At 44.2% G+C, this 140,876-nt stretch overlaps 3 protein-coding genes and 1 non-coding gene across 5 annotated transcripts; 1 reads left to right on the top strand and 3 right to left on the bottom strand.

The window, feature by feature from the left end:
• Nucleotides 1-23,798: 23,798 nt before the first annotated feature.
• On the top strand, nucleotides 23,799-125,781 carry GTF2F2 (general transcription factor IIF subunit 2). The gene is made up of 9 exons (XM_075422195.1): nucleotides 23,799-23,940; nucleotides 32,477-32,550; nucleotides 33,046-33,064; nucleotides 34,462-34,606; nucleotides 42,603-42,641; nucleotides 68,279-68,360; nucleotides 105,755-105,854; nucleotides 116,614-116,757; nucleotides 124,894-125,781. The coding sequence occupies exons 1-9, from the start codon at nucleotides 23,875-23,877 to the stop codon at nucleotides 125,011-125,013; spliced, it is 789 nt and encodes a 262-aa protein (XP_075278310.1). The 5' UTR covers nucleotides 23,799-23,874; the 3' UTR covers nucleotides 125,014-125,781.
• KCTD4 (potassium channel tetramerization domain containing 4) lies at nucleotides 56,532-59,066 on the bottom strand. The gene is made up of 2 exons (XM_009942802.2): nucleotides 58,979-59,066; nucleotides 56,532-57,968 (listed from the first exon to the last, which is right to left on the bottom strand). The coding sequence occupies exon 2, from the start codon at nucleotides 57,765-57,767 to the stop codon at nucleotides 56,994-56,996; it is 774 nt and encodes a 257-aa protein (XP_009941104.1). The 5' UTR covers nucleotides 57,768-57,968; nucleotides 58,979-59,066; the 3' UTR covers nucleotides 56,532-56,993.
• Nucleotides 125,782-135,874: 10,093 nt separating the features above from the next.
• Nucleotides 135,875-140,392, bottom strand: TPT1 (tumor protein, translationally-controlled 1). Of its 2 annotated transcripts, XM_075422168.1 has the most exons (6): nucleotides 140,249-140,392; nucleotides 139,820-139,893; nucleotides 138,953-139,143; nucleotides 138,132-138,237; nucleotides 137,540-137,656; nucleotides 135,875-136,105 (listed from the first exon to the last, which is right to left on the bottom strand). In XM_075422168.1, exons 1-6 carry the CDS (start codon nucleotides 140,274-140,276, stop codon nucleotides 136,103-136,105), a joined length of 519 nt encoding a protein of 172 aa, XP_075278283.1. In that variant the 5' UTR covers nucleotides 140,277-140,392; the 3' UTR covers nucleotides 135,875-136,102. The 2 variants fall into 2 exon arrangements, with proteins under 2 accessions (XP_075278283.1, XP_075278290.1); XM_075422175.1 differs by lacking the exon at nucleotides 139,820-139,893 and having other exon boundaries at nucleotides 140,249-140,343.
• LOC142364357 (small nucleolar RNA SNORA31) lies at nucleotides 136,171-136,300 on the bottom strand. Its single transcript, XR_012766255.1, has one exon. It is a non-coding gene; the product is annotated as a small nucleolar RNA SNORA31 (small nucleolar RNA).
• Nucleotides 140,393-140,876: the final 484 nt, after the last annotated feature.

Below are 140,876 nucleotides of genomic sequence, written 5' to 3'. Positions count from 1 at the left end.
TATTCCTTTATGTTTCCCAGGATCTGTCCTCAAATTTTGCTGGCCTGTGCGGGGTTGTGACCAATCGCTGGCTTAGGGTCAGAAAGGAATTTGCCTGAGCCCAGCCACGATGGGGAGAGGACAAGTGGTGAATTATTACACTGTCCTTGGCTTGTGGAGGAGAAGACCTGTTGCCCGCTGGAGCTCAACAATGGGGTTTGCTGGTCAAGCAGCAGAGCTGTGACACCGCCTTGAACCCAGCAGCCACCTTGCTTAAGTCCCTGAAGCCAGATTTTGGTTCAAATGCAAGAAATCCCAGAGCAGGAGAGCCCCATGGATACATGTCCACCTTCCTTAGCCTGAATGGCAGCCCCGTCACTCAGCAGGACCCATCTCTGCGTTAGCTGTGTTCCTCCCTCAATTAACTTCTTGAAGATACCTCTCCTCTTCGATGTCTGGCCAGTCGGCCCAGGGGGGCTCCCACAGCTGTGCACTGTTGGGCTGGATCCATCCTGGCTGCTTGGCCCAGATCTCCGTGGGCATTTACACCGCCCAACACCTGCTGACCCCTCGAGAAGAGAAGGGGCTGCAGTCACGTGGCCAGCATCTGACACTCTACCCAACGTAGGTTGGCCTAAGTCCACCGTGACTATTCTTACTATAAATTTTAAAATTTGTAGTAAGACTTAAGCAGCCTCCAAAGTGAGTGCTCTGAAACCAGCTTGGTATGTGCTACAGAGCCACACTGCTTTGGCCTGGGGTTTGGGGCCAAGGAGGGAATTAAAAGCCCTATGAAGACACCTGGGTTGTCTCCCTGGTCAGGATGCAGGGAGCCAGACGAGCTCAAGTGCCCACCCAGCCAATGCTAAAACTCATCCATCCCCTCCATCCCTGCAGCACATCAGCACCGGGGATGGGAGGACCTCCTTGGGGATACCTGGCCACTCCCCCAACGTCACCCCCAGCATTGTCCCCCCCGTTCATCCCAGGGAGGTCCCATGTTGCTGCCTTGCCAGCCACCACCCTTGTATTGCCACAGCACGAGCTGCCCCACAGAGCCAATCTCCTCCTCCTCCCCCTAATAGTATTAGGACATACTAAAGACACAACCATATAGTACCATAAACTCTGCCTTCAAATATTATCATGAAGGAAATTCTGCTGTGGCTTCTCCTTCCTGTCCACACTGGTTATTGATAAATTGGAAAACTGCATTGTTAAAACAGCAATGGCTGTGTGCATGGTTAGGACACTGGATTCCTATCCCATTAGACACATCTCTTCATGGCTTTCATTCCCACTTTAATTCACGTTTTCCAGAGGTCACCCCCCTGGAAGAGGCAAATGGATAAAAAGAGCTGGAGGGGGAAAAGTGTGGAGGAACAAACAGGCCAACATGCCATTGCCTGTGTGACATTGAGGTGATCTGCTAACAGAGGTGAAGGGAGATGGGCTCCTGGGTTGTCTCAGAGTGACAAGGATTAACAAACCCAGCAATTTGTGCTCTACCACGCTTTAACCCTCAGATACCAAACACTTGCCTGAGTTTTCTCCTCTAACGTGGATCAAAGTCCTGGGAAGAGCATGCCCAGGGATCACAGCGTGAAAGTGATGGACAGGCACACATATGAAGGAGCAAAGACACCAAGATGCAGCTGGTGGATGGTGTTTGCAGTTCCTGGGGTGCTTCACCATTGCTGCCTTAGTCATGAGTAAATCAAGATCAGGGTTGCGGCCAAGAGTGAGTTTCTTCCCACTTGCTACAGATCCTGGAGACCTGTGATTCACAGAATCACAGAATGGTAGGGGTTGGAAGAGACCTCTATGGGTCATCTAGTCCAACCCCCCTGCCAAAGCAGGGTCACCTACGGCAGGCTGCACAGGACTGCATCCAGGAGGGTCTTGAATATCTCCAGAGAAGGAGACTCCACCACCTCCCTGGGCAGCCTGTTCCAGTGCTCCGTCACCCTCAGAGGGAAGAAGTTCTTCCTCATGTTCAGACGGAGCTTCCTATGCTTCAGTTTGTGCCCGTTGCCCCTTGTCCTGTCACTGGGCACCAATGAAAAGAGCTTGGCCCCATCCTCCTGACACCCACCCTTCAGTTATTTGTAAGCATTTATTAGGTCCCCTCGCAGCCTTCTTTTCTTCAAGCTGAACAAGCCCAGCTCCCTCAGCCTCTCCTCGTAGGAGAGATGCTCCAGTCCCCTCACCATCCTCGTAGCCCTCCGCTGGACACCCTCCAGCAGCTCCTCATCTTTCTTGAACTGGGGAGCCCAGAACTGTACACCGTACTCCAGATGAGGCCTCACTAGGGCAGTGTAGAGGGGAAGAAGAACCTTCCTTGACCTGCTGGCCACACTCCTCCTCGTGCATCCCAGGATCCCGCTAGCTTTCTTGGCAGCCAGGGCACACTGCTGGCTCGTGGTCAACTTGTCATCCACCAGGACACCCAGGTCCCTCTCCACAGAGCTGAAACAGGTGATATTGACAACGGGGTCAAACAGAGCTGAAATATGTGATTGAACATACGGAGCTCAGTTTTCCTGTTAGAAGATGTTCATAGTCCTCCGGGTGGCTGGACATGTCTGAGCTCGGTACCTCCTAGCAGCCATGGAGCTGCAGCCCTGGAAGCGGTGTTCTTTGAGCTGTTTATTTGCTATGAAGAGGCATACCCTCGGAAATTGGAGGGGGTTCTTTTTTCTGGACACTTTGTCAAAAACATACATATACATATAAAAAAAAAGCTCCTGTAGCCTACCTGTTCCCTTTTGGCAAGAAAATGTTTGTGAGGGCTTAACACGTCTCCCCATGAGCCACAGTGTGACAGCGTGGGCTGCAGTGCCAGGCCTGAGCTGAAGCTAAAAAGGCTGTTGCAGAACATAAAAATCGTGATTGAAATTCTCCCCACTCCCATTCCCTAAAAGAAATGACAGCCTTTGGGACCACACTCAGGCTCCTGCTGCTCCAGACCTGCAGCTATTTGCAATTCTAAACAGAGACATCCAACTTTTTCTGCTTGAATATAACATATATAGTGTATTCCATGGAATATATGCAGCTCTAATACCCCACAATGTTTAAAACTCTTCTATAAAAGGTTGCTCCAGATAAGTAAAAAATTTCCCTGCATTCTCTTGTCTACAATTTAGTCTAAAACTTGTTTTACAGGAGTCTCTGAGACTGACTTGTGATGTCTGATAAGGACTGTCTGTGGTGTAATGTCTTGTCAAGCATTGCAATGGGCTTTCAACTTCATCTCCAGTGGCAGAGCATCAAAGATAGGTAGACTTTCTTCGGGTGGTATTTTGCAGCAACTAAAACTATTTTATTGTTTCTAGAACGTGAGGGTGGTGTATGAAGGATGTCCCAAGTCCTGCACTACTTTGAATTTGTTCGTTACAAATGCAGCAGAAGCAATCTGAGAACCAAGGTTTGCCACCCCTCTGTCCCACCGTTAGTGACAGAGCTCCTGGCAGCCCAGTGGGCTGTTTGCTCCCGAGCCTTGTGAAAGTCCCGTGCGGTAACAACCCCTCCTGGTTAACGATGCCTCCTACTCATGGCTGATCTTTATGCAGGAGAAAGCATGGCTTTCTTGTGTCTCTGTTCGAAGGCTGTAGATCTTGTTATAACTTTTTCACATTAGTGCAATCTGCATATTTTTTGGCAAACCTGTGTCCCCAGCGGGCACCCAAGAGCCCAGAGCAAGAAAAGGAAAGGACCTTTGAAAGGACAAAATCCCATCTTTAGAGCTGTGAATAATTAGAAGTCCGGGTGATTTCTGCAAAGCTTCAGATCTGCCCTGCTGTGCTGACAATCACCTCTTCTGAGCAAGCCGGTCTCTCAGCCTGCCAGAGGAGCCTGCCACTTCATCCTCTTCCCTCCCAACAGCTGATCAGGTTTGAAGACCACTAGTGGTATGTGAACACGTACATACACGCACACACAGAGCTGTCCTTGGACGCACCATCCCATCGCTGCTCCCTGATCCCCTGCACTCCCTGTTGCTGCTACCTGGACAGGCACATCCCCAGCTCACAGCCCTGCTGCAGCTGCGGTACTCAGCCCTCGTCCTCTGCTCGCCAACCAGACCCACATCACGTTTGCTGTGTTCACACATCCCCACTCAGGCCAGAGAGCACACCCCGCCAAAGGGAGCTGGAAATAGGGTTTAATGAGAATACAGAATAAATGGTAGTGATCAAGTGCAGGCAGGGCTCAGGCAAGCACACTGACCTGCACTTCTTATCCTCTTTTTCTCCCACGCTTGCTCCTTCCCAATCCACCTTGATCCCTTCCTTTCCCCACTTCTAATCCATCACCCAACATCATGAACTAAGTCTTGCACATACCCACAAGCCCCTTAAAAACATCCCAAAATAAATTGCTGACAATCCCAAAAATTCTTTTCCTGCCATACCCCATAATGAGTCTTATACCCATGATCTTGTCCTAAATACCTTTTGGTGTTTCTCCATGACCCACATGAAGGTCATGTGCACGCTCTGCGGGGGCTCACACATCACATTATGCTTCTCATTAGAGCTCTGCTGCCGCTGGATCTCTCCCATGCAAAATCCACCAGCAGAGGAGGTTTTCTGCGGATAGGGTTGCCCACAGACGCAAGAAAGATGTCAGGTGTGGGAGCTCCTGAATGCTGTTTGTCATTCAGAAGGGGACCCCTATGGTGCAATTTTAAGGAGCTAAATATGAGTTTGGGAGTGGGGTCTCCAAGGCCCCAAAAGAGGCTGGTGCTGGAAAAGGAGCCAGACTCCTTGTGAGAGACAGGTTTCACAGGAGAGAACAGAGGGTGGTGGTTCCCCTCCTCACTGTTTGATACCCTGTGTGTGCCATCACTGTGGGTTTGAGTTGTGGGTTTTGGCATTTCCCTCTTACAGAATCATAGAATGGTTTGGGTTAGAAGGGGCCATACAGATCATCTTGTTCCACGCCCCCCTGCCATGGGCAGGGACACCTTCCACCAGACCAGGTTGCTCAAAGCCCCGTCCAACCTGGCCTTGAACACTGCCAGGGAGGGGGGAGACACAGCTTCCCTGGGATGCTTCATCTTCTGCTGCCTTTCACCTCCTCCTGTTGCACGGTGTGTGGTGGAGTTGTAGATGACACAGTGGCCTCAGGGGACCTTCAGGAAGGCACAGCTGACAAGAGGGACACAACGGGGTCAAACAAGCCAGCAGTACGCTGAGCCATAGGAGCATGAGCTGCTCCCTTCCCACTGCCTGTCGGGCAGGCTGGCCCTTTCTCACCGGCAGCCGGGGAAGCTGGCAAGGGCCATGGGGACTGGGTCCACTCCACCTTGCGCAGGCTGGTCTGGCCGTGCTAAATGCAAGAGGACTGGGGAGCATTTACACTGAGAAGATTACCCATGCTTTCCACTGCTTGGGGTTTGCTTTTTTCTGTTCAGCTGCTTTCTACCTCTCCTGTCAGGACAAGGAAGGTTTGGCCTTACTGAGAGGAACATCTGCACTGTGTAAAAGCAGGCAGGCCCACCTGCCACCACAGCTTCCCAGTGCGGCCGCCCCTCAGTGTCCAATGCCCCCAGAGCGCCAGGAGATGGTAAGTCAAAATGGTTGGTTCCCATCCACGATGGAAAAACAGCAACTTTTGGAAAATGAGACCAGACGGCTCCTGGTGTGCACAAAGACCGCAGCCTGGGGGAAGCTGTCTAGAAACCATCAAGGGCTTGCTGTGGTTTCCAAGGTAACTCTCATCTTCTGCGACCCAGGTGAGGCTCAGCCTTCACAAGCATGCGGGCAGAATACAGACAGTGGGTCTGAGGTGGAAAGTGAAACGCACGCGAAATGCCGTGTGTTACACCAGCTGCTCTGCTAGCAGGTGCTCACCTTCCACCCTTCCACATTTGCCCACCAAGGCAAAGTGCCAGGAGCGAGGAATTCGGCCACCACGGCTGAACCTTCACAATTCACTTGCTGCCAGAAGGAAGCCAGGTAAGTAAAACTTACCGTAGGTGGCTGGAGTCATAACTGCAGAGCCCAGAGTCCTCATTCACGCACAGCTCCTCAGTGCATGTGCTCACCTGAGAGCATCCACATGTCCATCTGCCCAGCACTGTCACCAGCTGGGCTCAGCTGTTACCTCAAGGCCATCCCAGGGTCTTCTGGGGAAACAGAGGAGTCAAAGCTTCCCAGACTTCATCTCCGTGGCAACCATGGGAGAGCCAGGCTGCTGTCGCAGGAGAACCAGGTAGCTATTGACGCATGGAGTCACATGGGTCAGGTGCTGTTCACCTCTGGACTGCCTGCTACAAAATCCACCAGGTTTTAATTGCCTCTTCAAAATCAGCACAAGAGGAAAACAAGAGTGGTGAGAGGATGCACTCATGGTTGCATACTGAACACAATATTTTAATTCTTTGATGTAGGCATTATTGTCCACAGAAAGAGTTTCCAAGAGCAGAGAAACCAAGGCCAACGCTGAAGACTTCACGCAGTTCTTCCCATCACTATCACGCTGTGCACAGGCAAGGAGCCCACCCCAAAAATTCCAGCTTCCCACAGAGCTCACAGATACACAGCCAAGTCACAGCACTTCTGCTGCCTCTGGTCCAGCATCTTCTCTCCATCCCCTCCACACAACCCGGGCTGCTGCTGCCCAGGCTGGGAGAGGGGCACAAGGTGCCAGGCCGAGCCTGTTCAGGCACGAGCTGGTGCAAGACCACCACTGCAGTGGTGAGGGTTATGAGTGATGCTCTTCAGGAGGTTTCTGCACAGTACTGATGCTCTGGCAGGAACCAGTGTATGGCCAGGAACCAGAAGGAGACCTGGAAATCATACCTATTGCAAACGTTGCCTGAAAAACTTGGCATCGAGGCCCTCCTTTCCAGGCGTTCATGGTGTTTCTGAAATATTGTCACCTGGCATTGCTTACCCCAGGTGTCAGCTCTGATCCACTCACAAAACTCCATATCACTTTTCCAACTATTTCAGAGCACAAACTCTGGTAGCACTGCCAACATTGAAGAGTTCCTAGCCCTGAGTTGCTGAGAAGCTCTGGTTTGGAATATAGACTTAAATGTGGAAGAGGCAAATATGGTAGTCCCATTACTGTCAGGAAGATTTTATTTTTTATCAAATCCACCCTCATCTGCAAACCTTGGACCCTCTCAGGTCACGTACGCTGAGAAGAGACTGGTTGGAGGTTGAGGAGCAGCTCCCTGCTCTGGCGATGTTGCAGCCCCAGGCAAGGATGCTGGCTGAGATCTGTCCCACAGGCAGGCAGGAGCTGCAGCAGATCTGTGAGCAGAGAGCCTGTCCACCCCATGGGACAGGCCTGCTCCCACTCTGTGACTGGGCTGGCCTGTGTGAGCCTCGTGGCCTGCTCTCTTGCAGGACAGGGAAAGTTGTACTTCTCCTTGTCCATTGCTGGGATGAAACAATGTCTCACCATCAGCTGAGGCAACCAGTGAAGTTTCTGTCTCATCCCAATGTGTTGAATCCTGCTCACTGAGGTCCTGGAAAACAGGGTGCAAGGAGCTGCCTGGCCACCAGTTGGTGGTGATCTTCACTAGCACTGGGAGATGGGCACAGCAAGACAGGTTGACACCTCCTGGGACTTGGACCTCAGGCTTCCTCCTTTGACACCTCCTGTATCCCTGCTGTCCTAAGGAGGAAGCATTGCCCGACAGTGGACTTGGAACCTCTCATCTGTCTTTAGGCACACAGAAAAGGCAGGGACCAGGATCCGAATATCAACAGCGAGTGAGACGAGACGCGATGCAGGCAGCTGAGGCATCATCCTATTTTGACGGCTGCACACCCCTAAATTAGCAGCTGAGCGTTTTTGGTTGCAAAGTCACATTAAAAACTCTTCACAGGGAGGAATTCTTGGTTTAGCAGCTAAGCTGAGACAGTGAAGATCTGCCAAATGCTTGGGAGTTTGAAATGCAATAGGCACAACTTTGCAAAGGCAAAAGAGAGCTTTTTTCTCAGCCTGTCAAAAGATACAATCTTCGTACGAGTCAGCTGGGATAAAGTGCTTCCAAGAGGCAATATTTCTTACAGTGTAGTCATTCCATCTCTGATCTCCCAGCCCTGATTCTCAAAGAAAACCTACAAAGACTTCTCTAGGTAAATCTGGGAACTGTATCTTACCACTTTTCTGAATACTAATGTTTTACAACACATTACCATCCTCCTCTTTTCACCATTCCCACTAATCTCTAGGTGCTCTACATTGTGCTACTATTATTCTACAAATTATCTGCCTCTCTTTTCGCCTTGGGAGATAACCACCAATATCCTCTTTATATTCCAAGGGTGCTGTGAGATGTCTAGCTCAGACACAGGTCTAATTAAACGCAGAACAATTGTTCCCCATGTGCATTTAGGTCTGCACTGCTTCTTTCCTGAGGAGTGTGTGTGCCCCAAACCTTATCTGCTTTCTCCAGCTATGTTAGGTGGCTTCATAAAAGCTATTACATCAACCTAAAAATCTTTATCTTTAGACCTTTGGCTCTAACAATACTGCCACGCCAAAAGGCTGCATACAGTGGAAATAGGAGGGGCAGTGTGCAATTGGGCCTGGTTTATAAAAAATCGAGGTGTAACACTTTGACATGCTTCGCAGAAAATCTTAAACTCTGTTTTGCAGGGCACGGTGGGGTTAGACCACTAGTTTAAAATCAGTGTTCACCTTTGACTAGCAATGTTGATCCATGGCTAGAAGTCCCCAGCGAAGCTCAGCCTCCCCCTCACTCCGTCGGCCCCTGCCTGGAAGAAACACCTCTTCACCTCTGTCTTCAGGAGGCTCCTCTCCCAAAGGGAAGCAACATCTGAGCTGCTCTTTCCCTGATCCTCAGTTTCCCATATGTAGAAGAAGGAGATGACAGTCGTCCTCAGTCCTAGGAAGACAGGTTCAGGCTTAGCTGCCTCAGCCTGCTGTCACCCCCACTGCTTACCCATTGCTGCTTGTGTTTGCTCCTGACCATGGCCAGTCTCTCTGCAGGGAGCCACCCACACTGCTCTCTCCAGGGGTTTGTACAGCTTCTGCTTGTCAAATTACTGCATGAGTAGGACAGTGTGTCCCACCGATACCTCCTGGGGCACCTGCATAATATCCGTATTGTGTGTCTCAACAGTGGGAGAGGACTTTAACCTCTTCTCCTTGAAGCCAGGTATCCTCACTGGGAGCTTCTGAAGGTGACCTACTCAGCATTTTGGAAGCCCTCACATGGCAGCAGCTGCCAAAGAAGATCCCATGGGGACGGAGCATTGCTGGTGTAAGGCAGTATGCGGGGCAGAGGATGCAGGACTCCCCACAGCGTGGGCTAAGCCAACGCTACAGCAACGACCCCATGGGAAGCACTGACCACATGAGGCTGGGCTGTGCAGAAGAGTGAGGAGGTCTGGGACCAGCAGGCACCCTGCCTGCAGGGTGACCTACTGAAGGAGCATCACCACATTATGTATTTATCCCATTCAGAGGACCAACAGAGGAGGTAAACCTTGACTGTGGCCGAGTGTTTAACAAACATGGAGAGCAGCTGAGGCTTTTCTCATACCTGGAGTATTTTTAGCATCTCCTCCCACAGGTTGCTTCTCTAGGTGTCCAGTAAGGGCTGGGTTTACACTGCTCTCTCTCTCTCGCTGCATCTTGAGCAGGATCTCTTTCCTCAGCTGGACCTCCTGTTTCCATATGTTTATGGAAGTATAGTATCTTTGAGACTTGGTTGAAACTGGGGGATGGTTTCAAAAGCTGGGGAGCGGACAACTGTCAAGCAGACATACACCTACACAGACAGCATGACCACATGGGCCTCCTTCCCATAGGAAAACAAGCTAAATGCTATGTAATCATAACATTCAAGGCTCTATTATAACGCAGAAACATAGATGCACAGAAATAATGCTGCGTGGGAAGTCTGAATTTCGGCCTCTTAATCTTTGGCTACTTGACTTTGCAATATTCATGACTTTTTCAAGGAAGTGCTTTTATATGCAACACAGTACCTTATGCAATGGCACATTAACTTCAATGGAATGTGTTTAGTTGGAGGAAGATGCCTTTTAATTTTCCGTTGATTTTCACCTTTTTTGCATTCTTCCCACACACACCCTCCCCCACTAAGAGCAGATTCATGAACACGTGGACAAATACATAGAGGATCAACAACGCAAAAGCCATCCACACCTTTGTCCCCGTGCCACAGAGGATGGGAGGCCAACGAGTCTGATCCTCCAGCCTCACACGGACAGGCTTACTGAACTTCACAGCACCACTTGTGTGCAGAGACATGACTCACTTGAGCAGAAGCTGTGGGTTCTGCCCCTAGTTGTGGAGCCACTTTCTTCGTAGCAAATATTAGCTGTTCAAACAACACTCATGTTTCTATTTTGGGTCACTGTTTACAAGTACAGATGAACAACAGTGAAAGAACGGGAATCTGCTACCTGTCAGCGCCCTCTCGGTGCTCTCAAAATCAGCTCACAGAGGCTACATTTTTGGAGAGGGTCAGAATGGACAATTGCTGTAAATAGACTAAAAAGATGCGATTAGCTGCCAGAGATTTCACATTTTCTAAGAGAGAGGTGAATATCTGGCACTTTCTGTAGCTGGTTAGAGGAGTAATTATTAGTGTGGGGACTTCAACACTGACACTTATCTTTGACAGGTTGTCAATGATTTCTTAGACTAAGGAAATATCACAGTGTTTTCAAAATACCAGCAAATTTTCTGTGAAGAGCTGCCTGGTTTTGGGTGCTTAACTGAAGCACCTCTCAATGGCTGTCAGAAATAATTTGCACCATTGCTCAGCAGTGGCAATGGATGGTTTAATATCCATGCCTTTTGTTATGCACAGACATGTCAGATAAGTATACATCTGGACCAAAGGAAATTGCTACCCATTCTTCTTACATTTGCTTCTCTCTGTGTGAATTTGCCTGCTACTCCAACAGCCACTTCAAAGTCCCTCATCAAAACCGTAATTGTGGTTCAATCAATAACATTTTACAGGAGGGAAAATGCCTCGACCCAAAAGTGCTCAAAATGGGGTCATGCTAAACCTACAACTTATCGAGATGTGAGGACATTTAGCATGACCTGCCTTGATTTTCCAAATCTGAGGTTTATTCAGCAGTCATCTCAAAGATTTCATGTTGCCCATGTTTCTAATGCAGCAGTGAGCTCTTCTCTGTAATGGACTCCATATACCTGGAAAACCCACGATGGGCTGGCAGGCAGAAGGGACTCCCTATGTTTTCTTCAGCAGAAGCACAGTCTTGTGTCACCAAGATCAGAGCAAAAGGGCAAGGAAGGCAAGTCCTGGAAATTTAATGTCAGCTCTGCCACTCACCTCTCCACATGATGAGAAAGTCCTTTAATGTATCCCTTTTTCAATTTTAAACCTTTACATGTTGAAAAGCAACATACAGCTGTTAATGCATTGTTGATATTTAAGATTTAGTGATTGAGAAGAGCCTGTCTGAGCCAAAGGAAGGACTCAAAATCATTCAAGCAAGAGACATAGGCAGATGAGAAATCAGACTTCATTATTCCTAGCACTGCCAGAACTATGCCTTCTTTCTCAGTCCAGAAGATATCCTTGTGAACAAAGAAAGTTCAGCTAATTTAACTGTCATGCTGTTAGGGAAATGTTATTGCCTAGCATAACATGCCAGCAAATGAGGATAAAGCCTATGGCTGGCTTCAAATCATTGCTATCTCAACTCTTGATCAAAAGTGTTAGGATCTTCAGCGATAGCCAGGGGCCATCAGAGCTGCTGGTAACGCACAGCAGGGATGGCGAGATGCACGAGAAGCTCAGCTGGGGCCGGCACTGTTCGTTGGTGTTTATTTGTGAGATGACTGAGTCAGAGCTGGTAATGACAGCAAATCTTTAACAGCAAAACTGTAAACTAGAGGCAGAGATGTTGAAGGTAGGAGACACATTGTGGCTCATATCGGAGTGTTCCTAAAAGGACTGTGTTCCATTTGCTCTCTAAGAATGTGGTGGATTGACCCTTGCTGGATGCCAGGTGCCAACCAAAGCTGCTCTATCACTCCCCCTCCTCAGCTGGATGGGGGAGAGAAAGTATAATTAAAGGCTTGTGGGTCGAGATAAGGACAGGGAGAGATCACTCACCAATTACCATCACAGGCAAAACCGACAGAACTTCAGGAAATTAGTTTAATTTATTACCAATCACATCAGAGTAGGATAATGAAAATTAAACCCAAATCTTAAACACACCTTTCGCCCACCCCTCCGTTCTTCCTGGGCTCAGCTTCACTCCTGAATTCTCTACCTCCTCCCCTCTGAGCAGCACAGGGGGACGGGGAATGGGGGTTGTGGTCAGTTCATCACACGCTGTCTCTGCCGCTCCTTCCTCCTCAGGGGGAGGACTCCTCGCACTCTGCCCCTGCTCCTGCATGAGGTCCCTCTCACAGGAGACAGTTCTCCACACACTGCTCCAACATGAATCTTTCCCATGGGCTGCAGCTCTTCACAAACTGCTCCAGTGTGGGTCCCCCACGGGGTCACAAGCCCTGCCAGCAAACCTGCTCCAGCATGGGATCCTCTCTTCACAGGTCCGCAGGTCCTGGCAGCAGCCTGCTCCAGCATGGGCTCCCCACGGGGTCACAGCCTCCTTCGGAAATCCACCTGCTCCAGCATGGGATCCTCCATGGGCTGGAGGTTGATATCTGCTCCACCGTGGACCTCCATGGACTGCAGGGGGACAGCCTGCCTCACGATGGTCTTCTCCACAGGCTGCACGGGGAATTTCTGCTCCGGCACGTGGAGCATCTCCTCCCCCTCCTTCTTTGCTGACCTTGGTTTCTACAGAGGTGTTTCTCTCACACAGTCTCACCCCTCTCTCCTCCAGCAATTTTTTTCCCCCTCCTTAACTATGTTATCCCAGAGGTGCTACCACCATCGGTGATGGGCTCGGCCATGGCCAGCGGCAGGTCTGTCATGGAGCCTGGTGGCACTGGCTCTACTGGACATAGGGGAAGCTTCTGGCAACTTCTCATGGAAGCCACCCCTGTAGCCCCTCCACTACCAAAACCTTGCCTCTCAAACCCAACACAAAGAAAAAACTAGGTAATGTGCCATGCAGACATGAACCAGATCCATGGGACAAGGCAAGGCAGGCAGAGGGGGAATACTCTTTCTTGAAGAACAGTGTAGAAAGCAAGATGTAGGTAATTTGCTGAAGGGCTCTGAGCCCCAGACTGAGGAAGAACAGACTAGGCAAATGCTCTGCTAATAAGAATAATGAAAGCATAACATATGCATCATTTATGTAGCACTGGTGCTGTGCGAGAGACAGGGGTTTTAAGAAGGTGTGTGCATACGAATAAAATATAATTGTAAAGCCTTGAAAAAGCTGCAGCAACAAGAAAGGTTATTTAAGTGAGGACAACTATGCATGTTAAAAAGCAGTGCAATTAAGTAACATGATAAAATGAGGGCCAAGAGCTCAAATTCACAGCACATCAATGAGACCCAACGTATGCCAGAGGGTGAAAGGAGGGGAGGTCCTGCAAACTTTAGGGCAGGGAGAAGTAACAGGATGAGGTTTTCAAAGCTGGTGAAATTATTGCAGGCTCTGAAGGGAAATCTCACTGCAGTCAGAAACGGCCTTTTGTTATGTTTTTTTTTCTTGTGGTAACTTTAAGAAAGAATTTAACATCCAGCTTTGTTAGATAAAGCTTCAGTGATTCATCCTTAAGAGTATATGATGTGAAGAGTGAACTCCTGATCACGTTGGGTCTCCAGAAATGACAAGCATGTGTGAAACAGAGGGTGAGCTTCTGGAGGGAGCTGGAGATATCCTGCAAGCTGCAAGTGGCAGTTTGAGGGCTGCTGCTGCTAAACTCTCTGTCTGCGGGAGAAATCACTTGCAGCAAGAAGCCTGCGGTTTTCAGCAAAAAGCAGACTATGAGGAAATAGCCTCTGATGATAAATAATCCTAGAATCATCAGATTTCTTTCCCTCAGTCCCACATGCCATTTGCCAGAAGATAAAAGGAAGCAACATGAGGCCATCGGGATCAGCTGCGGTCCCTGCCCCTCTCACCACCCTTTGGCACCCATGTTCTCATCGGTTCTTCTTGTCCTCGCTGGTTTTGTTTGCTGTTTCCCTCTGTTCTTCTTCTGATCATTTTCCTCCCACTGACTGAAATGCTGTTTCTGTTCTCCTTTCATGCTTAACTCATAGTAATTAACTAGAAGGCAAAATTTCAAACCTTATTTAACCTCATCCATCAATGGAAATCCAGTGAAAGGCGATCCAGTTGCAGGTCTGTAACACTTTCTCCTCATTCCAATTTATTCATTTCAGTTTAGCAGGAAAGCCCTTCTTTGTGGCAAAGAGAATGTATTTTGGTCCGTACTAACATTGTCAGCTTATGCAGTGAGGAGACAAACCACTTTCGTATAATCATATTTATTAGATCATTAGCATTGTTTTAGAGAAGTGTCAACAATTGGCACTTAGGGAAAAAAGAGAGCTGGCAGTAAAGGCCACTAGGTGGGAAGGCTTTGGAGGGAACCTGCAGGCAGTTCACAGCAGTAATGAAGCAGACGCATCTGATGTCTTCAGTTAATTATCTCACTGAGAGCTTGTTGGGAGGCGCTGCTGTGGCTGAGCTGCAACCAAGTGCAAGGGTGGGATACGAGACTGGATGCAAATGTACGTGGTTCATTTCCTGTAACAATCATATTTAAATATGTGGCATTGCAGCGTACCAGAGCAATCACTTCTGAAGAAGTGGCACCCACAAACTAGATGCCTTTATCGCATTTATATACATGCACAATCTCAAAATTGTATAGACCTGTCTATGTTTTCAACCGTGGGCAGCTGCAGGAGGTTGTCAGCCAGTGCTATACGTGTTCAGATGGTGTGACCTCTACACAACAGGCTGGCTGGCTTCTGAACAGGACCATCCTCTTGTTCTTTAGCAGCCTTCTAGATTTGTTCTTCTGGTCACTAATGAAGTTTCAGTTCAGCTTAGTTACACAGTCTTCTCCTAGGGTCATTGGAAAGCTCCCTCTGCAAAACAATAGTCCGTGAGGAGATAATTTATGTATCAATAAAATACCTTGGCAACTGTGCATTGTCTAAACCTACATAGTTATGGCATATAGTCACGTTTGTTTAATTACAACACAAGGGAAATAAATCTATTGAAAACTTTTTTTTTTTTTTTTGGTAGCTGAACAGAAAATGCCTCGCCTTTCGCCAAGTCATTAGTGGAAAGTCTGGGAGATGAGTAACTCTAGGTACTGCTGACCTTTTGTGCTGAGGTAGTACATCACCAGAGAAAACCCAAAGATCAGACAAAAGGTAAAGGAGTGGAGGACTGGAGAACAGGTAGCACTCAGTTCTATGTAACATCTTCTATTCATGTACAATGAAAAGGCACTTTAGAAAGCAACAAGCTCCTCAGAGCTCACATTACCTTTGTACTATTACTGGGTTAAAAACGTTGCATGATGTTTTAAACCTCTTCTTGAGAGACACTGGTGAAAAATGCTAGCTAATACATTTTTATGCCAGAGACAGGCAAAAGGGACCTTGAGCTGAAGAGATAATGCCAATTTATGTTCACTTTTTAAGAAATTATTTGAAATTAGGTTTAATCAAGTATCTCTGAAATTCTCTGACAAGAGTCTTCTTCATTTTTTAAAAAAAATTTTGCAGGTGCATCTTTCCATTCTCTCTTTTTTTCCCATTCCTTGATATGGTGAAAATCCTAACAAACAGGAGGCCAAGCTGCCTACAGTCAAACTCACTGCGCATTGTTAATGTGATGGAAGATAGGGTACGGGTGAAACCGTAAGCATAGCTGCAGTTCCGCTAACCTGAAGAACAGGTGTTCTCCAATTCATAGCATACATAAAAATGTGTGCCTGTAAACATATAGAAAGAATTAAAAAGGATAAATTGATGAATGAAGATTTCCTTCTGATCAGAACTAGGGTTTTGAGTTGTGTCTTCAGGCAGAAGTGTAATGTTTAAGTTTCCATACTGGGTAGCATTGTACTGAAATGGGAGTTCAGACGTGACCTTGGTGCTTTTGCACTGACACAGAACAGCTTGGGGTGAACAACCCCGTTACTAATGTATTGCTCAAAGGCAGTCTGAAAATACAGTGGCTGCAACGTATGTTTTGGCCTTAAAGAGGCACACAGAGAACCCTTCGCTGCCGGAGGAAATAGATATGCAGCTTGATGGCCCACGCTCTGTTTCGGGAATAAGCTACACAGACTTTCTTTCATATCAACAGATGAGGAGAGGGCTGAGGTACTCAACAACTTTTTTGCCTGTCTTCACTGGCAGCCTCTCTCCTCGCCCCTCCCCAGTTGATGGACTGCAAGATGGGGACCAGAGGGGTAAAGCCCCTCCCACTGTAAGGGAAGAACCAGGTTTGTGACCACCTGAGGAATTTGAACATACACAAGTCTATGGGACCTGATGCGGTGCATCCCAGAGTTCTGAGGGAACTGGCTGATGTAGTTGGCAAGCCATTCTCCAGCATATTTGAAAGGTCATGACAGTCAGGAGAAGTCCCTGGTGACTGGAGGAAGGGAAACATTGTGCCCATTTTTAAAAAGGGTAGGAAGGAGGACCCTGGGAACTACCGACCTGTCAGCCTCACTTCTGTGCTTGGGAAGATCATGGAACAGATCCTCCTAGAAGCTATACTAGGGCACATGGAGGACAGGGAGGTGATTCAAGACAGCCAGCATGGCTTCACCAAGTGCAAGTCCTACCTGACCAACCTCGTGGCTTTCTAGGATGGCGTGACTAGATCAGTGGACAAAGGAAAGAGCTATGGATGTGATCTATCTGGACTTCTGTATAGCCTTCAACACAGTCCCTTACAACCTCCTTCTCTCTAAATTGGAGAAATACGGATTTGATGGGTGGACTGTTCGGTGGCTAAGGAACTGGTTGGAAGGTCACAGCCAGAGGGTAGTGATCAACGGCTCGATGTCCAAATGGACACCGGTGACAAGTGGTGTCCCTCAGGGGTCCATACTGGGACCGGTGCTGTTTAACATTTTCATCAATGACTTAGCGAGATTGAGTGCACCCTCAGCAAGTCTGCAGATGACATCAAGCTGAGTGGTGCAGCTGACACACCAGAAGGACAGGATGCCATTTGGAGGGACCTGGACAAGCTGGAGAAGTGGGCCTGCGTGAACTTCATGAGGTTCAACAAGGCCAAGTGCAAGGTCTTACACCTGGGTCGGGGTAATCCCCAATATCAATACAGGCTGGGGGATGAGGGGATTGAGAGCAGCCCTGCCAAGAAGGACTTGGGGGTACTGGTTGATGAAAAGCTGGACATGAGCCACCAATGTGTGCTCACAGCCCAGAAGGCCAACTGTACCCTGGGCTGCATCAGAAGCAGTGTGGCCAGCAGGTCGAGGGAGGGGATTCTGCCCCTCTGCTCCGCTCTGCTGAGACCCCACCTGGAGTCCTGTGTCCAGCTCTGAAGTCCTCAGCACAAGAAGGTCATGGACTTGTTGGAGTGGGTCCAGAGGAGGGCCACAAAGATGATCTGAAGGCTGGAGCACTTCTTCTTAGAGGAAAAGCTAAGAGAGTTGTGGCTGTTCAGCCTGGAGAAGAGAAGGCTGCGGGGAGACCTTATTGCAGCTTTCCAGTACCTGAAGGGGCCTATAGGAAAGGTGGGGAAAATATTTTCTGCAGCGCTTGTTGCGATAGGACAAGGAGTAATGGCTTTAAACTAAAAGAGGGTAACTTTAGACTGGATATAAGGAAGAATTTTTTTACTATGAGGGTGGTGAAACACTGGCACAGGTTGTCCAGGGAGGCAGTGGAGGCCCCATCCCTGGAAACATTCAAGGCCAGGTTGGACGGGGCTCTAAGCAACCTGGTCTAGTTGAAGACATCCCTGCTTGCTGCCGAGGGGGTTGGGCTAGATGACCTCTAAAAGGTTCCTTCCAACCCAAAGCATTCCATGATTCTATGATTCTTTTCTCTTATTTCAGAATAAATGATCATGTTCTGTCCAGATGTTTTTTGCCTCTTTGCAGATTATTTCCTCTCTTTTTTCCAGGTTACACAGAACATCTGCAGTGTGGGCAAGAGAATGATGCATCACAGCCGAAGATGGCAAAGGGCAGTTAGCTGTCTGCATGCCCTGGCAGTTCAAGCATTAGTGGTAGTTTTGAGATTTAATTCTTGCATACTAGTGAAGCCATGGGTTCTTTGCTGGCTGCAAAATCAGATACTCAGGCTGTAGGAGAGACCCTCGCTGGACAGTGAAGCTCTGCTGATGCTGTATTGTACTTGGAGTAAGACAAGCAGCTCTGTAACACTTGCACTCCATTAGTTTTTCTCTTCCAAAATGAGTGTCCTGCTCACCTTAATATGCTAATGAGGAGGTTGGTTGACTGAAATGAATTAAGTCAGAGCTTTAGCTGTTGGCGGAATAGTCTCCTTCCTGCCACAATGCTCTCAAGTGAAAGTCAGCTTCTGCAGGATCTTCCCTTCGTGCCCGGCAGCAGATCTCAGCTCTAGCTCCAGACCCAAATGTTTTGACCCTATGGAGGCCAAGCACAGATCCTGTGTACGCAGCTGAACTCAGGGACCACCCAGATGCAGACAGCACTCAGCTCCTCCAACACATGGAAATGCTAGAAAACAGACTGGGGGTGTCACCCCATCCACAGAGAAGAGGAGAGGTGAAACGAGGTTCTGGGGCACAACTGTTTCCCAGTGAAATGCATTCTGGAAACCTGGGAACCAAGAGACGAGGAAACATCCCAAACCTATCAGGAATTACTTGCAGCTGCCAAGGGGTCCCATCAAACGTGGAGGGTGACTCAAGGAGGTGGTCATCCTGCAACATGCTCAGCACCAACAGCCAGAAAAGGAGAAGGGTTCTCCAGCCACCTCCACGGAGACCTGCCGTGAGGAGAAGTGAGAAATCACCAAAATGGGGTCTTCTAGCTGCATGAATCTAAGTGAATGCTTTGGTCTTTGACCTGCAAGCCTCCAGGCTGTGAGATGACTAAGCCGGATCTGGCCACAAGCAGGAGGTCATGGCCTCTGGCTTTTAGAGCTGCCCACCTCCTGGGCCAGCCAGGCAGCCAGCCCACCCTGGGCAGCCTCATGGCCCCTCCCAAACTCTTCCCACCCCTGTATGTCCCCAGGCACAAGAGCACCGTGATGGGATGGGGGCTTGCTGGCCATGCTCCAATGCCTTTCCTGGGAAGAGGAGCCTGTGGCTCAGTGGCGTGGTTTATCTTCCACAGCAAGCCCACGCTTGGACCACTGCAGCATAGCTGGAGTGGAAGCCCCAGAGCAGCAAAGTGGCTGCAGCAGTTAAGGTAGGAAGGGGATTCCATGTGCTTAGTGTGATTTCACAGGACCATAGCCAGGAGCTGCAGTCCTCTTCTCCTCACCTTGTGCCAGATACACTCCTCTCCTCCCTATCCACCATGTGGAAGATAATAAAGACAGCGGGTCTGCAAACTTTTCATTGCTGGCAGAGCAATGAAAAGGAGTCAGAGATAGCTGTGATTCCGTTTTTCTATCACTCAAAGCAATGATCTTATCTGTTGTCATGCACCTGGAATAGGGAAGTTTTGTTGCTCTTGTTAAAATTCCATGCACGTCGTCTGCCTAGCTTATACACTGAAATACAAGTTGGGATCCACCTGCTTAATATAATTCAGTGCTTGCAGTGTAGTGTGATTATAGCTGATTTGTTTGATCTGGTGTATGAAAACTGTTTGTCATTTACTACTTTACCCACTGTAGAAGGTTTGGGGACATCTGCACAGAGAGTAATATAGATCTCTGTGTTGTATTAGCTCATAACACACTAATTATCATCTGCTCTATTTTATTTCCTTTGTACACAGCCTGCTTCACATCTCCAGGGGTTTCTCTGCACTAGGAAAAATACAGAAAAAAAGTAGTTTTCATCAAGACCTCCCATGTTTATAAAATAACATTATCTCATGACTTCTTCCTGCCAGGCAGGGAGTAAGAACTGTGTTGAATCATCTTGCAGCTAAAATTGGTGAGGCTGGGGCAAATGAATCCTGACACGCTCAAGAGCTGTCTTGTGGGGTTCCCTCCATTTGGTGCTATTAGGGGAGCTAAGGAAAAGAGAGCATGTGGACTCCAGGCTCACTGGCCACCTCTCTGCCTACGTGTCCAGGTCTCCTTCCCTTCAGTGGGAACCAATGAGCCACAAAGAAGTGACCAGCACATGTGTGAGTGCTGTCCCCAGGGAACCCTTGGGGAGATGTGCACACCGTGCCAGCAGCTGAAGGGCACTCCTAGGTGGCATGCTTTAGTGTTACCCAACAATAAAGCACGTTTTCCCCACAGAGGATGCAACCAAGTGGTTGGAGTACTCTCATGTGCAATTCACTTTGCCAGTAGGTCATTTTTCCCCTAAAAACTCCATAAAATTCCTGGGGAGTGTTTTCAGCGAAACTTGTCTGATGGTGTCCATCACTGACATCTTGGGTGAGACGACTGCCAGCTGCTGGGAGCACACCTGCCCTCATCCTTTCCAGGCTTTGAGGGAAGCATGTGAGTTTCCAAATGGCAAAACTCCTGTCAGCTTCAATGGGACAGCATCAGGCCCTTTGCATCTTCTGCTGCAGTGGTTTTCAGCCAGCATTGTCAGGCTGCAGCCATTAGCCTGTTCCTAAAACAGATGACAAGAAATCATGTGCAGCTGCCGACAACATTGCAGACTCTTCATCTCACCTAGTTGGATGGGGGGAACAAAAAAAGAGAGAAATGTTGTCCAAGTCTGAATTTGGCTACCTATCTCCTCAGACACAACATCTGTTTCCATGCAAGGAAGAAGAAAATGAGTGACTAACACACAGCTCTGCTGCTCGGCAGCTGGCCCCCATATCCTCCTCCATGGCACTAAATGTGTCCCCGACAAACAGAAGGTTGAGATTTTAAATGAGGAATTAATGAAAATGCGCTTTTTTCCCTGCTTGTTGTCCCTTTAAATTCAGTTTCCATGGAAACGGGTCTGGAGAGGCTGCCTGGAGGGAGCCAGGAAAGATCTCTGCCTGGCCTCCTTCCCCTGGGGGCTGCCAGCTGAGCCACGCAAATTGCCAGGCTTTTACAGAGGTTTTCACTGTTTTTAGTTGTGACTGGGATAGGAGCGATGACCCCTCGTGGGTTCCTTTTCCAAGGGGTCCCAAGGCGACCAGCCATGCTGCCGTTGCCTGCAACCCAGATGCTGGCAGGCAGAGCTCCTTTCTGTCCATCACCCATCCATCAGAGCGCAGGCTTGTCTGAACCCACCGTGACACCGCCTCGCTGAAAATGTCACTCGTGTTGGAAACATCCATTCCACTTTTGTTCTTTTTTAAAAGTGGTGGTGGGTGTGATCTGAGTGTGCAGACTGAGTTGGGAGTGGTGGCAGGGGGACAACTTTGTCACTAATTCAATGTATGGGAAAATTTGTAGACCCCATCTGGAGTCCTGAGTCCAGCTCTGAGGTCCCCAGCACCAGGAAGACACGGACCTGTTGGAGTCGGTGCAGAGGAGGGACATGAAAATGGTAAGAGGGCTGGAGCACCTCTCCTATGAGGAAAGGCTGAGAGAGTTGGGGCTGTTCAGCCAGGAGAAGAGAAGGCTCCGGGGAGACCTTATTGCAGCCTTTTGGTACTTGAAAGGGGTTTATAAGAAATACGGGGACAAACTTTTTAGCAGGGTCTGTTGCGATAGGACAAGGGGCAATGGTTTTAAACTGAATGAGGGTAGCTTTAGACTGGGTAGAAGGAAGAAATTCTTTACTCTGAAGGTGTTGAGGCACTGGCACAGGTTGCCCAGAGAAGCTGTGGCTGCCCCCTCCCTGGCAGTGTTCAAGGCCAGGTTGGACGCAGCTTTGAGCAACCTGGTCTGGTGGAAGGTGTCCCTGCTCATGGCAGGGGGGATGGAACGAGATGATCTGTAAGGTGCCTTCCAACCCAAATCATTCTGTGATTCTGTAGTTCTCTGCAAATTGTATTGCTGAGTGTCTCATTTCTGCCCCACCTATCAGTGAGCGATTTTATCGGAGGGTGGAGAATGGCACATATGCTGAAAAATGGCCTGAGAGGTTTTAGCTGCAGTCGAGGGCATGGGGTTTTTTGGAGTCATGCTGGAGGACCGTACTGGGCACATAGAGAGAGACAGGGTACGGCTGCATCCATACCTTCTTGTTTATTCAGCTATGCCTCTGGGTTTCTCTCAGAGGGGATTCACTGGTTTGCTCTCAAAGAGACTCCAGGAACAAACTGTGCTATGTACAGCATAGAAACTCAGTGGAAAGCAAACTGGGAAGTGATGGTGTTTATCTGTGTAGACCCACCCTTTTTCCAGGTGAAGAAATTCTAAGGATCTCAGACCTGTAATATTTGAGGGTCACACAATCCCAGGAATGCTGGCTGGTTTTTGCAGATGCATCTGCTCCCACTTATGTTAGGGTTTGAGGAGAAGTGTCTGTGTTTCTGCTAAAGGTTGTCTTAATGAAATCTGAATTTTTAGTGGAAGCTGACTTACAGTATAAGCTTCATCCAGCCTCCCAGTTGAGCTCTGCAGACAGGTACAGTTCCAATATAAAAACAAAATTGATTTTTAGATGTAATCAATCCTAAATCAGAACAGTTCAATGCTGCTGTTGTTGCTTCAGGCGTGCAAAAAGCATCGCCCTTGCCCTCCTTGGTTACCTAGATGCTTGCCTATAATTAGAAAGACAGACTATCATATCTGAGATGCAATACTGAGATCATTTTCTGCAAGCCAGATGAGCAATGTCTTGTGTGTACCAGAATTATTCTCTGCTTGCTGCTGGTGCAGAGTCAGATGGACTATGACCTTCACCGCCGTGTAACCAGACTTTGAAGAGGACGTAAACCCGTATCAGGGAGAATTCAGAGAGCAACGGGCACAACCAAAGGTCTGGAAAGTACGACCTGTGAGGCAAAATCAAACAAACTTAGGTGGTTTGGTATCAGTGGAATCCAACCGGGTATCTCAGTGAAGGGATAAAGTAAAACTGCAGAGAGGAAGGTAATAAAATGCTTTCCATGTCCACAACAGGGAGAAAAGAAATAATGAGCTTAAACTGCAACTAGACTGCAGGAAAACTTCCCCAGCGATGGGGAAAGAGTCACAAAACAGGGACTTAGAGAAGTCACCGAAGCCCAGCTCCCCCGTTTCAGAGCAGGACCAGCCGCACGGGGCCAACGCTTGCTCTCTCTCCTGACTCCAGACACTGTCACAGTGTGCCGGCCGCCATCGCCGCTCCGGGCAGCCCGTTCCAACGCTTCGCCGCCCTTCCTCCAAGAGAGTGCCCTTTGCGGAAAGCTAAGCCTCGTTCTTCACTTTTTATCCATGGTAAACGATTCACCTGCTCTTTTTTTCCTGAGTTTCGTGACATTTGGGCACACTGTAATGGTTCCACCTCTGCCCCCAAAGCTGCCCCCTGGCACGCCATTTCCCACCCGCACCACAGCAGAGTCATGGCGGCGTCTCTGTCTCTCCCCAGACCGCCACTTTAGCTTCTCTAGCTCATTTTGCGTGCTGCTGCCGTTTTCCAGCGTGCCGGCACAACCCTTCCCATACAGAGAAAGCATAATTTTTCGTGGCCGCCATGTTGAGAGCCGCCCCTGCCGCGCCTCGCCGGGGCGGGGCCTCGAACCGGCGACGCTACCGCAGAGGACCTACCGTCTCGCCCCTCCCCCGCCGCCCTCCGCGGAAGGAGGAGCTTTGTCCGTCGCGGGCCACCGTCTGCCGGCGGTGCGCTGCCGTGCGGGGCCGGGCGGGTACAGCGGGAGCAGGGAGAGCCGCCAGTGCGCGCCGCCCGCTCGCTCCGTTCTCCGCCTCGGCCCGGCCGCCTGTCCGCCATGAGCGAGAAGGGCGAGCTCGACCTCACCGGGGCCAAGCAGAACACGGGCATGTGGCTGGTGAAGGTGAGGAGCCGCCGGCGCCGCCCCCGGGCCCGGCCCGGCGCGGCCTGTGGCGGCCGGGCCTCCCCCCGCCTCCGCGGCCCGCCGTGCGCGGGGTGGCGGCGGCCGGCGGGCCCCGCGGCAGAGGCCGGGCGGCGGCGGGGAGCGGGGCCGCGCCCGGGGCAGCCGTTGCGCTTTTTCCCCTTGTGCTGGGTGCGGGGTCTGGGGGAGCAGCGGCGCGGGGCGTCTGCCCGGGTTGCTGCTGGGGAAGATTACACAGAACAGGGAAAACTGGGTTAGAGGGGGGCTGTCCTGGGCTCGTGCTTTGTTAGGGGGGACAAACATGGTGGCATAACGTGGGGCCGGATGAGTTCCACCCCAGAGTGCTGAGGGAGCTGGTGGAGGAGCTGGCCAAGCCACTCTCCAACATCTGTCAGCAGTCCTGGCTAACAGGAGAGGTCCCAGATGACTGGAGGATCGCCAGTGCAACACCCATCCACAAGAAGGGCCTGAAGGGGGATCCAGGGAACTACAGGCCTGTCAGCCTGACCTCGGTGCTGGGGAAGGTTATGGAGCGATTCATCCTGCGGACGCTCACCAGGCATGTGAAGGACAACCAGTGGATCAGGCCAGCCAGCACGGGTTCATGAAAGGCAGGTCCTGCCTGAGCAACCTGATCTCCTTCTATGACCAGGTGACCCGCCTAGTGGATGAGGGAAAGGCTATGGATGTCGTCTACCTGGACTTTAGTAAGGCCTTTGACACTGTTCCCCACAGCATCCTCCTGGAGAAACTAGCCATGGTTTGGATGGGTGTACTCTTCGCTGGATAAAGAACTGGCTGAATGGCCAAGCGCAGAGAGTGGTGGTGAATGGAGTTAAATCCCGCTGGCGGCCGGTCACAAGTGGTGTTCCCCAGGGCTCACTTTTGGGTCTGGTCTTGTTTAACATCTTTACCAATGATCTGGATGAGGGGATTGAGTGCTCCCTCAGTAAGTTTGCAGATGACACCAAGCTGGGTGGGAATGTCGATCTGCTTGAGGGTAGGAGGCTCTGCAGAGGGATCCAGACAGACTGGATTGGTGGGCCAAGGCCAACTGTTTGAGTTTCAACAAGGCCAACTGCCGGGTCCTGCACTTCGGTGACAACAACCCCATGCAACGCTACAGGCTTGGGGAGGAGTGGCTGGAGAGCTGCCTGGCGGAAAAGGACCTTGGGGTGTTGGTTGACAGCCAGCTGAACATGAGCCAGCAGTGTGCCCAGGTGGCCAAGAAGGCCAACGTTATCCTGGCTTGTGTCAGGAATAGTGAGGCCAGCAGGAGCAGGGAGGTGATCGTGCCTCTGTACTCGACACTGGTGAGGGCACACCTGGAGTACTGTGTTCAGTTTTGGACCCCTCACTACAAGAAAGACATTGAGGTGCTGGAGCGTGTCCAGAGAAGGGCAGCCAAGGCTTGTGAAGGGTCTGGAGAACAAGTCTTATGAGGAGCAGCTGAGGGAACTGGGTCTGTTTGGTCTGGAGAAGAGGAGACTGAGGGGGGAGCTTACTGCTCTCTACAACTACCTGAAAGGAGGTGGTAGTGAGGCAGGTGTTGGTCTCTTCTCCCAGGTAACTAGCGATAGAATGAGAGGCAATGGCCTCAGGTTGCATCAGGGGAGGTTTAGAATGGATATTAGGAAAAATTTCTTTACTGAAAGAGTGGTCAGACATTGGAATAGGCTGCCCAGGGAGGTGTTGGAGTCCCCATCCCTGTAGGGGTTCATAAAACTTGTAGATGTGGCACTTGGGGACATGGTTTTGCAGGCATGGTGGTGCTGGATTGATAGTTGGACTTGATGATCTTAGAGGTCTTTTCCAACCTTAATGATTCTATAATAAATTTTATTTTCCCCAAACTCTGAGAGCCTGAGAAAGTTTGAGCGCTTCCAGCTTCACTTCCTGGTTAAACGGCAATAAAGGAAATCGAGCTCCGGTGTCTGGTCCCTGCAGCTCAGCTTGGTGCTGGAGAAGCGCAGCTACAATGAAGGCACTGCAAATAGGTGTGAGGATCGTCGCATCAAACCTGAGCACCTGGCCAGAGCAGGGCCACGCTTGCGTCTGCTGCGGCTGGCTGGGCCGCCTCAGCTCTGCTCTGTGGAGGGCTTCTCTTTCAAGACACCTTGGCTGCTTCTGCTGGCGACAGCAAGCCTCAGCTCAGGAAAGAGGAGACTGGCAGCCAGTGGGGGAATATGTGCCCTGGCCCTCTTGTAGTTCCCTGTGGATGTGCCCCCATTTTTCTAGCCCTGTGTTTGTTCTGTCTGGGGAGAAACAGGAAACAGTAGCCGCCACCTCTTCCTCCTTTGGGGAGGGAGGTAACAGGCTCAGACCATCAAAGTGAAAGAACCTGTGGGGACAGGGTAGTACCCAGAAAATGATCCTGGGTGGTGACGGGCTGTGAGACCATCATAGTTCAACTGGCGAAACATCTTATTGTGGCCCTTGAAAACGATGGGGAATTTCAGACTTCCTTTGCTGTGCGGGGTTTCTGGTGGTGGGTAGGTCGCTGCATCCGGCTTCCTCTTACGTACCGACACCTGTACGTCTGGTTTCATGAAACCGTAATGGACACTGCATAGTGCTCTGATTGTAATAGCTTATCTGGGACAGTGAAAATGAAAGCTGCCAGTAGAAAGCTGCAGAAGTACATCATGACACGGAGTGTGAGGATGATAAAATGGCAGGTGGAATTCAGGGTTGAAAAATCTTATCTGATGTGCACAGAGAAAAACTGTCCCAATATTTACACGGCAATTTGGTCTCTGCTGCTTGTTGTCATTAGAAAGGAGGTTTAGTGTAGCAGTACAGGTAAATAACTGAGAATGGCATGTCAAAAGAGCAGATTCAACATTGGGCATGGTTACAAACAGAACAAAAGAGACCATATTATTATGCCATCATATTGTCTGTATCCTGAATACTGTGTGTATTTCTGGTCTGTCTTATTCTCTGTCATGGAAAGTATACAGTAGACCTAAAAACAGTGCAGAGAAGGGCACTGGGAATGATCTGGGGAACAAGGAATGGCGGCTGTGGAGGAAACTCCTAAATACATTGTTACCTTTCAGGCTGGCAAGAAGATTGATTTGGAAATCTTACAGAGGTCTGTAAAGTAATGAGTAACGTCATAGGTGGACAGGGGAGAACTGAGTAGGGAAGAGTCAGTTCTAACACAAGAATTAAGGGTGTGTCGAATCAGTTCATCTGCTGGGGCTCAGAGCAAACAAAGCAGGTACCATTTTGCACAATGTGTAGTTCAGTTTTGGAGCTCGTTGTGATAGGAAGTTGTGAATGTCAAAACTTCACAGAAGCTCAGAAAGCCATTAGGCAATTTCAGGCAAGAAAATCAGATTGAGATACTAAAAATGAATATGCTTTCATACCGCAACGCTGCTGAGTCAAAGATCACAGTAATAAGAATAGTGTGCCAGGGAAATACCTTTTCTTCTTATGCTCTGCTCTTCCATAAGTGCTGCTGTTGGCTGCATGTGGAGACAGGACACTGAATTTGCTTGTCCTTTAGTCTGATACAGTTTGGTGGTTCTTGAAGCAAGCCAGGAATTTTCAGGCACACCTGTGCTTCTAGTTCATGCCACCTTGTGAGCACAGGGTGCTACCTGGTTTATGAGAAAACTAGGCTGAGAGGCATGCTTAAATATCGCTTCTCCAAGTGTTATGTAATCCTTCATACACATGGTCTGAATTTATAGTATGGCTGTCTTCTTGTATAATAAAAATTCTTAAAAATTACAAAGTTGCTAATGTTGGTAGACAGTAACAAGGGATGTGCAGTCGGACCTAAACTTGGAAAGAACCACTCTTGTTACTAGGACCTTCAACACACTCAGAGGCATGACAGTGTTCAGCACCTGTACTTTTTATCTTTACTAGCTAGGATAATGAGGCTGAATTTGTATTTCCTTTGAGGGAGAGAGCAATCAGGTCTGCTGGAATAAAAAAACTGGCTTGTTAAATTTCGTTTTAGTATGTATTACGCTAGCACAGGAAGTATTCCAGAGAGACTACTTAACAGGCAATAAAAAAGTGTAGTGATGAGTACTTTAGCAGCATGAGCAGTAAGAGGAGTTACGAGAAGTCAAGTGAATCGCTTTAGTACAAGCCCAGAAAGCAACTGGAATATTTTTTTCTGTCTTTTCAGTGAAAACTAAGTTAAGGAAATATTATAAGAACTGTTGGTTATGTACTTGTGGTAAAGTGAAGCTCATTTAGTGTTAGCCACTAGAATCATTAATTTCTTATTCCTTGTGTGATGGTTTAGTTTTTTATTTAATCAGCTGCATTGATCTCTATTTAGAAAGATGGTATCTTTATAAAAGTTTTTTGTCTGTTCAAAGCAAAATGAAAGCATAGAACCTGACATCAGCCTTCCTCTGTTTCTGATGTACGTACTGCATAAGGAGTGCTATACAGAGAAGGAGCTAATTTAGTTTCATACAGAAGACTGGAAGTGGTTTACTACAAGATAGGGCCTGTTTTGACTGTTTTGTTCTAAAGGCAGATAAGAAGCTGTGAATAAGCTGAAAGATGTGTGGAGCGGAGGCCGTCGTGTCGTACGCTACCTGCAGGGTGCCTCATGTGCTGGAGCCTGGGTGTAAGTGTGGTGTGAGTAGCAAGAAGAAAACAGCAGTTTGAAGAGGTCTTGGAGTGATGCTATTTAGTGCGCCAGATCTCTTCTCGTGATTAAATTGTATGTTTTCTGTAGAGAAGAGTGTTCTTACCTACAAATCCCAGAATAAAGGCCACTTGTCTTGAAAACGTTCAGTAGCCTTTCGGTATGGCACATACTCTGTCCGCAAGTCCGTCTTCCTGTGGGTGTGTATTTTTCAAAGTCCTGCTGTGGGATCTTTGGAAATTCTTTCTGCTCTGTAAAAGCAGGTTGTTCTTGTTTTATGTACGTTCTTTCAAGGAGTTTTAAGAGTTTGAAAACTGACTGTTCTCCATAAATTAAACTTTTATTACACTAAAGTTAAAAGAAAGTGGCAAATTAAGATGTCTACAGTGTAGACTATAAATTAAGATAAATGGCAAATTAAGACTCTACAGAGTCTCCTTCTCTGGAGATACTCAAAACCTGCCTGGGCATGGTCCTGTGCAGCCTGCTGTAGGTGACCCTGCTTTGACAGGGGGTTGGACTAGATGATCCACAGAGCTCTCTTCCAACCCCTGCCATTCTGTGATTCTGTGTAAGACTTTATTTCATCTTTCCTGTGATTGTTTACACCATTAGCATGGAGTTACAGAGTTTAGCACACGGTTTTGAAAGTACCATCTGGTTTTAACTGAACTAACTGTGTATAGCTAGAAGTAATCCTTTGATCACAGTCCTTCATAACCCTTTTTCTTTCTCTACATAGCCCTTGACTGCAGAAAGATCATTAATTGCACTCTTTGCAACTGTTTCCCATGCAGCTGAAAGAGGTATGATTGATCTGCAACCTCTTAATCTGAATAAATTCCCTGTCTGATTGTATTATATAGCAAGTCAGTGATTTTAACAGCATGAGAGTCCTTCACTTCTCGTCCACTCATGCTGAATGTGTGTCTACCTTATTACTGGCAGTATAAATATATACAGATTAGGTGAGAGCACATAATAAGATTTCTGTTGAGTCAGCTGGGGCACATGTCATAGCATTTATCTTGGCTGCAGAAAGAAAATGGTATCTGATCTGGCATGATATCCACTGTAGAAAATTACCACTTTGAAAACTGTGGAAAAAAAGTACCTGTCAGTAGATTGTGCCAATTCATGGCTTTCTGTTGTACATTTGTGGCATATTTGACCCACTGTTAGGACTTTATGGAAACCTGGACTGACATTTAGTTTGGCTGAGCAGCTGAAGGACATCTGAATTTTCTAGCTATTCCACAGTACTTCATGGGGTGCCGTGAGACTGCAGGAACATACTAAGTGCCAGTACCGAGGTGTTTTCTGGGTTTTTTAGAATGACAGGTCAATGCAAGCTTAGTGTTAAATTCATTTGAGCTTTAGGAAGTTAGCAGGTTGCTGTTTGTCAACAAGTTACCAGAACAGGCTCTTCACCTCCTCAGCTGTGCAGTGAAACTTGGCTTAGTTTTATTCTATGCAAGACGAAAATCAGACTACAAAGTGCCTCTTTGCTGCTTGAAACAGAAAATGCCACAGGCGTAACTTAGTGCATTTTTCTTTCTCACTGGCTGTGTCTCACACCGTTTCTACGTGGGCACAGATGTTTTCAGTAGCTGTGGACTGTGTGAGCCAGAATAAACTTTACTGTACCAGTAAAGAACATTGCTGCAAAAATAAAGAATACAGATTTGTCCTGATGTGTCATGAGCATATGAAGAAAAAAAGATTAAAAATTCCTGTATTGGAATACTTCTTTAGTACGTGGCATTGGAACAGTAAATGATTTTTTCCTTTAGCAAGTCACTGTTTTGCTAGACACTGAGACTTCTGTAGGCCTTTAAGATGATGTTCTCCCAGCAACTGCTGCATCCTTCTTAGAAAGAAAGGGGTTCATAGGAAGTAGTAGCTTCTGCTAGACTGCTTTCAGCTATTTCCTTTTGAAAAAAATCTGTAACTTGAACATCTTACAGTTAGTTTTAAATAGTCAGGTGTGAGATTGTCCTTACTGCCTCAGGTCTGTATTCCATCTCTTGATGTGCCACAGTACTTGTACATCTAATAGGTTGTGTGTAGGGGGGAAACTGCTCCAACCTCACTTTTGTTGTACTAACTTGTCACATTCAGTCTGTATTAAAAACCGTCATAGAGAAGACAGTCATAATTGCTGAACGGGGGGGGCAAAACCTGTGATCTGCAAATCTATGTGATCTGCAAAACCTTATGCTCTGCGCTTATAACTGATTGATCTTGCTTCTTGCAAGGAAAGGTAGACATGGCTAGAAGTGGTGGAGCAGAGAAGGTAAAGAAGTTCCCCTGGGGCTAAACTGAAAAGCTTGAAGCGCCTCACCAGAGCTGGACAGACGGACATGTGGGCTGAGCTGGGAGCTCCTCTCTTGGACAGGGTCGGTGACAGCCACCAGTGTAGGGCATCTTTTGAAGTCCTGGGGAACTGTGCCCTCATGCAAGTGCCCAGATTTATAGGTGTTTGTCAGCTAAACAGAGATAGCACCATATATTGAAACAAAGACTTAACCTTTGGATTTCACAAAATAAATGTTGTTTATAATTTTTAAGATTGCCTGGTCTTTAGGGAGAACCAAGGTAACTGCCAGTGGCTGGGCACCATCTCCTGGCATTACTCTTTCCAGAAAAATGAAGTGCTGCTGCTGCTGCACCCAGGCGTGCATCCGTCGTCATGTCCGCGACACATCTGGGAGTCTGCAGGGCGTGGGTTGGCGGTGCGGCAGCAGCAGCAAGGTGTTGGGGCTGGCCTTGGGTGTGCCACCTGTTGGGGTCTAGTTTACCTGGCAGTAGGTAGCTGGTACATTGTGGCCAGAGAGTGGAGAGGCAGGCTGTGATTTCAGCTAACACTAGATTGATAGGAAGAGAGGAAAAATGGGTCCGCTTGGACAGCCAGCTTCCAGCTTGTTGGTTGATTACGTAGGTGCATTTACTGTCCATCGTGAGCCCCGGCCACCCGCGGCTGTAGATGCCAAAACCTCTGTAACTGGAGTGTGTGTGTGTAGGTGAGTCAGCATCACTGGAACAGCTTTTATTCCTGGGTTGTGTCAGGTTAAGCAAGACTGCTTGTTCCTGTCCCTGCACTGACCTCTGCTTTATGCAGCCGCTTGAGAAAATGGGTTGGGGAGCTGGTTTGGTTATTCCACTTGCTAAATATAAAGTCAGCACAGCTAAAATATAGAAGTCACCCACACTTCCCAGTCAGATCAGTTTGCTCTTTCTATATACCGACCATCTGCACAAAGGCCTTGCTCAGCAGAGTGGAGGGGTGGGAGTGAGTTATGGGAGACAGATCTGAGCAGGGTAGTTCTGCTGCTGAGTAAGTGAGCGTCTGGTGGGAGCAAGGCTACGGTTTGCTGCTGAATGTGCCTGAGGTTCCCAAACTCTAAGCCTTCCCTTCACAGCACCTTTTGGTCTGACTTGTTATTTCCTAACTTCTCATTGTCAGTTGTTGTTGTTGGGGTTTTTTTTTGTTCTTCATAGAGAGATCAGAGTTTCTAATGAATATTTAAAAGCATAGTATTACTTGATAAAGTTATTGGGACTCCTTTGTTTAAGAATATGATGCTGATCTTTTTTGCCTGTCATGATTGGATAATAGTATTTGAGATTCAAGGGTTACGAGAGTAGAGTCCTCTACTGAGTAGAGTCCTCTACTAGAGTGTTACAGTGTAGAGTCCTCATTTGGGACTCAGCCCTGACGTTACTTTTGTGCTGCATTGTTCTCCTGCTCTCCCTAGTAGAATATATTTTCTACTATATTTAGATTGTACTGTATTCTGAAGTGGTCAGGGTAAATGCATTTAAAGTTTATACACAGTTTATATAGAATTTTTAAATTTGCTTTTCTTCAAATCTGTTATATTTTCTTAGGTCCCCAAATACTTGTCACAGCAGTGGAATAAAGCTTCAGGAAGAGGTGAAGTGGGAAAACTAAGGATTGCCAAGTAAGCCTTTACTATACCTTTATTGGTTGCAATACTCGGATTGTTGGCATTGTACATAGGAGTTACCTGCAGTAAAATAGATTGTATTGCACCTTTTGTAGTATGTAATCCTGTTATTTGCAAACACTGTGCATATGTCTCTAAAACCTGAAAGATACTTGCTTGTATAGTGATTATCAATACATAAAATATATGAAATTATATTGGGAAGTGGCTGTGTCCCATAACATGGTATTTGATTTCTTAAACCCAAGAAATATGCACATCTAACTGGAGAATGTTCTTTAACTTACTTATGTGCTATTTTGCTGCTTCTGTTCTCACCTGCTGACTTTTCCCATTTATTCTTGGGCATCAGCATAACAAAAAAAATTGAGCAGCTCAGGAGTGAAGATGAGTAACAAAACTAGAATTTGAATTTGCTTTTTTATCAGGGAAGCTAAACTTGTGAAATTAGATTATGGAAACTAAAACATTAAATATTTTCTTTTGCAGAAATCAAGGAAGAACGGAAGTAAGTAATTACTAAATACAAAGGCTGTGAATGTGTTATATTTTGATTTCTAAAAATTGTTTAGAACATATTGGTTTCTGATGTCACATATCTTTTGTTACACCTGTAATGAAGCATTGTACCACAGAGCTGAGAGGAGAGAGTTCTGTTCATAGCTCTGCCCATAGGCTTACTGCGGGACGTCCATCTGGTCTCTTTTTTTCCCTGAGTTTGTTTACCCATCTGTAAGCAGCAATCGTAGTAGTGGCCTTCTCTCTAAACATTTTGAAATATGTTAGTGCAAAAGGCTGAGAACTAAGGAGGACGATGATGATAAAGCAGAAGAACTTGGGGTTGCAATTTCAGAAAGTATGTCTGTCCTACCAAGTATAAAGCAACTTGAAAGTTTTTCTGCATGCAAACGTAACTGCTATTATTGGCAGCCTCAGTGAATGATAGTAACTTCCTGTGTCTTTTATAGGCGATAAGGGAAGTTGTGTTAGAATTACTTCAAATACCACGTAGGTCTGTCACTGAACTGTAAGAAACTGTGAACAAAAAGAATTGCAGGAAAGAAAGCAAGCTGAATTTGCCATTTGATAGCTTGGCCAGACTCCTTTTAGAGTAAGTGGAGAGAGTTATACTGGAGTTTTAGTTGTTTGATTGGACCCTGCTAGGCTGGAATATGAGCCAACCTCCCTAATTTTGTGAGCGCCACACCAAAATCATGATATTGATGGAAGCCACAAAGCTTATTTTGCAGTCCCTGCCGAGCTAAGCTGTGAGGAGCCCCATGACAACGGGTGGCTTCCCAGGGACCCTGTTGCTGTGTGACAGCATGAGGGTAAGCAAGACCCACAGGAAAAGCACGCAGTGCTGGTCTGAAATGTCCCTCTTCAGGTTTTTTGCTGTGTCCTGAGGCTAGGGCTTCTGGTTACCCAGTCCCCCCCAGTACATCCTCAGCTCCTGTATTTGGCATACAATGTAAACTTAGCGAAGGAGCTGTATTTGAACCTCTCTGGGCTCCAAGCAATTCAGGAGTCCTTGGGCTGATAACACTTGTGGTACATTAGCACTTCTTTTGGAACTCAGCTAGCTGGCTGTGTAAAACATTTTAGAGCACTCAGCAATGTCTGAAAACCTATTATGCCTTACATTTTAACAAATAAGATTGAATTGTTCTCTGACTCCAGGAGGAAGTAATTTGCAGTTTTTTTAAAAGATGAGTAAATTTGGTTAAGTACATGAAAGTTTTGAATTTTGTATTTCACTGAGAGATAATATGGTAAGACTCTCCTTATGTTTTTGAAATGGAAATGTGATACATTACTTGCGTTTTCTCTCTTTTTGTTTCCTGTGACTCGTGAAGTTGTGTAATTGAGTCTGTTTAGTAACACTGTGGTAATTGTGACTGTTAGGTGTCATTTACTTTGAATGAAGAGCTTGCAAGCATCAGTGATATTGGAGGAAAACCTGCTTCAGTCAGTGCACCAAGGGAACATCCATTTCTTTTGCAAAGTGTGGGAGGACAGACCTTAACAGTGTTCACAGAAACTTCAGTAGGTAAGTTAGAATTAAAGTTATTTGTTATGATTCCAGTATGCATTATTTAAATAAACTGAATGATGTAAAGGCCAGAAGACTCAGAAGACAGATTTTAGTTATGTTTTGTTGTTATCGGCGTACATAGCACTGTTGTACTTTTTTTGTGTCTGTCTCTTTTCTTCACATGATTGAGCAACTATTTGAAGTTCTCCACATAGGGTTATCATGTACATTTCAGCTGTGGGTCTGCTGAAGAGAACAGAGCGAGTGTGGAATGCAGTACATTGTGTATTCCCCTTCAGGGTTTTTGCTGGAAAAAATGATTTTGTGTTTCCATCAACTTTTGAAATCAACTAATTTTTTTTTCCCTTGAATTGGTCTCTGCTGTGAATATAATTTTATTAGAATGCTGATTCTTCCTCTGTCCAGTTAACAGATCCATTTTAGCAATAAACATATCTGTTCTCCACATTTGCTTGAAGTATGTATATGATTTAAGTGTATTAAAGCTTAATAAGATCATAATATCAAACAGCGCAGCAGTAAGATCATCATTTTTCTCACTGGATTTCAGCTGTTTGGCCTGCCTTAAGTTCAGCTCAGTAGCTGTATGAGTGATCAAGATATTCAAGATCATACGTCCTAAATTGCATGTTAGACTGAGGAGACGTGGTAGTGTTACACCGTACAGTAACTTCAGCAGACTGCCTTGCGTGTAACTCCCATGTGCTGTAAGGTTTTCTACTGAGATTACATGGTCAGGTTCTGGATGTTAGAGAGAGAAGGGAGGTGTCTGCAGACCATACCTCATTGTCTGCAGAAGGTATCTCAGTTTCAGGCACTTAGGTTTTGGTGTCCCCAGAAGGCAAATAATAGTAATGTTTTTTTGATACCTCTGCCTTCTGTGGGGCAGAAAACTACGGCGTGACCGGCTTCTGATGTTTTGATGTTCCGCGACTGACAGGTAACTGCTGTGATGGCAGTGTCAGGCTTTATCAAATAAATGAAGGAGGGAGAATCATAACTCACAGGACAGAATACTTAGTAAGTTTGACCACCTCCCTTTTAAAATCTATGTTAAAGATTTAATGGCTGAGCATTGAGATATTAAGGTACAAGTAGCTTGGCTGTCTCAGTTGTGTTTAGAAATACAAGCTCTTATGCTACAACTTAGGCACTTTTCATTTGTTATCCCTTTCTCTGAAACTAATGTAATTGTGTTACTGCTTTTTCTCATTTAAAAAAATTGTGTTTTCATGTGTGTGACTTGCAACACTTTAAAAATGCTGGATTTTATAATTCATAGATTACAAATGTGGAAAGAGCTAGGGAGCAAGTTTTCAAGAATGTTGCAAACATTTTAGTAACAGTACCTCATCCTGTTTCATTTCTCTGTGCCTCAACCACAGAACCTCTTTGACAAAAGAGAGATATTTCAGGTGGGAAGATGTGTTTAGAGTATGCATTCAGTGACTCTTGCATGTTTGCTGCAGATCCCATGGGGTTTTGCTTCCCAAGACACCTTTTGGTACAAAATATTTCTTCAAACACCTCTACCTATAACTTGAGCTGCAGTGAGTGCAGATGCTTAACTTGAATGTAGAATATTTGTCATCAGTTAGAATGAAAGTCATTAGAATGTGATAGCTAGAAGATCCCCATTTATTTCTCTTTTACCATCTGTAATACCAGTGTCTCGAAACCTTTAGGTACTTAGAAGCTGTCCAATTTTTTTTAATCAATTAACATTTTTGCATTTCTTAGCAATTAGAAAATGTTATTCAAGGACCATGGATATATGGACTAGACATTATTATATTAATCAGGAGCAAAGGGTAGTTAGTGAAATGAGAAATGTTTGGAATAAAGCAGTGAATAAGCGTAGACCCTGTCAAAACTGTTTTTGTTTGAGATTAGCAAGCATAACGTGCAGTCAGTGAGTTTTCACGAAAACTTGCTTAAATGCAAAATGGCCAAAATGTGTTGCTGTTGTGTTAAAGCGGCGTTGGCAGTACAATCGAAAATAAACTTTAATGTGCTTTTCTTGCATGACTTTTTTCGGTTGTAAAGATGAATGTGACACAAATATTCCAAATCCCAGTCAGATGTCTTACAGACACCGTGTTCCTGCAGCTACACTTTTGTGTTTAAATGTGTATCACCAATGTTTAGCGCTCCACAGCCAATTTCAACAAATTTCCTAGTGAACTATGGCTAGTGTGAAAACAGGTGTCTGAAGAGTGGAATGAAACTATACGGATATCCCGACTGAAAGAAAAGCTGCTACCATATTTGATGCCAGAAAGTCCACATGGAAAAAACATTATATCAACCATGGAAAAAAAAGACTCCATAAAAACTTGCACATCTTTGCACATCAGTCAATCCACAGTAAGAGACAGTCTTAGGAAAATGAAATTCATTCTTATGTTCACTGACCAGTATTTGTCTTCAAGTTATAATTGGGATATTTCTGTGAAAAGCGTTGGTGATCTTGTTCCTTTTTCTTTTGCGAAGCGCACCATGTAGCAGAATCATGCCAATTTGAATTATGGGCCAAAGATTAAGCTGGTGTGGAACTGCAGATGGCATTGCTAATGTTGCATCTGGAAGGACGCGTTTGAGGAATTCTGCAAATGAAATATGGATTAAAAAGTGCTTCATGCACTGTTGCTCTCAGTAACCTTCTGGAGGACTGAACTTACCTAAAATAGAGCAAATGGCATAAACCAGTTGAGTTTCTTTTGTAAAAGGTGGAGGTTTTTTGGTTGTGGGTTTGGGTGGGGTTTCTTCCGCTTTTCTGGAGCACATTGAAAGCCCTGAGATCTGTTCTGTGTGCTGTCCTGTAATCCTGGGATCCTTATGTTGCAGTGACTATCTTTTTGATGGTCTTTCAGAAAATGAATGAGAGATGACAAAGCTTTGACTCGTCAGGTCATAGAGCAAGCAAAAGAGATCAAGTATGACAAGTAGTTTAGTATTTTCTACATTATGTAATTTCTAGACTTTTGAATGGCTTTCCTGTGGGTTTTGTTTTCTTTTGTCGTAACGAAACTTGCTTCCAACACGTGGTAGTTGGAAGAAATCGTTCAGTTCTTAGCACTGTAAACCTCTGCATCTCTTGTGGTCCCATGTTAGTTAATGGACAGCAGTAGGATTTTCTGAGGTGCTGTTTGTTATGTCCAAAGGCTAATGAACTGCAGTTTCTTGGTATTCTGCAGTGTGTGTACTAGATCTGAGCTAAGGTAAAGCTGGATAAAATGGATCCCATCCAAGATACTGTTAAAAAGCTGGTCTATACTGACTTTCACACATGGTGCTCTTTCTGTTTAGACTAACTCTGGGGTTTCTCCTGTTTCTTTTCTTTTTCCGTTTCTGTGTGTTGAAGTAGCTCCAACGAATTATACAGAGTAGTACAATGCACTCCGAAAATATTAGGTGCAAAATATCTCCCTACTGCCCTTGCAAGGCTGTTTGCACATGTGAGACATTGCTGGGCAAATCGCTAAGACCTGTGATGGTGCTCGATGTTCAACATCAGTTCAGCAAGGCTGGCGGGAAGCGTGGCTTCTGTGATGACTGCAGAGGGATCCAAAGTTGTCTCTTGCTGTCTAGGTCTTGCTGTCTAGGCTGGTTTCAGTATTATTTCTGCATTAAATATGAACTACATTCTGTTCCATAAACATCACCATATGTACATCAACAGTTGCTACGCAACAATGCTATTTGTGCTTCCAGTCATTTTATCTTATCTTTGTCATCAGCTATCATAGCTGTAATTTTTTGGGCGGGACGAAAGGAGAGCATTTTGCATATATTTCAATGTGTTGTACTGAACAATATGAATTTTTCTTATTCGTCTATAACTAAGAACTGTCTAGGGGCAAGTCATGGGCTTGATACTGGGTGTGTTTGGTTAAAATTGTTTTTTTCTGAGCTTCATACTGGCAGACATGCTGGCATAAGGAAGTGCTATAATTTGACAGTTTCTTTCTTGGTTGAAGGAATGTGAACATGCTTTTATTAAACATTTAACAGCAAACTTTTCTGATTGTGATTATAAATGAATTCCCTTACTGCTTTAATTGCCTTTTTCTTAATTTCTCTGCCAGCAGGTAGTTTAGAATTGCTGGCTCTAAACATACATAAAATTGCAGCTATGTTATAGATAATGATAAAAGTTTCTTACCAAAATAGTTCTTGGAAAAATGTGCTACTAATGTGACTTGGGAAAACACAGACCTTGGCAGGCAGTTGCATCCCTAACTGTAAAGCAGTGATGGGTGGAGAGGAAGGTTTTACAAAGTAGGACCAAATAAAGTACAAGATATTTCTGTAAAGTTGGGTGAGATGACTCATTTTATTGAAATTTTGAATATATCTTCACAACTCCCCCTTCATAAGTGGGATTGCCTTAATACCTATTTTAGTGACTTCAAATTCCTTCATGCTCATTCCATCTTACTGAAAGTAAAAAGTGTTTAGAGAATTCCATTGACAGAATGACTACCAGACCTTTGTTTCTGAGCAGCATTCATGCATGGATTGTTTCACGGTTTCATGCCTCGCAGAAGGTTGCTGGCTCTTAACATGACATTCTTCTCCAGTTTTTGAAGCCTTCTCTTACTTCAGAATCTCAATTCATGAAGTTAAATTTTTTTTGTATTCTTGTTCGATACTACACATAACACTGCCTATACACCTTACAATAGCTCCTTTATTCCCACACTCCTTGAATATTGTCTCCTTGTTTTGAGTTTTCCCTTTATACAGTTTCCTATATATGAAAGGAACTTTTCTGAGTTTGTACATAAATCACACCTATTGTATATCTTACAGTGTGCAGTTGTATTCCAGTGAAAATGAATATTCAGAGGTTTGTATTCAGGATTTTGTATATTTGTATTTTGAAATATCAGCTATATCCAGCCATTTAAAGAAATGTGAACGAAAGAAACACTAATAAAAATCCTGGAAAGAGGTTGGTTTCTTTCTTTCATTAAAGCAGTTACTTCTTTAATTACATTTAACTATTTTCAGTAAAATATGTAGTGCTCGGAATCTCGATGCCTTGTGATACTACTTCCAGTCTTATTAGATGAATGTTTGACTTCTCAAATTTCTCATCAAACTATTACTTAGGAAATAAACACCCTCCCTCATCGTTCTGCCGTCTTAGCTCTGCCTGCTGAGGAGTTTTGACGTAAACCTGTCGACTTTAACAGCATTTCCAATTGTCTCTGTTTGTTCAGGCTGTCACTCAACCACACATTCCAGTCTCAAAAATGCTTTAGGGTCTTACTTAATGCTTCTTTGTTCCTTTATGTACTTCAGTCTTTTACGGACTGCTGTTAGCAGAAGAAAAAAAACCTATCAGCAGCCTCACAAGCAAAAGAAACAGAAGCAGCAGCAGCCTTTCAGTGTTCTGGTGTTTATGCAAATTTCCAAATATTTGTGAGGATCATAAAGAAGATGCAACCCATGATCAGAACAGCAGAATATCTGATTCAAGCTAGTGTGATTACAGACAGCATTTTGATGGGTTAAGATTTCATATGCATTATTGTGGCATAGGGTCCATTTAGAAAACAACTGCAACTGCTTACAACATGTCTCCATCTCTAAAAAATGGAAATTTTATTTATTTACTTCATATGAGTGTTGGGAGAATTAACAAATTACTGTAAAGTGGGTTCAGCTGGCTGGCAGGGGTAAGCTCCTAATTCCCTTTACATTTTTGTTTTTAAAACTATAGACAGTTAATTCCTGTAGAAATTTAAACAATTAAGGATATAGTGCACAAAATATATGGGATGTTAGAATGGGCTCAGTGTGATGGGAATAGAATTGGCTTTCTGCCTACTTCAGTGACCTTAGATTTCTCTGTTTTTTTCAGTCTCACTGATGTATATGCAAAATACCAACCACCCTCAATAAAAAAACAACAACAAAACCCCAACCAACCAACCCCAACCTGTTGGCGTTTGTCTGTTAGTCTTGCATGTTCTGGAGGAGGTTGAACAGCTGTGGTCTGCATTGGTAAAATATGTTGAGTAGACATGGTACAAGTCACTTTACCTTCTTCATGATATTAGTAGTGAGAAGAATTTTGAGGCAGAGACTTGTGACCTAATCATAACAAAACCAAATTGTCTGATAATGAAAAAAACCCACCACTTCTTTGCAGGACTTGAATTTTGTCTGACTTTTTGTCTCTGCTCTTGAGGGCAGATTCTGTCGCTACATACAAGCAAACACACACACTCCTCCTGTAGCCATGATACACATTTATTGTTATTTGAATCGGAGATGCCATTAACAGTTTTTACTTGTGGTGTCTTAATGCAGAAATTTTGGCTAGGTAGCTAGTCTTTTCGTTGAAACAGAGATAAAAAGTAGCAGCTTTGAATCCAGCTGCTTCTCACATCTCAGTCTAGGCAGGGGTTGATATTTTGCATGTTCTTCATTACGTCCTCATTGCTTCTTGTGTATGTACTGAACGTTTCCTCAGTTAAGGTACAGCTGGGTTAGGGTGGTGGTTGGGTAATAACATTATGCTGTAAATGTGCTAAATACACACACACATAAAAAAGTCAATGAGAAAATACGTGGTTTTCTGCAAACAGGCTGTCTTGCATGTATATCTGAAAGTTGGCAGGGATCTTAACTCATTTTGTGAATGCTCATGGGTGGGCAGAGGCCATATTATGATGTTTACACAGCGAGAAAGCGCATGCCTTCAGCTACTAAGACAAGGACAGTCACTGGTAAAGAAAGAAGGATCTGTGAGATACTGCTTTCTCCATTTGCATTAGTTCTCAGGCTGTCAGGCACCTCAATGAATAAACAGGGCCATCAGCCATGAAAGCCAGCAAGAATCAGTGGCAAGAAAAAGGTTTGGTAAAATATTTCATGTTTTCAGTTCTGTTAATACCCAGCCTGTAAATGGCAGAAATGATCAAACTAACTGAACTCAAAAATTACTCTCTGAGGCAGAGCAAGTAATTCACTCTCGCCTGTAAGTAGTGTGTAATGATAGCTGTGACATGTCTGAGTTGAAAGCTAAGGACAAGTACATTTTACCGTTTTTAACTGTATTTCAGTTAAATGTAAATGTTCTTTTTATTCTCTACCTTAGAGGATATGTAAAAAGGAGAAATATAGGAGGAGCAGTCAAATTTCAAGTTGACATATTTATGCAGGGGCTTAAATTCATAGGACTTGGTAAGTGTCAGACCTTAGTTCACCAAAATAACACCTGCTGCCTGCAGTATCTTGAAGTGTGGGACTGGGATTTCATGCAGAAAGCTGTTTCTGAATCTGACTCTGCCATTCACCTGAGTGATAATTTCTTGGCAAGGTACTTCGCAACACTGGTGTCTAGATTTTTCCTTCATGCATGTGTCGATTCTCTGCTCTGCGAAACAGGAGATATCTCTGATTATGTGCATTTTTTTGTACCTAACAAGTGGGGCTGTAGGAACATCTAAGGGCCAGTCCTCAGAAAGGGAAAAAGATTGAGGAAAAAAATCATTGCGTGATACGTGGAAAGGGCAGAGAAGAGGTTGATCGAGTTCAAAAATTTGCCTAATGCCATTCTTTTGCAGAACCTTGTTTTTTTTTTTTTAAATATGCAAAAATAATACTCATTTGTCTAGAGTGACCAGAGAGATAAATGGATGCTATTCATTGCATAAGTATAATCCTACTACTGGTTTGTGTAAATGTGTAACTTCATTCCTGAAGAGCTCAGTCAGAGGTGTAATGGAGTTCTCTCATTTAGGTTGTGAATTTGGGTAGTAAAGGAGATATTTTTTTGTTGCTCCTTGTGGCAAATGATTCTTCAGAAAGTAGATTTATAAACATTAATCAAACCCAGTGGTTATGAGTTTTGTCATAATTTATCATTCCTTGCTTTGCAACCCACTTTTTAGATGTAGTTTCAAATAATCAACACAGAAATATTACATTTCCTTTTTTTGTTCATTTGTGGTTTGTTTTTTTTTTTTTCCAGAAAGCCAACCAGAAGAAAAATCTGAAAGCAGCAGCACTGGTGAGTGTGAACGCTTTCTTTGAAACACTTAAGAAATTATCTTTAACTACAGCTTTTCAGTTTTACTTTTCAAGATTAAAAAGGTAGATTAAAAATAAAAAGGAGGCTTTTGTTTTATTTCTAGAACAGATGATCATAAAATTGAAGAATTACTTCATAAACTGATTGTCTGCTGTGACCAAAAGCTTAAATTATGAACAATTTTTTGTTTAAATGAAGGGGAAAAAAATTATGAGGGAGAACGTTAGAAATGTAATGTTTTTTTATAATGTTATTTCAGATTTTTTTTTTTTCTCAGCTCTTTTCATTGTATCTTTTAGTTTGAATTCTTTCCTCTTGATTGGAAAGTTCGTAGCAGATTTCCAAGTCTGGTTATTTGATTTTAATTGCATAGACTAAGCTGTCAGAAAAAATAGTGTTCTGGTATTGCACTTCATTCAGTTTTTCTAGTGAAAAAAATCTTTCTTGTGAAAGAATTATAAATTCTTTGGAAAGAGTCAAAAATGACTAGTTCACAGACATTACCTACCAGTGACACAAGTCAGTCCAATGAAGTCTTAAGTACAGTTAAAATTTCTAAGAGTGCTTCTCAAACTGCAACTGCTGTGGTAGAAGTGGGGGTTTTTACACCATTCAGAGTAGTAAATACAAGTATTGCCCTTCGATTAATATTTTTTTGTGAAATGGGCAACATGCTTGTATCAGATAAGATATCAGGTAGCCTTAGAAATCTAAAGATTTAATTTCAGGTCAGAGCTAGTCTGTGCAGGCTTCCTTTACAGGCGCTGAAGGAGACCGTTCCAGAAGGTCTTATTCTGACACAGGTGTGTGCAATTCCCCAGCAGCTCGAGCAGAGCTCGCCTGAGGCTGTGTTCTTAGCCTGCTCCCTTCTCTTCTGCTAAACTCTTTGGGCTTACATTACTGGTATTCCCAGAAAGGTACATGACACTATGAGACTCTTAGTGTCAAGTAGTGTTTAATAAAAATTCCCATTTCCGCTTTTATTAAAGAAAGACATGTTTCAAAAATATCATTAATGTACTAGCGCAAATAAGTGCCAATGTCAGTAAGAGCCTGTGAACCTGGGGAACTAGACACAGCTAATACAAAATATATAGACAAATCTCAGTTGTGTTAGTAGAAGGATTACCTCTGATGCACACGGCTTAAATAGCGCTGGGACTGGGCTGGCACTTGTAAGTGGTAATGGCAGAAATAGTAGATGGACTGGAAAGAATCTCATGTTCTGCCTTTCTTAAAAAGCAATACCTAAATATAAGACTAATGCTAGTGGGTGTTCAAAATGTATACTTGCAAGTAGTTTTTCAGACACTTTATCATGGAGGTGTCTGTCTTTTCTAATATGTGACATGTATTTGAATCGCATTTCAGCGTCAAGTGTTGTCAGAACTGTATACTGTGTGTCTGGCTAAGAGTAGGAGGGGAATTCTTTGTATTGTCGTACTTTTTATTACACCGGCTTAAGCACATCAAAAGACTCGTGTTAGAAATGTTACTATCTGTAGACTTGTACTGAACTCAAGGTGTATTTTATAACTTGCAATTTTCTACAGTTACTTGTTAAAACCTCTTCAGTCTGATTGTATGTTAGCTGGTGTGGCTTTAAGGTTATGAAGGGCTACTTTCTAGAGATTAGTATTTTATACCATTTGAACAGTGAGACTCACTGCCGTGGGATGTTGCATGTAAAGCAGATCTTGAGAGTTTAGCTGCTAAAATGAATCAGAATTTTGATACTTACATTGCATTTCTCTGATGTTCTTTACTGGTAGGGATGCACCCTTGATTTGGTTTGGCTTTTGGATATTCGTATTCTGTTTTGGTTTGCGTTTGAATGATTGAATTGTCTGCTCTTCACCCTTGTTCTACGTATATTGTGTTAAGATGGCCACGTGTTTAGTTGTTTGTATTTTTGCTTGGGTCAGAAGAATGAGTTACTGTATGCTGTGAGCTGTTTAGATAAGCTGACAAGATGAGTGCTACACCCATTTGACGGAATCAAGCTGGTTATGGATTCAGTTTCTGAGTGATGGTAGTTGGTTACACCAGGGCATTTATAGGAGGACTCTCAGCCATCAGTTGCACTTATTTGCTTATTCACTTTTTCCCTGAAAATCGTCATGGAACTCAGATGACTTTTCCAAACTACCTCTCAAGTAATTCAGGTTATTGAGTGCTCCATTTTGCTGTTTGTCTACTTTATCTTGCCCTAAAACAAGTACTTTTGAGGCAAAGACTATGTCTTTTGTGTATTTATGTGGCATTTTAGCATAACAAGACCCTAGTGGCTGCTTTTAGGTATTACTGTAATAAAAATAAGTGAGGTTTATTTGTAGTTAGAAAGTAAATAAAGGAAATTAATGAGATGACGTTCAGCAGTCCTTTGACTTGCATCCCTCAAAAGCTCCCCCACATTTTTACATAGGGAAGGTACTGTCAATCTTCAGAATTTCTTATGTCCGAAGTCGTTAGGATTATATATGACATTTTAAATCACATTTATCATTGGGCTGGTTGTAGACCACTTACCAAAAGGCAAGATGTCAACGGTGTTGCCACTCTGCTAGCTACCGTTCAGAGAGAGGCAACATGGTACTGGGTCAGATCAAAGATCGTCCAGCTGGTATCCTGTCATCAATGGTGGACAATTGCAGATGCCTTGAGTATAAGAACAACAGAAGCATAGTCGTGCCTCTCCAGAATACTTCTTCCAGCCTTTAATGATTCACAGCTTAGAGAGATCCAAACCCAGGTGTGATGGTGTTTTGTTTAACAGGCCGTCGTGGATTTTCCTTCTATGAAGTATCCCTGTTGGTTTTTGAGCCCATGTGAACTTTTAGTGTTCGTAATGCCTTCAGTGATGCTATATGGTTACAGTCAAAATATTCAGGACTTAAGGCATGCTTGAAACAAGTTTGCCTGAACTGAATTTGAGCTCCTTTTGCATATGCAGTTTGATAGGTTTAGATCACTTTTTCCATACAAAAATCCTGTTTGATTTGTCCATGTGATTGATAAGCAGTGCTCAGGGATTCAACTGATGTTGTTTAATGCCTGAAGGTAGGTTTCTGTTAAATGTGAAAGGGGTGTAGGAAACTACGCGCTCAGCTAAAGGAAAGGGAGGGCTGGAGAGCTGGGCGAAGAGGAACCTGATGAGGTTCAACAGGGGCAAGTGCAGGGTCTTGCACATGGGGAGGAACAACCCCATGCACCAGTACGGGCTTGGGGCGGACCTGCTGGAGAGCAGCTCTGCGAAGAGGGACCTGGGTGTCCTGGTGGACGACAGGTTAACCATGAGCCAGCAGTGTGCCCTTGGTGCCAAAAAGGTCAGTGGTCTCCTGGGGTGCATTAAGAAGAGTGTGGCCAGCAGGTCGAGGGAGGTTCTTCTCCCTCTCTACTCTGCCCTAGTGAGGCCCCATCTGGAGCACTGTGTTCTGGGCTCCCCAGTTCAAGAAATATGAGGAGCTACTGGAGGGAGTCCAGCAGAGGGCTACGAGGATGGTGAGGGGACTGGAGCATCTCTCCTATGAGGAAAGGCTGAGGGAGCTGGGCTTGTTCAGCCTGAAGAAGAGAAGTCTGAGAGGGGACCTTAAAAACGCCTACAAATATCTCAAGGGTGGTTGTCAGGAGGATGGGCCCAGACTCTTTTCAGTGATGCCCAGCGACAGGACAAGGGGCAACGGGCACAAACTGAAGCATAGGAAGTTCCGTCTGAACATGAGGAAGAACTTCTTCCCTCTGAGGGTGACGGAGCACTGGAACAGGCTGCCCAGGAGGTTGTGGAGTCTCCTTCTCTGGAGATATTCAAGACCTGCCTGGACAAGGTCCTGTGCAGCCTGCTGTAGGTGACCCTGCTTCAGCAGGAGGTTCGACTAGATGACCCACAGAGGTCCCTTCCAACCCCAAACATTCTGTGATTCTGTGAAAAGAGAAATGAGAATTGGCTCCTTGTGTTCCTATATGATGCTGAGCAAGTGATTTAAATGCAAATATGTGTATGTAGCTCCTGTTTGCCCTTGTCTTTGCTTGCACCTACCTGTAAGTGCTGTCATGGCTACAGAAGCTGTGAAAACTAAGCATTTCTGCTAGTTAAAGTGTGACCTGCCCCCCCTCCCCCAAATAAAAATACCCAGAAGCTGCTGCTCTGAGCCTGTGTAGTCTGTTGAGAATGATATAGTAAAGAAATGCATTCTCACGTAAAAGCAGATGTACTTATGTACTGTCCTTGTGGAAGAGCATTAAATGAAAGTTACATGGGCAGCAATTGATTATAATGCTGCCTGAGCTTCGAGAATGGAGTTTTGAAAGCATGATGTTGCTTTTGGGGAGTGTGTGTGGTATATCAGCTTTGTATACAAACTACAGATGCACTTTTTTCTTCAAGAATGTGTACATCAAGGAGCCTCATTGCGCAACCTACTGCTTGAAATTCCTGAACTTCCTTCAAGCCAACTGAACTCCTGTTGTATCCAAATTTCATCTCTTAAAGTCTTTGATGTAAGTTTATAGCAAATAGCAGCCTTCAGTACTTATCATGCTTTAGGACAAGGTGTTAGTCATCTCTGTTCCCTAAACCTGCCAGTGAGTAATACAAATGCCTTGTAGTGAAGAGAGAGGCACCATTGGGACCATTTCTGATTTGACTTTGGGTAAAAGGAGTAAATTATCTGAGCTGCTGCAGACAATATAGTGTGAACCTAGTATTAAAATTTTGGCAGTTGTGAATGTACATACTTGACTGCAGAAACAGATACATAACTCTTGAATTGTCTGTAGATCACACTTGCTTCATTTTCTGATGTTGCAATAAAAAAACCCTCAGGTGTTGGAATAGTTGAAATTCAGTGTAAGCACTTTGATAAACACTGAACTGCATGCGGTAAAATCAGCAATTTTTTTTGTTAAAAGCACAGAGTTCTTATGACACAGAACTGTATAAAGCTGCTAAATGCACACTCGATTTCATCCACTTTAAAGTGGTTAACATATATTAATTATATTTCAAAAGTGAAATTGTAACTGAAAAGTGATCATCAGTGCCCAGTGACAGGACAAGGGGCAACAGGCACAAACTGAAGCACAGGAAGTTCCATCTGAACATGAGGAAGAACTTCTTCCCTCTGAGGGTGACGGAGCCCTGGAACAGGCTGCCCAGGGAGGTTGTGGAGTCTCCCTCCCTGGAGATACTCAAGACCCGCCTGGACGAGGTCCTGTGCAGCCTGCTGTAGGTGACCCTGCTTCAGCAGGAGGTTGGACTAGATGACCCACAGAGGTCCCTTCCAACCCCAAACATTCTGTGATTCTGTGAATAAAACAGTAATTATTAATTTAAATACTAGCTTGAAACTCAGTGCTGAAGGTAACTTCGTTGTGGAATCTACCGTTTTCAAGCCACAGAAACAATTTTTGTCTCAAATGCAACTGGTTTTGCTGGCAGAAAGATGCAACAAAATTTAAAATACGAGCTTCCCAGTAGTTTTCCAGGAACCATAATCAGTAATGAGGTTCCATCTGTAGCTTTTAAAACACAGAAAGAAGCAACAAAAGAAGCAACAATTCCTGCTTCAAGGTATATGTGGTCAAAGTCTATCATACTGGTTATAGTAAGTATTGTGGAGAACCAGGGAAAGTGCACTGGTAGAACAGTGAAAAGGACTTGGATTTAATGTAGGTCAACACTAACTGGAGATAAATTTTCTAAAAACTTGTGTAAGTTAAGAATTGGCAGTAGTGTCCTTAGGGTCTGGCTGTTTATTTTAGTATACTATATGAATACTGTAGTATTTATGTTTGCCTGAGCAGCACTGATGTATTTATTGTCATGCAGTCTCTGTCTTGAGAACAGAACCCGATATAAAATAGCGAGAGTTAATCCCACAAACCTGTTCTGTCCTTCAGCAATGTCTGCATCCAGCTTGTTGAAGTACTGCACTGAGCAGAAGCATGGTTTTGGCTCGTATCTCAGTTCTTGGTGTTCCCTTCTGACCCTCGAGAAATCCCAGAAATTTCAGCCGTGCCTGGCATCGCAGATCATGACTCCACAAATTGTGTTTGTCTTCTGTGAGGGATTTTGCTGATTATTGCAGTTCACCCACCTACCAGCACGATCACGTTTGATGGGTTCAGACCTTTGCAGTATTGCAAATTAGAGTCTTAAATGATGGATCAAACGGGTAGAGGGAGATCAAATACTTGCTGCCTTGGCCGGTACAAGACTGATGTGCAGCAGATGTAAAGCTAGCAGGAGGGAGTTTCAAAGTAAAAAGAGGTGGTTCTGCACTCGGAATGTAATGGAGCTGCTGAATTCCTTGCCAGAAGATATGCACATGAAGGTGGTGTTTGCTAAAGGCTTACATGACCTTAGAGGAGACCAAAGAGGTACGTAGAAGAAAGTCCACCAAAGGGTACTGAGAGGACATCTGATATAAGAGACCTCAAGCCACAAAAGCCTGGTGGACACTGGGATGCATACCCACCAGGAGAATCGTGCATGTGTGCTCTGCCCTTAGGCGTATTCATGGATGTCTGCGTTCGGCCGCTTTGCTGGAGAAAGCGAAGCAGACCTTTAGCCTGATCCAGTACTGTTACTCTCAGGCTCTGCTTCCCCCCACCTTGCCCTATTTTTTTTTTTCCCAGTTCTGCACTGTTGTTACACACCTTGCACCAGGGGTAGTTGAAGTTTCTTCTTTTTAACCACAGAAGTAACTTTTGAGGGGAAAGGCAATGAAAGCAAATGCAAAAGCAGCTCTTCTAAGGTTGTGTGTTACCTCTGCCTTTGCTAACCGCACCTGCGAGAGCACTGGAGGCTGCAGCACAGTAGGACCTGAGCTTTCTGTAGGCTTGAGTCTGGAAACAGCCTAGCAGAGCTCATTTGGTGCTATTCCTGTGCTGTAAGGCTTTTGCAGCCCCAGCATCTTGCCAACAGCTGCAGTGACACAGGAGCAGGAACAGCGTGTAGCTGTGCTACAGCATATTGTCTTACTCATGCAGGTTGTATTAGGGATTTCTGCACTGTGCTCTGTGGGCAAACCCTCAAATCATCATCTGTGCATGGCAGAAAAGTCTTAGAGAGGTGGACTTCTATCGTCATAATGAGAAGGCATAGAATAGCCTACGTGTTAGATTTCTGCCCTGTTGGCAAAGAACACTAATTCCTGTTCATTTTAGAAAATGTATTGGGAATATTACAAGACCTGGGAATGCTGCAGGCCTTAGATAAAGCTAGTATTGATAAGACTCCTAACCTGGGAGTACCTTTTTCTCTGTTTACCTGATTCTTATCTGGCTTGCAGGTCCTTCAGTTTGTCTCCTCGGAGATTACCAGTTTCAGCATTGAGAAAATGTACTGCTTTATCCCTAATACTTGCCAAAGGCTTGATTTAAGCAGTAGAGAGGCAATAAATGACTGGGTTTGGTGTTACAGTTGCTTGTTCTGTTTACGTTTTTTGATGCTTAGCCTGTTCATTGCTAGTTTATTTGCTTAATTTTTTCTTCCTAATTGAAAGTCTGTACCCACCTCTGACCTGTTCTTTTTTTTTCTTCATGTGTTCACTATGGTACAAAATCAAGAACCTCCTTTGAGATAACAAGCAGCTTTCTGTGGCGCTGCGGCATTTAATTTGTAGCTCGAGGTTTTCTGTTAACAAATTTTTTAGAAAGTGAATTTCTCTGACTTCTGCTGCAAAAAAGAAAATTGCTTTTGTGAAACCTGACACATGAAAAGCCAAAGGAGAAGTTTATCTTATTGGGGCGTGGGGGGGAATTTATTTCTATTTTTTTAAACACCTAGTAATCTCAGGATAATTAGACGTTACGTGTGTTGTACAACCTCAGTGTTGCACTGTGTGGGCATCTACCTTCTCCGTAAACTCAAGGCCCTCAGGTGGTGGTCGCTGACACGGAGTCCCTCGGGCCTCCTCGTCATCTCCTAGTGTATTGTAGGCTCCCTCACCACACTGCTCCCTCCCCATCCTCGCTGCTCGGGGGGCCAGCACTGCAAGCTCCCCTGAGCGTCAGGCCCACGGCTCTAACAAGCCCCTTGGATCCTCATCTTCCTGGGGCATTTCCCTCGCGAGCAGCCTTGGGCTTTCAGGTCTGAGTACTCATCTCCTTGGTGTGCTCCTGCGGCCAGTGCAGTGCCACCCCCTTACACGGGATGCTGAATCTCCCTGCTGGAGATGTGAGCGGGAAAACCTGCCGCCTCCTTTTTGCCAGGCTTTCTGTATCTGGATCAAAGCTGCTGTTGAGAGCTTGAGGTGGGTGGTGTCAAAAGCAAAAAAAAAAAATGTATCGTAGAAAAGCGTAGAGCTCTAGTTTTTCAGATAACTGAAATAATGCTTGGGGTGAAACTAATGGAATCCTCCTTCAATGTCCAGAAAGATGGTGGGTTTCATGAACTCTCTATAAACCAAGGTTATGTCCCCTACTTGCACCACCAGTGAACAAGGCAATACTGTAATCATTTTTAGCATTATCAGGAGATACTCACAGACCTTTAGAATGGCTCAATTTATAAGAGTCATCTTCTAACTACTTAGTTTTGAAACCTTAACATGTTGAACCTGGAAGTCATCGTATCCTGATAGTGTTTTTTACAGTGCTGTTTACAGCTGTAATTATTATACCAGCTTTGTGAGCGGCTTTGTTTCTGAAGTGGCAGAGCAGTATTCTTTTCTGAAGCTTAAAATGAACAAATGTGGTGTTAAATGATAATAGCAATGATGTTAAACTGTTACCAGCACAGATAGAAGCAGCTTTTTGGGAGACTTGCTTTAGCTGTGTGTGGTACTCCTATTACACACATTTTTAGAAAAGTAAATCGACTGTCTAGTTCTACAGGATATTATGCAATTTCTTTCAGAAGGAAAGGCAAATGTGCTTTTTTTTTCGAGGTGCTTGTTCATCCGTGTTCCTCAGGTGTCAGCATACGTCGCCCTCCCACCTTCCTCTGTCCTTGCCACGCTTCTGCTTTTCTGGCCTTTCATTGTGAATGAGGATGATTTACAGAGGCAGTGTTTTGAGGCAATGTTCTTTGTGATACACCAGTACATAGGACTTACAGAATGTCTATTTCAAAAGTAATTAAAAAGCATAATGTTAATTTTCTGATCTTAAATTTCTCGTGCCTTGTCAATTGCTTTTGTTCCAACCTAGTAAATTGTGCAAGCCTATCTCTTCATATGAAAAGACCTTCAGGTTTTTAACTAGTAGTCACTCTCCTGTCAATCTAAGAATTTCTGCCCTGTGTTGCAGGACAGGAGACAAAATTAGGGTTAGACAATAGCTGTTTAGCAAAGATGAAATAATCCTAGCCTAAGAAAATAAAATCTGTTTTGTCATAGACCCAAGTTAACTCATCCCCTTCGTCCCCAATCCTGATCTATTAGTCAACAGAATTAGGGTAACGTGACCCTGCTACTCAAATAAATTCATGGATGAGGCACCGCTGTTATTAAATTGTAATACTTGTTGCCTGCCCTTATTCTGCTTTTATACTAATGGGGAGAAAAGGAGGAAGATAATTTTCTTAAGCTGTTCTCATCTTACTGAATGGAAACCTTGTAATGCTTTAAGTAAGAGGTGAAAACAGCAATGCCACTCATTGCTGCAAATGATGGTAGAAGTTTCTACTCCCTTTAGGATCTAGAGAAAAATTACCTACTGTAGAAAGGAAGTGACTAATTGTCACTTACACAGTTGTAATGGGTACAAGTGTAAAAAGACAATTAAAAATAAGACACAGGTGTTTGAAAATGTCAATAGTGCAATTATGATGCTATAAAGCACTGGTCAGTGGGTGAGCAGGTACTGAAGGTGCAGAGTTGGAGCTGTAACTTGACCTTGTTGCTCAGCCTGTGTATTTCACAGCATCAAGTCTACCTCCAAAAACCACACCTGGCTCCAGAAGCCATTTGGCTTTAAGTAGCTGGAGACTGAGGAAATACTTTGAGGGAGCATCACATATATGTATTTGCTGGTTGTATATTCTTTCCTAGGCATGCCTAACAAAGCCCCACAACCCGCCTGGTGAGAGGGAGGGTGAAAAAAAATGAAAAGTATTTTTATGATGGGAGCGGTGTGTGTCTGTGTGTGTAGAGGAACAAGATAAGGGGAAGGGTATGAGGGTCAGAGGATCAAACGGGTATTCTGCCCAGAGATGTGGAGGATCAGGGGATGGAAACAGTTCACAGTCACCAGGGGACACTGGGCTAGACAGACCTTAGTCTGACGTAGTGCAGCCACTCTTAGGTTTTGTACTTACGTAGAAATAAACCAAATAGTGGGTACCTGTGACAGCGTACTGCCAAGTGTGATGAAAGAGCCCTTGACTTCTCCTCCATGAATGGAAAAGATGGGCATTCAAGTGTGGGTATTTTGGTCAATTTGGCAGCTATATATATCTTTTCATGAGCAGTCATTTAAGGAGTTCACAGGGGCAAGGATACTCTTTTTGTAGTGTATGGGGGTCAGTCCTGCCTTCAACTCCCTCTGTCCTTCTGCTTGGTGGCCCCTTTTCTCACCCAAGAAAACGGGCAGGGAGGCCAGTGGAGCTGACCGAGCCTGGGAGCAGGTTAAGTGCCTCCTTGGTGAAGGGGGAAGAAGTTCCTTTTTACTGCTACCCAAGCAATTGAAATTCACCAGAGAAATTACGGAAATTCTTATTCATTCCTGATACTTGTAGGACTGTTCCGGTGAGTTCATAATGATCCAAGTCTTAATGAGAGAAAGATGAATAGAAATACTTCGCATGCACATCGTGCTCACAGTAATGTTGTTAGAAGTGCTTTTCAAATTTCTGACTTAAGCACTTGATTTTACAGCTTTCTCATTGTCATAGTAGTATTAAATATGAAATGTCCAACCTTAAAGAAAAAACAGAAAAGGTACCTAATGTATAACTGGGTTCCTTTTCTGGCACAGCCTACAGTGTTGGAACACAAGTATCCACCTGAGTGACTGAACATATGCAAAATGGATTTATGGTGTATTTAGTATATTTATGGAGTGGAAAGGGAAACATTCACAGTATGGAGGTTTTATGCAGTCATTTTGTTTGTATACCAGAGGAAGACACTCCACCCTCCCAGGTTTGAGAAATTACTGAAGTTTATAACTATCTTGAAGTGTCTCATGGTGGCTGATGTGGTGTGATTCAACATAGTTGTGGATTTGTTCAATGTGAACAGGGAAGAGAACGAATTTTTGATCCCCATCTTACTTCTGTTTCTGCTATGTGACTCAAACAGCTGAGTTGAGGCGGCTTCGATCAGAGATGGCCTGTAAAGATTTCAAACCCTGACACTTGTAGAAATGCATGAGCGCTCATGAAAATTGGAAAAGAAGTCAAGATTGAAGTTAGTGCTGCAGTAGATGACTTTACATGTATGCCATAGATGTCAGTGTTATTTACTCAGGGAAAAAAAAAGGCAGTGAAAAGGTAAGGAATCATGGTATTTTAAAGAACAAAAATGAAACAACACAGGAATTTATTTTTACTAATGATTAGATATTTACATTTTTCCGCTTAAAAAAAACGGGTTTGAAGTTCTCTTCCATAGCTTAAGAGGGAAGCAGATACTCTGAACCAAAAGCCTGGCAAATGGAAGCTTTCTGGTAAATCTTTTAAGAATAGCTATAGAATATTCTTAGAAGGTGTTTCAGATGGTTTGAATTGCACCTGCGATTACCAGATTGTGAATGGCTTATATTTCAAAAGTATTTTCTACAGTGAGTACCACACAGAGAACTGAAAAAGATCACCCCCCCCTTACCCACCAAGTGGGACGGGACATACAGTAAAAGTGGACCCATCAGATTCTCTACTGCTTTTTCATGAGTTAAGTCATGCTATGATTAAAAAACTGGTACTGCTTTCTGATACTAAAGTGCTAACGATTACTTGATGTTTGGCATCCTAAGAGCCCAACTGAAAGTCAAGAAGCCACAATATATTTTAATTAACATATAAATATATTAATTGTTTGAAATCAAAATTGGTTTTTTGCTATTTTTTCTTTTCAACCGCAATGACATTTTAAATCTCAGTCAAAGATCCATTACAAGTGAAGGTTATAACCAAAAGCATTTAAGTGAAAATGGATGATTTGACATCTTAGGAGCAACAGCCTCCTCCAGACTTTGTGCTTGTGCAGGCTGTGTATTTGACAGTGCTGAGAGCATGCTTCTTTAAAACTTGCAGATCAGTTATAGAACTTTTTTAGATTGTCTTGTCACTTTTTCTTACTCATGTAGAGAATTGTGTCCACAAAGGGCTTTTCATGTAATTAGTCTGTGTGATGGTGTTTCTGGTTCTTGTCCTAGAAGATCAGCAGGATTTTGAATTTCTTTTAGGAGAGCTTTCACATTTACTTTTCACAGAAGTCCTACAGATTCTTGTATGTACAAGATTAGTTGTTAATGAGGATATTTTTGAAGGTACCAATTTAAAAATAACTTGAGGGGGGAAGGGTCAGAATATGGTACAGAGTGATGATGTATATAAAGAATTGTATTTTACTGTGTATCTTCTGTTTGTAGATAGTTAATGTGTTTGGACAAACTCAGAGTTAAGTTTTGAGATACATGAACAGTTCTTCAAGCTTGTATGCCTGAAACGTAGAGTGATCTGTTTTTTGAAAAGTTCGGTTTGGAAAGGTTCCACTTGGAACAACATCTTTTATGATCTGTAAGTCTGTAACATGGGGACAGGATAGAAAAGTTCGTCGCTTCTAGACAGTGGGCTCATTCTGATGGAAGTTGGATTTCCCCGTTTGATAAAATCATACTGGAATAGGTTTTAGTCACTGCTGCCTGGTCCCTCTCTTAATTAGTCTCTGGCGAGGGACCTAGTTAACAACATGTATTCTACGTTTCAAGTGAAATAGAGTTTCATGTTGGAGGGCAGGTGGAACTTGCATTTGCGTTCCCAATAACTGCTACAAAGGATGGATTTGTTCCCTCTAAAATCCAAAAGAAAACTGTTCTCAGCCTGTCTTCTGTTAGCTTTTTTCCTCGGTTGTCACTTTTAGTATGGATTGTACTGCATTTTTATTGACATTTTTAGGATTGTGGGTTTTTTCTATACAATATTGATGTTTTAGGAAAGTTGAGAAATTATGTAGTTGCTTTTTCATTTTTTAATAGCATTTTACTTGAATTTTGGGTTCATGTGATCTGTGAATGATGGCTGGGTTCAATGATGGACAAAGAGTAAACTTAGAGTTAATATAGCTGCTTTTTGCCTTTGTGATGATTTTTCAGTCTGCTTTTGCAAAGTGTCTGGTTTGTAAAGCTTGTTAAAGTTGTTCAGTAGAAGATAATAAAACTTTGTTTAACATACAAAATAAAAGATTTGATAAATAGTAGAGTTGAGGAGAAAGAAGGTATTTATTCTGTTTCTTAGGGATGCATCTTAAATGTCAGCAGTTGGTCTATTCAAAACTAATAGTGCTAGTTGCTTTTAGTAAGCCATTGTGCAAAGCCAGGGCTCTGTTAATTCCCTGTCCTTACAAACACAAATAATTAGTAGGACATAGTTACTTTATCATTGTAGGATGTCTCTACTGGAAACCTGTTACATGAAACTTTGTCAAATATTCTTATTAGCCATTTGATTTGTATACATAATTAGAGAATTTAACATTCTGTGCAGATTCAACTCATTTCCCATGATAGAACTAATCCCCCCCAGCATTATTTGGTTGGTTTACATATTTTTGGCAATTGTTATTAATGTAGTAACACAGCTATAAATTTGGTTTTAAGTGAGTTGAGAAATCATTGAACTTTAAAATCAAGTTGATTCATTTAAAACCCTCTTGCAATCTTGTTTTTTGGAAATTCAGTACAATAGATTAGCATAAACACTAATGAACATTCAAAATCATTTATTCCAGTTAAAATCCATTCTGAATTTGTTATACGGAGAACATATTTTAAGCCTGCTTATTATAGGAAAATACTCTCACCGCTGTTCAGCAGAGCAGTTAGGTGTATGCATGTTAGTCATACAAGTACACAAAAAATTCAGCTCGACTCTCTGGTTGAAAGACAGCATCGAGAAAACATACATTACAAATAGCATGAAGCATTCAATCTGTGTTTACAATGTTCAGCAGATAATTTTTATTAAATTCAGGCATAAAATTTTCATTCAGCTTAAGTAAGCCAGAGATGGGTGTCATTATGAAATTTACATACCGTTAGCTCACATCAATTGATCAGCAGCCGAGCTCTGTGGTACAAGCTAGTTAGATACATTATTTGTGATGCCAGGAGGCTGCAGGTCGTGGAGGTTTGCTGGCTGCATGCTCGTTTCCTTTGCCTTTGTGATTACTTGATAAAATGAAGTGCATCGCTGTGAACAATTGACCCTTTCGAACAATCCAGACTGGTCAGCAGTCTAAATCCACATTTTAAAGCCATCATTATAGCCTCAAACTTAAGAGTTTCCAGGGTGCAGACAAAGGTGTTGTCCTCCTTCAGCACCAGCCGCGTACCGTTTTCAGACTTTATGAAGTACTTGAATTGAATAATGTTTGAAGATACCGAAAACTCCTCCGGAAATCCATCCAGCCTGCTTTTGGACACCAGTACAATTCTGGATTTTATTTTTGCAATGAAATCAGGAGCATTACAAAAGATTCTAAGTCCTTGTGAACGGTCGTGGCTGTCAGTTATTTCCAGGAAAGTAGTCTCTCGAGATGCTAGCTGTTCCTTCTCCCACCTTGATTTCACTGCATCCGAGAGTACCTTAAGCTGGAAAAAATCTGCTTCTTGTGCCAAAAGTTGATTTTCTCGAAACCCTTCTGGTAGAAGAAGTTCTCCATTTCGTAGGAAGTTGAGAATGTGTCTGAAAAGGAGTCCATCTCTGTCTATGAAGTAATGACCGTCTGCATCGAATGGGCACATTATTTTTCCGTTTATGATCCCCTCCAGAAAAGAATCTGGATACTTGGTTAGTGTCTGTTTCTGTGTGATATACAGATAGCCACCAACATTCAGAGTAATCAGAGATGTTTTATAGTCCTTGTCTTGCTCGGAGCCTTCGGAGTTGCTCTGTTTTTCTTCGCATTCCTTCTCTCTTCTGTTTATTTTTCTCTCCATTATCGAAGCTAGGACAAAAAGCCAGCTATCTTGCTTTGTTCTTGTCAGCTTGCAGAGAGATTTTTTTTTCAAAAAAGCACCTTTATTCAGCTCCGGCACGATGTTGGAATGGAAATGCTGCTAGCATCGCTCCGGCTGTCAGCTCGGGTTTGCAGTAGGTGGCGTATCAGCTGTGTATGCAGGGAGATATCAGGAATATGACTGTAAAGGAGAATTTGCATTTAACTGTGTATGGGAAGAAGGGTGTTACAACCATATGTCTCTTGCTTTGCTTGAAGTCTAGGAAGTTTACGTAGTTTTGGGGGTTATTCACAGAAATGCATACTACTATTCTAAATGACACCTTATTTTTAATACTTTAAGACGTATTTGCAGCATCAGCTGCTCAAAGCATGTTTAGCGCTTATGGTGTTAAACAGATAGGTTCATTTGTGTTTCAAGGATTTTAATTTTCACAAAGCATCTTTTCACATTTTTTTGGTACCAGCTACAGTACCTGCTGCATACAGCAAGACTATGCTGAAAGGAAAAGTGTCGTTATCTGTACAAGGGGGGATGTTGTCTGTGGGGTGCATCCACATACATATTCCTAACTTATAGGACACGTGCGCAGTGGTGAGATGTTTTCACAGAAGATACTCTGGAAGTGATGCTGAGGACTTGTTGGTCTGACTGTTTTAAGTTTGTTGGGCAAGCTTCCATTTGCAGTCAATGGGAGTATCCGCACCAACACAAGAACTGCAGTCTGGTTACATTTCGCTTTTTGCCTTTGTATCATAGATAAAAACTATTTTAGAGAGGTGGCTTGCTATTTATATCAGTGATGTTTTTTAAGTCACCAAGGCTATCTAACATCAGCTTGTTCTTTCTCAATAGAAACAACTCAGCTGCCCTGCGGAACAAAGGGTTAGTGTGCCTACGGATAGCTTTGAACATCACAGAACATTATAGCTTAGCAACACTTGGGTATGGGGAGGGGGGAGACATCGGCAGAGCACACTTGAATCAAATGGCTGTCTTGTCTCCATGAATCTGGGCTTTGAGGCTCACTCTCGGCTGCCTCTTAGAAAAAGATTTCCCCTTTAAACATTTGCAGCTTGGAGCAGGAAAGGGAAAGCTCTCCATGCATCTCTCTGTGCATTTCCTTGGGGAGCGGGCAGGAGCCGCAGCATGCGTTCCCCGGCATGGCACGGTCGGGAGCCAGCACTTACCTGGGGCTGGACCTGGAGAGGAGGTCCCATCTTTTTCAAGATGTATTTTTCACTTTACAGGTAGATGTCTCCTGCTTTGCCTGATTAGCAGTGAGAAGTCAGATTATTCTTACGTAAATTCTTCTACTCTGTTTCTAAACATTTCATTCCTACTGCTCCTACTGTCTCTAAGGCTGTTTATGGATACTATATAGTCATCACTGTAATATTTTATGAATTGATAACTGAATCTGGTAGAAATAAATGCACTTTTTTTTACTCCCTATTCTCCTTTCCAGGGTATCCCTCGCACTGATACGCTAAATTTTTCTGCTGCTGTGTGTGATATATTAAGCAGATATTATTCATTAGATTTGATTTATCATGAATTAGTCATAGTTTTAATTTTAACTCATTGATGCCATTGACAAGTTTAGCATCACTTCAGTCAAGATTTCAACCAGTGTCTAATTTTTAGGCATTTACACTGTTTTCAAAAGTAACTAGTTTCACAGTTATTGAGTGAATAATTGAGAAAATGAAAAAAACAAATAGTTTGAAGAATTTTTTTTGCCAGTATAGGAGACTTCCATTGAAATTTAGTTTATTGTCAAGTGATGGAAAATTTAGTTAATGCGCTTAGATCATGCATAGTTACAGTGTTGAACCATCTGAGTGGCTGTTAAACTCGAAGAGAATGATTTCTGTTGCGCTTTCATTCTACACAGTGATCTTGAAATTTTTTTGAAGCTGAACTAGGAATGTCCTGGCACAAGTAAGTAGGAATTTCCAAGGAGAGCTGGGATTTGTGAAAGATAGGAGATTCTTCACAGCCAGCTAAGCTGTCTACGTTTTAAGAGACAGCAGTTACAGAACAGTGTCTGCTCACATAGGTTTCCGTGCTCATCATCTTCTGAATGTTCTAACACTTGTGGTTGAAATGTTCCACTTTTGTGAACGAGTAAATATTCTTTGAAAGATCAAGCAAAATAATTTTAGTGGTTTGTATGATAAAATATTCAGAATGGATTTGATGTGGAAAATATACTTGGTGGAGATCATGAATATTTACATTTAAACCTTTGAGACTTATAAAATGTAGAGCTGCTGTAAAATTTTCATCACCACAAGCCCATGTAACTTCACTTCACTGCAGCTGACAGTCATCTGTAACACGAAATTGAAGGCTGGCACATCTCTGAAAATTTTCCACTTTCTGGGCCGGTCTACAAGACAACTTTTCCTTCGTTCTTCGTATGCGCTTGGTGATACATACGGTATCGCAGTGCGTGTGGTTTTAGTGAGCTAGGAGATATTTCAGTGGTTTCACATATAGCTCAGTATTTTCTGAAGGTGTTGCTACAAGAACTGGATTTCCTTTTTTTCTGTCTTTTTGTCCATCCTCTGAAAGATCATCTAAAAGTTCATTTTAGTGAAGGTATGCAAGTATTTCTTGCAATCAAGTCTAGAGACTTTGACTGGTCTTGCGCTCTGAGAGTCTCTGTGTGGTGCACGAGGGAAAGTGATAGCTGAGATGTGCCCAGGGTGTCCTGGTTCTTCCTCCTTCGCACTGGGATTGAGACAGAGCAACTTGCTGCTCTGTGCATTCCCGTGCTGTTAGCGAACTGCCTGTGTTTCCGCCCTGTGCAGCTGAAGTATCCTGCTTGCCGATGTCGGTAGCTAGCAATCCTGAAGAGGCTGCTGCTTCACAGATTGTGAGTGTCACCTGTATGCTGGGATTGGTCATTCAAGTGAGGAACAGCGCTGGCATCTAGCAATTGCAAGGATGTTGTTTTGGTTCCAGATTAAGTCAGTAAATGTGCTAAGCACTCTCGCACACACTTAAGAGAGTGGCTGTAGTAGTAGTACTCCATTTCCAAGTTACTCACCCATTGAGCTGTACCAGGAGTGCAATCCACAGAGCTTTTCAGTTTCTTGTTGGTCAGGCAAACCACCCTGGAGACAGTGAAAACGCAGTGCTGGTGTCCATCACCAGGAAAACAAATCCAAAGAGGAGGGGGCTAGGCATCTGCTCCTCATTCTGTGCTACATATTTGCTTTTGGAGAATAACCTCACTCCTCCTCAGCTTCCATTCTCCTGAACCTCCTGGTGTGAAAGCTTGAGCACACCTTGGAGCTGAGGCTTAAGGTCTGTAGTACACCACAGAAAAGCCGGTGCTTTACCCGTGGTTCAGATTACTCGAGTGTCTGAACATCGTCAACTTCACAGAGAGTCTGCTGTCAGTGAAAATGACCTAGGTTACAGAAAACAGCTACTTTATTTATTACAGTACTGCTTTGGTTTGGCCTGGATAAATGCCAGGTGCCCACCAGAACCGCTCTGTCACTCCGCCTCCTCAGCTGGACAGGGGAGAGGAAATACGATGAAAGGCTCGAGGGTCGAGACAAGGACAGGGAGAGAGCACTCACCAGTTACAGTCACGGACAAAACAGACTGAACTTGGGGAGAAAAAAAGTTTGATTTTATCACCAATCATATCTGAATTAGGATAGTGAGAAATAAAACCAAATCTTAAAACACCTTCCCCCCACCCCTCCCTTCTTCCTGGGCTCAGCTTCACTCCCATTTCTCTCCCTCCTCCCCCTGAGCGGTGCAGGGGGACGGGGAATGGGGGTTATGGTCAGTTCATCACACGCTGTCTCTGCTGCTCCTTGTCCCTCAGGGGGAGGACTCCTCACACTCTGCCCCTGCTCCAGAGTGAAGGTTCCTCTCACAGGAGACAGTTCTCCACAAACTTCTCCAATGTGAGTCCTTCCCATGGGCTGCAGCTCTTCACAAACTGCCCCAGTGTGAGTCCCTTCCCATGGGGTGCAGTCCTTCAGGGACAGGCTGCTCCAAGTGTGGGTCCCCACGAGGTCACAAGCCCTGCCAGCAAACCTGCTCCGGCGTGGGCTCCTCTCTCCACAGGTCTGCAGGTCCTGGCAGGAGCCTGCTCCAGCATGGGCTTCCCACGGGGTCACAGCTTCCTTCAGGCATCCACCTGCTCTGGCGTGGGGTCCCTTCCATGGGCTGCAGGTGGACATCTGCTCCACCATGGACCTCCATGAACTGCAGACAGTCCAAACCATGGTCTTCATCACGAGTCGCAAGGGACTGTCTGCTCCGGCACCTGGAGCATCTCCTCCCCCTCCTTCTTTGCTGACCTTGGTGTCTGCAGAGTTGTTTCTTTCACATCGTCTCACTCCTCTCTCTTGACTGCCGCATCACTGCAGTTTTTTTTTTCTTCCCATTCTGAAGTATGTTATCTCAGAGGCGCTACCACCATCGCTGATGGGCTTGGCCTTGGCCAGCAGCAGGTCCATTTTAGAGGCGGCTGGCACTGGCTGTATCAGACATGGGGGAAGCTTTTCACAGCTTCTCACAGAAGCCACCGCTATAGCCCCCCCGCTACCAAAACTTTGCCACTCAAACCCATAACAAGTACAAAATGATATGAGGAGAAATCTGCAGCTACAAGAGGTAGAGAATTTTTGAAGTGTGTTAGGAAGCCATGCTAGTGAAATCTGTTTGGGTTATCAAGGCAATTTCTTAGTCATTTAATGATAACACAGAAAATTGGCCAGGTTGTTGGACAATTAAACCATTCAGTAGTTACTATCTCACAGTTTTAGTACCAAGACGTTCTCATTGCATTAATAACTCTAGGATGTTGATTAACAGCTATTGAAGACAAGCTCTACACACTAATTATAATTGAAGACTTTCAAATCAGCAAGTCTGAACAATTTGCATTCAAGAGTTTTAAAAAGGCTGTCTAAGAATCTCTATGAACAGTTGCTGTTGATATTTTTAATAATTTTTGAGCACTGCAGTTCTGCAAGACCAAAAAAGCAAAATGCTGTGCCAGTATTTGAAAGATGCATTGGATGGCCCAGGTATTCGAAAACAAAAAGGGACTGTACGAAAAACAATAAAACATCTGACTTGGAAGTCAGTTAAAAATCAAGGGAGAGTAATATAATGCTAATCAATGTAGATGGAGGGAAAATGGATTGTACCATTTTTTTTTCCTTTTTTTGATTACAATTAGTTCAGCAAAGGAGATACTGCTTTTTTTTTATGTTACATCTTTGAGTATGTCCCATTTGTTATCTTGAATTAGAATATATACTGTCTTAGTTTCCCTCTCATTTAACTATACAAAAATTATTTGTCAGGTTTCAAACTGGCAAATATTAAGCAGAGAATTATCACTAAAATGTTGCTGTGATTTGGTTCTTGGTCCTACTTATTTGTAGTCAGTGATCAAGAAGTAGATAGTCACTGGTGAAGATTGGAGATGATAGAGACTGAGAATGTAATCAATAAGGACATACACTGCTGATGCAGAACCATTTGGATAGTTCATTAGGATAACATTTTAAGAAAGCTGAATATGAAGTTCATATGCACAGGAATACACTGTAGATGGGACTTGCAATATGTATGTTTGCAGGAGGGGTAGGGCAGAGGCTCTGCCCTGTGTTTAATACGTCATCAACTACTGAACATGAGGTAATTTTGTGCAGTGGTCAGTAAAACAAATGTACTGTGTAGCTTTGGATGACTCAATAAGGGAGTGCCAAGTGAAGAGTTTCAAATTGGCAAGTCCAAACAATTTGCATTCTGTAGCTGTGTAGCTACCAGGGAAGGGTGGTCTGAGGAGGAAACCAGCTTCCAGGCTGCCCTTTGAGTGGAAGAGAGGTGCCACAAAATGGCTCTGGTCTGGAAGAGCAGAGCTGAGGTCTAGCGTAGGAGGGGGCTGCTCCTTGGCCAGCCATCACGTGCAATAGCTTGGTAAGCCCCACAGCAGTACAAGTGGGCAGCGGGAACTACCGAGGCTTCTGACTTGGGCTCTGGAAAGCAACAGCCGAACTTCTACCTGCGGAGGAGCTGGAGGCACGTGTGCCCATAACCTGTCCTTACTGCAATTTCTTCCACTTTTTCCTGCTGCTTGGGAATAATGCGTCCTGAGGCAGGTCTTCATCTCCTCCTTCCCTGGCACCACTCACAAAGAGCAGGAGCTGGTAATCTCCAGATCCTGTCCCGCATGCTGTGAAGTCTGGCTGTGAGGCCCACAGCTCAGGAGAGACGTTCATCGACTGGACTTTCTCAGGCCAATAAGAATGATTAAAAAGTTGAAAAATAGTCCTAATGGAAGATTCAAGAAAACATGAGTAGTTTTTATTAGGCTTGATAAAGGTGGAGAGTACATAAGTGCTTGGATGGGCAGAAATGCTTTCATAGCAGGCTCTTCAACTTAGCAGTCAACGGTCTAACAAGATCCATTGGCTGGTAATTGGAGCTGGGTTCAGTCAGACTAGAAAGCTAACACGTTAAAATCTCCAAGCCAGTCCGTCTCTCCTTCAACACCTATCAGACCATACTCTGCACAATTCCAGTAAATTTCCTCAGTGCCTGTTTATTAAGATTGCCTGAAGCATTTTCACCACGTTCTGTTCATTTGATGGTGATTGTCAGCAGGATTTGAAGCTGGAATCGGCATCTCCCCAGCATGTCGCCCTGTCATCTCACTGAAAGAGGGAACAATTGAAATTCCTTTGTGAATTGGCACTGGAGCATCCAGGCAGGGAGGTCAGGGTGAGCACACGTTTGGCAGCTAATGATGAAGCTATGGGTTACGTAGACCAGCCTGTCTGGGGCTGCACTCGCAGTGTGCTTTTACCCACCACCCCACATAGGGCAACTGAGAGCGTAAGACGCTTGGGAAAATGTCTGTTTTCCCTTCCAATAAGTGGTCTTAGCTAGTCTTTCAGACCTATTCATTTATCTTGTACTGTCTGCTTTATTTTGCGTAGATATTTTTAACAGGGAGTTACCACTTTCATGCCTTATTCATTCTTTGGCTTCTAGGCTGATTTGACTACAGAAATATCAAAGCAGACGTGTAGTGCTTTGGATTTCTCTTCATTGCAGCTCTGGTCCTGCAACAAGTGAAGACAGACCCAAGTCTCTGAACTGGAGTTTGGTGAATGAGGGCTAATTAGGCTGTGAAGGCTGTAAAAACTGTGTTCCCTCATTACAGTCTTGCATCCGGAGGTTTGCATGCATCTTTGTAGATTTGTTCTGCTAGACTCTCTGGATGTGTTAAAATCCCCAGGAGGGTCCAGGGAAAGTGGGACATAAACCTTGGCTTTTGGACAGTGGATGAGCTCTGACAGCAGAGTAGCTTAGCTGCAAGGTGGTGATCTTGGAGACTGCAGACAGCCTTGTACTGTGAAGCAACTGGAACATTAAAAGCCGAATCTGGATCGGCGGTAATTAAAAGAGGGTGTTAGCCAAGACATCAAAGATGAAACATTTTTAAGGATAAGCATGTTTAACTGGCAGATTCATTCCCTAAACTGTTGGTGTGGGGAAGCTATCTGGTTCACTGATCCTGATTCTTAAAACTTCAGGAATAATTTGAAAATTATGCAAGGTGCAGAGAGACTGATAGCAGCGTGTCGGTGTTCACATGTCCAGCTGGGCTGGATGTCTCAGATGGGTGTAGGCTAGTTAGCCTTGAGCCTGTACCGTACAAACTAGTGGAAAAATTGTCATAGAGTTCAAGAGGTAGAAAAGATCAGAATAATACAATGAATACTAGCAAACACGGCTTTATGTACAGGTTTTCTGGTCAAATAAACCTAGTTTTGTTTATTTTGGAGATTGTGAATTTAAAGTAACAGCATGTTTGCAGCCTGCTTAGCATTTCGTGTTGCGTAGAATTTAGAATCTGGTGACATTCTGATTTATGTCTTAAAAAAAATAAATAGCAAGCACAGTACGAGATTTAAAACTGGCTGACAGTTATCAGAAAGTAATTATCAGTAGGAAGCCACTCACGTTGTAGTTTGAAGGTCTTCCGCCAGGATTAGCAAGAGGGACAGTAGTAAGTGAGAATCGTTGCTGCTAAAATGTGTCATGATTGACACAAATGCTGGTCAGACAGTGAGTAACTACGACAGCCCTGTCATGGTGTGACCGGGATCACTTAATTCACAGAATCTGTTGAACGACAATGCATTTTAACCAAGCCAAAGGTGAATACACACCTAGGAACAGGGAATGCAGGGCACATAGGTAAAATGTGAGGCTTAGAAAAGACTCAAAATAGATGTATTAGGGATATAATAGCCAGTCAGCTCCATCACCCCCCAAAGTTTGATTTACAGAGACAAATTGATCTTAACCCGGTTTTAGCCATGTAAACATGAAGCACAGTCATGGGACACCCCCCCCCCCAAAAAAAAAAAAACCCAACAAACCAAACCACAAAACCACACCAACACGGTAGATCATTGAATCCTAAAAGAGATAGGACCAATTTTCTTCTGAAAGCCTACCTTCCTCCCTCTCTCAGATGAATTCAGAGGTTCTGTTGAATAACCTTGAGATGGCTGAAGTGAGTTGAGAGAAATTCCAGCTCCTATATCTGTTATTTTACCTCTGTATATTGTTTTAGTAAGACCAGTACAATAGTATTACGTCTGTTTTCTGGTCTCTGTATTCTTAAAATGTCATTGCAAGATTGAACAAGGTGCAGAGAAGAGACCCAAGACTGATTAAAATGTGGCGTAAATGCCTTGTGGTGGGATAATGCGTGAGCTTGAATTAATTCATTTATTGACAAGATGATTGAGAAGTGACTTGATTACAATGTATAAGTACTGTCAAAGGGAGAAAACGCCAGGTACTAAAAGGCTCTTTAGTATAGTATGGAAATTCGTAAGAAGAACCACCTGCTAGAAGCTGAAGGCAAATTTGTGTTGGAAATTAAGCAACAATATTAGTACCGCTTTAGCCACAAGTAAGTTACTAGGTTCTGTGAAGAAGAAAGATGATAAATTTTATCTGTCTGTGACACACATGAGGTCAGGCAAATTTGCCAAGTTGTCTCTCCTGACCATAAACCTTAGGAATCTGTAAAACCAGAAGTGTTTTAATACAAATTTTCTTTGCTTCATTCAAAACTACCTGGAAAATTATGGCATTCTTATTCCTTTCAAGGATTTAGTTTAAATCAAATCAAGAAATTTCAGATTAAATAATTTTGAAATACATGATGTCGGAGTAATTGCGCTCTGTATTATTCAGGGAGAACAGACTTAGATTTACAGATGTAATAGTATTTCAGTCTGTAAGGCAACGGAAAAATTAGAGGTGTCTCAGAGTGCCTTGTGTTACTTGGCACCAATACTTCTAAGCGTGTCTGTTATCTTCTGTGACATTGCCAGCTGAAGGTGATGGTGACAGTGTAGTACCCAACACCGGCAGCAGGACGAGGCTCTCTGTTGGAAGGACGTTTTAAATGGTGAGAGCTAATCAAGCCATTAAAGGTCATCTTCTCTTGTTACGGAATGCTGTTGCAGAGGTGTTGGTTTTACACATACTGCACAGGCTATGCCCAAAAGAGATTAATATATTGCCAAACACCCCCCCCCCCCCCCCCCCCCCCCCCACACACACACACACTGTGCACTAGAACATTGTAGTAGAGAAGCAGGTGTTTGCCCACCATCGCTTCTCTCTTCCTTTCTACATCTTGCTTTTATTCTTAGGTTTTGCACCTTTACGGAGTGGGCTGGTGCTATTGCACTGCTCTTTTAGTTGTCGTTGCTTTAGGCAAAGAGGTGTTCACGTTGGATTACAGGGTGACTGTGTTAGAGGTGAATGGACAGAGAGCAGTATTAACTAAAACTCAGTAGGTGATCTCCTAGATTACTAACTGCAAATCTTTATTTCTTTTCCCTGAGTGTTAGCATATGTAGTAGTATTATTACTTTATTGCAGTATATTCCTTTAGTGAACAGGGGGTTTTTATTGTAATAAGATGAAAATAGGTTACTCTTTTTCTGAGGATAGGAACAAAATTAGCTCTCACTTTATCATCCACTGATTTTGGATACTTTGATGGTTGTGTTCTTTTTGTAGGTTATTTATTTCATGGTCACTGACTGTATTCAATGCACACTTCCAGAAAACAGTTCCTAGATAAGCTGAGTGTAACAGTCTACAGAAGGGAGGACCACACAGTTACCATTTTTTGTGTAAAATTTGCCCTTTGTGATTCATTCTTAACATGTAAAACATCTGGTGGCAAAATAAGGAAGTCTGAGGGATACCAGCTGTGCAAGCATGTTTTTGCTGCTTATTTCTTTAGTGTCTAAATAGCAGAGATTTTAGAACTTGATTCGAGAACTTACAATTGCATTATATTTATTAAATACTTAATTAGTGAAAAATAATTGATATGTTGACCATGTTGGTGAATCTTATTTTAATGCCCAGTTTTGCTTTGTGTTTTTTCATTCTAGATAAACTTGCCTTGGAAGGAATAGTGGTGCAACGTGCTGAATGCAGACCTGCAGCTAGTGAAAATTATATGAAACTGAAAAGGTAGGAGTGCTCTTTTACAAATGGATATGTGATATCTGACTTTCATGCTTTTTTATTGACTTACTAGGAATGGATGACTTCAGTATTATCATGGTCTTATGTAGGATTTATACAGATTTGGAACTGTTCTTGCTTTTGGGGTGGGTTTACTGTAGGGAGGGAATGAAGTCTGGCGTGGGGCTTGTGCCACCCTCTGATATCGTCTGGTGGGATGATGTAGACTTCTGTGTTCTGTCATGTGCCAAGCTCTTACTAGAGCACATGTTGTGCCTCTGCGTACCTGAACGTACGAATATATGGCTATATTCAAATGTGGTTAAAGCTGAATTTCCTGAGGACTTAAAGATTTACATTGGTCTGGTTAGGACATGCTTCTTGAGTATGGGTTTCTGTGTGGATTGACCAAATTTAATTCCATGCTAGATGAAGAGCACCTCTGAAAAGATACTTAAAATGCCTGAAATAGGAAGGAGTTCACGGAAAAGTGTTAGACCTAAACTGGCATGCTAGCTAGAAAAGGTAATGGCTGAAAATGTCAGAAGTGGCACGAAAACCACAAGACATAATTTGACAGAATCATTTAGTGAGTTTTGAAAATTTAATGGGATACATCTAGAATTTACCATGTGATTCATATATCATGTGGATAATTAACTTGATGATGTTTTCTAGTAATAAACCAGATTTGGAATTGAATTGTGTGTTATATTAAATACATATTTATGTATTTTAAGAATGTGATTTTTAATTAAATCACCCTTTTATATTGTGAGTTTGTTGTAAATAGAGAAAAGCAAAGCAGGAAATTTCAGGAGGGGAATTGTCTGTGACTAGTTTTAGAATCATCAAAAGAAATGCAGAAAAGGCAAAGTGATGTTTTTCCCCAATTCCTGACCCATGTTCTGTGTATCATGTACTACATTTACAGTATCTCATGTTTTATTAACCTCCTCTGTCATCTAAACTACTCCAGTATTTCCTTATTGTGTTCATTCAATTCTGAGACTTGATGTTCTAGCTGTTGGCAAAATCAGTACCATCAGTTTGCTCAAGTACAGTGAACTACTTCATTTCAGACTGTGTTCTGTGATTGCTATCATGATTTTTGTTATCAGTGTGAAATGGAGTATGAAGCAAATGTGATGTTACTAGAAAAGGACTAATTTCATCTGGCAATTTTAAATATATACGAATAGAATCTGTGGGATGTATTTGCTTCATAATTGTTTTAATCACAGGTTGCCTGATCCAAGTGCTTTTTTTTGCTTTTTTTATGGAGTTTTCTATTAGTTGATCAGATAAGCTTCTTCTGGTAAGGCCACAGCAGGAGACCAAAGCAAAATTGATAGCTTTAATGACATTCTACCCAAACTTTGGATCTTTCAGCATTCTGCTTTGTCACGCACACATGCAGGCAGCCCCTCCTGGTCTTTGATTTTGTTGTGTTCCCCTGCTATAGGAGCAACAAAGATACAAACACAAAGGCAGGTTTTGTGTTTGGAAGCACTGGTGGCTGAAAACGAATGGTACTGTTGTTTTTTCTTTCCTGTAGAAAAATTGTCAGCCTGTGTATGCCTAGTTTCTGACTTTCCATGTTGTTAAAGATTTTTTGCCTTTTACCAGAATGTTTAAAATAAAAAATCTTATCTGATGGGAATCAGCATGAGATTTATATGTAGCAGTTACCGCCTCAGAAGTTGGTTTATGTCCAATTATCGTCTCTGGTATTTGGGTAGTAGGATCTAACTCTTCACTCTTTTTACTCTCTCCCACCCTCAGCAAGCTGCAGTCTGTGCTTAAAAAAAGTGACAGCATTGAAGATAAAAAACAGAAGTTACAGAACTGTGTTATATTAAACCATTTTAATTCGCTTTTCTATTTACTATTGTGCTTTACATGAGAGAGACTTTCCAAAGGTGGAATTGATAATATTGATAAAACAGCAAGTCTGTTGTGTAGGATTCAAGTGCAACAATAGCAAGTTGACTTGGGAGGGGAATAAAATTAAAAGATAAATGCAGTTGCTTCCAACTTTGAAGGTCTAGAAAATGAAGTTAGTCTGCACAATCCAATAACTGTAATCATTTGTCTTCTGAGAGCTGGCAGTGACCAAGAGAATCCTCCATGGTATCAAATGCAGCTATGGATCCCATCTATTTTGCCATCTGTATCTAGGTCACGGAAATCGGCTGGTGGGTGTGTGGTGTGGCTCGGCATTTGATTTCCCTGCTGCTCTGTAGAGTTTCAGTGAGAGGACAAAGCGATGGTCTTGTGATGGGGCTGCCAGCAGTTGGGTGGGAGATGCGTGTGACGTGTGGGTTTAAGGATGGGTGATGAAAGCACAGGATTGGGTGACACGTATGGGTGAAAACATTATCAAGACGGGAGGGGTTTTTTTCACAAGGAGCAGCTTTTGATTTGATTACAGGAAGAGTGTAGATGGCTGATGTTCAGAACACTTTGATTACAAGGTACAAATGTGTGTCTAGGGATAACCAGTCAGAAAGGTAAAACAAAGAGGTGTGAACTTCACTTAGTATTTTCCGTTTTGGAAGTTTTGTTGTTGGCAGGTTTATTAATTTTTTTCACAGAATCACAGAATAGTAGGGGTTGGAAGGGACCTCTGTGGGTCATCTAGTCCAACCCCCCCGCCGAAGCAGGGTCACCTACAGCAGGCTGCACAGGACCTTGTCCAGGCGGGTCTTGAATATCTCCAGAGAAGGAGACTCCACAACCTCCCTGGGCAGCCTGTTCCAGTGCTCCGTCACCCTCAGAGGGAAGAAGTTCTTCCTCATGTTCAGACAGAACTTCCTGTGCTTCAGTTTGTGCCCATTGCCCCTTGTCTTGTCACTGGGCACCACTGAAAAGAGCTTGGCCCCATCCTCCTGACACCCACCCTTCAGATATTTGTAAGCATTTATAAGGTCCCCTCGCAGCCTTCTCTTCTTCAGGCCGAACAAGCCCAGTTCCCTCAACCTCTCCTCATAGGGGAGATGTTCCAGTCCCCTCATCATCCTCGTAGCCCTCCGCTGGACTCTCTCCAGTAGCTCTTCATCTTTCTTGAAATGGGGAGCCCAGAACTGGACACAGTACTCTAGATGAGGCCTCACTAGGGCAGAGTAGAGGGGAAGGAGAACCTCCCTCGACCTGCTGGCCACACTCTTCTTGATGCACCCCAAGATCGCGTTGGCTTTCTTGGCAGCCAGGGCACACTGCTGGCTCATGGTTAACCTGTCGTCCACCAGGACACCCAGGTCCCTCTCCGCAGAGCTGCTCTCCAGCAGGTCCACCCCAAGCCTGTACTGGTGCATGAGGTTGTTCCTCCCCAGGTGCAGGACCCTGCATTTGGCTTTGTTGAACCTCATCAGGTTCCTCTCTGCCCAGCTTTCCAGCCTATCCAGGTCACGCTGAATGGCAGCACAGCCTTCTGGTGTATCTACCACACCTCCCATTATCCCACACCTTTCCATTTTCCTGAACTTGAAGCTCTAGAAGGGGGACAAATACCTCGAAACACCTGCTATCCTGCATTAGTAAAGCTTCGTGCTATTGAATTTCCTATAAATTATTTTATTAGCAGTGTATTTGTTCTTTGTAACACCTTAATGATGAGTTATACATTTGCAGTTACTGCTGGTGATGCTATTATGGCTAGCTGGAAAATAATATGTGGTTTTCAAGCACCTGTCCTAATTTCTGCCTTGTGGGAGTGGATCTCATGGTCCCACTTAAAAATGTTTGGACTGTGCGGTGAAAAGAATAGTCAGACTGTCCCCAGCTGCAGACAGTTTTACTGTGTGGTGGTCAGAGAAAATACTGTCCCTACGCTCCTCTTTCGGGTTGATACTTCTCTTGCCCCATCAAGACTGTCGGAGGAAGGAAGATGGTGGCATGTGAACCGTTGCAGCAGAGGGTGTGTATCACGGACGGGGTTATATGCATGGCTCATTGTGCAGCACACACTGTGTTTGCACCAGTCTCGTGCCCCTGCCATCCACGTTACCTTTGGTAGGCTGCCTTCCCCTTCTGCCAGGACCACATCCACCCTGGCCAGTCCCACTCGAACTAGATGATTTTCTTCACCTTCCTGCAGTCAACTTTCCACCATGAGGAGGCATTGTCTGTCCCTTGATTTTGTCTTTCTGAGGCTTAAGAGATTTTTGTTTGCATCAGCTTCATTCCATGATCCCGGTGTTTAACTGCTTTGGGATTAATGAGTCCCCAAATAGAGAGGTCCTCCAAGAGGCTGGTCTGCATTGGGGAGGACATGGCATGGGGAGAGAGGAATCCCCCAAATGTTCAAGATCCGCTCAGGCTCCAGATGACTTGAGAGGAGATGAGAACAAGATTTGGATACTCCCCAGGCGCTTATGCTATACACTAAAGGGGGAAACTGGGGGACTGGCATGCACCCCATCTCAGATTCTCGCTGCCAAATTATCAGTTTCCATCCTTGCACTGGTCTTCATGCCCATTCTGTTCGTTCCTCTGACCACAGCGAGCTCTCTCCTTCCCTCGTTCTTTCTCAGTCCCCCTTTCCCAGTTCTGTTTACTTCTCTTTCTCCATTTCCTCACAGAATGAATTTTATTTTCAAAAACAATTTGAACACTTCAGTATCGTGTACACTCGAACCACATTTCATTTTGAAGAAAAGTTAGGAAATAAAAAAAATCTCTGGGAGCAACTTCTGCAGAGCTCCAATTCAAACTGACATCGTCAAGTTGAGTAGCTACAATGAGGTCTCCAGGACTGCTCAGGTCTTTTGCAATGGGGTGGCCAGGCACCAGGCTCAGAGCTCTTGAAGGCACATGTAAAGTGCAGCTCAAGCAGTTGTTGAATTCTGTTTTTGATAGCACTTCCCTAACAGTAGTGGATGGCAGGCCAAAACTGGGATAAAATCGGAGCTCTTGTTTCACTCTCAAATGTGCTGGTGAAATGCTGGTCACGTTTCAGAGTGGAATTTGGGAGACTCTGTTTCGGCTATACATAATCTGAATTACTGAACTCTCCTAAACTGTACACCAAGTAAGTAAAAACAGGAGTCCCAAGATTACAGAAAGCCTAGAAGAACTGACATTTCACGCTGCAGTGAGGCTGGTAATCCCTATAATTCTCTTAAGTAACTTAAAAATACATCTTGAAGTATCATTAGTGAAAATGGCAGTTGCCAACATGGCAGCTTGTCACAAGGCTGCAAGAATTTTGTGTATCTTTGTGCTTTTTCTTTTAAGAATTTTCTACAGAGAGTGTGATGAAAGTCCTTAGAAAAAGCTACTGGAAGAAACATGCGTGATAAGCTTTTAGGAGAAATGAGTTGCAAAATGTTTCAGAATAATTAATGAATTTCCACATTTGAAAAGTCACATTTCTTTACAACCATATTACGGAGGCCACTAGAAACCTGACACTTGGTGCTGTAGGCCAAGCAAGTGGAATTTAATCAGTGCAGACGAGTTGCTCTTCTTCTCTAAAATAGTGTGAGACTATTGACTGACAGTTCAGTACATTGCTGAAAATGAGCATTATGCCAGGTTTTTTTCCCAAATACCCCCTACTAGCAAAAGAAAAATTAATAATTTGACCAGCATGCCACTTCATATATATTCTTGTAGATATGCTTAGTTGGATATGAATTCCCTTTCAAAATAAATATGCATGAATACATTAGAGCATTTTCCACAGAAGCTGACACACTGCACAAATGCTGTTCAGTTTGTTTGAAGTGGGGGACCATTTTTACACAAAGCTGAGATTGCATCTGCCTGTCAGTCAATGCAACCTTGATTTTTCAAGTATCGAAGATCAATTTCTTTGTCTTGAAGTAAGATTCAGCATAATACAAAAATGACATTCCATAGGATGCTTTGAGTTACTCGTCATTAAGTACAAAAAATGTATTTTTTTTCCCATGTGCTAAAATATTTCCAATCCCAATTTTTCCTGGAGAATAATGTGCAATCTGTAGAAAATTATCTAATAATCATGTTCATAAGGGTTAAGCTGTACTGTTGAGAGATGTATTTTATATTTCCCTTATGTTCCTGGACACCCACTAATTTTTACAAATCAAGCAAATACCATTCTACATGTGAACAATTGGACTGCAAAGTGGCAGGCACACTAGTACTTAAGTTTCTTTGTCCATTTTTGGTCTATTTTTCACATTTTTTTGAATAGAGTAATGGAGAGGAGCAAGTAAGAAAAATAAGGTTAAAGTGAGATGAGTTCAATAGCATGGAGGAGTGATTATTCCCCATTTCAGAGTTCGGGAGAGTTGCTTTTGTTGGTTTGCTACCCATTTCTTTGTGATCTTAGGCTCTTTTCTTTGTCTTTTGTCCTTTCCATTTTGTCTGTCATCTTTAACTGTTCTTACAAGTGCTGTTCTGAGACTGGATTTTAATAGGTCTTTTTTATTACCATGCTTTTTTGTTCACTGATATGAAAAAGTCCTAATTTTGGTCGCTGCTTCCAGCCACTATAATAATGCTAATAAATAAGAGATAACCTACTGTTCGTAATGCAACAGATAGTTTATCATGCTTCTCTTAAACTTGCAGCTGAATGCAGAAGGTTACCGTATCCTTTTTACCCCATTGTTGTCTTCAGCTTCTAGTGGCCAGGTATATGTGGGCTAATTTAGGGGGAGGCAGGGGAAAAAAAAAAAGGATTAAAAAAGAGGCATGAAACATTATTTTTTTTTTCTTTTTTTTTTTCCAATATACTTTCTAGCATAGGAATCATATTAGTTATGGAAACTGATTCTTAGATTTTGGGAGAGACTGCTGATCTGGTTATTGGATCTCAGGTTCCTTCCTTTTGCAAATTCCTGGAGACAGAGGATGAAAAAAGTAGGCTTCCTTGCTGGCTGGTTTACCATTCTCCTTTTATTTTACCTTAAAATGTCTTTGTTACAGCGTGGCATGGAATTTGCCTTCTCTCCGTCTTTTAAATGTCATTTCCAGGTGACCGGCACAGAATCGCAGAATGGTTGAGGTGGGAATGGTCCTCTGGAGGTCATCTGAGCCAATCCCCCTGCTCAGGCAGGGCCACCTAGTGCCATCTGCCCAAGACTGTGTCCAGACACCCCTGCATTTCTCTGGAGTTGAAATCGCGTGATAAGATGCTGCTGGGGTGCTCTTATGTTGCTTGATAGTGGGCACACTGGATGTGTTCTGTGCTTTTTAGAAAGGCACATTGCTGAGAGGATTGTAGCGTGAAGGTCATTTTCAGAAAGAAGAGAGATGCTGAGGGATGCATATTTAAGAAGAGTTTATGGCAAATACCGCGTGGGTTTTCCCTTATACCGTGGGGAGGGGAATCAATAGTTGTAATTGGAGAGTTCTCATTGTCCTGTTTCTTTAACATGGACTTCATGAAACGGCATTCCTCTTCTCCTGGTTACACTGCTCCTTTTCCCCTGGTATCAGAGGTGTTGCATTTAGGAACATTACTGGTTTGCCTTTGTGGTAATTAGCCAAAAAGCATCCATTTCCTTTTTATCTGCTGAAAGGGGCGAGGCTAAAAGTAGTCGCCCTGGAATATGTTCAGGCTTCAGTCACAGCCAGCTTCTTCAGGCTGAAAAAACCCTCATTCAGTACCAGTGCTCAGCACCAGAAGTTCTGGGTACTTTTATTTCCAGTAAACCTAAATGTCAGTGGCACAGATCCCTTCCCTTGAAACCAACGCCTTTGGTGTCATACGGCGCTGGAGGTCTTTTTACCTTACTGTTACCGGGGCTACAATAATTACAAAGATATCTCTGCTGCTAAGGTGCTTTCCAGATTTCAGTGAGGGACTTGTTTAGTACTTAGGGACATCCTTTCTGTTCCCAGGGCAGCACCAATTCCTTCTTTTCATCTTCTTTTCCATCTGTAGTGTGAAAGTCACAGTATAATGGGTGAAAATCTCTGAAAGAGAGTGCCGTTTTCACTGTCATGACTTACCGTGTGTTACTAGCCATATTAACCTTCTGTCCTTTTTGTTTACCATCATGCTTGACCCTGTCAGGGAAGGTGGGGTACCTAGCTGGTACGAAAAAGGCCATTTCGACATCAGTGTCAGAGTTCGGATGTAAACCTTCATCTTCCCTGTTGCAGAGCAGAGCTCACTGAAGTTTGTGGATCTCTTCCTAGCCGCCATGCCAGATGCTATAGTCATGCTGAGTACTGCCGGTGTTCTGGGTTCCGCAAAAGTGCTTTGGCAACTACCAGGCTGACGAGCTCAAATTTACACAATATGTGGAATGTCAGCACTACAGCACATCTTCTATTTTTAAGCAACTTTGTTCACATACTACTGATGATATTTGCAATTTGTGAAGAGATCAGTAGACTAGTATCATCCAACAGTTACCCTGCTGCCAAGGAGCTCCAAAAATTGTATGATATCACTGAGTACTAGAAGTTATCCTTGTGTAAAATCAAAGATTAGAATCACCAGGTGACAAGCTCTGTTGGTGACGTATTGATTTCCTGGCTTACTGAAATATTTCTGAAATTCATGGAACTGCAGACATGCATGAAAACAGTGGCCTGAAGGGTGGCGGGGTACATATATATCCATCCAAACAGCAGTTGTTGCTTGGGATGTGGCCAAGTTCAAACAAGTCCATAGATGACCAACAATCCATCCTCTGTTTCTGGTTCTTTTTTGAGGGAGTGTCAGTCTGTAGGGCTCCAGTGCTTCTGAAACTGGGGTTCCCTGTGATCAGTGGGTGATATAACTGCTGAAGACATGGCAAAATTCCAATAGGAGCTCGACTCCTGGAGTGCCCCAAGGCCAGCTACACCATGGGGGAAGCGAATAGAGGTATCTCCTGTGCTTCTCAAGGGCTCTGTGGGTGGAAAAGATCCCAACTTCAGATATTAATCACAGCATTACATTTTATGGGAGAATCTTTCATTCTCTAAATACCTCAGATTTTCATACAAAATACTGAAGCACTGCAACCGTCATTTAGTACTGAGGCACAATCCTGAAATGTTTTCCCAAAGAGAGGGTATTGTTCAGCCGCCTGCCAAGGCCATTTTTAAAATGGCTTGGGAATTGAATTTGAATGAACACCATAAAATGAAAAAGAACAGTAAGTTACTTTTTTTTTTTTTTTTTTGAGAGAGAGAGATATATAATGTAAAATGCTTTGAATTTCAGCCATCTAGAATACTTTAACACACTTTTCTTCCCCTTGAATTATCTGGATAGAGAAAATGAGACTGCTGGTATCATACCAAAGGCCAACAAATTATAACTAAGTTGCAAATATGGTGAAGGAATTTTAAAATCCTAGGGGTTTTATTTACATTTCAAATCAAGTGCAAATCATTTTCAGTAATATTTTTCACAAAAGCTCTTTGTCAGAATGTTACTTTCCACAACTTGAAAGAAATTAATGTAAAGGGCCATTGCCTAAAATATTTCCTATGTACATTCCTATCATGTACAAAATTAACAATACTATAAAATTTATGTTTTTCAATTTCTTTCTATTTTCCATGTCTACATTTAAATACAGGCGCATCTGCTTATGACCTTAAGAGAAATATATGCTGCTATTTTAATTCTGTTACCATCACAAGACCGGCACGGCTGTGAGAGAATGAGATGGTTTCTCTCTGAAATGGTTATTTTATCAACAGAATGTGACTTAAATGTCAGCGCTAGTGATCTGCAACAACTCATGAAAGTATTCCTTCCTTTTGAGTCTACACTGAATTTGAAATATGCAAGTTGCTTTGTGCTTTTTAATGAAAGACGTTTCTTAGGTGAACCTCATAGACAATAATCATACAATTCTTGGGGTTTCTGATTATGATCTGCTACGATGTTTCTGCTAAGCTGTTGCCTCCTTTGTTTGCAGTTAGTGGTTTTGGCTGGGATTTAATCATTGCCATTGCAGTATCTGTGATGCTTCACTGAAAATTTTGCACTATACACTAAGCCAGTACTATCAGTGGGACCTAACGCAAAGCATCTGCTTGGGTAGAAACAGTACGACAAATCTGTCCGTAAGTACGTTTGCTGAATGGTACAGTGTCTGTGTGAAACCATTGTAGGGCTGATGCGCTTTATCCATACCTGAAGTTGGAAGGAGAAGGTTTTTCTGAGCTAACCTTGTACCTTGAATGCTGTGATGTACCCCAACAGGAAAGCATCAGAGTGCTGCGGACTCACTGCCGCTCAGTTCCTTCCTTCCCTGCTGCCCGTGGCAGAAAGCTGGAACTGAGCAGTTTTCTGACAACTATGTGTAATCATTAAGGTTTAGGATCAGTGTTACTTCAGTTTACAATTTTGTTTGAGTTTGTTCTTGTATAATATGGTTGTCTTCTGTAGCGTGCACATATATATGATAATATGCAAGGTCCTGCACCTGGGTCAGGGCAACCCCCACTATCAATACAGGCTGGGGGACGAAGGGATTGAGAGCAGCCGTGAGGAGAAGGACTTGGGGGTAATGGTGGACGAGAAGCTTAACGTGAGCCAGCAATGTGCACTTGCAGCCCAGAAAGCCAACCGTATCCTGAGCTGCACCAAACACAGCGTGGCCAGCAGGTCGAGGGAGGGGATTCTGCCCCTCTGCTTTGCTCTGATGAGACCCCACCTGGAGTCCTGTGTCCAGCTCTGTAGCTCTCAGCACAGGAAAGACATGGAGCTGTTGGAGTGGGTCCAGAGGAGGGCCGCAGAAATGATCAAAGGGCTGGAGCACCTCTCCCGTAAGGAAAGGCTGAGAGAGTTGGGTCTGTTCAGCCTGGAGAAGAGAAGGCTCCGGAAGACCTTATTGCAGGCTTGCAGTAGTTAAAGGGGGTCTACAGGAAAGAGGGGGACCATCTTTTTAGCAGGGCCTGTAGCAATACAACAAGGGGTAATGGCTTCAAGCTGAAAGACTGTAGATTTAGACTAGATAGAAGAAATAAATTCTTTACTCTGAGGGTGGTGAGGCGGGGGCACAGGTTGCCCAGAGAAGCTGTGGCTGCCCCCTCCCTGGAAGTGTTCAAGGCCAGGTTGGATGGGGCTTTGAGCACCCTGGTCTGGTGGAAGATGTCCCTGTCCGTGGCAGGGGAGGTTGGACTCGATGACCTCTAAAGGTCCCTTACGACTCAAACCATTCTGTGAAAATAGTACGTGGGTATAGGACTTGACAATTAGTTTCATGCTTAAGGCAAGGAGCTGACTGCTGGCCGTGCAGTGAAGGCAGAAATGCCATGTTGCACAGGAGCTGTGATGATCTGTTTTGCCTTGGAAGCGACTGTTCCAGGTGACTGCTCTGCGCTTTCCCAGCACCTCACAAAAAGCCTGAAATGTCCAAATACAAAGTTAAAATGGACAGTGTGGCACCTGAGAGTTGTCAGCTCCTCCTGTTTCAGATGCTTGCAAGCCATGAGTTTGGAAGCAGGGTACACCACAAAGTGAAACTGAGAGAGATTAAATGCTGGTATTTGAAACTGAAGTTTCCAATAGAGTGTAAGAAATATAGCAAAGCCACTAAATGGAAATAATGAAAAGAGAGAAATGTGCTCATCTTCACCCATTTCTGACACACCTAAATGCAGTGTTCTGCACTAAAAGTGATTCTCCACAACTGAATTAATATCCTGTTGATATGTATGTAGATCATAGAAGTATATATTTATATATGTCACCTGCCCTATCAAAATTTTTCATTTTTTTCTTGTTGGAATCCATTGTCTTTACTAAGGTTGTAACATAGCTATCTAAAGCCATTTGTAGTTGGGCCATCTCTGAACAATTTAGAAGCCACTGTGAGCGCAGACCAGAACTCACACTTAGAAAGTGGAGATGGACAACAGTGAAACCTGCGGCCACAGACTGACTGAAGTTGGGATGTTTTGGAGGACAGACTGATTTTTTTCACTTGCTTGCTCTGTGTGTGTCTTTTCCATCCCCCACTTTTCCTTCCCTTCTCTCAGCCAGCATGCTTATCTCACTCAAACTTTAAGTGTGCTGGATGCTCCTAGTGTTGTCCAGTACTGTCAAAAATTTGCTAATAAGAGTTTAAGGTGGCCCTTTCTGACTTGGATGAAATTGTGAGCATATCCAAGGGTCGTCTTCATCAGCAGTTTTAAAATGCAAAGCTTTTTAATTCTGTTCTCAACTCCTACAATGTACTCTATTGACAATTTAAATTTGGTTCTACTAATTCCAGATTTAACAAATTTCTCGATTAGTGTGTTAGTCCATCCTGGCAGACGTTTCACAGAATTAATTCTGCTGCGAATCCAAAAACACCTGCCAGAAATGAACAGGTACAGCAATATCTCCCAGGTCCTGGGCACACTGAAACAGTAACTGAGAGAAGTGTGAACAGACTGGGTCCTAATCAAAGTTAATGCCAACGAAGTATCTATGCTAGGCCTTTGAATACTTCAGTATTTTTGCAGGAATATCTGTCTAACCCCTTTTTTAATGCTGATGGCAGAATCAGGAGGAACTGTACCCTGTGACTTGTAATATAAATTTGAATTACTGTCCTGCTGTTCCCTCAGATTGTGTGTATGTGCTTGAGTGCTGACTGAGGCCTTGCCAAGGAGGACGATAAAGAAGAAATAGTAATGAATTAGGAAAAGAAACAGCTCACCAAAGAGCTTTCCTCTGCTCCTTCTGCTCTTGGACTGTATTCAATCCTGAGGCTTTGCGCAACACTCCTATTAACAGGCATAGGGAAGTTTGGGATTTTACAGGGTTCATTTCTGTGGATAACATAAGCTCGGGCTTCACGATTCCAGTCTGCAGACGGTAGAGACACTTGGGCTTCTGTCCTTCTGCAGAATTGGTTGAACCGTGTTAACTCAGGTTAGAAAAAGTTAGGAATGTGACAACAGCTTGAAGATGAGGAACCTAAATGTAAGAAAATAGGCTAACACGCGTGCTTAAATTCTCATGAAGCCAGGCTCTTGTTAATCCTTAGACCATCATGACCATGACAATGCAACCACTTCAGATTTAAAAGCAGAGGGAGGTGAAAAAATCACTTGTGAAATCATTGTGATTTAAAAAAAAAAAGTTTTAGTTGGGGCTAGAAGCAATGAGACACACATTCTGGCTTCTAAGCTCATTTTTAAAAGTTCCTATGTCACATCTGAAAGAAAAAAAAGAAAGGATCCTAGCTATCCAACAACATTAACTATAGCTGTTTCTGAGGTTAGAGAAAGTCCTATGTTCAAAACCTGCTACAAGGCTGAACATTATCTGTATCATAGTTCACTCCATTTTTTCTTACTGGAAAACAGACAGGAGAAAAGAGATCATGAAAAATATCTATGGCCAGATTTTTTTATATAAAATCGGGAAGAAAATCCCAGCTTGCTGGAATGTATTTTGAATTGAGAAGTCATCTTGAAAGAGAAATTTCAGTGTATGGGAGTGTAGGCGGGAGTATGAAAGCGTGTGATAAAAATAGACTACATGAAAATCAACACTGATATGTGGATGCATACCTGGAGATGTTACATGGTAATATCTGAGAGAGAAATACGCGTTAGTTGTGTATTTATATAATACTTTTCAAAATGAAAAAACCCCCTTATATAATTTTCAAATTATATTTCAAATAATCACTTTATTTTGAGTTCTAATTTCAACTCAGACATTGGCTCCTGATCTCATCTTTGGGAACTGCTTAGAAAAATCAAGATCATTTCACTACTTTCCAATTAGTGGCACATGTTGGAAAGAGACTTTTCAACAAAGTCCTTGAAAAAAGCAGGTGCTCTATGTCTGAAGTAAAATGCATGGAATAAGTACTACATCCTAGAAGTCTGAAACTATGATCAAAATGCTTAGAGCACTAAGAAATAGCTATATTGCAGAAATGACCTTTCAGTTGACAAGAGGTTAATTGATCAAAATCATGATTTTCAAAACAAGTGGCTGTCTTTGTAGGCTCTCATAAAGCACAGCTATGGGTACAGCAAGCTGAGAGTTTTCATTCACAGTCTTTTTAGTATCAGAAGCAAAAGATACATTTTGTAGATGGACAAAATGTATGATTTCATGAGGTTAAGTTGTTTATAAGAGAAATTGCCCTTCAACTGCGTATGGGTAAACCAACTGGGAAAACCATCGATACTTTTATTCAGCACTATTTAGCCATTCTTTTACTGTACCTAATGTCTTGAGAAAAACACATTTCAGATGTGCTCTTAAGTGTCAGTTGGTCTTTGTTATTATCAGCGTGATGCAGGAGCAGCATCTGTCTATGGAAATGCAACGTATGATAAAATACAGCTAATTGAATCTCTGGAGGATTTATATTCACGCATGCTGTGAAACTGAATCATACAAATATTTCCTATTAACTTGTAGCAGAATTAAAGTGTCTGTTTTAATTTCTAACTTTGTGCAATAAAACCCTTTTTCCATGTCTTTCTACCACAAATATAAAGTAATATGAAATACACTTTATTACTGCAGTATCGACCAGGAGCGATACTCAGGGTAACTTGGAGAGAAACACCTACAACATAGTTACGCTGCCGCATAATGGAGTGGGAGTACTGGTGTAGGCTTTATAAATTGACACCTAAATCACCTGATCTGAGTAGATTATTAAAAATTATTTTCTTGCTATTTCTTTTTTTTTAACTCTTTTTAGCTCTTTTTAATATTAGTAGACTAATATCCAATGTTAGTATCCACTCTAGGGGGGAAGGTGTTTCCCGCAATCTCTACCAGTTTGTGGTACCTTAGCAAAAACAAAGCTAGCAAATAGTTTTTCCAGTTTTGAGCCATTTTATTACATTCATGCACGGATATTTTTGCCCCTTCTCTATCTTGACCTCTTAAGAGTTGCTTGGTACAGAAAGAATTATCAGTTAATACATCCTTTTGCTGTTTTAAAAAAAAAAAGAAACTTTGAATGCCATTTGGATATGAATTGTACTGTGGAGGATGTTTATTATATCACATTTAGATTTTTTTTTAATTAATTTAATTTCATTAAGCTGTATGTAGATGAAATGCTAGGCTAGTAAATGATATATGTTAGCTGTAGTGTGCATATGCTGATTTTTATTCCTGAGCATGCCTAAGAACCAGTGCTTGTGGAAAATGAGCTGTGGTTTTGTGTATTATATGAAGTACATTAGTTGCTGTATAGCCCATGCCTATGTAATCAAATTTGTCAGAACATAAATTGGAATATGGGAATTATTTGGTTTAATTACTTTATAGACTCTTATAACCTAAGAAGTTGTTTTCTGCTACACTCTACTTCATGTTTGTAAATGCGCGTAGTACAGCTGAACGAGGTTTCACATTCTTTAATTACCTGAGCATATCATTTGTGGAAGTTTAGAAACCGGCAAAATGGAGGATAGGACAAGGTTTTGGGGAAGTAAATAGGACTGTATTTTTATCTTCTGTTTATATACTGGGACTTCAGCTACATGAAGGGAAGTAAGATCTGTGGAGGCTGCTTGAAAAGCAGCTACGGGGCCTAAACAGAGCGCAGTCATTCGTCTAAATTGATGAGAGAAAAACAAACACATCATAAACTGATCTATTAATACTATCTTCCAGCAAAGATTTCAAACTGCAAACAGATAAAGTATGCATTTCTTTTAATATAATTTTTTTAAAAATTGTGAAACAGTATGTAAGGAATCACAGATAAGTGTTATCAGCTTTAGTGAATTCAAGCTGGTATATTTTAGCTATAGCTGCACAAGTTAGGAAATAAAATGACATCCATGTTTTACTTGTGGTTTTATTTCTCTGAAAGGGTCGGTAAATTCAAATGAGTTTATACACCTCAGGGACTTCTTGGTCCCTGAACATCTGGGTGATGAGGCTGGAACAAGGCCCTTGAAAACAATATCATCTCTTGTAGAGAAATACAACCAAACAAAACGTATGTAATTAGTGATGTGTTCCAGTCTGTACATGAACAGCTGTATGATTGGTGCCGTGTAAATATTACAGAGATAAACATGAGTGATGAAAATCAGGAAGTGCCTAATTATGCATGGAGTGATTTGAAGTGACATAAATTATGGGCAGATCAATTTCAGAAGCTAATGAGTGAAGCACAAGTGTCCTGTCTATCATCTGGAGAAGATGAAGAGGATTTATAAGCATATTTGCCCAAGTGTCACATATGCCATTATTTTAATAAAAGAATAAACATAGAGTTCCAGTCTGGGATTTAGGAAACCTGGTGAGTGCAAAGTAGAAGTAATAATTGATAGAGATGTCCAAAACTTGCTAGAAAGCAAGCACACAAGTTCTTACTGAGTTCAGAAAGACCTACATCCTTTTTGGAAGCAAGAGAAACATCTTGTTACACGTTCAGCTTTGGAGATTGTATGGGCCTCATGATGTATTTCTGTGCCTCTGTAAAAAGTGACTGTTGTACAAGACATTTGTTTGGCAAAATTTAAAAGACAAAAATTAAATGATGTTTTGAATTCATGACACGATACACCAAGCAAGTGGTGATTAGGAGCTTTTAGGGCCTGATCCCTAAGTCCTGCCAAATCAAGGAGGAAGACTTCCATCGGGTGCAGCAGGTATTAAATCCAGCCCTTTAATGGCAGTGCAGAATCATATGTCTTAGCTGTATTTTGTGGTCATATAATACTTGGTTTGCTTTTTAATATTTTTTTTGCTTTTCTCACTGGTCTGCCTCTACTGTGTAAGCAAAGATGATGCTGCTGTAATGGTGGGGTTTTTTTCCTGAAACAAAATACAAGGTGGAGGCCACCCATTCTGTAACACTGCCTTCAGAATGATTAAGCGTTGCTTTGTCACCCGTGTGCTCTTCAGATAACCTGGCTTCTCGCACTGGCTTGACAGTTGTGTCTCTTCATTAATCACTATGAACACAAGTAAGTGCCCTGGACTCAGTTACTGTCTGAATAAAATAAATGGAACCTGGCTTTGTCTTCAGTTTTGAATGTGAAAGTCCCCTGTGAAAGGAATTGAGACTAAAAAAGGGTCGTCTGCTCTGAGCTCTTAGGGACCAGGCAATTAGCACACACTTCCTTTTTGCCTTCTGTTAGGATAAATCAGTAGTTTTCATTCAAAGTATAGGCATCTTACTTTTAAAAAACAGTGTTTTGCTTTGGTTTTCTTCAGAATGTTTCTTAAGTTAAAGAAAAGAAAGTGTTGAAGGTTTGGCAAGATGCAGAAGTGCTTCCAGTTCATTGCAATATTAATAAAGAAGGGAAAGAAAAGTTAGGTTTAGAGGATTTAGCTATATAAAAGGCAGCTGAGAAGAGAATCATCTTGTTCAGACACAGCTTCTGGTGACAGTAGATAGGAGCTTTTTGGAAACAACTCTGTCAGAGTGAATGACTCAAAACAAGCAGCTAGTAGCCCATCTCCAAGGAAAAAGAAGCTGTAGACCTTTTTTTTTTAAATAAAAAAGGTCACAAGAAAGAAATACTTTACTCCATCAACAGTTTCTGTTCCTCATTGAAATAGCCTCGAAGATACCCTATTTCGACTTCTGGATGGAGATTAAAGTGCAGTAGCGTCTTCACTATCTCCACCTACAAATGGATGTGTTTCTCCTAAGAATGCCTAGTATATGGACAAAATTCTGTCTGGTCTCCCTGATCTCCTGTGTGAAGTACAGAAAATCAGTATCTTAGGATGGCTGTCTGTTGGCCCTCTTCTGTCTGTGTGGTTATCTTTCTTCCTCCATATTGTGCCCTTACTCCTGTTTGAAGAAATCGTCTTTTGTTTATGTAGTTGTGGCTTCTTCGCTATTTAAAAAACTCTTACAAAAAACCCTCCCAATTTTCTGTAGCATGTTTCTGTCTACATTTTCTTCATTCTTCATTTTCTCTAGCTTTAGGAGGTGGGCCTGTCTGAATGTCTATAGATGCACAGGGCTTCCGGCTTGAGACTGTCCTTACTGGGTTATGGCTATGTTACTTTATCCTACCTAAATGTAGTAAGTCTCAAACTTTTTTTTACTTTGTTTTAGGTCTTTCAGTTCTGTTCTAATCATGGGTGTAAATACCCAGCTTTGTCGTGGATGTCCATCTTGAACAAGTAATATAATTTCTCTTCAGTTTCATTGGCCAGCAGGAATAAATGTTTCACTTTTTTCCTCTTCTGCCTGTTTTTGGCTTAACTGTTTAGCTTGTGTGTTGTTCCGAATTGGTACCTCTGTGTTTATTCGCGTCTTCAGGGCATGGCCCAGTGGAGTTTGTTGATGTTCTGTGTAATACGTCCATATCCAAGGGTCATGAAAGGCATTGCATTTTAGATGGTCAATTTTATGCTGTGTTTTCAAGCAGGGAAATAGATGTATGAAGAAGCTGACCAGTCCAAATTTGGTGAGTGAACTGATGGTCTTCCTCTGTGTCCTGCCAGGAATTCTGTGGCATGGTCGCTTCCCAGCTTCAGGCAAAAACCAGGTTCATCTCATTTCCCTTTGTTTACATGGGTAATATGAGATGCTTCTTCCCTCCAAGACTCTGAAGTCAAAAGCCTTTCTTTTGAAATAATACTTGCTTGACTCAGAAAGTCTTCCTTTTAATTTTTCTTCTATCTCTTAGACTTATTTCCAACAATAGGATTGCAACAATATATGCGTCCGTGCCCTTCTATTGGATGCCATCCTGCTGCTGAGAGGTACCTTTGAGCAGAAGCTAATTAAATCTAGCACACATTTGGAATGACATCAATTTTGGGTTTTTTCCTCATCTACTGTAGCTGTTTATGACATTTGATTACTGTCCCGGTAATTAACATTTCTCGGGAATGTCATTTCAAGTGAGTGAGAAGAAATCACAACAATGTCTGATATGTTTTCTCTTTCTGGACTGTCAATTTTATTGAGCTGGAGCGAGCGCTTAGCACATCCAAATCTTCATCTATTTCTTACAGGCCTGCGTGTAGCTGTGCGCTATTTACAAAGGAGAGACTCTGCGTCTGCTCACTTTTGATATGCCGTGGAGGGCATACCTGGTGCCTTGCCCTGCTCAGGGGGAGGGGAGTGCAGTGTCTTTTCAGTTTTCCTGCTAAATCCAGCACGTTATGCTTGTCCTGTGATACACATAATGTTATACTTTATGCATATAACATGTTCTATGCCTGAATTTAAGACTGTCTCTGCTGAGTCAGAGCAAAAACTATCTTGCCAAATGTCACAAAGAGTTACCAGTAATGGGTGGCTTAGAGAAGACTATTAGAACAGGGCAAGCACCTGCTGATACTTCCTCAGTGCAATCTTGGAGTCTCCAGCAGCTCGTACCTGAGTTGGGTTGTCCTGGTGTTTAACAGCCATCAAGACAGTTACCTTTTAAGAACTTACCATTTTAAACATATATGCACAGTTAGCATCCATAATATCCTGCAGCAAGAAGTTCAGTAGTTGATCTACAAGTTGTGTGAAAAAATGCTTTGCTGTGTTTTTCTTGAATTTTCCTATCTTATAGATGTAATGCCTGTTAGTTCTGGTATTCCAACCATACAACTGTTCCCTATTTATGCGGTTCCTGGACCAAATAATTTTGCAGATCTCAGTCATGTCTTCATCTCTCATTTTTCTCTTTTCCAACCCTGCAGAGTCCTAGTGTACTTTGTTTTATAATGTAACTTTTCCCATAACTCTATGAATTTATGCTGGGGCATGGTACTGTTTTGTTCTCGTTTCCTTTACTGTCCTTACAAAGAAGAGAAGACTGTCATTTGTAATGAAATATTGTTTCATTAATTGCAGTGTCTTACTAGCCTGGAAATAATCATCCTCACAACTGAGGATGCATAGAATAACAATGCTGAAATTTCACCCTGGCTTCTCAAGCTCAGGTTCATTTCTGCGATGTTAGCATATCAGATGAGCATCTAACCAAAGCGTCAGCCTGACTTTTCAGCTGCTTGTGAGAAGGGGTCTTGTGTAGGAGATGTCAGTGTTTTGGAAGTCATCTGGCTGGCTACCCTGCTGGTGGGTGGCATGGGGAGCTGCCTGGCATGGGGGTGCCGGGCTCTGGCATTCCTGGGCAATTCCCACAGCTGGACTGCCAGCGACAGGGCACCGCAGATGCCCTGGCAGCCCCTGGGCTGGGATCAAAGATAGCTTTTGTCAGTTTTGTCACCACAGCAAGCCATGACAGGAATTGCACTAATTTCAGTCAGCAGCTGCTGAGGATACTGGGAAAGCATATTTTGTTTTGGGAACATCGTGTTTGGGTTTCCAAAACAAAATTTTAAAGGATTTCTGTTCCATGAAAACTTTAAATGTTGGCTTACCTCCTGATTCAAGGGGCTTTTATTCTTGAAAACACAAAAAGCATGTAATAAAAATTCAGATTTCTAGCCAGCTCTACTTACGCTTCAGTTGGAAGATTATTTCTTTTTTCTACATGTTGTTAGTAAGAAACTTTTACATCTATGTTTTTTGCATTTGTATTTATCTCTTCACTGTGATGACTTAGTGTCCCAGTGTGCTGCTTAATTTTTCTTTCGCCTAATTTCTTTCTATTACTTCATTGCACAGCCTTCAGATAACCTAACTGCTTTTTTGTTTACACCCTTGACATCCGCAAGTGATGATGCTTTTCAGTCATTCTGTAGCTAAGCTATAGCTATTTGTCTCATGGTCTTCTGATTACAGAGTAAATATGCAGCTATGGAAAATACACATTCTCTAATGTATATTAGTAGAAGCAGATGGTGCAATCTGTTCATCGATGGAATTCAGTTTCTAAAACTGATTTAATCTGGTTTGCAGCAAATACCATTCCAGTACCGTCTGTCATGGAACATGTGCAAAGGAGAAGTCCCAGTTCAGGTTGTTTGTATTTCATTGCAGTAAGGTGTTTATTTCATGTATTAGCCTGGGTATCACATACCAGAACCCCTAATGCAAAAGCATGTTGTCTAAATCCACAAGACTACATTCTCTGTAATTTGGTATTTTTGTATATTATTAATTTTCATTACTCTTTTTTATTTAAAGCTGTATACTGCTGGTCGCTTTTGCAAACCTGGTTTTCATGCAGGCTTTAATAGAATTTGCACTCAAGAAGAAATGATGGCAAATTATTTTCTTAATATATGAAGCGGAGAGGAACTTCAAATTAATTATAACAGCATTTTGCATAAGTTGGCATCTTTCCCATTGTGAAAAAGAAGCATCCTCTTTTCTTCAGAATGGAGGATTTTCGAAAATTATCAAGGCCGGAAAAGCTATTTGTGTTCTGTTTCTGCTAAGCCAAATGCGGAAAAGAATAAAGTGTGTAGTATATGTCTTCTTCAGCTCAGACAGATCCGGTAAACTCTAAAGCAGGAACTACTTAGGCTGAAATGATCAATTACCATAGAAGTCCTGAGGCTCTGTATAGCTGGAGATATACATGCTAGCAGAGGCAGCTTTCTTCTCCCTGCTTACCACAAACACAAAATGTTTGCAGCTCTAGATACAGATGTTGCGAGCAGTAAAGATGGGAAAGTGATAGGTGGTTTTTATTCCATTTCCTTCTGCCCTGAAGGATGTGGGAATCCTCCAAAATCTTGTGGAGTTAATAAGATTAAGGGGTGTGGTGGAGTAGAGTAAGTAGTCGGAAAAATATTGGAGAAATGACATGACGTAAAAGCGTCAATTTGGAAGAAACGGGTTAGGCTTTTTACATTTCTGGGTAATTGCTTGACTCTTCTCTGCATTTTAATAATTAAATATTTGCTACAGCTGTTTCTTTCATTTACAGAATCACACAGAATGACAGAATGTTCAGGGTTGGAAGGGACCTCTGTGGGTCATCTAGTCCATCCCCCCTGCCGAAGCAGGGTCACCTAGAGCAGGCTGCACAGGACTGCGTCCAGGCGGGTCTTGAATATCTCCAGAGAAGGAGACTCCACCACCTCCCTGGACAGCCTGTTCCAGTGCTCCGTCACCCTCAGAGGGAAGAAGTTCTTCCTCATGTTCAGATGGAACTTCCTGTGCTTCAGTTTGTGCCCGTTGCCCCTTGTCCTGTCACTGGGCACTACTGAAAAGAGTTTGGCCCCATCCTCCTGACACTCACCCTCAAGATACTAATAAACATTTATTAGGTCCCCCCACAGCCTTCTCTTCTTCAGGCTGAACAATCCCAGCTCCCTCAGCCTTTCCTCATAGGAGAGATGCTCCAGTCCCCTCATCATCCTCATAGCCCTCCGCTGGACTCTCTCCAGTAGCTCCTCATCTTTCTTGAACTGGGGAGCCCAGAACTGGACAGAGTACTCCAGATGGGGCCTGACTAGGGCAGAGTAGAGGGGAAGGAGAACCTCCCTCGACCTACTGGCCACACTCTTCTTAATGCACCCCAGGATGCCATTTGCCTTCTTGGCAGCTAGGGCACACTGCTGGCTCATGGTCAACCTGTCGTCTACCAGGACACCCAGGTCCCTCTCCACAGAGCTGCTCTCTGTTTTCCAGTTATTCTCTCAAGTGTCCTCAGGTTCTCTGGACTTAGGGCTAGAATTTAAAAATCAATGTCTCCCACACAATTTAAGCACTATCCACCAGCTCCAAAGCTGTCAAATGTCAGAACTTTCACGAAAGATGGTTTGTTTCCCAGTTCCCCTAAAGATGTATATAACAGTAATTAATATGCATATTTCAAAGTGATGCTATTGTGTGAAAAGAAAGGAACTTCACAGGAGACATATGAGTGGGGAAAATGAAAACTGCCTTTTGTAAAGTAGTAAATATATGTGATATACCGTGTATGCCACTGAAGAGAGCACAAGATACCCAGCAGTCCACACTGTTCTGAGCTGACCTGTATTTTCTGCTGTGTACCCTCTGCAGACAGCAGTATGTGTATGGTTTAATGCAGAATACTTCCCACATCAATGTTAAACATTTTTAAAAAATTTACAGCTTTCAAAATCTCTAGTCCCAAGCTAACTTTTTATAAAGTTACAAATTTCTTGGCATTTGGGGGCGGGGGGGAGGAGGCTGACCTTGGCTGGCCCCCAGACTCCCACCCAGCTGCTCTCACTCGCCTTCCTCAGCAGGATGGGGGAGAAAATAAGATGAAAAACTCATGGGTCGAGATAAAGGCAGTTTAATGAAAGAAAGCAAAGGTTGTGTGCAGAAGCAAAGGAAAAACAGAGGAGATGTATTCTGTACTTCCCATCAGGAGACAATGTCCAGCCACTTTGTGGGAAGCAGGACCACAGCATGCAAAGCGGCTGCTTGGGAAGACAAACGCCGTAATAACGAATGCCCCCCCCTTCTCCTTTCTCTTAGCTTTTATTGCTGAACATGACGTCGTACGGCATAGGATATCCACTTGGTCATTTGGGGTCAGCTGTCCTGGCTGTGTCCCCTCCCAGCCTCTTGCCCCCCCCAGCCTACCAGCCCTCGAGCAGGGGGTGCTGGGGAGACAGCCTTGGTGCGGTACCAACACCCTCCCAGCCACTATGCGGGTTGCTGTGGGGAAAGGTATCCTCATCCCAGCCAGACTCAGTACACTAAGATATACTGGTTTACCCTGCCATTTGATATGTATATGCATGGTGAATTAAAAATTGTTGAATTTTTTTGAAAACCGTACTCTTTTCTCAAGAATAATAGTTTCACGGTATATTGTATTTAATCTTTGGATTACTGGTGAACAAATTCAGTTCCATGCAGGTTTATGAAAAACCAATGCAACTTGCGTTGAGCATTTCTTCTTGTATATATTTATTTTTTTTAATTACAGCCTTAGGTATAATTAAGAAAAACTATGCAGAGTAGGCTTTAAAATATAATGGTCCTGAAGCTTCTTTCAAGACATTTTTTTTTCCTGTGGAGGACGTACTCAGCCAAATTACACATGCATGGAGTCTGCTTTCACACAGATCTTACAGACAAACCCAATTATCCAGCTTCCTATTAGGGAAGCTAGACAGTGTTTGTGCTTCAGCCATTAACTGGTTTTGGAATTTGTCATGCCAGACAAATCCATAATCAAATCTTTGGGGGTTTTGATTTAATAACAGAATAGGTATGGCTTCACAAAGTCTGGGCGAGTTTCGTCGTGTTCACAAATAACAAGCACTCTTCTGAAAATCTCTAATTAAGAGAAGAATACTAACATAGCAGAGCTCAGAAGTGCATAGAGATAAGTTTATTTCTTAACAAACAAACTATCTAGGAAGTGTTCAAAAGATAACATTCTGAGCTACCAAGCTTATGTTGTTGGTTTGTTCTCCAAACAAAGGCAAAGTTAGTTTTTAAGTTATATTTTTAAAACGCAAAATGAAATCCTATGCTTTCTGGGCTCAGTTACCTCAAAACCTAATCACATCCTTGGTTGTGCCTTGTGGTCATCGGTGTGTTTTTGAAAGAAAGATATTTTGAAGTAACTTGGGAGTTGTTCATTTAAAGTTGTAGCAGAGCTCGAAGCTGGCTCTTGAGCCACAGCCTCCAGATCCTGAAGGTATTTTCAAAATACTGAGTGAGATCTTTTACCAGGGGCTAGTGGTGATACACCTGGGGCTGCCGTGAGCACCGTGCGCCCCAAATACGATGCACAGAAACCGAGTACGGCTTTTTAAGAAAAGAACGCTCACGTTTGCCTTCTGCAACACGATTTCAAAGTTCAGACCTTGGGGAAGGTGACTAGAGCCAGGCTGACTGATGCAGGTTTGGTGTAAAGCCATCCTTCACACAGCCCTGATACAGGGGTGGTGTAAAGCCATTCCTCAGACAGCCTGGTGAGTGGGAGCAGAGGTCTGCGGCAGGCGGCCCTGCGGTGGGTCTTCTCTCCCTGTTGCTATCACCTTCCAGCCGCAAAGCAGCCTGGCGGCTCCCTGCAGAGGGATCTGGGCAGACTGGATCGATGGGACAAGGCCAACTGTATGAGGTTTAACAAGGCCAAGTGTCAGGTCGTGCACTTGGGTCACAACAACCCCATGCAATGCTACAGGCTTGGGGAGGAGTGGCTGGAAAGCTGCCCGGCGGAAAAGGACCTTGGGGTGTTGGTCGACAACCGGCTGAACATGAGCCAGCAGTGTGCCCAGGTGGCCAAGCAGGCCAACAGCATCCTGGCTTGTATCAGGAATAGCATGGCCAGCAGGAGTAGGGAGGTGATCGTGCCCCTCTACTCGGCACTGGTGAGGCCGCACCTGGAGTACTGTGTTCAGTTTTGGGCCCCTCACTACAAGAAGGACATTGAGTTGCTGGAGCGCGTCCAGAGAAGGGCAACGAGGCTGGTGAGGGGTCTGGAGAACAAGTGTTATGAGGAGCGACTGAGGGAGCTGGTGCTGTTTAGTCTGGAGAAGAGGAGGCTGAGGGTGGACCTTATTGCTCTTTACAGCTACCTGAAAGGAGGTTGTAGTGAGGCAGGTGTTGGTCTCTTCTCCCAGGTAACTAGCGATAGGACGAGAGGAAATGGCCTCAAATTGCATCAGGGGAAGTTCAGATTAGATACTAGGAAAAATTTCTTTACAGAAAGAGCGGTCAGGCATTGGAACAGGCTGCCCAGGGAGGTGGTGGAGTCACCATCCCTGGAGGTGTTTAAAAAGTGTGTGGATGTGGCACTTTGGGGTATGGTTTAGCAGACGTTGGTGGTGTTGGGGTGATGGTTGGACTCGATGATCTTAGAGGTCTTTTCCAACCTTAAAGATTCTGTGATTCTGCAATTCTCCCACCCCTGTTCCTGCTCACCAGGCTTCCTCTGCATGGCTGGTTTCTGCATCTGGCTTTGCTTTTGCCCTTGTTCTGCTTGTGGGAGCATGGTCTCTGCTTGAACAACAGCAGAGGGATTTCATAGCAGCGATTTTCAAGCGGAGGTGGGCAGGGAGTAATGTGCTGGGAGAGCGAGCTGGGGAAGCACTTGTTTGGCAAAATGGGAGGAGGTAAAATGTAATTAAACTGTTTGAACAAATACAGGAGAGCAGCAGTGCTGTACAATTGGCAGAGGAAATGCAGTTGGCTGAAAGAATGATGATCAGACTTTTAAAAAAGATCTGTCTTCTGCTTTAAGTGATACATCTTTCAGTCTGCTCTTCAGTTTGCTGTGTTACATTACTTTTTTTTCTGCTTCTTGCAGGAGAAACTGGTGTAAGTTTTCCCACTGAAGGATAAACAAGACTGCTTTTTTTCATAGACTAAGGAGAAATACAGATTTCATTTCCCTCCTGTGTTTGTTCTGTTGTTTATAGCGTAGGGTTCCTAGGGTTGCTGAGCCTACACAGCTTTTCTTTAACTTAATGCTGATTTTGTTTGGATTAACAATGTGTTCAGAGTTCAGTTAACAATAATTTGGTTCTCTTTGCTTTCAGGAAGGAGTGTTGGATAGGTCAATCCAGCAGTTCAGCGTGAACTAATTCATCAGTTTATTGCAGTCATATGTTTAAGCTGTTTATCAGTAGCTGAACTGTGCAAGATTACCTTTTAAGCTACCAACGGCGGTATATAGTCATCGACACATTAAGAGATGGGCATGCGCAGTCCCTTCTCCCAGCAGTTTCATTTCAGTGCCCTTTGCAGCAGTCCCTCGCTAGTTGTTTCCAAGTTTATTTTAACAGAAGGGAGGTGGATGTCCTCAAAGAGGCATTCCGCTATCTGGTGTTTTAGGTCTGCGGGCTAACGAGGGAAGAGGCAGAGAAAAACCTCAAGAATTTGAGCCAGCTAGGTTTTTTGGGGAAGCAATCCAAATGTTTCCCAGATTGCCACAAACTGTTAAATTGTTTACAGTAAATTTTAACTGGAAGATCCCCAATGGAGCCAGATGCCGTGGCTGTTTGCAGAGCTGTCGGGGGAGTGGGGAGGTATCTGGGAAGTGGAGTTTTAGAGATGGGAGTGTGTAGTTGGAGGCAGAATGCTGGCAGCTGTAACTCCCTAAAGACATTTTGCGGGAGGAGGAGAGGTTTAGACTGAGGAGAGTTAGCTGAGGTGCTGTAGGGATCTTTTTTTCATTTGAGGGCTTGTAGCCAGCAAGCTTCTGCTTTCATTCCAGCTTCTATTTAGCTACGTGAGTAGTTTCATCAAAAGAATTGCATAGTGTGTTGAGTGAGCTTGTAAATCATCCACCTTTTTACCAATAGTTCAAGACCTAGGCCTTTCAGGGTATGGTAAAGGTGTGGCTTTTCTCTCTAGGAGATTACTTCCTAAAATTCTCCTTTCTTGTTCCCATTCACAAAATGTTACACCATTTCTGGATCTGCAGGCACTGACAAGAAGTGTTTGGTTTGTGTCGCCTGGACTTAGAAGTCCCCATTATTTATACCATTGGTTTTAAAGCAGAAACAAGTACTGCAAATTAGTTTTGGCAGGAAAATGAAGATTATGTGAGTTTGAGACAAATCTATTTATTTTACTTTTAGAAATAATTAATAGTTGAGAATTTAAAATTCCTCTTCTGAAATGTGAATTGAAATAGTGTCTAAAAAAGAAATCCATTTGTTATGGAGCAATTTGGGGACTGAGGAAAATGGGAGCAAGAAAGAAAACTACATCTTTGAAAAAGGAAGTGGGAAAGGAGACTTCATTTTTACAAACATGATAAAAAGGCATAGATATATGATGATTCTTCATATTTTTTTGTTTTTTTTGAATCATGACAGGTTGTTTTTCTATAAATGATGTAACATAGTGAAATTGAAATTATGAGCCTGAGATATTACTGGGTACTCTTCAGTCAGCAGTACACAGGATAAAAATTTAGATTATCATTTCATGATTATAGAGGTCATTTCTGTCTTTATAATATATAAATAACTGAATGTAACTTCGTTTTTAAAGATCTGTTTTGTCTTGGTTTTTACATTAGGATGTCAGATCTTTTCTTCCCTCTTATCTCCTCAGGCATCTGAGTATAATATTTGCTCTAATTGGTTTATGATATCAAAGAAAATATTCAAGATGAAGTTTTCCTTAAACAGGAAACAATTTATAGCTGCAAGTTCCCGAGTACAGGTGCACACACTTCTGAACACGTTGTTTATTCATATTAGTGGTAGAGTGGGCAACCCAGGATAGTCAGGATGGACCTAAAATATGGAACCTGATGGTCCCCAAAGTTTGGGTAAGAATAGGACTCCAAACTGCAAAATTTTCGGAAAGGTGTACATGGCATAACAGAGTGCAGAGCTGGGAACAGAGCTTGACTTCAGACATGTCTTATCCCAGATTCCTGTTCAAAAATCTCAGGGGCACAGGCATCATTTGTCACCTAGATCAAAACTCAAAGTGCTCGGCATGTGCAGGGTTTAACCCTTTTACCCACACTGTCATTCTTAGCAGTCTGCATTTTGTCAACAGTGTTTCAAATACTTTATTTCTCGCTTGCTTGGTTGGTTTAGTTTGCTGACAATTTAGAATAAATTCCCCTTTTAGTAAGAGGTGAGAGATTTCCAAACATCTGACTGCAAAGCAAAAAAAAAGTCTTGAGCCAGCAACAGGGCAGATAAAACTATTCCTTGCACTTTTGCCTTAAAAATAAGCAATACACTTCTTATAATGTTTTTGTGTGTATTTAAGGTCACTTGTACATTTTCAAGAAGTTTGACCCCCTCCCTAAACCCACGCAATCTTTATTTTCTTTGCCAACTTACTGTCTAAACCATCTAGTAGCATAAAAGAGGAAGAAGTGATATTGTAGAGTTGTTTCCTAAAGGATCTTTTTTGACAGGAACAACTAAAATACGTGTGCATGCATAGTTGAAATTGTGTGTGATGCTTTTGAAAGGAATACATCTGGCTTTAATTCAGTAGGGTCATCTTCATGTTAAAATTAGAGCTGGGCTTCTTCTGTCCTGCTTAGATTGCTAATGAGTCACTTTTCCTACATCTCCAGTCTTTGCCTTCTGTAGTATTAGTGATGGGCTTGTGAGATTCCCGATGCTTCCCTCGAAGCAAGGAACGGCTTTCGCTGGTTATTCATTCCTACCGATATTTAAGACACACACACTGCGTGTGTTGTGCAGACTGCTGTATAGATGGTATCGAACGATTAGCTCAGAGGTAGAGGTCTGTAGATCTTCACATGCATGTCTTAGCTGAACAAACCCAGAGGAAAACTAAGACTTTTCAGCCTACTTTTTCCTCTTCCTTGCTGTTTTTCTGGAGTATGTCCACCAGACTCCTCTTCCTATCCCGCCGTTCTCATTGTGTCTTGCTTCTCTGCCAGCCTCTGTGTCACCTCCCTCTCTTGTTCCACGTGGCACCAATGTGTGTCACGTATGTCTGTGTGCTCCTCAGAGCTGTCTCCGAAATTTCACCTGCGTTCCCATTTCTTCTGGCATGCTGCCTAATCTCTTCTGCTTGGCATACCTTGTCACTCTGCCAGTCTTATGCCTTGTCTCATGCCTGGGCTCAAGGTAGCCACGTGCATCAGCCAACACAAAAGGACATCCAGATTTTACTTCACATAGTTTTAGACCTTTCTGTCACTGGAATAAGGCACAATTATAAGCACCCTGATATAAAATTGTACTGTGTCCTGCAGTGTTGACCACTTAGAAACTAAGATGGGGCACCCCATGTGAAGACATAGCATGTAACGGAGCATGCATGGATGCACTTGCACCCTGGCTTAGTCCTCGGAGAAGACTGTCCCCTCTAGCTCTGCTTTTGTTTGTTCTTGATCTTCTCGCTTGTGTTGGGATTTGTGTTGGGCCGAAAACTGGGCAAAACAGAGACGTTTGTGGGGTGTGTACTAATAAGAAAATGTTGAAAGTGTGGTAGGAACCAATAATGGAGGGGTTGTTTCCCTTCTGGGCACTAGTTGATTGAATATGATTACTGTAGGATGGAAAGGACTGCAAAATCCTGACATCTGCATCAACTGCAGAGCTGCAAACTTCTCTGCTCTTCAGGCATACATGAATTGTAATAAAGAAATGTTAATTTCTTTGCAAGAAGTGGTAGGATGAGAGGAAATGGCCTCAAGCTGCGCCAGGGGAGGTTTAGATTGGATATTAGGGAATATTTCTTCACTGAAAGGGTTGTCAACCATTGGAACAGGCTGCCCAGGGAAGTGGTTGAGTCACCATCCCTGTAGATATTTAAAAGACCTGTAGACGTGGTGCTTAGGGACATGGTTTAGTGGTGGACTTGGCAGTGCTAGGTTTATGGTTGGATTCGATGACCTTAAGGGTCTTTTCCAACCTACGTGATTCTGTGATTGACTGTGCAAGGCCTTTCCATCAACCCACAGCATGGCAGCAGTGGAAGAGCCTTCCCACCTGGCAAGAGGGCGATGCTGGGTTGACCCAAGTCCTCCTGGAAGGGCAAGGTGGGTGTAGAGGCTGCCTCGTTTCACAAGGGTGAATGGGCATCTGCGCCCTTAAGGGTATCTGGACGAAGACCCTCTTTGGTGCAAAAAGTGGCATTGAGTAAAGGCAGGAAGCAACAAAACATACAGAGACACAAACCTGGAGAGACAAGCCTACCGGAGGCAAAGACAAGAAACAAACTTTGTCAGCCACATTGACGGACGGCCTACTTAAAAACTCCTGTAACAGTCACATTGCATAGAAGATGCCTCTGAGTTAGGATTCCTTTTTAAGCTTAGCCTCAGATAACACATTTCCACGATGTCCCCAGTATGGATCAGGCACCACCAGAGCCTGACTTCATCAACATCAGGGCACTTCTAGAGGAAGTATCCATTAGACGCGTGAGTTTAATTAAAAATATCCATGATGTCAGGCAGATCTCATTATTTTCTTCATGCTAATTGCATTAGGGCATCACTTAAAATGTTTGAAATTGGGCATCAAATAATAGGGAAAATTATTCACTTGTATCACTCCTAGAATGGTAAAGTCTGTCTTACTTTATGTTTACATTCTTTATCTTCACAACCTTTTTGATCATTTGCAATACTAAACTAGGAGAGGAAAAATGAGGGCTTAGCTGCTTTAATCAATTATTTCCATTTTATCAAATGAGAAAACAAAATGCCTAAGAAATTGTTACTTGTTGTTAAATTGTCATTCATATCAACTAGTGTTCTGTACTGGAGAAATACATGTAGAATTGGAGTCTTCAGTTATGACTGTGGTGCCTGTCTCAATATTAGACATGGAATTATCTTACATTCATATGATTCATTCCTCAGCCTTCAACATATATAGTTGAAGATGTCAACTTCAGAAAAACTTAATAGGCTTCCTGAACGTAAAATAATTACAGCACTTTTATTGAAATGCCAGGATTTCAGGACTTAAAATTAGTTATAAATCATATTCTGTATTAATAATTTTGAACATTTCATTATTTAATGCTGACAAATGCACTTCTTAATGACATTTCCATTCAGCTTATCCTCTTCTCTGTCTGCCTGTCTGTTTTTTATAAACGGGGACGGACTCACTTTGCTTTGACTGGGTGTTTGTGCTGGAGTATCTCAGCGTCTGAAGGAGAATAGTAGATTCATCCATGCAACAGGCTGCAGTCATCCGCCTCCATTTAACGTGGGACAGTAGCACTTTTCTTCTTACAACGAAACACAACTTGCTGAATTTGCATACTGCTAGTTCTCACCTTTCAGAATGTATGACAGATTGTTTTGTGTAGCAGCAGGTCATCGTCATTATTATTAGATAATGTGTATTTTTACCGATGAAATAATTCCGGTCATTTCCTGTGGTGTTTGTGGTGGGTACTGCCATGGGGTTGTTCTATTAGGATGTGCCCTACAGGGTGCTGAGTTCCCTTGGTTCTCCCTGAATTACAAAAACTTTAAGTTTCAGCATCTCGTAGGAGTTTTCATCTCTTGCCCATCATCTGCTCACTTCTTATATTCCTAATATTCTTGCTTGGAAGAGAAGTCAGAAAAGATACTGCTTGAACCTCAGCAAAGTGCAGTAGTCCAAATGAATACAAGAGAAGTAGGTGTAAAGCTATATTGTTACGTTTATTTAACTAGCTGGTTTTGGATGAGAGTTTGCAGAATGTACCTACCTCTATCCTATTTGGGACACTTAGCAAAATAGGGAAGCAAAGAAAAAACTTTGTTGCCCGTATCAGGTATTGTGAAACCTTATGTAATGCAGCTGCCTGTCTATGGTTCAAGTAGAGAATTACTGAGTAAGGAACTAAGAGAGCGTTAGTCCTCGGCTTTCAGTCCCCTGGTACTGAGCTGGGAACTTCTGCAAGGAGTCAAAAAAAAAAAAGCAGCAAAACTGTACAGAACTGGAGAGTTTGTGTTTCTTCCCCTCCAAAGCTTTGGGCAGTGGGATGGCTCTCTATAACAGACCCTCAGCAGGATGCCTGCCTTGTTGGCTTTCCCTCTCATCTTTACCCATAAGCATTCGACCTTGTCATCACTATTCTTGAGCTCTATGCAATCGAAGCAGTCCCTAACGTTACAGAGCCACCCCACCGCCTCTCTTTCCTCACCTGTCCCTTCTGAAGAGCTTGTAGCCATTCATCGCAGCACTCCAGTCGTGAGAGTCATCCCACCACATTTCTGTGATGGTGACCAAGTCATAGCTGTCCTGCTGCACAATGGCTTCCAGCTCCTCCTGTTTGTTGCCCATGCTGCATGCATTGGTGTAGATGCACTTGAGCTGGGCTGTCGATCTCAGCCCCGACCCTGGCATGCCACGCCTGGGCTCATCTCTAGTAAGCCGGGTTATATCCCCTTCCCCCTTCAGGGGACTGGTGCCCTAAGTAAATAGTATTTACTAGTGCCCTGTGTAAATATAACCAAGCACAAAAAGGTATTGAAACTTTTCAGTCCCGTCTGGTGAATAATTTCTTTAGAAATGCCAAGAATTCCAGCCCCAGCAGCATTTCTAGTTAATACCTGCTTCTAATCTTTGAAACATTTGTTTTGTGGCAGAAGATTAATCACAGGAAATCATCTATTCTAAAGGTCTTTGGTTGATTTTTTTATTGCTGGAAGATACATATGTTTACAAGCCAATGAGCATCTCCTCCTAGGAATGTACATATTGCCTTCATCTGTCTCCCGTTATGAGCCTGCTGCATGTTGAGAAGTCCTATGGAATTGTTTCCAGCCTGTGCGAGTGTTTTTTCACCTTACTCAACTGTAGGCACAAGGGCAAATCAGAGTTGCAATATAAAATGTATTCTGCTGGGAAATGACCATGGTGAATTCAACGCCATGCTGGTATTTCAAGGCAGAAGAGCTGTATTTGATCTTGGGGGTGGAAGAGAAAACCACAGTGTGCGGGCTGGTGGCTGTTCTGTCACTAATTTATTGACAGATCTGGTGAATAAAAATCTGCATTCTCTTTTTATTTTTTAGGCCAGATATTAGCATGAATTATGGTGCTGGCTATTTCAGCAAGAGTCAAGTGGAAAATTTAACTCCTTGGAGAGTTGTGTGTAGTTCTGAGCCATAACTAAGGCTTTTAACTGTCACACTCCTGCATCATAATGAAGAGTAATAGGTGAAAAGCCACTGCTCCTGTAAATCAGTGTCATCAGTGACTCAGAATATCTATTGATTTTTTTTTTGTATTCCTACCAACAGTTTCAATTAAGATTCAGCAGATGCACTCTGAGAAAACACTGTATAAAATGCTTCATAATATTTTGGTTTAATACTGCTTTTAAAATTCTGTTGAAGAAATGGGCATTTGAAAGTCATTGTATCTGTAACATGTTAAAACATTGGTCTAAAAGGCTAATGTAATGCCCAATTCATAGTTTTGTTATGAATTTTTGAGTATGTAATTACTAGAATATATAAATATATAGTTCATCAACTTTTTTCAAACAACAGCTATACAAATTTAAAAAGTCAGTTATATTTACCCAGACATAATGCTTTCTGAATATGAGAGAATTATACCATGGTTTTGAAAAAGAATAAACCCACACACACTATATTTTCCCTGCAAATAGTGTCTGTACCAACAAATCATCTGGACAAAATGATTACAGGCTATTTGTCTTTACCCTTTGTAATGCACTAAGCAAATTTCAGTGCTTCATCCACACATGAACCACTTGCTAATTTGGGGTATGTACCACATTTGTCATGCCCTTTACCTGTATTTGTGCATTTTGGGGAGACTAACTCCAGATGTGCAGCAGCTGTTGTTCCACATAGGATTGTGTGACCATATTCTGCATGGAACCCCGGCGGAAGGAAGGTAACATGAGGCTCTCATGCTCCAAGAGATCTTGAAAGCTGCAGAAAAAGATATGACAAGGGCAGCCATTAGGGAGAAGAGCAAGATGCATGTGTGGAATAAATGCATATTAATAAAAAGGTTTGCCTCCTGAGTCACTGTGCTTCCCATTTAGATTTCCATATTGGCATGTGGCAACTGATGTAATTGCTTGCATTAAAAAGTAATACCAGGGATGTAATATATTTTTAGTTCTCACTACAGCAGTTTATCAACTAGGAATGGGAAAAACAGTTCGCACTGTACTGTTAGCCAGTTTTCTAAAGACCATGTGAGATCCGTGGGTTGTAATTTGGAAACTTTTGGCAAGAAACCTTGAAGTACAACACGGATCTCTCTGAAATTTCCTTCAGAGACGCGTACATGTGTAGCTGATATATTTGTTAGTTGGTACATGTAGATATTTGTGAAATCTTCCATCATTACACAAACCAACTTATATTTTCCGTTTTCACTTGGTAGGCTTCCATCCCATTTCCTAAGCAGGTACGAAGTTTTTCTTTTGTGTGCTGGGGAACTTCACGTGTTAAACAAAACTTCACTGCCATCAACCTTTGGAGGCCTCTGAGAAGTCCATTAGCTCTCCTACACATTTGGGTTTCTACTGGATTAGAAATTAGCAGGTTAAAAGAAAGAAACTGAAATGGATATCCTGCATGGCAAGTGAAAAGTGTTAAGAATAAAGTACTGGTGTTCTTTTATGCAAAGAAGGATTAATTTATGGAAGCTGCACTGAAATGGATGATAAAATTTCCTGTATTTTAATTTTAAAATGGTGGAACAGGAAGAGATCTTCAACACTGAGTGATGTCCAAAGTTCATGACAGACACTAGGATAAAGAGCTACAGTTGTTTACATGCTTACATATCTAATTTACTAAGAAGCTGGAGGAGGGTTAACATCACCATTCTAAAGCTTTTCCTTCTGAGGACAGTCTGAGGTTTCAGTGTTTTGGCATTTCATCACTGAAGGGCTAATGTTCTTTGCTTGTTTTGCTGATGAAATGGAGGCGGTTGTAAATTTACATTGTTAAGAGTAATGAATATAAAGCCTGGTGCAAAGAGGATTTAACCATGGAGAAATGCCACCGTTCTAAACCTGGCACTCCCCAAGAACTGGAGACCACCTGATGTATCTCAATATTGTTATGAACTTTGTTTGTCGTTTACCTGTGCTGCAGCTGTAATGAGAAGGACTCTGGAACAACATCACAAAACAAATATCTAAATCTGGTCCATGTGCAGAAGAGGGTGGTGCAGTGGCCTGAAGGAGAAAGGAGAGACAAGAATACCCAGTTCATCTCCAGGAGGCCCTGTCTCGGGAACAGGGGCAATATCAGTAAACAGGTTTAGAGCAGGAAATGTATCTCTGCATCCTTTGTGGAAAGGAAAAGTGTGAGAGGAGAGAAGTGAGGTGAAAAATAGCTATAGTGGGGGAGAGGGAGGACTGGAAAACTCCCCAGGTTAAAACAATAGGAAAAATGGAAAAGAACTGCAAGAAAAGATTAAAAAAAAAAAAAAAAGCCAAACTATATAACCAGGCTTTTATTTTTAAAATAAAAAAAAGTCACTGAGACCAAAAAGAAAAAATCAAGCAATGAAGAAATGGAGAAAAAGATTTGGAGAAAAGATAATGATTTAGCTTTAGCCTGTGCCTCTCTGTGAAACTTGAGTTTAGAAGAGCTGTGGTAACCAGATCAATAAAGTCTTTAAAATCATTTCGTTAAATTGAAGGCAAAAAGATAAACTCTTGTGATAAAAACTTCTACCTTTATTTGCCAGAACAGGAGTAAAAAATGTTCACTGCTCGCTTACCTTCTGATTGATTTTCCTTCAAGCTAAGAAAAAACGTTGTACATTGGACAGAAGGCGGCATTACTGTACCTCCTCCTGATTTAGAAATGTAGAATACAAAGCAATGGTTGCGTGAGGTTAGTTATAACTGTAGAACGAATGACAAGTCTACAAAGATTCAAGAGGAAGCAAGTTTGTATCTCTAGATGAGACAAAACTTCTGACAGTTACTGTCCAGCAATACTAGCTGTGAAGGATGACTCGCTTTATTTCCAGTTGCTACAACTACAGAATTTATTTCTTAATTTAATGCTTACCTCAGGTGTAGTTTATTTAGGTTGTTCAGGTGTTAAATCAGAAGCATCCTGAATTTAAATTTACCTTTTTGGATGTACATTGTATTTTTATGAAAAGAAATCAGTGATCTCAAACCCTTACAGTCTTTTTTAAAGTAATGTCCGTTTTATCGCTTTTATGTTTTACATTAGGAAACATGTAGTTATTATTTGCATTAAGGTCATAATACTCATTTTTCTTCTGAAAGATGCAAACATCACTGTACCTTTATTGGGCTGTAAGTCTTATATTGTGTTTAGTGAAAATTGACTCTTCTGCCTGTAAGATACACCTTTGGAAACACAATAACGTCACTGATGATAACTTAGTTTTATCTCAGTATTAATTGTATGTCCCATTAAGCTTTTTTTTTTCTGAAAGGACGTTGTCCTGCACCTTTCTAAAGCTTGGTTTTGTGCATCGTCGTTTCAAGCAGTAATTCTTGAGTGCTAAACCTGAAGTAAACAGAGCACTCCTTCTACACCATCATATATAAGTTTTAAATTACCTATGGATGAGCTTGACAAAATGTGATCAACCTCTGACCTTCTCAGAGTCTTTTCTGAAGAGGACTGAAGGTCACCTTTCGTTAACTCTATGGTTGAGACTTGATTGTACATTGATTTGAACTCGGGTGAATTTCTCTGTCTTCATGTTTTTAAAAGTGTTCGTAAAACAGTTATTTGTGCTCTGTTACTCTGCTGTAATGCCAAAAGCAATGTCACAGAAATTTATATTTTTATATTAAAATATCTAAGAGAAGGTCATGGATCCCAATCTTCAATTGCCCTGGGATACAGCAGAGGTGGATTGAAAGCTTTTTCAGCCTTCAGCCGAGTAAGCTGGGAGATTCTGGGTTCATTTGGGTTGGGTTTTATCTGTTTTTAAGATCATGGGCTCTTTTTCCACCTAAGTGTCAGGCTTTTGGAATAAAATTTGTGTTCAGACATGGATTTTAGTATCTTCCGTTCACAGTTGCTTGGGTTTTAGTATTTCAGTATCTTCTGTAGCATATAGTATTGTAATAATCCACAGTGTCCTCAAGCAAAAATAGAGGAGGAAAAACTTGATTCAGAAGATTGCATCTGTTTTGCCTTATGATTTATTTGCAGCTGACCTTTGATACTTGCAGGTTTTTCGAATTCATTTTGAGTGTGTGCTTCCCTGAACTTTTTATTAATTCGCTACTTCTTTTCTTTTGCAGATTACAGATAGAAGAATCTTCTAAACCTGTAAGGCTGTCACAGCAGCTGGACAAAGCCGTAACCACAAACTATAAACCGGTGGCTAATCATCAATATAATGTAAGTAGCTTTCAGTATTTTCCTTTTTTCTTCTAGCCAGGAATCTGGCTTGGGAGTCCAGAATCGCTCTGCAGCTGTCGCTCACAGTTGGCCACTGTCTTTGGAAATGTTCCCTGCTATCTGGTTTCTCCCTGATTTTGTCTTCTGGGGGGAATCTTCTTTTTGTCTCAAGACCCACATCACCTTTGGGGCTGAGGTCTGCCAATTCTCACTCTCTTGTGTTACCTGGTGGAGGGCAGACTGCCTTTACCCAAGCCTTTTCTAGTGTCTCTATTACATTCTTCCTGTAGTCTTTTTTTTTAAATGTAATTTTGAAATTTGGGGATAAAAGGCAGTTCTGGCTTTGTGCTATGAGGTGTGGAAGCACTCCTTTGAGCCAAATAAAATATCATATGGAGGTGGGTAAAAGGCTTCAAAGAATTGTTAGTTTCTAGTCCTTTGCAGGAACTGACAACAAGTAGAAAAGAATTAACAGCTGATAATTTTTCACAGTTTCATACCTTCATAGTACGTGTTATTTGCATCATTAGCTTTGTCAATATTACACCCACGCTGCTGTTCCAGATCGGTTGATGTACATACAAACTATAATGTCCTTTTTCTTAAAGATCCTCTTTGAGTAATTTGTATGTATGCATATATAATCGCTGTTAGTGTTGAATGTGAGAAATGTTAAGTCATACTGAAAATGAGTCACTGTGTTAGTCATTTAAACTTTTACACTTTTTATTAAGATTTTGTTTACATAAAACAAATGACAATATACTCGATGATATTTAAGTATTATTCTGAAAGGCAGTCTATTTCCACAGAACCAAATATAATCGTTTCTCTCTCATGGGACTGTTTTGTAGTAGTTACCATTCAAAGTCTGATCTGTACTTAGATGATCATACCAATGGAACTATTTCAGCGAAGGGAATGACATTTAACCAAAATAGTCACACTGGTATATCCTGCTATGCAGATGCAATTTTATATGAGTATATTGTTTTATGATGCTACTGTTATTCTTCTCCTTTAATTCCGGAATAAGGTATGGTGATGTACAGCATCACTTTTCAGTGGGATTCTGTGCTGTTTCCCTGACACTAGCATAATTGCAACAGTACAACTTCAGCTTGGAGACAATCTTTGAATCTTTATTCCAGTTACAAACTGCTGTTGTCATATCATTGCAGAAATTTAAGTCATGTATGAGATTCAGGGGTGTAACCAGGCTTCTTATAAATTACGATGTTCTTGTGTCCTATTTGTAATGGTTTTAGTGGTTCCATAGCTGTCCATGCTAATGGCAATCCAGTGGCAGTGTGTTTACTTTGCATGTCTGCATTAAAGGTGTTCTGATGGGAAGAATCTAGTACAACGTACTTATACTTGAGTCACTCTTGCCTATGCCTTCACTCTAAAGGCCCAGGCACGACTACTTTCTACAACACCATTCTTTTCATTGTCTTTTATTAAGGTTCAGATTAGATGGCTGAAAGGATGTACAACTGGGAGAACATGTCTCTGAACTTTTTAAACCTTGTGGTTAAATTTTTCTGGTGTTTTCAAGCAGCAGTTGCTTTCTTAAAACTTGATGTATTGCTTGTAATCTTCTGACATCCCTGTTGGGGACTTTTCACAAGAAAGAAGAAAAAAAATGTACAAACTACCGTACATGCTGATGCATTCGGCCATCTTCAGGGGAGTTTCTGAGGAAAAGATGAGCATCTACTAAGAAAGAAAGGAGTAAAATTTCCTGAGGGAAGATATGATAGAATATTAAATGGGGCTTAAGTGTGGGTGCTCCATCTACCCCTAAAAGACCATGTAACAGGCAGGAGAACGAAAGGAAATTACATGTGGATGGGAAATAGCAACAGCTCGTTTGAATACAGGGCCAGGGAATGTGATTTTGATAAGCAGGATCAAAACCTTGGACCTCAGGAGGGCTAACTTTGGCCTTTTCAAGGAGCTACTTCGAGGAATCCCGTGGGCCAGGGCTCTCGAAGGCAGGGGGGTCCAAGAGTGCTGGTCGCTGTTTAAACGTCACTTCCTCCACGCTCAGGAGCGGTGCATCCACCTGAGAAAGAAATCGAGCAAAGGAGGCAGGAGACCTGCATGGTTAAACAAGGAGCTTCTAGCGGAGCTCAGGCAGAAGAGAAAGGTCCATGGCATGTGGAAAGAGGGGCAGGCCACTTGGGAAGAGTACATGAATGTGGTCAAAGCGTTCAGGAATGCGACGAGGAAGGCCAAAGCCCACCTGGAATTGAAGCTGGCAAGGGATGTCAAAAACAACAAGAAGGGCTTCTTCAACTACATCAGCAGTAAAAGGAAGGCTAGGGACAATGTGGGACTGCTGCTGAATGAGGCGGGTGTCCTGGTGACGGAGGATGCAGAGAAGGCAGAGCTACTGAATGCCTTCTTTGATTCAGTCTTGAGTGCCAAGGCAGGCCCTCAGGAATCCCAGGCCTTGGAGGTAAGAGAAGAAGCCTACAGAGAGGATGACTTTCCCTTGGTCGAGGAGGACTGTGTGAGGGATCGCTTAAGCAATCTGGACGTCCACAGATCCATGGGCCCCGATGGAATGCACCCACGAGTGCTGAGGGAGCTGGCGGATGTCATTGCTGAGCCACTCTCCATCATCTTTGAGAGGTCCTGGAGGACAGGAGAGGTGCCCGAGGACTGGAGAAAGGCCAATGTCACTCCAATCTTCAAAAAGGGCAAGAAAGAGGACCCAGGGAACTACAGGCTGGTCAGCCTCACATCCGTCCCAGGAAAGGTGGTGGAGCAGCTTATCCTGGAGGTCATCGTCAAGCAAGTGGAGGAAAAGAAGGTTATCAGGAGTAGTCAGCATGGATTCACCAAGGGAAAATCATGCCTGACCAATCTGATAGCTTTCTATGATGGCATGACTGGCTGGGTAGATGAAGGGAGAGCCGTGGATGTTGTCTACCTAGACTTCAGCAAGGCTTTGAACACTGTCTCCCATAACATCCTCCTAGGGAAGCTGAAGAAGTGTGGGCTGGATGAGTGGTCGGTGAGGTGGACTGAGAACTGGCTGAATGGCAGAACTCAGAGGGTTGTCATCAGTGGCGCTGAGTCTAGTTGGAGGCCTGTAACAAGTGGTGTCCCCCAGGGGTCAGTACTGGGCCCAGTCTTGTTTAACTTCTTCATCAACGACCTGGATGAAGAGTTAGAATGTACCCTCAGCAAGTTTGCTGATGACACCAAACTGGGAGGTGTGGTAGACACACCAGAAGGCTGTGCTGCCATTCAGCATGACCTGGACAGGCTGGAAAGTTGGGCAGAGAGGAACCTGATGAGGTTCAACAGGGACAAGAGCAGGGTCCTGCACCTGGGGAGGAACAACCCCATGCACCAGTACAGGCTTGGGGTGGACCTGCTGGAGAGCAGCTCTGTGGAGAGGGACCTGGGTGTCCTGGTGGATGACAGGTTAACCATGAGCCAGCAGTGTGCCCTGGCTGCCAAGAAAGCTAGCGGGATACTGGGATGCATGAGGAGGAGTGTGGCCAGCAGGTCGAGGGAGGTTCTCCTTCCCCTCTACACTGCCCTAGTCAGGCCCTATCTGGAGTACTGTGTCCAGTTCTGGGCTCCCCAGTTCAAGAAAGATGAGGAGCTGCTGGAGAGAGTCCAGCAGAGGGCTACGAGGATGATGAGGGGACTGGAGCATCTGTCCTGTGGGAAAGGCTGAGGGAGCTGAGCTTGTTCAGCCTGAAGAAGAGCAGGCTGCGAGGGGACCTAATATATGCTTATTAGTATCTTAAGGGTGGCTGTCAGGAGGATGGGGCCAAACTCTGTTCAGTGGTGTCCAGTGGCAGGACAAGGGGTAACGGGCACAAACAGAAGCATAGGAAGTTCCATCTGAACATGAGGAAGAACTTCTTCCCTCTGAGGGTGACGGAGCACTGGAACAGGCTGCCCAGGGAGGCTGTGGAGTCTCCTTCTCTGGAGATATTCAAGACCCGCCTGGACACGGTCCTGTGCAGCCTGCTGTAGGTGACCCTGCTTCAGCAGGGGGGTTGGACTAGATGACCCACAGAGGTCCCTTCCAACCCCTACCATTATGTGATTCTGTGATTTTTTTTTTCCAAGAAACTATACTAAACGCATGTTTTTATTGAAGAAATTGCAATTCCATTGTGATATATGGCAGGATCATAACTTAGCTTTTCTTCTCTGGGAAAGGGACCTTCATTTTCATAGAATCATAGAATACTTTGGGTTGGAAGGGACCGTTAGAGGTCATCTAGCTCAACCCCCCTGCAGCGAGCAGGGACATCTTCAACTAGACCAGGTTGCTCAGAGCCCCGTCCAACCTGACCTTGAATGTTTCCAGGGATGGGGCCCCCACTGCCTCTCTGGGCAATGTGTGCCAGTGTTTCACCACCCTCATAGTAAAAAAATTCTTCCTTCTATTCAGTCTAAACCTACCCTCCCTTAGTTTAAAGCCGTTACTCCTTGTCCTGTCGCAACAAGCGCTGCAGAAAATATTTTCCCCACCTTTCCTATAGGCCCCTTCAGGTACTGGAAAGCTGCAGTAAGGTCTCCCCACAGCCTTCTCTTCTCCAGGCTGAACAGCCCCAACTCTCTCAGCCTTTCCTCACAGGAGAGGTGTTCCAGCCCTCTGATCATTTTTGTGGCCCTCCTCTGGACCTGCTCCAACAGCTCCATGTCTTTCCTGTGGTCCAGAGCTGGATCCAGGACTCCAGGTGGGGTCTCACCAGAGCGGAGCAGAGGGGCAGAATCCCCTCCCTCCCCCTGCTGGCCACGCTGCTTTTGATGCAGCCCAGGGTACGGTTGGCCTTCTGGGCTGCGAGGACACGTTGGTGGCTCATGTCCAGCTTTTCATCAACCAGTACCCCCAAGTCCTTCTTGGAAGGGCTGCTCTCAATCCCTTCATCCCCCAGCCTGTATTGATAGTGGGGGTTGCCTTGACCCAGGTGCAGGACCTTGCACTTGGCCTTGTTGAACCTCGTGAGGTCCACACAGGACCGCTTCTAGAGCTTGTCTGGGTCCCTGTGGATGTATCCTGTCCTTCTGGTGTGTCAGCTGCACCACTCAGCTTGGTGTCATCTGCAGACTTGCTGAGAGTGCGCTCGATCTCGCTGTCTAAGTCATTGATGAAAATGTTAAACAGCACCGGTCCCAGTGCGGTACAGTATTTTCTGTATATCTGTAGATGATACACATCTTTAAAAGGCTGCAATGTTAATGTTCTTGCAGCTGAAACATTACTTCTCATAACACAGCAGAGAAGTTCTCTAGCGGTCCTGGTACCTCTTCAGAGGCTTCTTTGTGGTCTCCCCACTTCCCACTCTCCCATACTACAGAGGTTGGTACCCACCTCTGGGGGGTGAGAAAACCTTTGCAACTTGTTTCAAGCATCTTCAGATGAAGCTTTAGATTTAGTCTAACTTCTCTGTCACCTTTGTATTAGCTGTCTGCCAAAGCAGTGTAATGCATCAGCTTCAGTATTAATGATACCTTCAGGAAGGTAATTTTGGCAGCTTTTCAGCAAGCTTAGCAACATAGTGGGAAGGTAAACAAAGAAAAATTGATTTTAGTATGAAGTCTTGCAGGGATAAACTCGCAACTTGACAGCTTGTTCTAAAATGGTCCTTCCTTGAAAGACAATCATATTTTAATGCTTTTTAAATTTAAAAACCACGCAATTTTAAATAAATCTAATTAGTTTACAATGTACATGCGTGCTGTAATATGAGTCTCAAAAAGTTCTTTAGGCCTACTGCATAAAACATCCAGTTTGCAAAGAAAACAGGAAGGAAAAAAAATGAAAGGCTGCATTGTAACTTGCTATGAGCAATGTATTCACAAGACAAAAAGAAGAAAACAGCAACAGATACCATGCTTTTTTTTTCTTAAATTGCACTGCACAATGCACTCTGTGTTTTTAGACAACAGTGGGAGCTGTTGCTGAAGTTGGAGGGAAATGCTGGAGTGTTGCTAATTAAAATGTGGGCAACTGGGACACCAGCTGCAAATAACTTCTCAACAAAAGGAGGGTTTGATGCTCAGTTTTCTGTGCGAGCTGTTTCTATACGTTAATGAATTAAGAACATTAGAATATTCACATTGCGTTTGTATAGGGAATACAAACACTCCTCCTTGATTTACTTCTGCTCATCCAGAGGATATAAAATGGAAGCTCCTACTGGGGAGAGTGTACCAAGGCACTTAAGTAATAGAGAAAGAAGAATGCTGGATATTACAGTTTACTAGCAAAGAAAAGATTGTGCTTTGGTTAAAAAGACTACTTCATGTTATTTTCCAGGAGACTCATATAATTAGGATTTTATACCCAGTCATGAAATAGTCCTGTCAGAGACCTAACATCAGTGAAGATAATGTTGAGAATTTCCTTATTGTTACTTTGTTCCCTTGTGTAGGAAGCATCAATTTTAAAGCGAGTAGGTTTTTTCTCCACATGGAGAGAATTGTAGGTAGTTGCTAGCTAAGCACATTTTTGCTATATGTCATTTGAAGAGGTACAAACAGTACCACGGATTTTTTGTTGTTGTTCTCAGAGATTGTCTTGAGAGTCCCAGTAGCTTTTCCCATTACGCCCATGTTACCCATTATTCCCGTAGCTGTGCCACGTACGGAAGGAATAACCTCAGTTCTTCGCTCTTTCTTGCTCCTTAAGAACAAAACAAAAAACAGAAAGAAGGAGGTGGATCTCTTCCATCACTTCAGCTTGACCTTCCACCTGAGGAGGCTGCAGTTTGTTTCCGTTTTCAGTTTTTCTTCTTGTTCCTTTTGTTTTTGTTGTTTGGGGAGGTAGAAAATTGCAGGAGGGTTGGTAAGAACAGGCATAATAGCTGCTGCTGTGGCAGGATGATGCAGCCTCTAACTGGCTGTCTTCATCTTTCACACCGCATCTTTCACCTGGTGTTTTTAAGTCAGAGAAAAGTTGCTAACCTTAAAAACAAATACATAGGTCTTTACATTGAAAAATGACCTCAGATGTACACAGGAACCCGGAACTCAGTCAAGCTTTGCAAAAAAAGATTCCTTCATCTCTCCTACTGTCTTCTGGACTTTACCTGTAAAGTATTGGAGGCTTTTCTGGCAACAAATTAAGGCTGGATAATCCATCTCCTCCTCTTGTAACATGTTAACATGTGCATATTCAAAACATTATTCCAGTCTTAGACTCCCATAAGCCTCAGTGTTTCAAATGTGTCTCAAATGCAATAAGGCTCTACTGAAAGTCAGTACAGTGTTTACCAGTTTCAGCCATGACCTGATCAGCAACTGCACAGAGAAACTGGAAAATTCTGTGGGTCCCTGAGTCAAAAAAAGCTGAAAACTCAAGCTCAAAAAAGCCCAATACAGGTGATTGCAGTGGCTAATTAGAGAACTCTGCTTCCAGGAGAACATAGTGTCAGTGTCTTGATTTTTGAAGAGGATCCCTTAAAGTTGTCATTCCTGCTTTCCTTCTTATGTGGAAGGAAATGTACAATATATCCTATGGAACTGTAATTCCCGTGTTTGACTATGAAATACCAAAGAGAAAAAATCTGGAGTAGTTTTCAGACAAGACCAAAAAATATTTGTTGTACCCAGCTAGATTACAGTATTTTTAATGATGTTTGGGTTGCTGTTGTTGACTCATTTTCTTCTGAAAATGCAGTGTAGTATGGTGCTGTCTGCAACTTTGTGCATGCCAGGTAATTTCTCTGCCTTGGTTTCATTCCATGTAAAATGATGATACTGCCATACTCTGTGATGATCCTACTTGTTTGTTTGTTTGAAGCACTGTCAGTCTCATTACTTGTGGGACAGTGGGTTTGCCCTTTGACTCTCTCCAGTTTAAAAAGCAAAGAAGCCATTTTCAAATACAAATAATATTAGAAAACAGAAACCAAAATTATTCTTCTAGATGGAAATACAACTTCCAAAATATACAAGGTAATGGGATTCTGATCATAACAGGTGGTTTTCAATGCTAGCATGAAGGATCAGCTTTAGACTGCAGCCTGAGATGTGACGTATTTATGTATTTTTTAAGACCAAAGGGACAGCTATCATACTAAAATAAATTTCAAATGCGTGTCTTAAATCTTGCATATTTCACTGTCCTCAGGATGTACCCACATCCCTACAGCAAGTCCCTGCACCATTGCACTGAGTTAGAACGTGATAGATTGTGGTGGTAGATCATTGCTCTGGAGAGATGGTTTCTCTGTCAGGAAAAATATAAATGCTCATCATATATCTTAGTAAATTCTGAAATAAATTAAAAGCATTTGTCATGCTGTGAACTGACTGGTGTCAGGTGACGATCTTTTTGGCAATCAGTCGATTTAGTTTGTTGCTTATCTTGCAGGTAGCAGAAGAGACAGGCAATCTGACACATCTTCTATTTCATCCTACATTTCATGCAGCAAAGGGCCAGTGTCCTCCTACTTCCCACTCTTTGTATCATTTCTTTCAGTGCTTCATGTAGAAACCTTTGGTCACCTACCAGGACATGACTGGTGCTGTGGGTCACAGTAGACTTTTAGGTGAATGAGATTTTCCCTACTTCTCCAATACCTGTATGACTATGTGAATATATCCAGTAGAGAACTGGCCAGCTGCTTTGTTGGTGGAGTTGCAAGGCAGAGCACACCCTGGCCATGCTGCTTGGTATTTTGGGTTTGTAGGTTTGAAGAGTGTCAGCTGAGTAGGCTTGTTTTTATATATTTCAACGCCATTGCAGTTCTGCTTCATGCATTTACGGAGTCTACTTGCATTATACTGTGTAGCGAGACTATATGGGTAGAGAAACAGAAATTGAATCCACAGCAGGGCTTCCAAAGCTTGCAATTAAAACCTTTTCAAGGGCAACAGAGGTTCCTAATGAACTGTCTGTTGTACTTTCAGAAGAAGCAAATGTCTTGACACGCTATTGTTAATGGCAAGGCCAATGTCCTAGATTTATGTTCCTACTCTAGTTTCTGTGGCATAGCCATTCTGCTGTAGATCGTGGCAACCAAGGTGATGTACTGTGAAGCTGTTTTATTTGATGCTACAGTTTGCTGTTGTTGCAAAGCTATTATTTTTTTGAAGATTTTTTTTTTTATGCAGAGGCTAAAGAGTTAAATAAATACACCAAAGTGTATTAGTGGATAAAAGTCAATTGTGTGGGTTTGTGTGGAGAGGTTGTATCTCTTATAACACTAACATACAGTTGGAAAAGCAGACAAGTATTTGATTGCCCAAGCCGATCTTACATAGAATCACAGAATGGTAGGGGTTGGAAGGGACCTCTGTGGATTAAGCAGAAGCAACAGACTTCAAGCTGCAGGTTGGGCACAGTTGCTCTGCATTCGATTTAAAGATGTACATCTGTTTCAGGATTTGAAATAGAGTTGGCTGGCCAGAGACCTGTGAGCAACGGCAAAGGTGGTAATAGTCTTTAGCCACTTTGGGACAGATACCAAGAGACAGGCTATTTTCACTCGGAGAGTAGGAGGGAGTTAGCTGGCAAGGAAACACAGAAAAAATAAATTGTGCCATAAAACTGATCTGTCTTCTTCAAAATAAGATTTTTAGTATCCAGTAGTACTGTGAATTTTCATTTCTAGGCTGCTTCCCTGAAGGTCTTCCTTTTCAGGATCAGGTTTGAGACATCAGAGAGAAGAACGACTCCCATACAAAATTATCCCACTGGCAGCCAGGCACGTGTCCCTTACTGATCACGTGCATCTCTTCTGCTGTACATTGTGTGGCTTCAGATTCAACCACACAGTTTGCCTGAAAGCACTTGATGATTACACGAATTAAATTACCTTCTGGCTCACCTTTGCTGGTTCCAAGGACGCTGATGGTTTTCTGTTACCGAGGGTGGTACTGAGGGTGGAGGGGGTGATGTGCTGGCAGATGTTGTGGTTGGGTCTCTGCGATGATTGGGGTGTCCCGGTCTGTGCAAGTCTTGCTTCTGATGATGAATCGGAGAAAATGAAGGAAGTGTTTTTGGAGGCTATAGAAGTTTCTGCAAAAACATATGGTTGTCTTGTGCAGATTACAGTAGTTAAGTACATTTTAGTATGTATTCTGAAACAAGGTGATGTGTGGCAACAAGGGGCCTCTACTTGCTTGGAAGGGGCTTTTTTGCATCACCGTAACTTTGTGTGTGATGCTCAGGTTTCTCCCGAACAGATGCCATCCGCGTCCTTGATGTGTGTCTTCACTCGGTGAAGACTGGTTTTATGTTGACGAAGCCATTGCCTTGAGTGCTGTTTCTGGAGCAGATGAGGCAGTGTCCAAGGACCATTTGAGCATCCTTTGGGCAGTTGGTTCTTACGATTGTGGATGTAGCCATGTTGGTCTGTGGATTTTCCTGAGTATGGCAATTTGTAGGTTGTTTGGTATTTGCCATGATACTTCAGAAGCTGATACCAGCAGAGGTGGAGTGAAAATACTGCCTCAGTTTGGATTCCTGTACTAATATTAATTCCCTCTCCAGGTTTGGGCATGTCATGCAGGCTCTAGTTTTGGGGTTTTTTACTGGTTAAAGCAGAGATACCTATCTGAAAAGCTTATTGTGCTGAGGACAAAATGCTTAGTTTATGTTCACAAAAGAACATTTGAGTGCTCAAAAGAAAATTTTCCAGATGAAAAGCACTGAGTCATTGAACAGTGTTTTATTAAATAGAAGAGGTTTTTTATGTCTTAATGTTCAGCACTGAGAATTATACAGCATTACATATCAATGTTTTAAAATGTGTTTTTTATCTGATAGATTGAATATGAGAAGAAGAAGAAAGAAGATGGAAAACGGGCTCGAGCTGATAAACAACAAGTGTTGGACATGCTTTTTTCAGCCTTTGAGAAACATCAGTATTACAACATTAAAGACCTGGTGGACATAACCAAACAGCCAGTGGTATGTACTAGTAGTCTTGTAATATAACCATTTTCAGTATTTAGTATTGTGAATATTTTCCATATCCAGAAAATAGTTTAATATATACTACATGCCTTTGAAATGGCTCTCTGAATATGTTTTACAACAAACACAAATCATCAAGTTCACCATTATAAGACTGTGTAGGATACCAAGCATTGCAGTGAGTATGCTTCTTTTTGCCAGAGGTGGTTCAAGTAACCTGAATGGTCTCTTTATGATTTAGGTTTGCTTTAACGCTAGAAACCAAATTCTGTAATGCTCTGATGCCTCCTATGCTACTCCTGTCCTCACAGAAGTAACAGCCTAGTTGTGTTGCTGTAGGCAGTAGAGACCTTGCGTGAGTGGTCAGCCCTTCATTCAGCTTCTGAACTTTATCTTGGCATAGCAACAAGGGTTACTCTTTTTCTGTGGGTCTAGAAAAATGTTTTTTAAATTTTAAAAATGTGAATTAGTATTAAATGCACACATTATTCTTGATAGGAGCTCAGGCGTCATGTTAGCACCCCCAAAATCACTTGGTTTCCTTTATAAGTAGACTAATTTTTAGGCTAAGAGCTTAGGGGTTTGATATTGAGCAAGGATTTATTTTGATTTTTTTTTTAAACGCTGTTTTGATACACAAGCAAGAAAAGCATGAAGACATGTGCTTACATGATGGTTTTATTATCACGGAATCATAGAATGGTTTGGGTTGGAAGGGACCGTACAGATCATCTCGTTCCAACCCCGCTGCCACGGGCAGGGACACCTTCCACCAGACCAGGTTGCTCAAAGCCCCGTCCAACCTGGCCTTGAACACTGCCAGGGAGGGGGCAGCCACAGCTTCTCTGGGCAACCTGTGCCAGCGCCTCACCACCCTCAGAGCAGAGAATTTGTTTCTTACATCTAGTCTAAATCTACCCTCTTACAGCTTGAAGCATTTACCCCTTGTCCTCTCACTACCTGCCCTTGTAAAAAGTCCCTCTCCACCTTTCTCGTAGGCCCCTTTAGGTACTGGAAGGCCGCAGTAAGGTCTCCCCGGAGCCTTCTCTTCTCCAGGCTGAACAGACCCAACTCTCTCAGCCTTTCCTCACAGGAGAGGTGTTCCAGCCCTCAGATCATTTTTGTGGCCTCCTCTGGACCCGCTCCAACAGGTCCATGTCTTTCCTGTGCTGAGAGCTCCAGAGCTGGATGCAGGACTCCAAGTGGGGTCTGACCAGAGCAGAGCAGAGGGGCAGAATGCCCTCCCTCAACCTGCTGCCCACGCTTCTCTTGATGCAGCCCAGGATACGGTTGGCCTTCTGGACTTTGAGCACACACTGCGGGGTCATGTTGAGCTTCTCGTCAACCAGCTCCCCCAAGTCGTTCTCCTCGGGGCTGCTCTCAACCCATTCTCTGCCCAGCCTGTATCTGTGCTTGGGATTGCCCTGACCCAGGTGCACGACCTTACACTTGGCCTTGTGGAACTTTATGAGGTTCACATGGGCCCACCTCTCAAGCCTGTCCACGTCCCTCTGGATGGCATCCCTTCCCTCCAGTGTGTCAACTGGACCACACAGCTTGGTGTCGTTGGCAAACTTGCTGAGGGTGCACTCAGTCCTACTGTCCATGTTACCCTGTAGTGTCTGCCGACCCCTTCATCTATGAACCCTAACTTTCCAGTTTTTTCCCTTCTTCCCCCATTCAAGCTTTTCTTGAGCAGACCAGGCGGGAGCTGGGGAGACAATGACACGTGATGTGTCTTTGGTGCTTTTGATGTTTCTCACTGCTGACTTTGATATCTATCCTCTACCCAGCTGCAGTTTTCAGAAAACTTAAAGGGACTTAATTATGTTTGAGTCTAAACGAAGCAACAATTTCAAAAGCTGTTACAGCTATGGCAGAAGAAGGAACAGTGACAGCTGGATTATGGAAAAAAATATTCCTCTGTCAAAGAGGGGAAGAAATGGAGATGCTTACTAGTTTTGCTTGCTTCACGTTTAGAATTAAGTGGATCTGTATCAGAGGATTTGTATAACGTGCACAATCTGTTTGGTTAAGAAGCTGCACAAAGATGTTACCCAATTCAAATACATATAAGTTCACCGTGTTCTAATACCTTGGAAGAAGCTAGATGGATAATGTATTCATGTCTTCTATTCCATTCATTTGTCTAATGAGTCAGCTCCCTATCTGCATGGCAGAGAAGGTGTGTGGATCGTGGTAGCTAAGAAGGAGGAAGGAATAGGAGGAAGATATAGAGGGAGTGGCAAGAAAATGTTAAGGTTTACTTTTTTGTAAGAGGTGTGACAGTCACTATCTCAATCACTTTGAATGCACGTAGGTGCAGATTTATCTGTCTAGCATGACTTCAGCTAGAAATAGTCACCCACAACTCCCACTTAAGCCATGGGAGAACAAAAGTTTTCTTCCTCCTGTGATGGGATGTGATTTACCTCTTGAATATACCTGTTGTCTCTCTGCATCAGCTCAAAGGAGCCTGGAAAAGCTGTGCTGCTGACACAGGTGTCTTCATTAAGCACCAAAAGTTGGGCAAGATTAATCCATTTATTGTCTTAGTCGCTGCGCTAAGGATTAGTTGGATATTACTAGATTACCTGTATAGAACAAAATACCTCACATGCCTACTTCTGTTACATTTTTGATGAATTTCTATGCCTGTCTATCTCTGCTGTCATCATATGCTCCTGAATATATTCTGCCCATAGCATAGTAGATCTGTGCTGTGTGCTTCCATCTCAGCAAATCTAGCCTTTTTGGTTTTTTCAACTATTGTAGTAATACAGATAAGTTAGAAGGAAATTGTAGACAAATTTGACCCAACATTACATGTTATTTGGGCTATATTTTTGACCACGAGCCAGCAGTGTGCCCTTGTTGCCAAGAAGGCCAGTGGGATCCTGGGATGCATCAAGAGGAGTGTGGCCAGCAGGTCGAGGGAGGTTCTCCTCCCCCTCTACTCTGCCCTAGTGAGGCCCCATCTGGAGTCCTGTGTCTGGTTCTGGGCTCCCCAGTTCAAGAAAGATGAGGAGCTACTGGAGAGAGTCCAGCGCACAGCTACAAGGATGATGACAGGACTAGAGCATCTGTCCTGTGGGAAAGGCTGAGGGAGCTGGGCTTGTTCAGCCTGAAGAAGAGAAGGCTGTGGGGGGACCTAATAAATACTTATAAATATCTGAAGGGTGGGTGTCAGGAGGATGGGGCCAGACTCTTTTCAGTAGTGCCCAGCGACAGGACAAGGGGCAACGGGCACAAACTGAAGCACAGGAAGTTCCGTCTGAACATGAGGAAGAACTTCTTCCCTCTGAGGGTGACGGAGCACTGGAACAGGTTGCCCAGGGAGGTTGTGGAGTCTCCTTCTCTGGAGATGTTCAAGACCCGCCTGGACGCAGTCCTGTGCAGCCTGCTGTAGGTGACCCTGCTTCAGCAGGAGGGTTGGACTAGATGACCCACAGAGGTCCCTTCCAACCCCTACCATTCTGTGATTCTGTGATCTGTGTTTCTTATTGGAATCTCTGTGCTGATGTCCAAAAGTCCCGTAGGGCTCCTGAGATCAATCAAACCGTCAAACCCTCTTCCCCTGAGTGGGCTGTGCAGTCTCAGTTTCAAGCTGTGTGCAAGAGTCAGAGGTTTCGTGTTCATTCCCAGCCGGGGTTTTGCTGTAGGTCTTGGTGCCCATCCAGCTTCCTCAGACCCAGACATCCTGAGAAAATAAATGGCCAAAATCCTCTTCCTGGTGTCCTTCATTCACTGGGTAGCCAGTATGGTGATAAATTCAAAACTATCTTTCAGTACATCATCTACCCCTCATCTAAAGCTATCTTCATTTCCCATCTGGGTTCCCATTAAAAACATGTGTAGGGAGTTGCTAACGGCATCCATTTCCATTTAAAAATACTGTCCCTTGGTTCCTGCTGCTCAGGCGGTGTTCGCTCCATGTGTGAGCATCCCTGGTGCTGCGGAGTTCAACCTCTGGTGTGCAACTTTTGCTTATTTCCTGAAAATAAAGTATCTGTTCCTAATGCCCACTGTGACTTTATTGTTCGCTGAGCAGCTGTACCTGACAAGAAAAAGTAAAATGCCAACAGGTGAACAGGCATGCTTTCCCCGTTCTGTACAGAGGTTGGCTGCTAATCAATCTCTGCTGAGTGTTCACTGCTTTATTTTCTGTCATCGTGTCTAAGATTGTCTGGGTATGTAATTTCTCCTCTGAGTTTCTAAATGTTGAGGTTATTTTCAGGCGCAAGGGAAAAAACGCTGCTGCTGCTGCTGTCTCCTCAGCTCCCGTTAAAATGAAGTTCTAGGTGCTTACATCACTGGCTAATAATATTTAAAACACATTTATCTAAGGGACTCAACATCTTTATTAGTGAAGTAACAAATAAACCAATGTATTTTTCTATGTAATGGTAAATGTAAATAGTAAATTAAACCCTTTCTACAGAATATGTTGCATGTTACATGGGAAATTGCTGCCATCTTTATTTTGTGCCCGTGAAATCACAAAGCAAGTCTACTCTCAATGCAATCTGCTGTTAGATTAGGGAAACCTCGGTTTATTTGTTTTCCTTTTTAATGAAAAATAACACTTTCCAATAGTATGGAAATCTGTTGCCACCTACCCAGATGTAAATACTGAGTGCTCTGTGGAAATACTGCAGTAATTCTAGATTTGGACTTCATGGCTGAGAACATAATATGCTTTTTATGTGAGCAATCAAATATTTATGAAGAATGGAACCAGTATGGAACCAGTGGTCTAATATGAACTGTGTGTTTTCAAAATGGGATAGATTGTTTGCATAATCTTCTTTCATTTCAGCTTTAAGTAATGGTTATCCTAAATACGGTGGGGTTTCTTTTTTCCCTCAAAGTTTCAGATGGGTTTTCAGAGCTTGGAAGTTAACTCCTCTCTCAGAAATTTTTGTCCCATAATTCTGTTGTAACATTTCACTTTTTATGGAAAAAATCCTGAGGAAAGGTGTAACAGAGCAGAGAGTGCATTAAACTTACAAAGAGGTTACCTACAGATTAACTTCTATGTTAGAATTGTATGTATGTAAATGTACTGAATCCCATTCTGAGAAGAAACTGTGGGCCCCTGATTAGCGCTCACTAGGCTCTAAAATTCAGCATCACGGGAGGAAGTGGGGGGTTTCTGTTGATGATACAGTGTCGGACTGAGTAATACGCCCCAAGACAGGATGAGAGGCAATGGCCTCAAGTTGCATCAGGGGAGGTTTGTATTGGATATTAGGAAAAATTTCTTTACCGAAAGAGTGGTCAGGCATTGGAACAGGCTGCCCAGGGAGATGGTGGAGTCCCCGTCCCTGGAGGGGTTCAAAAAACATGTAGATGTGGCACTGCAGGACATGGTTTAGCAGGCGTGGTGGTGTTGGGTTGACGGTTGGACTTGATGATCTTAGAGGTCTTTTCTCATGTTAATGATTCTGCGTGTCTGTGATAAGATGTGAAGGCCAACCTGGCACAGCGCAGACCCAGGTGGAAGGTCCTCGTTTCTGGAAGGAAAAGTGATCCTGCAGGAAAAATTGTAACATCCCCTGAAGTCATCTCATCAAGCCGCTTGCTCTCAAGTACGGTGCAGTACAGCAGGATTATCCCTGATCTGTACTTGTCTGAAAGCTCCAACAGTTCAGCGTTGTCTGTCCATGCAGAGTGATTTTTTTGGGTTAATGGTCTCAGCTGCCCTCCCCAAAACCATTGCTGCTCGTTTCCCCCCGGCAGCAGAGATGGCAGATGGGAGTATGTTGGAAATCCCCGGCTGCTGCAGTTCACGGTCTTGTCTTGAAGTGCTCTTACTTGTGGCAGAGATGTTAACCTCGCTCTTCAGTTTGGGTTAGTTTTGTTCAATTTTGTTACACCGTTGCATCAAAAGTCTTGGAGGTTTTTCCCTGAAGGAAGTGGAACTGCCTGAGGAATTGGGTCTGAAAACGAGTTGAAACGAAAAATCACCTTCGTTTAACTGGGTGGGCGGTTCAGAGGCGCGAGCACGTAGCGAGAGACAAGAACTGCGCCGTGCAAAACGTCCCCCAAAGATAGCGGCCACCGAACAGCAGCGAGCCGCGGGGAGCCGGGGAGCCTGCAGCCGTAGTTGGCCGCGCGTCCCACATGCAGGCTGGGTCTCTCAGCCGGGAGCTGCATACAGATGTGCTTCGTGGGACCAGGCACAATTACAGTTTTATTTTTTGATTCCCGTTAATCTGTCTGTGTGGCCTAGAGCGGAATTTAACCTGGAGTCTGAGTGTGTTTCACCCACCCGCTGTGCCATCTTTTGAAGTGCCTGTCAGCGGCACTGCTGGAAGCTACCCCGCGTGCCTGCGCAAGGGCTGCAAAGCGAGCAGTGGGTGTTGCAGGTACACACATCCACACGCGCTCACGTAGGGATCGCTTTTCCGCCCGCTTTCAGCACCTTTTAAAAAGCTCATTGCGTGACAGCAGTGTCGTCGTCCGAGCCGTTTGCGCAGTCATTGCTGTTGCAGTGAGCAGGTTTGTCTTAGACGCCTGACTCTCAGATAGGGACAGCATCCCTGCGAGAGAGGAGCTGTGGAAAGGTGCGTTCGGAGGTGTCGGTTGATCTCCTGCTGCCACCTGCTGGGGTTTGCATCGGGAACCCCCCAGACTGGCGAGCGAAATGAGCCCCCCGCTCCCCGCGCACAGCTCCCCTGCGCAGCCGCCCTGGAAGAAGACAAGAGCCTAGGAAACTAGTGTGTATACGCCATCTGACAGGGTCGTCTTGATTACTTGTTGGGCAAAGTGATCTTTTAAACAGCCCTCAATGCTTCGAGACAGGTTTTTAAGAATGACTTTGCTGCATGAGTCCCAGCGAAGCATCGTTGTTAGTGTGGGCTGAGGATTTTTTTTGCTTTGTAAATTTTTGACATGTATCTGGAGAGAGAAAAACAATCAGTTTCTATAAACATACTTTTTATTTATTTTATTTTTATTTATTTATTTTATTTTTATTCTTATTTTTTATTTATTTATTTCCCAACTTTTCCATTTAGCAAAAAATGAGAAGAGTGTCAGGAAGAGACTGGGCAATCGGCTGTTCTGTTTTGCCTATGTCACCAACTAATATTTGCTTTCTTTGTGAGCTGGAGTATATTGATATTTTCACTTAGTGGAACTGTAGATACAGCAAATACAAGGGTTCCAGTAACTCCAGTTCAATATATGCACTCAAAGAGGATGAAATTGCTCAAACTAAAGCAATTACGAATTTAATGTGGGGATTCTTAAACTGTGGTCTGCGGTTGCCATGGCAATCCACTCAAGTCAGTCCCGGTTAATATTTAAATAAACAAGCAGGCAAACGACTCTTTAAAAATTGAAACAAATTACTGGTGTTTATTTTGAAGAGTAAAGGAGGGTGATATTAGTGAGCTGTCTTGTGTCGAAGGTTATGCGACTGGTTATCATAGCTTTGCTTGGTTGGTTTTTTTCAATTTCTCTTCCTAGCTTTAATATTTGAATATATTAGAAAATTCTCTGGCACCTACGCAGCTCTCCTCTAAAAATGAGGCCATAATAAAACACTTAAAGCTTTGCTAAATGGCATGAAAACCAACAGCCAGGGGCTTTGATGGGATCTGAGTAAGGCACGGAGTTTCAAGATAATCCCACCCCAAGCAAGACGAAGAGCCGAGAGCTTCTAGCTCAGGCGGAGAAATCCCAGCAGGAGGAAGACGTGTGGGATAGAGACGACATACAGACCCGCATGTGTCCCGCGGCCCCGGGGAGCCCTCAGCATCGCCTGCCTTCCCAGAGGCGCGGGGAGCTCCATGGGGGCAGCCCGTGGAGCACAAGCAGTGCGAGCGCCCGCCTCGCCGCTGCAGGGACTGCCCGGGAGCATCGCCCCGGGGCGCGGGTGCTCCCTGCTGCAGCCCTGGGCCGCGCGCCCGGCCATACCCCCGCGCTGCTCTCATCCCTGCAGGCGCCTGGGGGGCTGGCGTCCGACACATGGTGGTCGTCGGCGCACAGGTTAGCGCTGATCGTCCAACCTTGCTGTCTGCCGGGTCGTCGTTAGGAGCCGAGCTGACGCGGTTGAGCGTAGGAACCGTGCTAATCGCCTGCCTGCCTGCCTGTGTAATTTGAATTTTTTTTTCCTTGCAGATATACTTGAAAGAAATTTTGAGAGAAATAGGCATCTACAACGTGAAGGGGACCCACAAAAACACATGGGAGCTGAAGCCAGAGTACAGACACTACCAAGGAGAAGACAAGAGCGATTAGCAAAGGCATTTACAAAGCAAGAGAGAATTAGAGTGATTGCGCTGAGCGGACCGTGGTGGGTTTACAGACAGGACTGAGCACAGCGCAATTCTGCAAGGTTCAAGTTAAATCACAGCAGCTGATACTTTGTAATTTTCCATAGCTTCATTTTTTTTTCCAAGGAATATTTCTTGTATCTTTCTATAAGTGTTTTATCTTTTGACAGGAAAAAAGTATTTCTAGAATAAACTTGTATTAGATTTATCTGTATTAGAAATCTTTTGAGTTCTGATCTAACTTTTTTTTGGTAGCTTTGTGGCTTTTCCAAGCCTCAGTGACGTCGAAGGAAAACACGTCCTAGAGGAACCCCTAAATTTGTGGTTTCGCATTCCAGCAGAAGCAGGTTAATACCTCCCTTCTGCCGGGATCTGTCAGGGCTTTGTCTGGAAGGCTGCAAAAAAGCACAACCCTTTGTGCAGTGTTTGGGTGGAATGGATGTGATGCTCCTGTGGGATCAGGCTTTAGGAGAACCAGCCACAACCATGGTGCTCTTCACAGTCCTTAGACTCCACAGGAACAAACCAACGCAGTCAGAAACCCCTAAAGCAGAGGCTGTGTGATACACGGGTCAGTGGGAAGACAACAAGCCCCTCCACATGATGACTGAGAAAAAAACAACAAACATCTATTAGGTACATCAAAGAACAGATTTCTCTTTGGGTTGGTTTTTATGGTGTTACCTGTGTTTTATGTTTAAGCGCATCAATAAAAGCGTTATTTTAATTTGTACCATGCAATGTTCTACGTTATTGACTGAACACATGCTGTGATTTAGATAGCATAGGTGTGAAGTGTTTTTTTTCAAACCGTGTTTTTTGTTGTTGGCTTTGCCACTGGGTTTCTGTGCATTTTCGGGAAGATTGCTTAATGTATCTGTGTGGCTGTTCCCCCGTTTTTGAAATGCACATTGCAAGGGCTGGCTGTTCAGCATCCTTTTTGGGAGGGGCCAGGGAGGGAGATGGGACGGGACTATTTAATTATATTCTCAAAGCTTTTTTTTTAAAAAAAGACCAAAGAAAAGAGAGTGGAAAAAGCTCATTACTATACCTGTAAATGAAGCAGAAGGTGAGATTTTATAGCACAACTTTCACATTCCCTCCAGTTCTTCAGATGTGTGCATCTGAAGATGTGTGGCTTGACAGTTGGTCTTGATGATCTTCAAGATCTTTTCCAACCTTAATGATTCTATGATTCTGTGATCACTTCTGCACACAGTAATAAAATAATTGGTCTGTGTGAAAAGCAAACATTCCATTATTGGTCCACTTGGAAGCAATGAAAGGTTCGGAGGGGGGGTCAAATGCCTTCGGAGGGTTGTAAAACAACTCTTGACCCCCTTATGCGTAAGTCACACATTTTAATTTTGCCCAGTTCATTTTTTCTGGAATTGTTTGTCTGTCTCTCTCTCTGTAGATATGCTTCCTGCTGGTGCTCAGCTTTCCGTGGCATGAAGTGTTCAGTTCCTAGGAGGAACTGCTTTGAAGAGCAGATCACTTTCCAGGGATCTGTGTGTACTTTCATAAATACTGCCATTGACTTACTGTCTCCTCAGGCTCCGTGAGCCCGACCCAGCGTGCTAACGGCAGTAGGAGATACCTGAGGATGACGAGAGGAGCCCAGGAAGGCAGCCTTCATGTCTCACTACGGTACATTATGTGCTCCCCAGCGACAGCCAGGGCCTGTGCACATTGCTCTACCCCTCGTGCTGTTCAAGCCCTCCGGAGACTTGCATTCACAAGCACGTAGGGTGAAAACTCTTGCTTTTCATGAGCTGGGCTCCTTTGTTGGATTCATGTCCTGTTTGAGCATCTAAGGTCCCTAGAAGGTCCAGGTCAGCTTCTCCCTTGTGTTGCTCCTCACGTGGTCTTCTAAAACTGTGCAGGGGGATGCTGTGCAATCCCAGTTTATTAATGTTGTAGTTCAGTGCCACAGGTAAAAATGACCATGCTGTTTCAGAGAGAAAAGGTTACCTTTAGTGGGTTTCCCAGCAGGATTAGCTCAGCAGGGAAGTATTTCGGATCTGCTTGTATTTTTGGTTTTATGTGAGTTTGCTGCTTCACAGTTTGTCTTCAGTTGAGAGGGACATAATCAGTCAGCGTGAAATGCCAGAAGATCTAAGTAGGTATTTTATTGATCTGCAGAGTGCCTTTGGACAGGGTAAATAGGCTCTACTTAGGAGTAATGGAAAGTGTACAGAGCACACTGTTTTTTATGGGTTTTATGTTTTTTACAGAAGATGGATTTTTTACAGGCACCATTAAAAACGTGGAGAGTGCTAGAAGTAAACGAGCAGTGAAGTTTTCAACCAGCGAGCAACAGAAAGGTTGAAGAAAGCCAAGGTGCCCTGGTTTGCTTGCAGCCTTCTCTGCAGTAGCACGAGTTTTTAACGTAAAATGGAACTACGAAATGCTATGCCAGGATAAACTAAGAAAAGGTATCCAGTGGACAGTCCATAAGCCAGGGAGCTCATGAATTGCTTTTTTTACCTGCTTCCTGCATGACTTTGAAGGCTTTCTACCTTGTTAGGGTGCAACTGGAGTTTTAGCCCCAAAAGCAGCCACAAAATCCATGTGGCGTGAGAGAAGGGCACAGCAGCCCATAGAGATGCTGACCTAGAGGATGGAAGATGGTGTGCCAACACCAGGACCTGTGCCGTGCATTTGAGGACTCTGCCGGCTCCTGCCTGGTGGGAGCACACGGTAAAGGTGGAGGTGGAGTTGTTATATGCCATTGGCAGGTCGTGATCCAGCCTGCAGCCAAGCCACGGGGTCTTGCAGCACAAACCACCCTAGAGACAGAAGCAGCAAGGTAGGCACACTGCTATGGGCCCCATATTCTCCCTGCTAACTAGCGATAGACGAGAAGCAGTGGACTCAAGCTGTGTCAGGGGAGGTTTAGATTGAACATTAGGAAAAATTACTGGAAGAGTGGTCAGGCATTGGAACAGGCTGCCCAGGGAGGTGGTGGAGTCCCCATCCCTGGAGGTGTTTAAAAAACGTGTAGATGTGACACTTCAGGATATGGTTTAGTAGGAATGGTGGTGGTGGGTGGATGGTTGGACTTGATGATCTTAGAGGTCTTTTCTAACCTATGATTCTATGATTCTGCAGTAGCTCAATGCACTGCGGGACTGGTCTAACTTCAGGTGAGGCTGCGATAATGATTTAGCATTTGAGGCAACCTCATTTGGATCCAGCACATAATAACCAGCAAAAACTCCGTAGCTCAGCTCGGCTAGTTCTGCAAGGGGAGCTTACACAAGTGCTGTTAGCAGGATTGCCATCTGCCAGAAGAGAGGAGGAGGAGGAGGAGGAGGCTCGTAGGCGTTCAAGTCTGGTTCCTCAGCCCCCACATTTGGATTAATTTGAACTCGCAGCAGTGATGAACACCGATTCCCTGCCGGTCTTCCCATGTACTGCTGCCTCTGCTGGCTGCTGAACTCTGCTCCTGCAGATGTTCTTGAATATTAGGGGTCGAAACATTGGTCCACGAATGGGTCCCGTAGGCACGAGCAGAAGTATCAACGTCCTAAATGCCATTACATGAGATCGAAAGCGCATCTTCTCTCCAGCATTACTTCTCCCGGATGGCCAGTTTTTTGAGTCATTGGCAATTCCATACTCAGTAAGTCCAGGCGGTACCGGCACGGACCTGAGCCGATGCGACAGGCTGGTCCCAGTGCTGCCGTGCTCTGCTCCCCGCCAGCTCACAGCTGCAAACATCTGCCTGCCTCCTCCGCTGCCCTGCCTGCAGCCTGTGGGACAGGCAGGGCTGCTTGAGGAACGGGAGCAGAAAGCACCAAGCCTATCAGCTGCGGGCCAGCGGAAGTTTATGTGGCTACAAGACCTCCGCTGCTGACACCATCTTTGACAGCAGAGCTCGGCCTGGGATCGGAGCTCGTAGCTGCTGCGATCCCAGCAGATGCTCCCTGAAAGCCAACCATGCTTTGAGTCAGCTACGTATTGTCTTCACCAGCTGCTTGGAGTTGGCTCCAGCTGAACGTACCTCCTGCGGGTGTCAGCTGTGCCCACCCACGTTCACACGTCCCTGTCGCCGGGATGGCATTTTCATTAGTCACTGTATTTATCCACTTCTAACGAATCAGTTTTCTTGCTAACGCGTTATTTGAGCTGAGCCGTTGCTCCAGGCTCACCTGGAAGGTAGCTCTGCTTCTTGAGCTTTTCAAAGAGCTGCGGCTGGGTACAACCTGCCCCGTTTCTCCTAGCTGTGGCAGGACTGGAGGACTCCTCCTTGGCTCTCCTAACCAAGACTCTGTAGCTACCAGGCTGCAGGGTCAGCCTTTCGCAGGGAGTGTTTAATTATTTGCACAAGGATGACAAACTCCAATGGGGAAGGTCTAAAAAAAGCCCTTTCCACACAGGCTCAGCACCCGGAGCTGCAGCAGGTGTCTTAGGGTTCACATCTCTCTTGTCTGGCTCAAAGTCAAACTGCTCCACCCTCAGCGCTCATCAAACCCTAAAAATTTTTGAGTTCACTCTATTTGGGAATAAGCAATTCATAAATATCTTTGGATGGGAAACCTGGGGCTCCTGTAAGCCAGAGGGGTCCGTGAACGCAGGCACCGTTCAGCATTCCTCCAGCTGACTGCACCCTAGGGCTCATGAGATGAGTGAGGTTCAAGCACCAGCAGCTGAACTTACAGCGACCCCGTTCTCCTGCCCAGCTCAGCAACCCTCAGCGCGAGGAGCTGCTTGGTGCTGGTCAGGAGTACCTTGGCCAAAATGCGTTCCCTGGAGAAGCGCAGCCATCCAAGAGGGGCTTTCTGCTCCTGACAGTGTTACACAGGGGTTTGGGCTTTGCAGCTACAGGGAAATAAATAGGAGAAGGGAGAAGCTGCAGTGGCTGGTTTTCAACCCTGAAAGGAAGACGACGACTGTTTCTCTTCCCCTCTACTCCATTAACTAGTTTTACCTTGAGAGCGGGATTTCCCCGCAGACCTGAGCACCTCCAGGAGGCAGGGAAGGCTTTCAGCAGCTGGGAGACAGATAACCAAGTACCAAGCAGCAGAGGAACAGGCAAGGGCAAAGGCTCAATTAAAAGCAAGGAAGGAAACGATGGAGTCCTTGCTCAGCTGCCTGGGCCTATGGGCAGCCATCCAGCTGCCCCACCAGTCTGTGGTGCGAGGGTTGACAGCACTCAGGGAGGGAAATGAGACCAACCTGCCCTGGGCTTCACATGTCTAATTTAAGGTCTTTTTTTTTTTTCCCCCCCTCCAGAGAGGCTCACATAAAGCCCAGCGTGGATTCCTGAAAAGCCTCCCTCCACCACCCGGCCAAGCCCAGCCCCAGGCAGAGGCTATTTATACTCCGGCGATGGGAGAGGCTGGGAGCAGTGAGGGCTGCGTCCATGCAGGGTCCACCAGCCCAGGCACCCCCAGCCACGAGACTTTCCTCCTGCTGCTCCTTCCCAAAGCTGCCTGGCCCACAGCAAGCGAGGCAGCCACGAACACAAAACCATTCTACTCTTGGGCAGCTGCTGTCTCGGCTGTTCGGCTTAAAAATCAGGTGGATTTATGGGAGTTAGAGCACCCATAGCCCCACCATGACAGGTGACCTGGACAGCACGTGCTGCCAGGCTGGGTGAAAGGCTGAGCCAACCCCCTCAAACACCTTCTTGTGGGCAGCTCGACCAAGCACCCAGCAGCTACAGGCAGTTTTATGGCTGCAGCCTGCAGCAACCACACTGCTGCAGAGCCATCATCCCTCCCTGCCTTGACTGGAGGGGCCAAGGGTGCCCAGCTCAGGTGCAGACAGAGCTGCAAGTAGAGGAGAGGAACCTTGGGAAACTAATTCTTAAATCCTTTCTGGATTCAGTTCTGAATAGAATTTTTTGGACATTCCATATAAAAATCAGAGCTGCATCACTTTGGCAGGACTGCCGGCATGTCCCTGCCTTGCTGAGGATGGGAGAAAAGGGGGCCGCTCCCCAGAATGCCCACAGTGCTTCCTCCTGCCACTGCTGGTCGCAGACGAGGAGGTGAACCCCAGCTGGTGGCTCCTGGGGTAACAGGAGGGCTGCAGAGAAAAGCTTGCTCATCATTTTTCTCACCTCGTTCAGCCGCTGCCTTGTTGGTGAGGTTGGTACCACCCACCAAAATAGTCTAAAAAGGCCTCCTAGGGTGTCTGGCTCCCGTCTGCCAGAAGCAGAAGGCGATGCGTGCAGCTTTAATGGCTTGGAACACCCAGCAGGTACGAGCATCCTCAGCATCCTGCAGAACACGCTTCCAGGATCAGCAGCCTTTGCTGGCACCCAAAACAGGCTCCCCCAGGCCCCCAGCCCTGGCCACGGCCCCTTGGCTGTGATCTTCATACAACAGCTTCCAGCTGCAGCTTCAACCAAAAGGCAGCCAAGGCACAGGGACCACAAACCAGCATGGATGTGCCCCTGGCAATGGATTTTGAGCAGTTTATGGCAAAGACTTTCAGGCTTGGCTAGGTTTTTTTTTTTTTCCTCCTACCGAGACATCTCTGAGCTAAATGAACGTGGTGTTTAACTGCTGCTCTCCCACTGCGGACTAGCAGCAATGTGCAGATTTACTTGCCGGCTGGCGCAGGGCAAAACATCCCAGTTTACAATGGCAGCCGCATCCTGGGGAAGCGGCTGCAGAGCTGAAGCACAGCCAGAGGTCCATGGGAGCAGAGGGAGGCATCTTACCTGCTCCAAACCAGCAGCAGCAGGCAAGAAAGCAGAGGTATCTTGATGCAGACGCTATAGCTTTTTAATAAAAGCATCCTCCCTAGACGGCTGTCGCTGCAAACACTGCCAGGACTGCAGTGGGCTGGCCTGAACCAGCTCAACAGCCAGAGAATTGCTAAGGGAAGGAAGCAAGTTGCAGCTTTTTTTTTTTTCCCTACATCTTTTTTTAAAAAATCATCTAATTTTACTTCTCTGACAACAACCACATCCTAAGTTCCTCCTGGCCTTGAGCTAAACTAAGTGAAAAAACCAAACCCAACTCTGTTCCCTACATCCATTCATTCAAGATCTTCCCTTTGCAGGTTCTCCCTCCTTGTGCTGAGGGCCACGCAGTCTCCAGGACCATCGCCCACCCGGGCTCTGGCATCCACCCCCTGCCCATGTTGAGTGGGCAAAGCCAAGCAACAGAGCTGGGCTGACTCAGCTGGGTACCTAAGAGAGGGCAATGGGGGTATCCACCTCCCCACGGCCCCACCAGTGCCTCCCCCAGCACACCAGATGGTCCCTCCACTGCATGGATGTCCCCAAGCCCGCACCCTTTCTCCTCAGAGCAAGTGGCCGAGGAGCAGCAAGCTGCTGCAGCAGTGTTTGGATGTTAACGGCACGGTCGCTGGCCCGCAGGAGGGGGGATTTTTTTGCCAGCGCTTGGCTGAACCCCTGCGCACAGGCTGTGGGCTGGAGAACCTGCGGGGATGCTGCGAGAGGTCAAAAAAAGAGTGGATTTGCAGTAGGGACAAGACCCAGCTGGGCAGCAGAACTATGAGAAAGTGCAGGCACTGAGGGGGAGTGGTGGGACACATGCCCAGCACAGAAGCCGCTTCCTTCAGCCCCACAGCATCACTCCCTTAACCACAAACATACAAAACTAAGGGAGAAGTCCCCTGTCCCCCCATCCTTTATAAGTAATCAGTCTTCCTGCCCCTGCCAGCAGCTGGCTCCTAGTGGGTGCAGGGCTGAGACTCAAGCCAGCAGAGGAGAGGTTTCTACCCAGCTGCTTAACCCGCTCCGTGAGGCTCAGGGAAAGAGCCATCTGGATCCTTCCCAGCTCCACAGCCCTTCCAGCCATGGAAAATATCTTCCCAGGAATGCGAGACACAAGCCCGATAAGCACATGTTTTAAAACAAGATGGAGATAGGTTTTAAAGCTGTCCTTCGGTTGGGGCTGTGTTTAAGCAGCAGCTGGGTCATTTGTTATGATGAGGGATTTTTAATCATTTCATTAACTCCAGAGCTGTAGCGTTACGGCAGTATGAAGTCTTGCCTTCTCAAATCACTTCAGCTTTTCAGCCCCAGAAAACAGCTGCTTGAAATGAAGAGGGGCCAGAAGAGGAGGAATTGGGTTATGATGAAATTCACTGACTTCATTTCCACCTCAGAGTTGGACCACAGACCATAGACAAGTGCCTTTACCAGCCCCGGGCCTCCTGCCTAACAGCGTCTCCCAACACAAGGAGCTGGATTCTGACATCCACTCGCCCTGCCCACTCAGGCAGCTACCACATGGAGACAAGCATGAGATCGTCAGGAGCGTGCAACCCACTGGTCAGGCATGTCTGCACACACCAATTAAATACCCCAGTTAGCCCAGAGCACAGACGGGATGGCACGCAGTTTGCCATAAGCCACTCAACCCAACAGCAAGACTGTGCTCACCATGCTTTTGAGCACCTGCTTCTCAAAGCAGCACAGAATCACAGAATGGCAGGGGTTGGAAGGGACCTCTGTGGGTCATCTAGTCCAACCCGCCTGCAAAAGCGGGGTCACCTACAGCAGGCTGCACAGGACCACATCCAGGTGGGTCTTGAATATCTCCAGAGAAGGAGACTCCACAACCCCTCTGGGCAGCCTGTTCCAGTGCTCCGTCACCCTCAGAGGGAAGAAGTTCTTCCTCATGCTCAGATGGAACTTCCTGTGCTTCAGTTTGTGCCCATTGCCCCTTGTCCTGTTGCTGGGCACCACTGAAAAGAGCTTGGCCCCATCCTCCTGACACCCACCCTTCAGATATTTGTAGGCATTTTTAAGGTCCCCTCTCAGCCTTCTCTTCTTCAGGCTGAACAAGCCCAGCTCCCTCAGCCTTTCCTCACAGGAGAGATGCTCCAGTCCCCTCACCATCTTTGTAGCCCTCCGCTGGACTCTCTCCAGTAGCTACTCATCTTTCTTGAAGTGGGGAGCCCAGAACTGGATGCAGTACTCCAGATGGGGTCTCACTAGGGCAGGGTAGAGGGGGAGGAGAACCTCCCTCGACCTGCTGGCCTGATGGCACCTCCATCATTCACCCACAGTTGCCACACAGCAATCTGCTCCATGCTCATGCCCAGGGTTCCCAGCCCCAGTGTTACCAGCCAAGCAGGGGAAGAGCTGCTCACACTCCCATACCCCAGCTCTGCTTGGTTTTAAACACTCAGACTCACTGGAAGTGGCATCATTAGAGGTTGCACAGCCAGACCAGGGGCTGCACAGTCATGCAAGCACTGCCCTGCCCACACAAGCAAAACATCTCAAACTAAGCGCTTACCCCCCCGTTCCTCTAAGGCTCCCGGTTTTTAACAAACATGCAGCAGGAGGGGTAAGGTAACATCCTCACCCAGCCCCATTAAACAAATCCTCTGCAAAGAAAGCAGGAGTTGGCTGACAGTGGTTTTATTTCGGCTTTGAGCCTGCCTCCCTGCCTTTCAGCCCTGTTGGGTGAAAGCAGAGGAGCATTCATTTACACTGCTCAGATGACACCAAAGTTGTCCCTCAGCCAGAAGCGCAGCTGGCCCAAGACCCTTCCTTGGGAAAGCTAAAAAAAAAAAAAATATAAACGAAGTTCCCAGAGAACTAAAATAGAGTGTGTTTAAACCAGACGAGAACCTCCCAGATAACTAGGGCACGCTCTGCTCCCACCTCCACAGACAGCAACTCCCTCCTCCAGCACACTGCCGCATCTACCTCACCCCCGTGGAGACCTACCTCCACCTCAGCCTCCCGGCACCGGGGCGCTGAAAGCTGACAGACGACAGCAAAGATGCCAAAACTCTACAGAAGGGGAAGCCCAAGGCCTCACAGACCAGACCAACAAGCAGGCTGCACCCTCCCCTTTCCAGCACCTCCACCTCCTACGCCTCTCCCTCACTGCAGCGGGAAGCAACAGTAGGGACCTGCAGACTAGGCACCATCCCAGGCCGGCAGAGCCTGGGATGCTGTCAGCAGCAGCACAACCCCCACCCCACCTGGGGCTCTGCGGAGGTGTTTGTGTCCCTCTACTCAACCCAGACTGCCACGGGGGCAGGCAGGTGGAAAGCGCAAGGAACCCATCGCTGTCACATCTCGGCAAGAGCCAGAGAAGCAATGGCCGGTTGCTCCGGCTCTGTCAAAGCGAGGCACCTGCTAGCAAGGAACACAGCAGGAACAGAAGCTACCAACACACAGCCAAGTCTCAAGCCCAGGCACACACCTCCCTCCCAGTAAGCCTAGGACAGAGTTAGGCCACCCCTCGCGTTTCCCTCCCCAGGGAGAAGGCAAGTACAGAAAAACCCAAAACCCTGTAAACTCGACCAAGTTCTAGTTGATCTGCTCCTGGCACAGCTGTCAAGCACAGAGGAGCCGGTAGCACAGCCTGGCTGTGTTGGAAAACCTAGTGATTTCACCCCCTCCCCACCCTGTTCCCACTACCCCAACTCAGACAGAGCGCTGGTGTGAGACAAGGGCTCCATCCAACCTACCTTCATCCTGCAGTCACGCTACAGCTGAGGACACATTTGAGCATCCTTGTCTGACAAAGCAGCTCAGCAAGCACTCAGCTTGAGTGGCACATTCCATTCTCATGTCATTTTTTAATTAATTTTGGTATCTCCCAGAGATGGAAGTCTCTGTGCAATCATGAGAGATGAAGGTCCACTCCGCTACTATGACCTTCTTGAGCTTTGCCTTATTGCCCTCAGCCTGCTCTCGCGCTCCAATGCCACAGGCAGAAGCTGTGCGAGGTCCACCTGGAGACAAACTGCAGAGCGCCAGGACCAAGCTGCACTACCAACAGTACCAAATCCTTGGACAAACGTCCTGCTGCAACCTCTCCTGCAGGCCACCCTAAGAAACACACCAGACCAAAAGGTGTCACCTAGAATGGGTTTAAATGAATTTTATTTTAGACAACCTACATGATAGATGTTTGGTTTTTTTCTTTTTTAAAAGAACGCCTCCACTCCAAATCAGGGTCAAAAATCAGTGAACAAAGCTCAAGATGACATCAGTCCTGTTGTTAGACATCGCCAATTCCTGGTGTTGTGCCGATGAAGAAGAAACAGCAGCCAGCTATGAAGACAGGTGATCCAGAACCATACTGTTTGATTTGTTACTGAAACAAGAGCAGCAAGCGTTAGTTCGAGGTCACAACAGTCAGGCTCAGTTTCCGTAGCTGATCTGTGTATTCCCCAATTCAATCTGAGCTGCCACACTCAGGCAGGCAGAAAGCGCGAGGAAGTTATTTTTGCATCTTAATGCAAACCAGCGAGCAACGGGAGACGTGCTCATGGTCTATCAGAGGATGCTGAGCATTTCTACAACCACACAGAGCAGCTGGTGGCAGCTGCTGAGCAGGCCAGACGAGGTACTCATTCACACACAAAGTTTCAGATCTCCTCTCAAACAGAAGCACGTCCTGAACAAGTACTAAAGCTTGCAGCTACATGTTGTCTCTTAGCAGAGCTGTACCAAGATGCTGGAACAGCTTTTAGCCCACTGGAACACCCTGCTATTATTCTTTCACCCACTCTTGTAAGTAGATGGAGTTGCCCAAATGACACATCCAGAAGGTCTGCCCAAGTAGGGGAGACGCACGCAAGCTTCAGCTCAGAGGTACGTTCCAGGTAACCGCCTGTTCTCGGGCCCAGGACAGACAGCCATCACCCTTCAGCCAAGCTGCAGGAGGTGGTGCATCTGCCTTGGCCAACAGAAGCGTTCCAGGGTGGAGCAGTAGCCCAGCTAAAGGAAGTTGGTTCATCTTTACATGACCTGCATACCAGAAAGCCTGCAAGAGGCTTTACAGATAAATTTAACTGGCTATAAACAGACTTTGTAAGTCCGCAACGACTGGGCAAAGCAACTGGTGATCCCACACTGCTGGTCTGCAGCGAATTCCACAGCTCTCCAAGTAAGCCAAAAACCAGAAGTACTGGGATCCAGACACTGTTCCATTGCAACCACGTTCCAACACAGAGGAGTTATAGCAGAGAACAGGAGCTGTCTGAGCTCAGGCAGTTGGAGGAGAATCCAGACAGCGTAAGGTTAAGTACTCGGTCAAGTACTACTGTGTTCCCAGATTTAGGGCAATATTTAAACAGATGGTTCTTGCCTAACAAAACACAGGCATCAAATTAAGCAAAAGATGGAATGTGACCAAGTATGGTACTTCAGAATTAACCCCCACATGAGGGACCCAGAGCAGAAGCGCTCCATTTCAGAGGACACTGCCTTTAACCTAGCAGTTTAAAACCATTACCAGCCACGCACACCTCACCAAGGCAATTCTTTCTGCATTTCTTCGCCATTAAGTCACCACGCATCACCGCAGTGACACCATCTCCCCTTTCAGTACAACTCAACAGTATGCAAGGGAAGTTTCAGCAACTTCGCGTAACACAAAGCAGCAATTAGGCTGTACTTGCACGAACTGGAAGTTTTTAAGCTGGCAGCTACCATTCAGCTTTAACAGGGACACGACAGAACCACTGATGCACTCTGAGCCGACCACGTGGTTGGGCGTGTTCGCCCACTCCAGGCCGCTACTTACACATTTCTCGATTTCCAAGCCGTCCTTAAAGAAAATCATATAGGGGGTCACACCATCCTCACGGAAATCCAGGAGAGCCACCATGCCATCTGGATTCATGTTCTCTCCTACAAAGAACTTCAGAGAAACATGTTACTGTGGCATTTAGGGAGCCATTAACAGGAGAAAGTGCCTTTTTATACAAGGGAGCTATAACACCTCCAAGCTCAGTTTAAAAGTCTCCCTGACCAGCTGCAGCGATTTTGCTTTCTGCAGCTTGTCCACTTTAGTACCAGGTAACTTTATTCTGCTTTTCATAGCAGTGTGGTAACACACAGCAGGGGCTAAAGTCTTTTAACTCCACGGTCTCTACACTGCGACAACTACAAATGTAGTTAACTGCAAGCCAAAACAAGACCCCCCAAACACCTAAAAGTCTTTTGCTATTTCTCCTCCCTGACTCAGAGCCCTTAATACTCAGAAAGAAGAGCAAGTTAGATAGATGTCCTCACAAGAGAAGCCCTCAAAACTCTCAACAAGCTAGCTCAGCAGATGAACCAACAGCAGCTCGTATCACTCCAACGCTGCTATAAGGAGACATAAGCTTCATTACCTGATAGTTTTTGAAGTTAGCAAGGATGTGTTTGATTTGTTCCGCAGCCCCTGTCATGAAAGGCTTTACTCTCTCTGGTTTGTGTTCCTCAAGTCTGGCCTTGATTCTGGAAAGGAAAAAAAGGTCTTAACACCTTCTAGCTTACCAACTTCACTGTGCAGCATCACATCACAGCAGAAAGTGACAAGCAGTCAAACTGTTTGCTTTTGCTGCCTTTCCCCCTCTCCCTCTCAAAGCCCCCAAATTTTAACTTAATTTTTCTAGAGAATTAGCAGAACGGTGCCTGCCACTCCTATCAAGCTCATTTTACTTCCAGGAATCACAAGCCATTTCCACCGCACCAAGAAGACCATCTATCAGTATCACATAGCATTTTCACCTTTAGTACTAACCCACTGAGTTGTGAGCAACAGAAGTTATACCTTACATTAGCAGAAAGTTCCATTCACACTCATTATTTTTTGGACATTTACACTGTCAAGTTAGAAAAGCTTCAGGGAGCTTTTCTTCATCACCTCACCCCCTTCCACATGAACATTTGGCACAGGGGAATCTGAATGAAAACAGTAAGGTTACAAATTTTATCCAAAACACATGACCAGGTCCTCTACCCCAGCCAAGATAAACTTTGATATTGCAGCATCAATCCTTTAGACCTCCAGTTTCCCCACGTATTCAGACATTATTGATGTTCGCAGCCAGTCTGGCACCTGTACCAGAACTGACACCTACTAGGAATAAAGTTCAACGCTGTTTTTACAAATCTCAGCAACCTAAAAGCTTTGCAATCCCATTTAGAGAAAAAGCCTACCGACACTTACGCTTTCATGTAGTCCTTGATGTACTTCTTGTAGGATTCTTTTGTAAAGCTGGTTTCCTGAAGGTGGTGGTTTATTACTATATCGACACCAGTTATGACTGTGGCTTCTGTTCCATCTCCCTCAGGACCTTCAGCAGAGGCATTGCCACCAATTAGAGAGTCATCAATTTGACCCTCTGTCCTGGTGACCATCTAGATTTAGAGACATCAAAAAACTTAACGGCTCTGCAAAAACCTTTAACACTAACTGCTCTTACACATCTATGACCTGACAGCAGGGCATGACTTCAGAGCCACGGTTAAGTGCAAGGAACCCGACCGCAGCCCCAGCAATGGATTTCTTAACCCAGGCTCCTCTCCCGGTGCCTGACCAAAGCTTCATTACCCCAACACCGCTCCAGCTTACAGAATCATAGAATGGTTTGGGTTGGAAGGGACCTTAAAGATCATCTGGTTCCACCCCCCCTGCCATGAGCAGGGACATCTTCCACTAGACCAGGTTGCTCAGAGCTCCATCCAACCTGGCCTTGAACACTGCCACGGAGGGGGCATCCACAGCTTCTCTGGGCAACTTGTGCCAGTGTTTCACCACCCTCAAGGCGAAGAATTTCTTCCTAACATCTAATCTAAATCTGCCCTCTTTTAGTTTACAGGCATTCCCCCTTGTCCTATCACTACACACCCTTGTGAAAAGGCTTGACCCTGGCCCTCTCATGCACCGCTTGCGGCAGCCCCAGCAGGTCTCCCCGCAGGGAGTCCCCCACCCCACAAAAAACCCTGCCTCTGGCCCCAGCCCGGCCCTGAATCCCCACAGCGGGGCCCAGCCTCCCCCCCATCCCACCCTCCCCGGGGCGGGCTGGCCACTCACCTTCCCCTCCACTTCCAGGCACAGGCCATTCGCCACCTCCCGGATCTTGTAGATGTCCGAGAACATCTCGTCCTCTGCGGGGAAGGGGGACAGACAGGCACGGGCGGCCGCGTCAACCTCCACCCTCCGGTCGGTGAGGGGAAGGTGGCCGCGTCAGCCTCCGCCCTCCGGTCGGTGAGGGGAAGGCGGCCGCGTCAGCCTCCGCCGGAGGCTGACGCGGCCGCCTTCCCCTCATCGACCTTTCGTGCCGCCGCTCCCACCCCCGGGCCCAGCCGCCTCAGCCCGGCCGCCATCCCCGCGCCGTGTGTCCTTCCCCCCCTCCCAGCACCGCACATGCGCGGCACCACCAGGCCCAGCGCCTCAGGCCTAGGCCGCGGCCGGCCGCTTCCCCCGCCCTCCGCTCCCGGCCCCCCTCTCCCCCGCCCTTACGGCTGATGCAGTCCCGGTAGATGATCATGGCGGCGGGAGGAGGAGGAGGAGGAAGGAGGAGAAGGAAGGCGGCGGCGCGGGTCTCTGCGCAGCGACCCGAAAGCGGGCGGGAGCCAGGCGGAAAGGGCCGAGTCAGCGCCTGCCCCAGCTCATATAGCGGGGCGCCTCCCGGCGCGTCACCGCGCATGCGCGCACCCGCCCCCTCCGCGCGGCGCCCCCGCGCGGCCGCTGGGCGGGAAGCCGGGCCCCGACAGGTGGGCTGGGGCGCAATGGCGGCTGAGGCGCCGGCCGGGTTCGCCGCTTGTGGAGCGGCTCCCGGCAGCCCGTGAAGGCCGGGGCGCCTCTATTCGCCGTGCCCCCCCGCACCCCGAACCCGCGGTGTCTTTTTTTAAGCGCGCAGGTAGTTAGGAAGCCGTGAGGCTCTCCCTGCCGTCGCTCCCTCAGAGAGACCGAGCTGGGCCTGCTCAGAGGCACCGCCGCTGCGCTCGCGGAAGGGCTGGATGGGGCAGGCGCATCTTTCTTGTTTTCACGTTTTTTCTTATTTTTCCACAGGAGAGTGAGGTTCGGTCCGGCAGCTGGGGCTGAGGTGCAAGGCAGGAGGGCGGCGAGGACAGTAATACCTGCGCCT

The sequence above is a fragment of the Opisthocomus hoazin genome, chromosome 1 (assembly GCF_030867145.1).
Source record: "Opisthocomus hoazin isolate bOpiHoa1 chromosome 1, bOpiHoa1.hap1, whole genome shotgun sequence".
Classification (NCBI taxonomy): Eukaryota; Metazoa; Chordata; class Aves; order Opisthocomiformes; family Opisthocomidae; genus Opisthocomus; species Opisthocomus hoazin.
Note: the sequence above shows the minus strand (reverse complement) of the source record. Positions and strands in the feature narration are given on the sequence as shown.

Bases quoted from the DNA above. Each gene is read 5' to 3' on its own strand.
- TPT1 (XM_075422168.1), bottom strand. From the start codon at position 140,276: ATGATCATCTACCGGGACTGCATCAGCC. The intron at 138,238-138,952 runs GTAAGTGTCGGT...TTTCCTTTCCAG, and splicing joins ATCAAGGACTACATGAAAGC to AATCAAGGCCAGACTTGAGG. The intron at 137,657-138,131 runs GTAATGAAGCTT...GTTTCTCTGAAG, and splicing joins CTAACTTCAAAAACTATCAG to TTCTTTGTAGGAGAGAACAT.
- KCTD4 (XM_009942802.2), bottom strand. From the start codon at position 57,767: ATGGAGAGAAAAATAAACAGAAGAGAGAAGGAATGCGAAGAAAAACAG.
- GTF2F2 (XM_075422195.1), top strand. From the start codon at position 23,875: ATGAGCGAGAAGGGCGAGCTCGACCTCACCGGGGCCAAGCAGAACACG. The intron at 68,361-105,754 runs GTAGGAGTGCTC...TTTCTTTTGCAG, and splicing joins AATTATATGAAACTGAAAAG to ATTACAGATAGAAGAATCTT. The intron at 105,855-116,613 runs GTAAGTAGCTTT...TTTATCTGATAG, and splicing joins TGGCTAATCATCAATATAAT to ATTGAATATGAGAAGAAGAA.